At 41.7% G+C, this 119880-nt stretch overlaps 3 protein-coding genes across 8 annotated transcripts; all 3 read left to right on the top strand.

Moving 5' to 3' along the window:
- The first annotated feature begins 11877 nt into the window (after positions 1-11877).
- Positions 11878-27957, top strand: LOC135509383 (nuclear transport factor 2-like). Of its 2 annotated transcripts, none has more exons than XM_064930005.1 (5): positions 11878-11973; positions 13714-13835; positions 21788-21859; positions 22019-22117; positions 27031-27957. In XM_064930005.1, exons 2-5 carry the CDS (start codon positions 13737-13739, stop codon positions 27142-27144), a joined length of 384 nt encoding a protein of 127 aa, XP_064786077.1. In that variant the 5' UTR covers positions 11878-11973; positions 13714-13736; the 3' UTR covers positions 27145-27957. The 2 variants fall into 2 exon arrangements, with proteins under 2 accessions (XP_064786077.1, XP_064786078.1); XM_064930006.1 differs by lacking the exon at positions 11878-11973 and adding an exon at positions 12564-12763.
- A 10595-nt stretch (positions 27958-38552) lies between these two features.
- LOC135509382 (enhancer of mRNA-decapping protein 4-like) lies at positions 38553-83302 on the top strand. Of its 5 annotated transcripts, none has more exons than XM_064930003.1 (29): positions 38553-38748; positions 48745-48901; positions 49104-49215; positions 52257-52356; positions 56629-56815; positions 56983-57130; positions 58730-58834; positions 58952-59061; positions 59210-59293; positions 59578-59673; positions 59773-59872; positions 59979-60159; positions 60279-60345; positions 60463-60554; positions 60678-60859; positions 60978-61057; positions 61172-61256; positions 61475-62061; positions 62147-62248; positions 74285-74428; positions 74508-74556; positions 75368-75551; positions 76334-76489; positions 76597-76712; positions 77152-77317; positions 77566-77752; positions 78147-78366; positions 78522-78685; positions 79994-83302. In XM_064930003.1, exons 1-29 carry the CDS (start codon positions 38661-38663, stop codon positions 80175-80177), a joined length of 4233 nt encoding a protein of 1410 aa, XP_064786075.1. In that variant the 5' UTR covers positions 38553-38660; the 3' UTR covers positions 80178-83302. The 5 variants fall into 5 exon arrangements, with proteins under 5 accessions (XP_064786075.1, XP_064786074.1, XP_064786072.1 ...); XM_064930002.1 differs by having other exon boundaries at positions 61154-61256; XM_064930000.1 differs by having other exon boundaries at positions 59186-59293.
- A 336-nt stretch (positions 83303-83638) lies between these two features.
- LOC135509381 (neuritin-like) lies at positions 83639-114188 on the top strand. Its single transcript, XM_064929998.1, has 3 exons — positions 83639-83850; positions 103645-103795; positions 108903-114188. The coding sequence occupies exons 1-3, from the start codon at positions 83796-83798 to the stop codon at positions 109198-109200; spliced, it is 504 nt and encodes a 167-aa protein (XP_064786070.1). The 5' UTR covers positions 83639-83795; the 3' UTR covers positions 109201-114188.
- Positions 114189-119880: the final 5692 nt, after the last annotated feature.

Genomic DNA, 119880 nt, shown 5'->3' with positions numbered 1-119880 from the left:
TATTACAGTAATGTATTCGCTAACTAGCGCCCCTGTTTGCTTCATCTAACGTTAAACATTCGATTACCACATTTGTCGTCGTTTGAACGGAAAGTGACCTCTAATTTAGCTATTACTCTATGATGCTAGCTAATCATAATAATAAATGTTTCTAGCTAACTATCTAATTGTAGTAGTTTCCATATCACTTCTCAGACTATCAACAACATGACCTCACACTCAACGTCAACAAAACTAAGGAAATTATTGTGGACTTCAGGAAACAGCAGAGGGAACACCCCCCTATCCACATCGATGGAACAGTAGTGGAGAGGGTAGTAAGTTTTAAGTTCCTCGGCATACACATCACAGACAAACTGAATTGGTCCACCCACACAGACAGCATCGTGAAGAAGGCGCAGCAGCGCCTCTTCAACCTCAGGAGGCTGAAGAAATTCGGCTTGTCACCAAAAGCACTCACAAACTTCTACAGATGCACAATCCAGAGCATCCTGGCGGGCTGTATCACCGCCTGGTACGGCAACTGCTCCGCCCACAGCCGTAAGGCTCTCCAGAGGGTAGTGAGGTCTGCACAACGCATCACCTGGGGCAAACTACCTGCCCTCCAGGACACCTACACCACCCGATGTTACAGGAAGGCCATAAAGATCATCAATGACAACAACCACCCAAGCCACTGCCTGTTCACCGCGCTACCATCCAGAAGGCGAGGTCAGTACAGGTGCATCAAAGCTGGGACCGAGAGACTGAAAAACAGCTTCTATCTCAAGGCCATCAGACTGTTAAACAGCAACCACTAACATTGAGTGGCTGCTGCCAACACACTGACTCAACTCCAGCCACTTTAATAATGGGAATTGATGGGAAATTATGTAAAATATATCACTAGCCACTTTAAACAATGCTACCTAATATAATGTTTACATACCCTACATTATTCATCTCATATGTATACGTATATACTGTACTCTATATCATCTACTGCATCTTTATGTAATACATGTATCACTAGCCACTTTAACTATACCACTTTGTTTACATACTCATCTCATATGTATATACTGTACTCTATACCATCTACTGTATCTTGCCTATGCTGCTCTGTACCATCACTCATTCATATATCATTATGTACATATTCTTTATCCCCTTACACTTGTGTGTATAAGACCGTAGTTTTGGAATTGTTAGTTAGATTACTTCTAGGTTATTACTGCATTGTCGGAACTAGAAGCACAAGCATTTCGCTACACTCGCATTAACATCTGCTAACCATGTGTATGTGACAAATAAAATTTGATTTGATTTGAAAAAAGAAATGTGCGGCAAGTGGCAATTGGAGGTCCTGGCTCATCAGTAGAGTCTAGCGTCAAACAGAGTAAGATAGATAATGTTAGCAGTTAGCTAACGTGATTTTAATATTTTGGATATAGCGATATGGACACATACTAAACTATTCTTTCCCCTCGATTGCTAATTGTTTTGTAAGGTTGGCTCAACCTGGCCTGTCCATGTCTCCACTCAAGTTGTTCAGCAGGGGAGGAGACCGTACTTCAGGTGGAGAGATCAGGAACCATGGGTATTTTACAAATTATATGCACTGTATCATATGAAAGAGTTAAAGTTGTGGAAGAATTTACTGATACCAATCATGTGCTACAGATGTGGTGATGAGTTTTGTGGCCCTGTGGGGAAGCGACGATTCTGGAGCAGCTTGAAAGCTACCTGTAGAGGGAGCTGCAGGCTCTTGACCCACTTCTGCAAAAGTCAAACTTCACGTCCCATCCATCTGCCTTTTAATTTATACATGTTATCCATACATTTTCATGGGTTTGGTACATGGTATTTACATGACATGGTATTTACCTAACTATAATAAGGAGTACAGCCTATAACTTGGTTGTCAAGTCACAAAATCTGCCCTCTGTCATATATACTGTACAAGCCGCTACAGTCTTACATACTTTTTTTAATGAAATCACATTTGGTGTGTAGCATTGCAGCATGGAATGTTTGTGATTGTGGCATATAGGCCAATAGTGTTATGGTGAATGTGAGCCTGGACAGCACAACAAGGATGAGTGTAAGTATGAGAGGGGCTTACATATTTCATGCTTATAGGATGTTGGATTTGATTTGACTGCAATGTCTATTTTTGCAGCATACCAATGGGACTAGATCCGTGAGCTAGTGCCCCTCCGTGCTCATCTGGTTCTGGTCTCAGAGCAATGTGAGAAGGGGACCAAATCACATTTTATTGGTTGAGTACACATTTTTTTGATGTTATCATGGGGTCAGCAAAATGCTTATTCTTAGCTTCAACAATGCAGTAATACCTAACAATGCAAAACAATACACACAAATCGTAAAAATAAAAATGGAAAAATGTAAATATTACAATGAGCAATGTCAGAGTCCGGAATATAACTATATATGTATATATGATGGTGTGTATAGACATTATGGGCAGTATATGAATAGAAAAGGTGTGTACAGCAGTAGTTATATAGGATGAACTTTGAATAGAACACAGTATATAGAGTGCATTCAGAAAGTATTCAAACCCCCTCAATTTTCCTACATTTTGTTATGTTACAGCCTTATTCTAAAATTGATTAAATACATTTGTTTCCTCATCAATCTACACACAATACCCCATAATGACAAAGCAAAAACAGATTTTTTGATAAAATAAAAAACAGAACAACCTTATTTACATAAGTATTCAGACCCTTTGCTATGAGACTCGAAATTGAGCTCAGGTGCATCCTGTTTCCATTGATCATCCTTGAGATGTTTCTACAATTTGATTAGAGTCCACTTTTGGTCAATTCAATTGATTCAACATGTTTTGGAAAGGCACACACCTGTCTATATAAGGGTTCCTCAGTTGACAGTGCATGTCAGAGCTAAAACCAAGCCATTAGGTCGAAGGAATTGTCAGTAGAGCTCCGAGAGAGGATTGTGTCGGGGCACAAATCAAGGGAAGGGTACCAAAAATGTCAGCAGCATTGAAGGTTCCCAAGAACACAGTGGCCCCCATCATTCTTGAATGGAAGAAGTTTGGAACCACCAAGACTTCCTAGAGCTGGCGGCCCGGCCAAACGGAGCAATCGGGGGAGAAGGGCCTTGGTCAGGGAGGTGACCAAGAACCCAATGGTCACCCTGACAGCTCCAGAGTCCCCCTGTGGAGATGGGAAAACCTTCCAGAAGGACAACCATCTCTACAGCATTCCACCAATCAGGCCTTTATGGTAGAGTGGCCAGACAGAAGCCACTCCTCAGTGAAAGGCATATGTCAGCCCGCTTGGAGTTAGCCATAAGGCACCTAAAGGACTCTCAGACCATGAGAACAAGATTCTCTATTCCGATGAAACCAAGATTGAATTCTTTGGCCTGAATGTCAAGCGTTATATCTGGAGGAAACCTGGCACCATCCCTACGGTGAAGCATGGTGGTGGCATCATCATGCTGAGGGGATGTTTTTCCATGGCAGGAACTGGGAGACGAGTTGGGGTCGATGGAAAGATGTACAGAGAAGCCCTTGATGAAAACCTGCTCCAGACCGCTCAGAACCTAAGACTGGGGTGAATGTTCACCTTCCAACAGGACAATGACCTGAAGCACACAGCCAAGACAATGCAGGAGTGGCTCTGGGACAAGTCTCTGAATGTCCTTGAGTGGCCCAGAAAGAGCCCGGACTTGAACGCGATTGAACATCCATTTGCAAACATTTCTAAAAATCTGTTTTTGCTTTGTCATTATGGGGTATTGTGTGTAGATTGATGAAGGGGAAAAAACAATTTAATCAATTCAAGAATAAGGCTGTAACGTAACACAATGTAGAACAAGTCAAGGAGTCTGAATACTTAACTGAATGCATTATATATACAAAAGTACGTGGACAATTAGTGCATTTGGCTATTTCAGTCACAAATGTTGCTGACAGGTGTATAAAATTGAACATCCAGCCATGCAATCATTGGGAGTAGAATGGCCTTACTGAAGAGCTCACTGACTTTCAACTTGGTAGCGTCATAGGATGCCACTTTTCCAACAAGTTGTTTTGTCAAATGTCTGCCCTCCTAGAGCTGCCCCGGTCAACTGTAAAAGCTTTTATTATGAAGTGGAACCTTCTGGGAGCAACAACGGCTTATCCGGGAAGTGGTAGGCCACACAGGCTCACAGAAGCTCGTAAAAATCATCTGTCCTTGGTTGCAACACTCACTACCGAGTTCCAAACTGGCCCAGGAATCAACGTCAGCACAATAACTGTTTGTCTGGAGCTTCATGAAATGGGTTTCCATGGCTGAGCAGCCGCACAGAAACCTAAGATCACCATGCATAATGTCAAGTGTTGGCTGGAGTGGTGTAAAGCTCACCGTCAATGGAGTCTGGAGCAGTGGAAACGCATTCTCTGGAGTGATTAAGAGTGATCACGCTTCACCATCGCAGTCTGACGGACGAATCTGGGTTTGGCGGATGCCAGGAGAATGCTCCCTGCCCCAATGCATAGTGCCAACTGTAAAGTTTGGTGGAGGAGGAATAATGGTCTGGGGCTGTTCATGGTTCGGGCTAGGCCCCTTAGTTCCAGTGAAGGAAAATATTAACGCTACATCATACAACGACACTAGACGATTCTGTGCTTCCAACTTTGTGGCAACAGTTTGGGGAAGGACCTTTCCTGTTTCAGCATGACAATGCCCCTGTGCACAAGCGGATTCATACAGAAATTGTTTGTTGAGATCGTGTGGAAGAACTTGACTGGCCTGCACAAAGCCCTGACCTTAACCCCATTTAACACTTTTGGGATGAATTGGTACGAGACTGCGAGCCAGGCCTAATCGCCCAACATCGGTGCCCGATCTCACTAATGCTCTTGTCGCTGAATGGAAGAAAGTCCCCGCAGCAATATTCCAACATCTAGTGGGAAGCCTTCCCAGAAGAGTGGAGACTGTTATAGCAGCAAAGGGGGGACCAACTCCATATTAATGGCCATGATTTTGGAATGAGATGTGTCGACGAGCAGGCGTCTACTTACTTTTGATCATGTTGTGTATGAAGTGGGTAAAACAGTATGTAAACATTATTAAAGTGACCAGTGTTTAATGACTGTGCATAGGGCAGCAGTCTCTAAGGTGCAGTGTTGAGTATCGGGTGGTAGCCGGCTAGTAACATTGACTAAAGTTCAGGAGAGGGTACTGGGCAGAGGCCGGCTAGTGGTGACTAACAGTCTGATGGCCTGAGTCTCTCTCTTGCACCTGTACTGTGTCTGTCTGCCTTCTAGATGGTAGCAGGGCCTTCTTGATCTTGGGCCTGCGAGAGGAGGAGAGGGCAGAGATCTGAGTGGTATACTATGAAGCATGCTTGATCTACTCAGGCTTTTACAAATCTAGCCAGCTTCAGTTGGCTTCACATTCCAGATCAGGCTTCATCCGTACTACGATGGTGGATATTGCTCATCTGCCTGCTGCCTTTATGTTGAAACATCAGTCCATGGGCGAGTCAGTGCCACATTTTCATTTGTGCCGAAATCAAAATGAAAGAAAGGTTATCTTGCAAATTCAGCAGGCTATGGTGTGAAATAGGCATTTAGAAGTGCTCTCTTTATTTTATTAGGCTAGTTCTCATTAATGGGAAAGAGTGGATATTATTACAACTTAGTCAGTTGTACAACTGAATGCATTCATCTGAAATGTGTCTTCCGCATTTAATCCAACCCCTCTGAATCAGAGAGGTACGGGGGGCTGCCATAATCAACATCCAGGTCTTCGGGCGCCTGGGAAATAGTGGGTTAACTGCCTTGCTCAGGGGCAGAATGACAGATTTGTACCTTGTCAGCTCGGGGATTAGAGCATCCTTTTGGTTACCGGCTCAACACTCTAACCACTAGGCTACCTGCCATCCAACAGCTAATGCTGTCTTTGGTGTGCTTATCAATGCACAAGCACCTTTTTCTGCACTCCTATTGCTCCTTCTGAACAGCTTGTTGGGTTGTTGCCAACGACATATCATCCATAGAATCGGGTTGGAACATCTAACCCTATCAATTTGACTGTTAAACTCATGAGTACACTAGCAATGGCTGCCAGTCTTGACTTGAATGGGAACTGCCATATATGGTTTATATGTCTATGGCTGGTTGTGACTGTTTAACTTTCGCAAATTTTAAAATTTGCGAAAGTTAAACTGACAGTTGCAAAAAACGTACAGTTTGGAAAGCAAATACTGTTTTAACTAAATGTGTAATGTGATAGGTATTTTAACATTATTTTTGTACACACAAAAGAAAACTATTTAATCAGTTTCTCAAATGAAGAGGATGATGACACAATCTTTACGAGAGGGAGGGTATCTGATTTAATTGGTCCTCAACTCGTGTCTCAGGCACTTCATTAAGGATAAATAGAGCAGCCTGGAGCAGGTTAGTTCTGAAAGATTTGTTTGCCATAGAAATATACCTGGGTAAAAGTGGGCAACTTTCGTGGTACCGGTGATCCCGAATTGAAATCGGAGTTGACCAAAGTTACCTTGCTAAGTCCTCAAACCTGATTTCGTAGTATATGGCTCTGGGGCCTGAAGCAAGAGATCCAACAGCTTCAAACGGTTATTAAAAACATGAGGGAGAAACAAAGTTTCCTGTAGAACCAGGTACAGTGCTTACCAACTAGGGTCAGTCTCAATCGCACCATTGCTGCTCTGAAAATACCTCCGAGCAGCACTGTTTCATGTCATCCACGCATGGGCTGAACCCTCCTTCATCGCTCTTTGTCTTGTTCTTCCCAGGTGTGTTGTCTGCAGGAAGACCTCGCCGCTCAGTATCTAATGTACAGAGAGGAATGTGATGCTCGCACGCTGCTCATCACCAACATCAGCAGCATGAGCTAAGGACCAGATGAGAAACCAGAGGAAGAGCTGGAAGGTGGTGAAAAAATAATGATTAATCAACTGTCTTGATGGAAGAGAGGTTTGTAGGGTTATGTCAACTCTTAACACACGTTTCTTTCCATCAGAAGTGGAAATATAGGACCCAGTTAAAGAGAAATTAGCTCTGGAGGTGTGTCGAGAGGACCTGACTAAAGCCGAGGTGGAGCTAAATCGATCGCATGCTGAGTATGGAGATGTAATGCCACGCCGTGACTGGTCGACGCTGGACCATACCCACAAAGAGAACTTGCTCAAGGTACAGTACATTACAGTAAAATATTTTATTCAACCACAGCAGATTCACTTCAATTCGTTTGGAATCTCTATTTGCACCTTTGCCATATGGAGACCCTGCAGAAAAACTGAATATGACACACTCCTTGAGGCGTACAAGCAGGTCACAGCCTCTGGGGAGAACTGGATGGCTTCAGAGAGGCCTGAATGGGAGCAGGTATCACATAGGAAAAACTGTTTTAGGTTTTCAGTATTTTTCCCCTTCCCATTTGTACTATGGTATTGTTGGTATTAATGCCGAAAGCATTTACAGTGCCTTGCAAAAGTATTCATCCCCCTTGGCGTTTTTCCTATTTTGGTGATTTACAACCTGTAATATAAATTGATTTTTATTTGGATTACATGTAATGGACATACACAAAATAGTCCAAATTGGTTTAGTGAAATGAAAAAAATAACTTGTTTAAAACTTCTTAAGGCTAGGGGGCACTGTTTTTACATCCGGATGAAAAGTGTGCCCAAAGTAAACTGCCTGCTACTCAGGCCCAGAAGCTAGGATATGTATATAATTAGATATGGATAGAAAACACTCTGAAGTTTCTAAAACTGTTTGAATGATGTCTGTGAGTATAACAGAACTTATTTGGCAGGCGAAAGCCCAAGGACAAACCTTTTTTTTGAGGTCACTCTCTTTTCAATGGGGTTTCAATGGAAATCTAGAATTCTAAGGCATTTGCTTGCAGTTCCTATCACTTCCACTAGATGTCAACAGTCTTTAGAATTGTGTTGGTGTTTTTCCTTTGAGAAATGAAGAAGTAGGACTGTCCAGAATGAGGGTCGAGTGAAGTGTACTGTTGTGGTTGAGGTGCGCGACCTGAAAGCACGCTCCACTTGGTTTTCCTCCGGTATTGAAGACAGTTTATTCCGTCTTAAATTTGATTGATTATTTATGTTTAGAAATAAATGGATTAGGAAAGTTGTTTGAAATGTTTGGATCAAGTTTACAGGTAACTAATTGGATAATGTGTAGTCATGTTGCGGGAGTTGGAACCGATGTATTTTCTGAATCATACGCGCCAAATAAATGGACATTTTGGATATATAACGACAGAATTTATCGAACAAAAGGACCATTTGTGATGTTTAATGGAAATATTGGAGTGCCAACAGAAGAAGATCTTCAAAGGTAAGGCATGCATTATATGTTATTTCTGACTTTTGTGTTGTTCCTGGCGGGCTGAATTATGATTTTCATGTGCATGTTTGATGGGGTGCCATCCTCAGATAATAACATGGTTTGCTTTCAACGTAAGCCTTTTTGAAATCTGACACTGTGGCTGGATTAACAAGAAGTTCATCTTTAAACCCATGTATAACACTTGTATGATTTATGAATTATTATTATGAGTATTTCTGTTTTTTAATTTGGCGCGCTGCTACTTCACTGGGTGTTGTCAAACGGGATTGGCATGGGAAGGGATCACTAAGAAGTTTTTACAAATTCTAAAAAATAAAAAACAGAAAAGTGGTGTTTACATATGTATTCACCACCTTTGCTATGAAGCCCCTAAATAAGATCTGGTGCAACCAATTACCTTCAGAAGTCACACAATTATTTAAACACATAATTATTTAAAGTGCACCTGTGTGCACCTAAGTGTCACATGTTCTCAGTATATATAGACCTGTTCTGAAAGGCCCCAGAGTCTGCAACACCACTAAGCAAGGGGCACCACCAAGCAAGCGGTAGCATGAAGACCAAGGAGTTCTCCAAACAGGTCAGGGACAAAGTTGTGGAGAAGTACAGGTCAAGGTTGGGTTATAAAAAAAAACGGAAATTTTGAACATCCGACAGAGTACCATTAAATCCATTATTAAGAAATTGAAAGAATATGGCACCACAACAAACCTGCCAAGAGAAGGCCGCCCATCAAAACTCACGGACCAGGCAAGAAGAGCATTAATCAGAGAGGCAACAAAGAGACCAAAGATAACCCTGAAGGAGCTGCAAAGCTCCACAGCGGCGATTGGAGTATCTGTTCATAGGACCACTTTAAGCCGAACACTCCACAGAGCTGGGCTTTATGGAAGAGTGGCCAGAAAAAAGCCATTGCTTAAAGAAAAAATAAGCAAACACATTTAGTGTTTGCCAAAAAGCATGTGGGAGACTCCCAAAACATATGGAATAGGTATTCTGGTCAGATGAGACTAAAATTGAGCATTTTGGCCATCAAGAAAAACGCTATGTCTGGCACAAACCCAACACCTCTCATCACCCTGAGAACACCATCGCAGTATCATGCTGTGGGGATGTTTTTCATCAGCAGGGACTGGTACACTGGTCAGAATTGAAGGATATTCTTGAGGAAAACCTGCTTCAGTCTTCCAGAGATTTGAGACTGGGACAGGTTCACCTTCCAGCAGGACAATGACCCTAAGCATACTGCTAAAGCAACACACGAGTGAATTCCTGAGGAATCATTTAAATGTCTTGGAATGGCCTAAACAAAACCCAAACCTCAATCCAATTGAGATTCTGTGGTATGACTTAAAGATTGCTGTACACCAGCAGAACCCATCCAACTTGAAGGAGCTGGAGCAGTTTTGCCATGAAGAATGATGGATGTGCCAAGCTTATAGAGACATACCCCAAGAGACTTGCAGCTGTAATTGCTGCAGAAGGTGGCTATACAAAGTATTGACTTTGAGGGGGTGAATAGTTATGCACACCCAGGTTTTCATTTTTTTGCTATTATATATATTTTTTGTTTCACAATTAAAAAATATTTTGCATCTTCAAAGTGGTAGGCATATTGTGTAATTCAAATGATACAACACCCTCCCCAAAATCTATTTTAATTCCAGGTTGTAAGGCAACAAAATAAGAAAAATGCCAAGCGGGGTGAATACTTTAGCAAGCCACTGTAGAGTTTTGCTTTGTGACAGAATCACTATCAACAGTTTTAGATCAGAACATTTACACAACTGTGTGATTACAGATGTGCTGGGAGGTAGTGAGTGTTGGTCAGAGCTCTCTGACCAATCCAGCAAGTGGCGTCTAGATATAATGCTTGTAGAAGATCTCAGTCTTTACACTGGACTGGTAAACCTCCCTCCCTGCTGAACTTTTTAACTACCTGAACATCAACAACACATTTCCGAAAAGAATGGCATGATCAAAATGTCTTCAGCCTGTGTCCACTAAGGGTATTTCTGATGATGTATACCTGTGCTATGAGGGACAGTTGAGGGAACCATAGGCTGATATGAGAAACATCAAGGAGGTTTGGAAGGAGAAGGTCATTGAGGATGGGAAGGTAAACTGTTACCTTTTTGCTTTCAAAATAATCAGTTAATATTTCACACACTCTTTGACTCTGTAATATTTATTCTAAATGTATTTATCTTCAGAGAGATGAGACCAGCCATCTTCCAGAATTTCTACACCAGCATGTGGAGAGCCAAGATGGGGAAAAGCCTGGGGAGTGGGTTTATAGACTATTAGAGGGCATTCGTCAACACCAAAATGATACTATACATTTAAAACATATATATATATATTTAACTAGGCAAGTCAGTTAAGAACAAATTATTATTTCCAATGACAGCCTACCGGTGAACAGTGGGTTAACTGCCTTGTTCAGGGGCAGAACGACAGATTTTTACCTCATCAGCTCGGGATTCAATCCAACAACCTTTGGGTTACTGGACCAACGCTCTAACCACTAGGCTACCTGCCGCCCCACAAGACGTACAGAGGTAATAACCAATAGTTTTTGGTTCTCAGTCCCTAGTTTCACACCTCAGTCCACATAATTCCGCGCTCTCCCTTTTTGATAGAAGTATGTGTACAATAGCACCAATCCATGCTATTATTGCAATACAGTCACATACTGTACTACCACACAAACACAACCTTTACAAGAAACAGACTTAGACTGCCATTACTGACTGTTACCTGTCGCAAAGACGTGTTATACCCCTTGTTCACAGACATTTACATTATTAATGATTAGTTTTGAAAGGATCATCAGGGGCATTGTGTTTGTGATTCACAGAGGTGACTGTGGCTGCCTTCAAGAACATTGACCCCTCTCTGGACTCTACCACACTGGACTGGAACCTAACTATGGCATTTCTAGATACCCCAGGAGGAGCTAGAGCAGCAGACAACAAAAAATGGACACAGAGCTGGCCCTGCAGCACCTCCTGGTAGCGGATGTAACCAGGGCTGGGCCTGCACCACAACAGGACTCATGCACTTTTAGAAAGTGTCAGTTGTCAGGCATCTTAATGTATTTTTTTTCTTTGCTCTCATTGCAAAGTAATTGTTTCTACTGAAATGATCTGTAAGAAAAATGTTTCCCACAATCAGTGTCAATAGTGTAGAGTTTATGTAACCACATCAGCATTCCAAAGTTAAGCTATCACATACGTCTCAGGTGATGTTAGCCAGTCTATTAAATTGATCACTGGTGCAGTATACCATTATAGAACTGTGCTATCTTGTGGATGTCTCCATGTAAAAACCCTGTGTAATGTTGATCCATGCCCTTTCTACCCAGTCATGTAATTTACACAGCAAATGTAATTCACCTTCATCAAAATGGGCTGAATAAGAGGTACCGTATTTTTGTCTGAAGAGGAAAATGTGTGTGTTTGTGGAAAATCTAAAACCTTCCATCTGTATAGATTGAAGAACTCCATTTCCCTTTCCCCCAAAGCATTAGGACAGATTATTGTCCTGAGCATGCGCCATAAACTGGTGGAATCGCCATAACTGAGAGCCGGGGCACGGGTTTTGGGTCCGCGGTAAGTTGTTTGTTTGTATAATGCATTCCATGATATATTGAATGAAGAAAAAAAATGTGTATTCTGGCAACAACAGTATCGTATTATGTTTTAGACTGAATTAGTTGATATACCTTTTGACAGGCGCTGGTTCGCCAAAAGTGCTAACTAAGACACGCCTATGTTCTATCTGGGCCCGGTCCAAAAAAAAGGCTTCAAAATTTATTTTTAGCAGCCGAAACCACGTGCCATTCAATTTGTAAATCAAGCTTCACTGTGTTTTTATTTTTTAGAGCGGTGATTATATTTTATTAGATAAGCAATACAGGACTGCTAGCCAGCCAGACAACCAACGTTTGATCTTTGCTATTAGCCTTGCCTATGCTAGCTATCTATGAACCTAGCCTATTAAACTCAATCGTTGACCAGTGTGGGCGAACTCGCGTTCCAATGTCACACACAGTGAAGTTTAAATCAAAACGACCCATTTCAGCGGCCAAAGAATACCCCGCAACTACACACCACTGTTCCGTGTAACTGCGGGCTGTTTGGGTGCTACCCCGCAACTACGCACCACTGTTCCGTGTAACTGCGGGCTGTTTGGTTGCTACCCCGCAACTACACACCACTGTTCCGTGTAACTGCGGCTGTTTGGTTGCTACCCCGCAACTACACACCACTGTTCCGTGTAACTGCGGCTGTTTGGATGCTGGAATGGGTCGTGTTGTGACGTCGGAGCGCCAGCCTGCCCGTAGTCGTCGCTGCTCAACTCTATCGTAAATCGTTGCGTTTAGCAGAGGAGCTATAAACCGTGAGTTAGCCAGTTTGGTTGGCGAGTTCAGCCAAAAGATCCCGACAAAATTGTTCATGATGACATTCAAACTTAACTAACGTATTGAGCGGACTGTGTGAAGTAGTTTTCTGTCCATTTAGAAGTCAGCTTACGATCACAGGGAAAGTTAGTTACTAGTAACGTTAGCTAGCTGGTATAACTTGGTAGCTAAACTAAAATAAAAAACTTTGTAGCTAATGTCAAACGATGGATATAACATTTTTGTAATTTTAGTCCAAGAAGTATGACTATAATGGAGGACTATTTACAAGGTTCATGTGAATAACTTTATGTATGCAAGCCTCGTATAAAGTTATCTTGCGTGGGAGAGATGCATAACGCGCTGTCATTGATGTCGCACTTATCAAAACAAGACCAACTAATGTTAACTAGTATGTTCAGGATAGGTATGAACACTGTAAAAATACCCAAAGAATAATACACTATCTACAGTGCTATTTTTTTAGGAGTGCATGTACATTTTTTTTGTGCTGTGAAATGAATGTATTGTTGAAGCACTGAATTCCAAAATATATTTCCTACATACTCTTTGCCTAACCTGCATATGTCTGTAGGGTAGGGCAGATCATGGATAATTGTACGTGCTCTCTTAATAATATGTATACTTTTATATGTATACAATTTGACTACAACTAAGCCTAAAAATAGATTGTATTTGAAAATAACAATAATTTCATACCTGGGGGGATACTTGGGAATATACTTCCAAAATGAAACAAATTTTGTGCTGAATTCCTGGTGATTTTAGTCTCTTTATTTAAAAAATGTTTTACCAAAAAATACAATAAATACCCCTAAAAATCAAGTGTTGCCAACCCCTGATCTACCTGGTCTTGCTTGACCAGATTTATTGAGTTTGGTTTATACCATTGGATTGTCTATACTTATAAGATTGTCTCTTCCACTAGTGCTTGTTGCCAGGTGATTCAGAATGGGGGAAAAGCCAATTTGGGAACAGATAGGATCCAGCTTTGTGCAACATTACTACCAGCTCTTTGACACTGACAGGACCCAGCTTGGAGCAATATATGTGAGTCTCAGAATGTGAATCTGTACCAATTAATATTTATCATAATTACTCTGTCCTGTTGTCAGCCCCTTGTATTTATGGACCGTTCACGTGCTGTTGGGAGTTATTGGAAGTTTGGAGTTAGGAATGGGAAGTTTCACTTGAATGACCCTCCCAAGTGGGCATTACAAATGGGAAACTGAGAAAATGTTGTTACCCAAGATGCAACTTTTCACCAATAACTTTTCACCTTTCAACCAAAGGATGACAAATGTTTTTGACCGTTACAAAATTATCAATGTGTATAATGTTGCTAGTTTGACCATATTGTCAATGTTAACCAAGCTAGCTAATTATTATTAGCAACATTAGCTATCTTATCAAGCTAGCTAAAATATTGTTGGTTGAAGAATTGGTCCGAATTTAACAGTTCTAGAACTCAATCATGTCGGACTTACGACTTCCCAGTTCCTACGAGCACATGAATGTCCCATTATTCCACCTTCAACCATCTATCCACCTCCTCTGCATCTGTAATAACTAATTCAGTAATGAATTTCAACAATTAATTAAATATTTCTTAATGTAAGGTTCAGTTGTTATTCAAATAGAAAAGTAGTGTATCATATCGCCATTCCTGTGAGCAAATGCTCCCTGATAATTCTATCCAAAACGCTAACCAAAGTAAAGATTGTTCAATCAATACATGTACCGTAGTCTTTCCTTATTTCAATGTAACTGTTCAAACCTTTACTTGGTTTATGTCTTTCAGAGACTGATGCTAGATCAAACAAGTTTTGACAAGCATTCATCTGAGGAACTTTTTGGGCCAAAGAAACAGGGTCTGAAGCATCAAGTTAGACTGGAGGACATGCAAATATGCATACTACTTGGACACTTCCAAGCTAAAGCATAATATATTTCAATAAGATGTGTAATATACAGCATATAGTAACATATTTTAAGCTGCTCAAATAATTGTAATGTCCATTTATCAATTGTGAGAACAAGCAAGCTGTTGATTGTACCCTTTTCTTTACATTCTGCTGATTCAGTGTATTGTTTGTGTGCCCCCTATTGGTAGCAGGGTGATTCTCATGAAACTGGCACATAAACACATCTTTCTCTATTATTCTTCTTGGATCACTAAGAATCGGATCTGTAGGTATCCATTTCATAATTATTGTTTTGTATTTGATCAGATATTATGCATTTTACCCAGGGGTGAAAGTATATTTTATTTCTTCCCGGTATGGGACTTCAGTACCACAATTTTAACCAATCTTGTTAACTTTAGCAACATACACTACCGTTCAAAAGTTTGGGGTCACTTAGAAATGTACTTGTTTTGAAAGAAAAGCAACAACAAAAAATGTCCATTAAAACAACATCAAATTGATCAGAAATACAGCGTAGACTTAATATTGTAAATTACTATTGTAGCTGGAAACGTCATATTTTTAATGGAATATCTACATAGGCGTACAGAGGCCCATTATCAGCAACCATCACTCCTGTGCTCCAATGCATATTGTGTTAGCTAAATCCAAGTTTATAATTTTAAAAGGCTATTTGATCATTAGAAAACTCTTTTGCAATTATGTTAGCACAGCTGAAAACTGTTCTGATTTAAAGAAGCAATAAAACTGGCCTTCGTTAGACTAGTTGAGTATCTGGAGCATCAGCATTTGTGGGTTCGATTACAGGTTCAAAATGGCCAGAAACAAAGTACTTTCTTCTGAAACTTGTCAGTCTTCTTCGTCTGAGAAATTAAGGTTATTCCATGTGAGAAATTGCCAAGAAACTGAAGAGCTGTTTACAGCTACAATAGTCATTTACAACATTTGCAATGTCTACACTGTATTTCAGATCAATTTGATGTTATTTTAATGGACAAAAAAAGTACTTTTCTTTCAAAACCAAGGACATTTCTAAGTGTCCTCTAACTTATGAACCGTAGTGTACATACAGAATTCCTTTGAATTCAATAGGATCTCTGTTAGCCTGGTCGTAAAGATTTGTCATTTAACTTTTAAAATGTATTACCTTTTTATTGTGGCATAAACAACCAGTCATGATGTTTTCATCTGATTTGTCAAACAATCACTTCAAAGAGCTCCTTTACAAGGCTACCTGTGCACCTTCATCCACTCGTAAACATATTTCCAGCCTCCAAACAGTGGTGAATGGAAAGAGACCTCTGTTACACAAAACACCAAGAATTGTAATGACATTTGGCGATTGTCATTAGGCTAGAATTGATGTGTCCACTGCTGTCCGTGCTCGCCTCTTAGTTGAACACTCGTCTCTGCCTTGGCATAATTTCAGTGTTCTCGTCAAACCACATTGCATTTTGGAACATAGGCTATACCACCTGTTTTCATTCACAAATGTTTCCTGCCTCTGACATGCGCTAATGATAAATAGTGGTGTAATAGTCCCCCAAAAAATTACATTTTTGTTTTTTTGTTTTAGGCTTATGTTTTACTGGTACAGCATATGCCCAGTATTTATTTTGGACTGTACTGCTTTTCTTTCACCTCTGATTTTACCACAAATTCCACAATTACAAATGCAAAATATAGGTTCCAAAAAGTCTTAAACAAATACATTTCTAATATATTTTTTTTTACATTGTTCTCCTAAAGAAAAGGCCAGTGTTAAACTTGAAATATGTAATTATAAACAATTATTTTGTGATTTCTCATTACCGCAACACAACCTTTTCTGAATATTGTTTTTTGTCATAAATACTTGTGCATACATGCTATTTTTATGTACAGATATTTGAATAAAGAACAAAGGGCACACTATCAGATTAAGGCAAAATTACTGAAATGTTTAAAAATATATATATTTCCTAAATATTGGTGCATAATAAGTTTTCAGAGATGAGAATTCATGTTTTGGTAATGAGTGTTGCATAGTTTGCCATTGAAAAACTACTGAGCTCTATTAGATATTCATTAACACAATACATCATGAAACGGTGTCATTTGTTAAGCCCAAATGACTTGCATAATACTAAAATCACTGATCTTAATGCAATTGACAAAAAAAACTTTTATTTTCTAAAATATTTAGAAAATTGGGGAGGCGGGTAGCCTAGTGTTTAGAGCGTTGGACAAGTAACCAGAAGGTTGTAAGATCGAATCCCCGAGCTGACAAGGTAAAAATCTGTCCTTCTGCCCCTGAACAAGGCAGTTAACCCATTGGAAATAATAACTGACTTGCCTAGTTAAGTAAAGTGAATGTCATCCCATGGACAAATGGAATAACATGATATGCCTGTAAAGCAGGGGGGAAAGTAAGGCGGTACGGCACCCGGCAAAATAAATAGTAAGGGTAGACCGTACCGGTAAAACATGAGCCTAGTACAATATTTAAAACAAAATATCAAGAAGAATAGGCTGCATGTCATTTGCATGAAAAGTTTGTGAATTGTGAATGGATATAATGCCAAGGCAGAGATGAGTGGCCGACACAGAGACATACATAGACAGCAGTTGACGCGTAAATTCTGACCTAATGACAATCGCTAATGTCATGACACTTTTTGGTGTTTTGTGTATCCATTCACCACTGTTTGGATGCTGGAAATATGTCAAATCTAAATCAAATGTTATTTGTCACATCCACATGGTTAGCAGATGTTAATGCAAGTGTAGCGAAATGTGCTTCTCATTCCGATAGTGCAGTAATATCTAACAAGTAATCTAACAATTCCCCAATAACTACCTAATACTCACATCTAAAGGGGTGAATGACAATATGTAAGTGTAAGAGCGATGGCCGAGAGGCATAGTCAAGGTGCAATAGATGGTATAAAATACAGTATATACATGTGATATGAGTATTGTAAGATATGTAAACATTATTGAAGTGGCATTGTATATAGTGACTAGTGATCCAGTTATTAAAGTGGCCAGTGATTGGGTCTCCAATGGAGGCAGCAGCCTCTCTGATTTAGTGATAGATGTTTAGCAGTCTGATGGCCTTGAGATATGATCTGGTTTTCAGTCTCTCGGTCCCAGCTTTGATGCACCTGTACTAGAGGTCGACCGATTAATCGGAATGGCCGATTAATTAGGGCCGATTTCAAGTTTTCATAACAATCGGAAATCTGTATTTTTGGACACCGATTTGGCCGGTTTTTATTTTATTTTATACACCTTTATTTAATCTTTATTTAACTTGATGATCTTTTTGGCCTTCTTGTGACATCAGTGCTGTTGGTGTCATGGAAGGCAGGTAGTTTGCCCCCGGTGATGCGTTGTGTAGACCGCACCACCCTCTGTTGTGGGCAGAGAAGTTGCTATACCAGGCTGTGATTAGGCTCGACAGGATGCTCTCGATTGTGCATCTGTAAAGGTTTCAGGGTTTTGGAGGACAAGCTAATTTCTTCAGCCTCCTGAGGTTGAAGAAGCGCTAATTGTGCCTTCTTCACCACACTGTCTGTGTGGATGGACCATTTTCAGTTTGTTTGTGATGTGTATGCCGAGGAACTTAAAACTTTCCACCTTCTCCACTGCTGTCCCTTTGATGTGGATAGGGGGGTGCACCATCTGCTGTTTCCTGAAGTCCACAAAAATCTCCTTAGTTTTGTTGATGTTGAGTGTGAGGTTATTTTCCTGACACCACACTCCGAGTGCCCTCACCTCCTCCCTGTAGGCTGTTTCATCATTGTTGGTAATTACATTTACATTTAAGTCATTTAGCAGACGCTCTTATCCAGAGCGACTTACAAATTGGTGAATTCACCTTCTGACATCCAGTGGAACAGCCACTTTACAATAGTGCATCTAAATCATTTAAGGGGGGGGGTGAGAAGGATTACTTATCCTATCCTAGGTATTCCTTGAAGAGGTGGGGTTTCAGGTGTCTCCGGAAGGTGGTGATTGACTCCGCTGTCCTGGCGTCGTGAGGGAGTTTGTTCCACCATTGGGGGGCCAGAGCGGCGAACAGTTTTGACTGGGCTGAGCGGGAACTGTACTTCCTCAGTGGTAGGGAGGCGAGCAGGCCAGAGGTGGATGAACGCAGTGCCCTTGTTTGGGTGTAGGGCCTGATCAGAGCCTGGAGGTACTGCGGTGCCGTTCCCCTCACAGCTCCGTAGGCAAGCACCATGGTCTTGTAGCGGATGCGAGCTTCAACTGGAAGCCAGTGGAGAGAGCGGAGGAGCGGGGTGACGTGAGAGAACTTGGGAAGGTTGAACACCAGACGGGCTGCGGCGTTCTGGATGAGTTGTAGGGGTTTAATGGCACAGGCAGGGAGCCCAGCCAACAGCGAGTTGCAGTAATCCAGACGGGAGATGACAAGTGCCTGGATTAGTAATCATGCCCACTACTGTTGTGTCGTCTGCAAACTTGATGATTGAGTTGGAGGCGTGTGTGGCCACGCAGTCATGGTTGAACAGGGAGTACAGGAGGGGGAAGAGCACGCACACTTGTGGGGCCCCAGTGTTGAGGATCAGCGAAGTGGAGATGTTGCTTCCTACCCTCACCACCTGGGGGCGGCCCGTCAAAGTCCAGGACCCAATTGCACAGTGCGGGATTGAGACCCAGGGCCTCCAGTTTAAGGATGAGCTTGGATGGTACTATGGTGTTGGATGCTGAGCTGTATTCAATGAACAGCATTCTTACATAGGTATTCCTTTTGTCCAGGTGGGATAGGGCAGTGTGATGGCGATTGCTTCGTCTGTGGACCTGTTGGGGCGGTATGTTACCTGAAGTGGGTCTAGGGTGTAAGGTGATATGATCCTTGACTAGTCTCTCAAAGCACTTCATGATGACAAGCGAGTGCTACGGGGCTGTAGTCATTTAGTTCAGTTACTTTTTCCTTCTTGGGTACAGTAACAATGGTGGCCATCTTGAAGCATGTTGGGACAACAGATTGGGATAGGGAGCTATTGAATATGTCCGTGAACACACTAGCCAGCTGGTCTGCACATGCTCTGAAGACATGGCAAGGGATGCCTTCTGGGCCAGCAGCCTTGCAAGGGTTAACACGTTTAAATGTTTTACTCACCTCAGCCACGGAGAGGGGGTGCTCAGTCCTTGTTAGCGGGCTGCGACGGTGGCACTGTATTATCCTCAAAGCTAGAAAAGAAGGTTTAGTTTGTCTGGAAGAGTGACGTTAGTGTCCGTAACGTGGCTGGTTTTCTTTTTGTAGTCTGTAATTTCCTGTAGACCATGCCACATACGTCTCGTGTCTGAGCTGTGGAATTGCGACTCCACCTTATCCCTGTTCTGGCATTTTGCTTGTTTGCGGGGGAATAACTACACTGTTTATATTCAGTCATGTTCCCAGACTTCTTTCCATGGTTAAATGTGAGTGGGTGAATGTTCGCAGGTAGCCTAGTAAAGGAGCCATTTGAAGTGATTGTATGGCAATCAGATGAAAACATCATGACTGGCTGTGTTTATGCCACAATAAAAGGTCATTAATTTAAAAAGTTAAATGACAAATCTTTACAACTAGGCCCACAGAGATCCTATTAAATTGATAGGGATTCCTATATTTAATTCTATGATTAAAAAAATATGCATGCAAGAGTGTGCACCTAAAGCAGGTCCATACCAGGAAGAAATTAATTTTACTTTAACCCCTGCAATAAAATATTTAAATATGTGGGATATGGAGCAAGTGCTAAAACATGTAGACATGGCAAAACCCGGGGATATCCTCCTTTTAAGTGGAGGGGTTGGTCTTCGCTGAAGCACAAACAGATTGTGGATTTAAGTAAATTAAATGCTTTTTGTACACCCATATTTCTTGACAACCTTAGTCAAATAATAGATGTTTTACAAAAAAATCTATACAATAGCTTTAAGCTGTCGTCCTAGTAAATAATAAAAGTTACCAGCACAGCGCACCCATACATTAGAAATAGCTTATTATCATTACCAAAATTAAGGTCCTCATTACCGAAACAGACCTAAAAATTATATGATAATGAGATGTGTTTGGTAATGAGAGGCCCTTTGTTCAATTTGCAAGTAATAGGAGACCGCCGTTGTGAGTCCGCAAACAATAGACCACATCTTCAAAGCCCTTTCATGCCTCCATGTTGTTAAGGTAATGGTTCTTAAGTTTTTCACAATTTTGGTAATGTGAAGGTCAAGTGTATTAAGGGGGGTGTTTGAGAATAAAATCCTCGTTCCCGCATATAAGTGAAGAAATTAAATGAACTTGTGCTCGTCTGACTACTCCAGATGATGCATCATGGGTGAATACAACTTTATTAAATCAAATTTGAGTTTTTGTAAAAACTCTGTTACGGTAATGAGAAAGATGTCCACAGACTGTTTTTACGGAATGCATATAAAAGATTAATGTAAACTTCATATGGTATAACATTTTTATTATTTATGGACAAACTACAGCATAATGTTTTATTCAAATATGTTAAATTGTATAAAATGACTTGAGGATTTAATCCAGAAGCATTTCGGTAATGAGAATTTGGGGTGAAAATTAACTAAAGTCAGACAAATGTGATATGTATTTTAAATAATACACCCTGCCATTAACTAGGTATCTTAGTCTTCAGAATGATAGTTGCAGATACATTATGGTGTTCAAAGTCAATTTATTGCTGCCATGGTTAACTGGTTTCATGAGAATCACCCACAATTTACATTTTTAGATGGAAGGAGAACTGCACAAGCTGACTCATTTACATAATAATGAAAATGTATTACTGGAAGGCTTCTGGTTGCTATCTTATTTGGCCTCAAACAATTTGATTTTCATCAAATAACAAGATAAGAGCAGCAGAGCCCGTTCGTCTATGTTTCCACATGGCACTTGCCTAAATTATTACATACTCCTTCACACCCTTGAGTATGCGTAGAAAAGTTAGTCATGCTTTTAAAATATTTGGCAGTCGGGACACTTCACATCCTTCCACCCTAAATATACCACCAATGTGCCTTCTGCTGATGAATTCAATCCTCTGCTTTTCCTTTTAACAGATTGATGCATCATGCCTTACGTGGGAAGGACAGCAATTCCAGGGAAAGGCAGCAATTGTTGAGAAACTTTCTGTGAGTGACATTTTAAAATATTTGTCCTGAGGATGACAGAATGGAATACCTCAGTAATATGTTAGGAGTATACTGATTGAACAGGATATCCAGTAGACATCCTGGTGGAATGTGCTTGTCTCTGATACATCTGTCATGTTTCTTATTTCTTCTTTTCAGACTCTCCCCTTCTTAAAAATTGCTCACAGTATAACAGCACAAGACCATCAGCCCACCCCTGACAGCTGCATAATGAGTATGGTAGTAGGACAACTAAAAGTAAGTATTTCTCATATCACTGTAAAAATCAATATTGCCAGTTTCTTAAACCAACGGCTGAGTAGGTTGCATGCTAGACATCCCCACCTGCTTTAAATGAAGAGTATCGGTTCTGTCTGTTTGATCAAACTTCATTGTTAAAAGCACAGCTAGGTACATCTGTTTTCAGCTTCACCACAGTTTCAAGACATTTGTTCACCGAGTTAATAAATAGCTATGCTGTTATTTATCTGCCTAAGCAAATTGAAGAGGCCATGGACCAGGCATTCCTGTGTTACACACAAACACCCTTATTTTTTGCGAGGTTGATAAGTACTTTAAAAGTCAGGGTTATTGTATATTATTGTATGTGTCTGTCTCTCAGGCAAGATGATGACCAGCTGTTAGAATACCTTTTTTCTGAACAATTTCGGCAATGCCTGGGTTTGCACCAATGAGTTCTTCAGGCTTGCCCATCACAACCCTTGATCTGTCTGTGGTCTAATGCCCCATCTTCTCCCTACTTACTGTCAGTAAGGATCTGTGTTCTGACTGACCATGGTTCAGTTGGGCTTTTACTAATCTCATGCCATAGAGGGATTTATTCATACTGGAGTTTGATTATGAGAGACCACTGTGTGTTCAGGGAGTTTAAAAAATATATTTACTCACCAGATAATGTTTTTACACTCTGGTTAAAGTGGGGGGGAAATGACCAAAAACGGGGACAACCATGTGGTTTGTTTGTTGAATCTGAACCTAGATCATAGTGAAGGCTGGCTTGTTTGACTGGTATTATTATAATTTTTTTGTTCACCTTTTATTTAACCAGGTAGGCTACTTGAGAACAAGTTCTCATTTGCAACTGTGGCCTGGCCAAGATAAAGCAAAGCATTGTGACACAGATAACAACACAGAGTTACAATAAACAGCATGGAGTAAACAATCAACAAACCAATAACACAATAAATAAGTCAATGACACAGTAGAAAAAATAAAGTTTATATACAGTGTGTGCAGAAGGCATGAGGAGGTAGGCAATAAATAGGCCATAGGAGCGAATAATTACAATTTAGCAGATTAACACTGGAGTGATAAATGAGCAGATGATGATGTGCAAGTAGAGATGCTGGTGTGCAAAAGAGCAGAAAAGTAAATAAAATAAAAACAGTATGGGGATAAGGTAGGTAGATTGGGTGGCTATTTACAGATGGACTATGTAAAGCTGCAGCGATCGGCTAGCTGCTCAGATAGTTGATGTTTAAAGTTGGTGAGGAAATAAAAGTCTCCAACTTCAGCGATTTTTGCAATTCGTTCCAGTCACTGGCAGCAGAGAACTGGAAGGAAAGGGGGCCAAATTAGGTGTTTGCTTTGGGGATGATCAGTGAGATATACCTGCTGGAACGTGTGCTACGGGTGGGTGTTGTTATCGTGAACTGAGATGGCATTGAAGCTCGTTTGGAGGTTAAGTTATCACAGTGTCCAAGGAAGGGCCGGAAGTATACAGAATGGTGTCGTCTGCGGCGAGGTGGATCAGGGAATCGCCCGCAGCAAGAGTGACATCATTGGTATATACAGAGAAAAGAGTTGGCCTGAAAATTGAACCCTGTGGCACCCCCATAGAGACTGCCAGAGGTCCGGACAACATGCCCTCCGATTTGACACACCGAACTCTGTCTGCAAAGTAGTTGGTGAACCTGGCAAGGCAGTCATTAGAAAAATCGAGGCTACTGAGTCTGCCGATAAGAATATGGTGATTGACAGAGTCGAAAGCCTTGGCCAGGTCGATGAAGACGGCTGCACAGTACTGTCTTTTATCAATGGCGGTTATGATATCATTTAGTACCTTGAGCGTGGCTGATGTGCACCCATGACTGGCTCGGAAACCAGATTGCACAGGGGAGAAGGTACGGTGGGATTCGAGTGATCTGTTTGTTGACTTGGCTTTCGAAGACCTTAGATAGGCAGGGTAGGATGGATATAGGTCTGTAACAGTTTGGGTACGGGGTGTCTCCCCCTTTGAAGAGGGGATGACTGCGACAGCTTTCCAATCCTTGGGGATCTCAGACGATACGAAAGAGAGGTTGAGCAGGCTGGTAATAGGGGTTGCGACAATGGCGGCGGATAGTTTCAGAAATAGAGGTTCCAGATTGTCAAGCCCAGCTGATTTGTTTGGGTCCAGGTTTTGCAGCTTTTTCAAACATCTGCTATCTGGATATGGGTAAAGGAGAAGCTGTGGAGGCTTGGGCGAGTAGCTGTGGGGAGGGCGGAGCTTCTGGCCGAGGTTGGAGTAGCCAGGAGGAAGGCATGGCCAGCCGTTGGGAAATGCTTGTTGAAGTTTTCGTTTATCATGGATTTATCCGTGGTGACCGTGTTACTTAGCCTCAGTGCAGTGGGCATCTGGGAGGAGGTGCTCTTGTTCTCCATGGACTTTACAGTGTCCCAAAACTTTTTGGAGTTAGAACTACAGCAATGCGAATTTCTGCTTGAAAAAGATAGCCTTTGCTTTCCTGACTAACTGTGTGTATTGGTTCCTGACTTCCCTGAACAGTTGCATATCGTGGGGATTATTCGATGCTATTGCAGTCTGCCACAGGATGTTTTTGTACTGGTCAAGGGCAGTCGGGTCTGGAGTGAACCAAGGGCTATATCTGTTCTTGGTTCTGCATTTTTTGAACAGGGCAACGTTAGTCATTCTGCATTGACCAATTATCGCAACTAGTCTCAGCTGCAATAATGGCATTATATGCTAGCTCTGATCTTCACTGTGGAGCTTCAACTTGCAAGCTGCTGATTGTTAGAAGCTTTTTAGAATACCAACGTGTCATTTGAAGGAGCCAATGCCATCATGATCACTGAGCAGTAAACCTTACAGAGTTATGTATGCCTTGTCTCCACTGACACCTAAAGGGATTACTTGCTTTTTGTCAGCTCTATCTCCATTAGTGCTTGTTCACAACTGCTTGTGCTCTGTTTGACTGGAATAGCCTGATCGGGAATTGGGGTTTGTCACAAGCAGTGTGATTGTATAAGTTAGGCTGAGGCTAACTGCAAGACTGACTGTAACCACCACGTTCCTCTCACATCCCTTCCCCCTGGAAGCCTCTTCCCCAGAGAAGAAATGTCTATCTCATTCTGCACATGTTTCTTTAGCTCTACTTTAAAAACACATTGTTGTGCTCACCCTCCTTTCACATTTCTCACTGTAAATTGTGAATGATAATTCTTAAAATTTTACTGGTGAAACGTCCATGCCAACCATTTTACCTCTAATTTCATGGTAATATGCATTTACTCTGAATATATAAATGCAACAATTTCAACAATTTTACTGCGTTACCGTTCATATAAGGAAATCAGTCACTTGAAATAAATAAATTAGGCCCTAATCTATGGATTTCACATAACTGGGGATACAGATATGCATATGTTGGTCCAATATACAACTTAAAAAGGAAAAAAGTAAGGTTGTGGATCAGAAAACCAGTCCGTTTCTGGTGTGACTACTATTTGCCCCATGCTGCGTGACACATCTCCTATGCATAGAGTTGATCAGGCTGTTGATTGTGGCCTGTGGAATATTGTCCCACTCCTCTTCAATGGCTGTGTGAATTTGCTGGATATTGGTGGGAACTGGAACATGCTGTCATACACGTCAATCCAGAGCATCCCAAACATGCTCAATAGGTGACATGTCCGGTGAGTATGCAGGCCATGGAAGAACTGGGACATTTTCAGCTTGCAGGATTTCTGTACAGATCCTTGTGACATGGGGCCGTGCATTATCATGCTGAAATATGAGGTGATGTGTGCAAGTGGCCATCGAAGGTGAGCAATTGCCCACTGAAGTCGGTTACGGCGCTGAACTGCAGTCAGCTCAAGACCCTGGTGAGGATGACGAGCATGCAGATAAGCTTCCCAACAGTTTGTGCAAAAATTATTCGGTTTTGCAAACTCACAGTTTCATCAGCTGTCCGGGTGGCTGGTCTCAGATGATCCCGCAGGTGACGAAGCCAGATGTGGAGGTCCTGGGCTGGCGTGGTTACACATGTGAGGTCGGTTGGACGTAAACTGCGTTGGAGGCGACTTATGGTAGAGAAATGAACATTCAATTCTCTGGCAACATCTCTGGTGGACGTTGCTGCATGTCAGCATGCCATTTGCACACTCCTTCAAATTAAATTTGTGCACAAACTTTGAGCGAGAGAAGCTTTTTGTACATTTCTGGGATCTTACTTTTAGCTCATGAAACATTGGACCAACAGTTTTTACATTTTGCATTTCTATTTTTGTTCAGTATAGATCTTCTTTAATTATGTACAGTGTTTTAAATTATGTACAATTATAATTTTTTTGCAGATTGTGTTAACAAATCAAAGCACATATTTTGCCTATGGCGCGTGCTGTTGTGTTTTGGCCGCATGAGAGAAAAATACAAACATTCGCACAATCATCCAGAAATCCATAACAAATTAGGTGGTGGTTTTTGTCTCACAGTAACGTTATACAATGCTATTCTGTTCTGTTATGTAGAATACTATCATTATGTGCTCTTGCTAACATTTATTCAGGTTTGATCTAACATGATTAAACAAGCACCATTCTCCATCATAACCATAACTGAAATTCGCCAGAGTATCCTGTTCTCTGGGCAGCCGAACGAGTACAGACTGTGCGTAAAGTAGAGAATCCCACACGTGCATAATCTTCGGTTGTTTAGCTAATCGGGAAGAGGCATCCAGAGAATTTAGCAACGCGGCCACTCCGGATAAGTTAATTGATAGTAGAGTATCAGGAATGTGTTTGTTATGTGCAAGCAGTTTGTGTTTCTTGGACCCAGCCAAAATCAACCCTTGTCAGAGATGCACCCAAATGTGGATTGGATACACAGCCATAGAACTGTGACTTGACTAAGCTCTGTCTTTGTGTTACAGGCCGATGAGGACCCCGTCATGGGATTTCATCAGAGTTTCATCCTGAAAAACATTAATGATGCTTGGGTATGCACCAATGACATGTTCCGGCTTGCGCTGCACAATTTCGGCTAAGGACATCAGAGGTGTGCAGAAAGGATATGAGGGAAGGCTGACGACACCTAAATGCCCAACCTTCCCTCTATCTTCCATACCTGTTAGAGAAATTACACCGGATTCCAGATGTCAATCACAGAGACCTACAGGCACATAGGCTACATGCCTCCAACTGAATTGAGATGTGTTCCTTTGCTGAGAGCTCGCAGAACCATCAGTCTCGTTCCCTACGTCAGTGTTTCCTAACCCCAGTACTTGAGTACCCCCAACATTACATATTTTTGTTGTTGCCCCAGACAAGCACACCTGATTCTACTGTCAACTAATCATCATGCCCATGATAAGTTGAATGATTAATTTTTTAATTTTTTGTCTGGGCCTACAACTAAAATGTGTGCTGTTTGGGGTATGTGAGGACCGGAGTTGGGAAACACTGCCCTACGCTGACCTGCATGATGCTGGGGAGCTTGAATATCTGAAGATGCCAGAAAAGGAAAAAAATACCAACCTACCTGCACCATTTTCTCTTCCATTTTAGTTTTATGTTTGGACTCAACATTTCTTAGATCCTGTTGTTTTCTCTTACTCCCCTTTGTGTTGTGGCTTGCCTTGGTGTATACAACTACATTTAGCTTATTTTGTTAAGTTTATATTAACATTCATTGTCATATCAGGTTGCTACAGCGATCCAAAGAATCATAGAAAATATGGTCAATAAGACACCCTCCCCTCAGACCAGCAAGTTTTCCATTTCCTGCTCACTGCTCTCTGTGACAATGAATACTAACGCCACGATACATAATAAAAGTTGACATTTTCTTAATGATTTCAGCTCATTGTTCCTCTGCCTTTCTCTCCTTACACCTACCTCCTCACTCTTATTTTAATTGTCTTGGCATTTTATGGACAACAATTTAGGTTCTAGTCAGTAGTTCTATAGCACAGTGTTTTATATGATCTGCTCTATCACTGATTTTCTCAAGCAAGATGCAGACAAAATGCAACAAAAAAATACATATTTAACCTGTCTCCAACCCTTCATCCACAAGAGAATTTAACAAGTGGCATCAATAAGGAATCATGTATTTTACCTGGTCAGTCTGTCATGGAAAGTGCAGGTGTTCCTAATGTTTTGTATCATCAGTGTATATGGACATACAGTTCCCATTTATTTTATTTTTTCCTAAACTGTCTTTTTTTTAGACAATACTGCATAAATAGCCAATAATGAATTGAAGGATGCTCTTGACAATTGGGAGCACTTTGTGCCATAAGAGTACTTTTGGAGAAGTTTTGCAAGAGGGAACAGGCATACATCAAATTATGCCTTTTGTTTGGGTATTTTTTATAGCAATAATGGTTGTATACTCTGCCCTCTATATGTATTTGGACAGTGAAGCCTATATCTATATATAGATATATTTGTCTTTTATTTTTACTATTTTCTACATTGTAGAACTATGAAATAACATGGAATCATGTAGTAATCAAAAAAGTGTTACACAAATCCAATTGTTTAATTGAGATTCTTTAAAGTAGCCACCTTTTGCCTTGAAAGCTTTGCACACTCTTGGCATTCTCTCAACCAGCTTCATGGGGAATGCTTTTCCAACAGTCTTGAAGGAGTTCCCACATGTGCTGAGCACTTGTTGGCTGCTTTTCCTTCACTCTGTTGTTCAACTCATCCCAAACCATCTCAATTGGGTTGAGGTCAGGTGATTGTGGAGGCCAGGTCATCTGATGCAGCACTCCATCACTCTCTTTCTTGGTCAAATAGCCCTTACACAGCCTGGAGGTGTGTTTTGGGTCATTGTCCTGTAGAAAAACAAATGATAGTCCCACTAAGCGCAAACCAGATGGGATGGTGTACCGCTGCAGAATTCTGTGGTAGCTAGCTAAGTGTGCCTTGAATTCTAAATAAATCAGTGTCTCCAGCAAAGCACCATCACACCACCACCTCCGTGCTTCATGGTGGGAACCACACATGCGGATATAATCCGTTCACCTACTCTGCGTCTCACAAAGACATGGTGGTTGCAACCAAAAATCTCTAATTTGGAAAATCAGACCAAAGAACAGATTTCCACCGATCTAATGTCCATTGCTTGTGTCTGTTGGCCCAAGCAAGTCTCTTCATCTTATTGGTGTAGTGGTTTGTAGTTGTTTCTTTGCAGCAATTCAACCATAAAGGCCGGATTCACGCAGTCTCCTCTGAACAGTTTATGTTGAGATGTGTCTGGTACTTGAACTCTGTGAAGCATTTATTGGGCTGCAGTCTGAGGTGCAGTTAACTAATGAGCTTATCCTCTGCAGCAGAGGTAACTGGGTCTTCCAGAGTTACGAATCAAACGTTTGGACATCTACTCATTACAGGGTTTTTCTTTATTTGTACTATTTTCTGCATTATATAATAATAGTGAGGACATCAAAACTATGAAATATCACATATGGAATCATGTAGTAACCAAAACAGTGTTAAACAAATCTTCAAATTAGCAAACCTTTGCCTTGATGACAACTTTGCACACACTTGGCATTCTCTCAACCAGATTCATGAGGTAGTCACCTGAAATGCAATTCATTTAACAGGTGTGCCTTGTTAATTTGTGTAATTTCTTTACTTCTTAATGAGTTTGAGCCAATCAATTGTGTTGTGACAAGGTAGGGGTGGTATACAGAAGACAGCCCTATTTGGTAAATGACCAAGTCCAATTTATGGGAAGAACAGCTCAAATAAGGAAAGAGAAACAACAGACCATCATTGCTTTTAGACAACAGATGACGTGGCCTCCCCAGTCACTCAACCTCAAACCAATTGAGACAGATTGGGATGAGTTGGACCACAAAGTTAAGGAAAAACAGCCCCACACCATCACACGTCCTCCATGCTTCACGGTGGGAATCACACATGTGAAGATCATCCGTTCACCTACGCTGTGTCTCTCTGTATCTCAGAATAAGAACACCTTCAAGACTGTTTAAAAAGCATTCCAGGTGAAGCTGGTTGAGGGAATGCAAAGATTGTGAAAAGTTGTCATCAATGCGAAGTGCGGCTACTTTGAAGAATCTCAAATGTAAAATATATTTAGATTTGTTTACTACATGATTCCATGTGTTAGTTTGGACAGTTTTGACATCTTCACTATTATTCTACAATGTAGAAAATTGTAAAAAATAAAGTAAAAACCCTTGAATGAGTTGGTGTGTCCAAACGTTTGACTGGTCCTGTTTGTGTATATATAAACTCAGAAAAAAGAAACATCCCTTTTTCAGGAACTGTCTTTCAAAGATAATTAATTACATTTACATTTAAGTCATTTAGCAGACGCTCTTATCCAGAGCGACTTACAAATTGGTGAATTCACCTTCTGACATCCAGTGGAACAGCCACTTTACAATAGTGCATCTAAATCATTAAGGGGGGGGGGGTGGTGAGAAGGATTACTTATCCTATCCTAGGTATTCCTTGAATTAATAAAAACTAAAATAATTTCACAGATCTTCATTGTAATGGGTTTAAACACTGTTTCCCACGCTTGTTCAATGAACCATAAACAATAAATGTACATGCACCTGTGGAATGGTCGTTAAGACACTAACAGCTTACAGACGGTAGGCAATTACAGTTATGAAAACTTAGGACACTAAAGAGACCTGTCTACTGACTCTGAAAAACACAAAAAGAAAGATGCCCAGGGTCTCTGCTCATCTGCATGAACGTGCCTTGGCATGCTGCAAGGAGGCATGAGGGCTGCAGATGCGGCCAGGGCAATAAATTGCAATGTCCGTACTGTGAGACGCCTAAGACTGCTACAGGGAGACAGGACGGACAGCTGACCGGTACATCTGAACATCACACCTGCGGGACAGGTACAGGATGGCAACAACAACTGCCCGAGTTACACCAGGAACCCACAATCCCTGCATCAGTGCTCAGACTGTCCGTAATAGACTGAGAGAGGCTGGACTGAGGGCTTGTAGGCCTGTTGTAAGGCAGGTCCTCACCAGACATCACCGGCAACAACGTTGCCTATGGGCACAAACCCACGGTCACTGGACCAGACAGGATTGGCAAAAAGTGCTCTTCACTGACGAGTCGCGGTTTTGTCTCACCAGGGGTGGAGGTTTCGTCATAATCTGGGGCGGTGTGTCACAGCATCATCGGACTGAGCTTGTTGTTCATTGCAGGCAATCAACGCTATGCGTTACAGGGAAGACATCCTCCTCCCTCATGTGGTCCCCTTCCTGCAGTCTCATCCTGACATGACCCTACAGCATGACAATTCCACCAGCCATACTGCTCGTTCTGTGAGTGATTTCCTGCAAGACAGGAATATCAGTGTTATGCCATGGCCAGCGAAGAGCACGGATCTCAATCCCATTGAGCACGTCTGGGACCTGTTGGATCAGAGGTTGAGGGCTAGGGCCATTCCCCCCAGAAATGTCCGGGAACTTGCAGGTGCCTTGGTGGAAGAGTCCATGAGGAGATGCACTGCAGTACTTAATGCAGCTGGTGGCCACACCAGATACCGACTGTTACTTTTGATTTTGACCTTCCCCCTTTTCAGGGACACTTTATTCCATTTCTGTTAGTCACATGTCTGTGGAACATGTTCAGTTTGTCTCAGTTGTTGAATCTTGTTGTGTTCATACAAATACTTACAAATGTTAAGATTGCTGAAATGAAATGCAGTTCACAGTGAGAGGACGTTTCTTTTTTTGCTGAGTTTATATGCACTGCTCAAAAAAATAAAGGGAACACTAAAATAACACATCCTAGATCTGAATGAATGAAATATTCTTATTAAATACTTTTTTCTTTACATAGTTGAATGTGCTGATAACAAAATCACACAAATTATCAATGGAAATCAAATTTATCAACCCATGGAGGTCTGGATTTGGAGTCACACTCAAAATCACACTACAGGCTGATCCAACTTTGATGTAATGTCCTTAAAACAAGTCAAAATGAGGCTCAGTAGTGTGTGTGGCCTCCACGTGCCTGTGTGGCCTCCCTACAACGCCTGGGCATGCTCCTGATGAGGTGGCAGATGGTCTCCTGAGGGATCTCCTCCCAGACCTGGACTAAAGCATCCGCCAACTCCTGGACAGTCTGTGGTGCAACATGGCGTTGGTGGATGGAGCGAGACATGATGTCCCAGATGTGCTCAATTGGATTCAGGTCTGGGGAATGGGCGGGCCAGTCCATAGCATCAATGCCTTCCTCTTGCAGGAACTGCTGACACACTTCAACCACATGAGGTCTAGCATTTTCTTGCATGGAGCGACAGGGTAGCCTAGTGGTTAGAGCGTTGGACTAGTAACTGGAAGGTTGCAAGTTCAAATCCCCAAGCTGACAAGGTACAAATCTGTCGTTTTGCCCCTGAACAGGCAGTTAACCCAATGTTCCTCGGCCGTCATTGAAAATAAGAATTTGTTCTTAACTGACTTGCCGAGTTAAATAAAGGTTAAAGAATGTTTGTTTTTTAAATTAGGAGGAACCCAGGGCCAACCGCACCAGCATATGGTCTCACAAGGGGTCTGAGGATCTCATCTCAGTACCTAATGGCAGTCAGGCTACCTCTGGCGAGCACATGGCCCCCAAAGAAATGCCACCCCACACCATGACTGACCCACCGCCAAACCGGTCATGCTGGAGGATGTTGCAGGCAGCAGAACGTTCTCCACGGCGTCTCCAGACTGTCACGTCTGTCACATGTGCTCAGTGTGAACCTGCATTCATCTGTGAAGAGCACAGGGCGCCAGTGGCGAATTTGCCAATCTTGGTGTTCTCTGGCAAATGCCAAACGTCCTGCACGGTGTTGGGCACAACCCCCACCTGTGGACATCGGGCCCTCATACCACCCTCATGGAGTCTGTTTCTGACCGTTTGAGCAGACATATGCACATTTGTGGCCTGCTGGAGGTCATTTTGCAGGGCTCTGGCAGTGCTCCTCCTTGCACAAAGGCGGAGGTAGTGGTCCTGCTGCTGGGTGGTTGCTCTCCTACAGCCTCCTCCACATCTCCTGACATACTGGCCTGTCTCCATGCTCTGGACACTACGCTGACAGCCACAGCAAACCTTCTTGCCCCAGCTCGCATTGATGTGCCATCCTGGATGAGCTGCACTACCTGAGCCACTTGTGTGGGTTGTAGACTCCATCTCATGCTACCACTAGACTGAAAGCACCGCCAGCATTCAAAAGTGACCAAAACATCAGGCAGGAAGCATAGGAACTGCGAAGTGGGTCTGTGGTTATCACCTGCAGAACCACTCCTTTATTGGGGGTGTCTTGCTAATTGCCTAGAATTTCCACCTGTTGTCTATTCCATTTGCACAACAGCATGTGACATTTATTGTCAATCAGTGTTGCTTCCTCATTGGACAGTTTGATTTCACAGAAGTGTGATTGACTTGGAGTTACACTGTGTTGTTTAAGTGTTCCCTTTATTTTTTTGAGCAGTGTACATATATACAGTGCCTTGCGAAAGTATTCGTCCCCCTTGAACTTTGCGACCTTTTGCCACATTTCAGGCTTCAAACATAAAGATATAAAACTGTATTTTTTTGTGAAGAATCAACAACAAGTGGGACACAATCATGAAGTGGAACGACATTTATTGGATATTTCAAACTTTTTTAACAAATCAAAAACTGAAAAATTGGGCGTGCAAAATTATTATTAAATTAAAGAACTGAAAACTGCTGTTCACAAATGCTCTCCATCCAACCTCACTGAGCTCGAACTGTTTTGCAAGGAGGAATGGGAAAAAAATTCAGTCTCTCGATGTGCAAAACTGATAGAGACATACCCCAAGCGACTTACAGCTGTAATCGCAGCAAAAGGTGGCACTAGAAAGTATTAACTTAAGGGGGCTGAATAATTTTGCACGCCCAATTTTTCAGTTTTTGATTTGTTAAATTTTTTTGAAATATCCAATAAATGTCGTTCCACTTCATGATTGTGTCCCACATGTTGTTGATTCTTCTCAAAAATACAGTTTTATCTCTTTATGTTTGAAGCCTGAAATGTGGCAAAAGGTCGCAAAGTTCAAGGGGGCCGAATACTTTCGCAAGGCACTGTATATATATATATATATATATATATATATATATCTTTTGGCTCTATACTCCAGCATTTTAGGTTTGAAATAGAATGTTTCATATTAGGCGACAGTGCAGAATGTCAGCTTTTATTTGTAGATATTTTCATACATGCTGTATCTGTTTTACCATTTAGAAATGAAAACATTATGTGGAAACAGTCCCCACATTTGAAGAAGTCAAGTATTTGGACAAATTACCTTATATTAAAGTAGTGAAAAGATTAGCATTTTGTCCCATATTCCTTCCACACAATCACTAAATCAAGAGTGTGACTACAGACTTGTTGGTTGCATTTTGAATGGTGAATAATGTCTTGTGCCATGTTGGAGTCCCTTTTATAGTAAGTAAGAATAAAAGATGTTTCTGAACACTTCCACATTCATGTAGATGCGGCCATGATTATGGATAATCATGAATGAATCATGAATAATGATGAGTAATAAGGTTACAGAGGCACGAAAGTCATACCCCCCAAAAAAATGCTTAGCTCCCTTGTTATTGGTAATGGTGAGTGTTTAGCATGTTTTGATGTAACCTCTGAACGGCATCTTGCTCATAATTGTTCCACAATTCATTCATGTTTTTTCTTAAACATGGTATTATCAGGATTAATTTAAAGTTTTCAGAAACATCTTATTTACCCACTTAGAAAGAAAATTACTCCAGTTATCATTCACCATTCAGTTGGGCAAACAACACAACGAAAACAAACTGCAAATGCATCCAGAGAGTTCGTAGAGTCACAAGCTTGATGTAGTCATTGAGTGCAAGAAATATGGGACAAAATACTAAACTTTTGACTACTTTAATAGTCTATAAGTGAATTTGTCAAAATACTTTACATGCGGGTGACTAGATACATAAAGTCCTTTAATTTAAAATGGTTAAACAGATATGAATGAAAATGCCCTCAAATAAAAGGTGACATTCTGTACTGTCTCCTCATACGAAACATTTGATCTCGAATCCTAGATGGAGTATAGAGACAAATTTTGTTATTTTAGCTTCACTGTCCAAATACATAGGGAGGGGAGTCTAAACTTTACTGCAGTCTCGTTGCCAGAAGGGACAGTGTAAGTACTGCACCTTTTAATTACATACATTGTTTTGGAAAACAGAGAAACAGTTATTGCTTGTTGTGTGACAAGGAAATCACCAAGAGTTCTCTCATGCTAAAATATTTTAACAGTAAAGGCAGACTGGTAAGGGAGTGTGTTCTTATTTTCTATTTTTATTTGGTTGACAGTTTCTAATTTTCTATTGTTACTATTTTTTGCTGTCAATCAAGGACTTGCATAACTAATGTTTTTCCTCTACCAGCCTGTCTGTTGGGGTTACTGGTTAAAACATTTTCCTGGTGTCACTGGTTCAATAAAGAAGATTAAAGGTATCTGTCTCTAAGTTCTGCTGTCATTCACAGACTTACAAGATATACTGTACTATTCTGGTGGCAGACAGAAATAAAAGACGTATAAAAAGTATGACCTTGTGTTTATTGGAAACCTTTATTGGCCTTCAGCAAGGCTTCAGAAAGGGTGCAGAATATTTGAGATGGACACGTTATTTGTTTTCTTAGTTGGTCTGACCAATTGGAATCTATGCTTCAAGATTGTTTTGATCACACGGTTTGGGATATGTTCTTGGCTGGCTCTGAGAATAACATTGGCGTATATGCTGACTGTTACTGAGTTCATCAGGAAGGGCATAGAGGATGTTGTTCCCACTGCGACAATTAGAACTTATCTAAACCAAAAAACGTGGATAGTTGGCATCATTCGCACAAAACTGAAAGCGAGAACCACTGCATTTCACTGCGGCAAGGTGAATGGGAACATGTACGAGTACAAACAATTCAACTATGCCCTCCGTAAGGCAATCAAACAGGCAAAACGTCAGTACAGAGACAAAGTGGAGTCACAATTCAACGGCTCAGACATGAGTATGTAGCAGGGACAACAGACAATCACGGATTATAATGGGAAAACCAGCCATGTCACGGACACCGATGCCAGCTGGCTGGAGTGTTTACAAACATATTCAATCTCTCCCTATCCCAGTGTTGTCCCCACTTGCTTCAAGATGTCCACCGTTGTTCCTGTATCCAAGAAAGTGAAGGTAGCTAAATGACTATCGCCCCGTACAACTCACTTCTGTCATGAAGTGCTTTGAAAGGCTTGTTAAGGATCATATCATTGTACCTTACCAACCTCCCCACGCATGTCTCCAACTCAACCATCAAGTTTGTAGACGACAACAGTGGTAGGCCTGATAACCAACAATAATGAGACAGCCTACAGCGAGGAGGTGAGGGCCCTGGTGGAGTGGTGCCAGGAAAATAACCTTAATGTCAACTAAACAAAGGATTGTGAACTTCAGGAGACAGCAGAGGGAGCACACCCCCATCCACATCGACAGGGCCGCAGTGGAAAGGGTGAAAGTTCCTCGGCATGTACATCACTGAGAACCTGAAATGGCCCGTCTACACAAATTGTGTGGTGAAGAAGGTGCAACAGCGCCTCTTTAACCTCAGGAGGCTGAAGAAATGCAGCCTAGTCCCTCAGACCCTCACAAACTTCTACAGAAACACCATTGAGAGCATCCTGTCGGGCTGTATCATCACCTGGTATAGCAACTGCACCATCCCGCAAACACAGGGCTCTCCAGAGGGTGGTGCGGTAAGCCCAACGCATCACCGGGGGTACACCGCCTGCCCTCCAGGACATCTACAGCACCCAGCATCATAGGAAGGCCAGGAGGATCATCAAGGACCTCAGCCACCCGAACCACGGCCTGTTCACCCCGCTACCATCTAGAAGGCGGAGACAGAACAGGTGCATCAAAGCTGGTTCTAAGAGACTGAAAAACAGCCTACATCTACAGGCCATCAGACTCTACCCAGCCCCCACCCAGTACCGTGCCCTGAACTTTTGTCACTAGACGCCTGCTACAGGAAGCAAATTTCTGTTTGAAAAAGCTAGCCTTAGCTTTCCTAACTAACTGAGTATATTGGTTCCTGACTTCCCTGAAAAGTTGCATATCGCGAGGGCTTTCCGATGCTAATGCAGAACGCCACAGGATGTTTTTGTGCTGGTCAAGGGCAGTCTTGGGTGAAGCAAGGACTATATCTGTTTTTTGTTCTACATAGTTCTAAATAGCACATATGGAATCATGTAGTAACCAAAAAAGTGTTAAACATTTCAAAATAGATTTTATATTTGAGATTCTTCAAATTAGCCACCCTTTGCCTTGATGACAGGTTTGCACACTCTTGGCAGTCATTTCTATATTAATTTCTATATTTCTTAATTCCTTTCTTATTTTTTTTTTTTAGATTTGCATGTATTGTTTTGTATTGTTAGGCACTACTGCACTGTTGGAGCTAGAAACATAAGCATATTGTTACACCAGAGATAACATCTGCAAAATACTGTATGTGTACACTACCAATAGTATTTCATGCAGTTTTCTGTGTATGGAATGGCAATATTTTATTAGTGTCATTTCGACACATTTCAGTCGTATGCATTCAGTTAAACTGAATTGGTATCTCCCTTTCCGTTTAATTACACACTGGTCAATTCCATGTTTGGGTTGATGGAAACTTGAAATGCCGGTTCCAATTTTATAAATGCCGAACGACATTTTGTTCGTTAGACATTATGGGATATTTTTGTGTAGGTATAATTACTTATGTGAGAAATTGCGTTGGAAACGCCTTTATCTGAAAATATTGATATAATAACCATTATTTTCAATGGTTTCAAAACCAGAGTGGGCACATTTGCTATATAACGCAAAAGTTTTTGTGACAAAACCATCGGTAGAGTTGAAAATGTAGTGGAAACCATTTCACTTGTATTTTTCATTGGATATATGGGACTTTAACGGCAAAAGTTATTTCTATGTGCACTACGTCATCACGAACAGCCTTTTAATTCACATGAAGTCTGTTTGATAGAAACATCTCTTGTGGGAAAATGCGCATATTGTTTTATGCAGATTTTTTAATATTCGCATGAAAATCTGTCGCAAATTGTATGGAAACCAAGCTACGGTTGGATAAATATTGAAGATGCCATGCCACTTGTCTTGGTTCCGGACTGTTCGGCTATCATTCCACTCCTGTCATTCTATTTGCTAAACCATCTTTGGCATATATCACGAAGTACTAGGAGGGGAATGCTTTCGCTAAACAGACAGAAGGAATGCCCCCTATGCTGCCACAATTTGGGGTGGAATGTGGAGCAGACAGTATCCTCGGAACTATACAGCGCACTAGCTTTTGCTGGGGAGAGAAATGCATGAACACCCAGCGGAAGTTTAGACGGTTAGTGGCGTTCGGTCAAACGAATTGAACACTGACAGCAAAGAACGAAAATATACATTATTTTGCAGCGACCCAGTTTCCCCCCTTCCCTTACATATGGCTTCAAATTCAAACATAGATATAGAGGGTGCAACCCAGCATCTTCGTGATATATTAAAGCTGGACCGACCCGGGAACAGCGTTGGTAAGTTTAACTGGAATGAAAAGCGCTTTTAAGGCCGCATTGCAAGCTAATTCTACTAACTTAGCTACCTAGCTTTGGACAAAATTCTAGTTTGCTAACGTAACCTTCCTATCAAATGTTATGGACGGACGCTGCAAAATGCGAGCTAGCTCCGTATGCTCACGTTTGTACCTAGCTAGTTAACTTAAACTTTTTCACAAGTCATTAGCTAACGTTAGCTAGCTAATTTACATTTGCTAACATATTAGCTAGTTAAGTTAGCAGACTGCTAGTTAGGCTAACGTTAACGGACTATGGTTGCTAGCCTATTAGTTATCTAATGTAGCTAGCAAGCTAAATTATCTTAACGACGTTACGCTTGCCAAATGTACGATTACGCGAGCTAGTTTCGTTAGCAAGTTGAACCACGGCTAACTAACGCCTTGATCACACCACTATATGCAAGGCTTGTCCCCTCTGTACCACAGCACGCAGAGTATTGGTGGGACCGATTCTTTAGCGTGACATTGACTCTAGTACCACCTTTCCAACTGGGAAAAAAATATACGGCCAGTGTTACACACTAACACAAGGCTACGCTCTACAATTTCGTTAGCGACTCCCACGCTTCAGGGGTGTCTTGAAAACAACAGTTTGCAAATGCTGCTCAGAAATTCCCTTGCTTCTAGAAAAGCAGGGATGTAGGGACAGGGTTGGTGAGCGGTCTTGAACCAGTTCCGTGGTGTATGGTCAGCGCCATGGAAACCAGCTCATGTCAACCTACTGGAGCTTAAGGCCTTTCACCTTGCATTCTGGCACTTCCTCCCAGTACTGACAAGACAACTACTGAAACAGACAGATGACACAAGTGAGGTTGTGCGCCAACTGTCGGGGTGGACTGAGGTCAGTGTCACTGCACAAGGAAGCTATTGCTTTGTGCAAACAGACACTATACATCCCTCAGAGCAATACTCCTGCCGGGGGTGGAGAATCAGGCAGCAGACCCTCTTCTTTCAGACTGGAGGATACATCCCACTGTAGTGGAGATGATCAGGTATCAATTTGGAGGGCCATCTCCGAACTGTTCGCTTTGCGTTGGCCTATGTGTTTTTTTTGTAAAGGGTACAGCAGGCCCACTCAGGGTCAATGCGCTATCGCACAGATGGCCATGGGGGCTGCTGTATGCTTTTCCAGCAATTCACTTGTTCCCTCACGTCTTGAGGAAGATCAGCCTGGAGTGCGCATCGGTTCCCACAATTCTAATTAGCATAATAAACAAATACCTGTCAAAATCCGTCTGTTTCAGCTGGATTTTTTTGCTTTGGCTGCATCTCAATCACCGCATCCGCTGACGTTGCCCTTGCGTATCTGCGGTGGCGGGGCTACAGCAGCGTTTGTCAGACCATGAGACTTTTTTTCTCACAAACGTCTGTAGCACCCAAACAGTTTGGCCTTCAAAATATTATGAGACTCTCACGAACACCATGGTGTTCTCAGTTTTGCTCTATGACCCCCACAAGCGTCATGGGACTCGTCTGAAGTTGGTACTGCAGATCTGCTAACTTTCCTCTGTAGAGTCAGAACAGTTTGGGCTGCACACTATGACCCATCTATGGAAAGGTGAGTCTCTCCTGAACGTGTATGTACATGTTGTTTTTTGCTCTAGGACGAACACAAGCCTCAGACTCATTTGAAGGTATTCCGGTAGAAGTAAAAAAAAACAAATTAATGGGACTAGTTTAGTGCCGAATGTAAGGATTTTTCTCACAGATATAGGACAGACACTTCACATCAAATGTCTTTGATTTCTTTGAGATATTAGCCCATGTTTCTAAGGACTAATAGCAGCAGGGTGTCACTCATTCCATGTTGGGCATAGTGTCTGCAGGATTGTTTTTTCATTTCAATTAAGTCCTAGACAACCAGGTGTGGGGAGTTTCTTACTAATTAGGGGCCTTCATTAATCAATCAAGTACAAGGAAGGAGCGGAAACCTGCGGACACTCGGCTCTCCGTGGAATAAGTTTGACATGTGGTCTAGAGGGTTAATCATTTTACCTGCCTTCCCACTGCTCATAGGAGAGTTATGAGTTGCATACACTTTGCCTGCATGCACACAATGCATATCTTGCTGCAACAATAACTGTTTGTCAAACAGAACAGCTTTTTGTGTGTTATGGGGGGAGCAGAGACTGGCACATTGGATTATCAATGCCGTGTCAAAATCATACTCTATAGCAGGTAGACCAATTCCAGATAGCGTGGTAGCACAGTTGTTCACGGGTATAGCCACTTCATGGGTCTTGTTCAGTGAGGCCTCCCTGGACTCTCTGTGCTGCTGCAAGTTGGGCAACACCCATGACTTTCTTGAGGTACTGCAGACTCAATGTTATGTCCACACCATCACTGGGGTCTGTGGTTTTGGACATGGCATGCTCTCTCAACCCAGATAAGTGAGCGTACCGTCAACCTTGTACGTACATACTTTTCAACCATCCATGAGATGGCTGTTCTATACAGAGGCCTTCCACCACTCTTGGTGCTGTTGCACCCAAATTAAGAATCGTATAAGTTACAGCTTTCAGCTCGCTTGTTTTGTACGGTTGTATACCACAGTTGAAATTCTGTTACCTTGCTGGGTAATTATATTCTGTTGCATCCTGTGGTGGATACAGTGATGTCCCAGGGACTCATCTGAACCAATTTTAAATGGTGTTATCCCACTCTTTTGTCTGAACAACCTCTAGGGTTATGGATGTAACATTGGGTTATGGATGTAACCTGAGCTGTTATTCTGCTCAGAGGAATACGATTACATCCATTACCCAACGTTCTGTGTGCTGCATACGTTGTATAAATCCAACATATGCATCATTGTATGTGTAGACTTGACAAATAGTAGCAAAAAGGAATGCGCACATATCCAGTACAAATGTTGGATTACATGATGAATAAAGTGTCACTGCAGAATTTATTATGCAGTATTGATGCAATGACTGTCGGTCTGATCAAAGCATAACTTTAGCAGAATGCGCCATCCCTGTCATGCAAGTTAATGTCAGCTAATTAATGTTAGCTAGCTAGTAAAACATTAATTAATTGATGTTGGCTGGCTAACTAACATTACTAAACTAGCTACAGGTTAGATGTTTGCTTGCTTTCTTGGTAGTTTGCAAGGTTTTCAAACTAGCAGTACATTTACGTGGCAAGTTAGCTATAGACGGCACTAGTTAGGTAAGTTGGCTAACGTTACAATTTTAAAGTGCGTAACGGCTACCTAACACATTGGTTTTATTTAATACCAATGAGTAGCTAGCTAGCTAAATAACTAGGCAGCAGGTTTGCCCAAAAACTGACTGAAGGTGGGCAGGTGAAACCCTTTTTTAGGTGATTTATTGTATATCATAAAAATAAATAAATCATAGCACGTTTTGGGATAATTTGGCAATTTTTCCCCCCTGGTTAAAACCTTTTGTGACTAGGGGGCAGTATCTTCATTTTTGGAAAAATAACGTTCCTGTAGTAAACGGGATATTTTGTCAGGACAAGATGCTAGAATATGCATATAATTGACAGCTTTGGATAGAAAACACTCTAAAGTTTCCAAAACTGTAAAATATTGTCTGTGAGTATAACAGACCTGATATTGCAAGCGAAAGCCTGAGAAAAATCCAATCCGGAAGTGCCTCATGTTTTGAAAGAGCTGCGTTCCAATGCGTCCCTATTGAGCAGTGAATGGGCTATCAACCAGATTACTTTTTCTCCGTATTCCCCAAGGTGTCTACAGCATTGTGACGTAGTTTTACGCATTTATGTTGAAGAATACCCGTAAGTGGCTACATTGCGCAACTGGTCACCTGATGGCTCCCAGAGTGATTCTCGCGTAAAATACAGAGGTAGCCATTATTCCAATCTGTCCTACTGAAAAACCAATTGTCCCGGTGGACATATTATCAAATAGATATTTGAAAAACACCTTGAGGATTGATAATAAACAACGTTTACCATGTTTCTGTCGATATTATGGAGCTAATTTGGAATATCTTTTGGTGTTTTCGGGACTGCAATTTCCAGGCGATTTCTCAGCCAAACGTGAAGAACAAATGAGGCTATTTTGCCTACAAAAATAATCTTTATGGAAAAAAGGAACATTGGCTATCTAACTGGGAGTCGCGTGAGTGAAAACATCCAAAGCTCATCAAAGGTAAATGATTTAATTTGATTGCTTTTCTGATTTCCGTGACCAAGTTACCTGCTGCTAGCTGGACAAAATGCTATGCTATGCTATCGATAAACTTACACATATGCTTGTCTAGCTTTGGCTGTAAAGCATATTTTCAAAATCTGAGATGACAGGGTGATTAACAAGGCTAAGCTGTGTCTCATATTTCACTTGTGATTTTCATGAATAGGAATATTTTCTAGGAATATTTATGTCCGTTGTGTTATGCTAATTAGTGTCAGTCTGATTACGCTCCCTCATGCGGGATGGGGAGTCACTAGAGGTTATTAAGTAGAAATCCATTGGGAAATGGATTTATATTAAATGTATATTCCTGAAATGTAAGTTTTGAATTATGCTATTGCTTCCTTTTGACAATACATTTTAATGAATAGCCCAATGTCAACAGTTTTGTCAACTCAATAACCAATTTACAGAAACAGTACATTTTCTCCATCACTCTCCTTCTTGATCAAATAGCCCTTGCACAGCCTGGAGGTGTGTTGGGTCATTGTCCTGTTGAAAAACAAATGTTAGTCCCACTAAGCCCAAACCAGATAGGAAAGCAGAATGCTGTAGTCGCGATGCTGGTTAAGTGTGCCTTGAATTCTAAATAAATCACAGACAGTGTCACCAGCAAAGCACCATCTCACCACCTCCATGCTTCACAGTGGGAACCACACATGTGGAGATCATCCGTTCACCTACTCTGCGTCTTACAAAGATATGGCGGTTGGAACCAAAGAACAGATTTCCACCAATCTAATGTCCATTGCTTGTTTTTCTTGGTCCAAGCAAGTCTCTTATTTCTATTGGTGTCTTTAGTCATTTTTTTTTTGTTGCAGCAATTCGACCATGAATGCCTGATTTCATGCAGTCTCCTCTGAACAGTTGATATTTTGATTTCTGTTACTTGACCTTTGTGAAGCATTTATTTGGGCCGCAATTTTTTGAGGCTGGTAACTCCAATGAAATGATCCTCTGCAGCAGAGGTTACTCGGGGTCTTCCTTTCCTGTGGCAGTCCTCATGAGAGCCAGTTTCATCATAGCGCTTGATTTTTGCAACTGCAATTGAAGAAACTTTCACAGTTCTTAATGTTCTGGATTGACTGACCATGACTAGAGGTAATGATGGACTGTCGTTACTCTTTGCTTATTTGAGCTGGTCTTGCCATGACATGGACTTGGTCTTTTACCAAATAGGGCTGTCTTCTGTTTACCACCCCTACTTTGTCACAACTGATTAGCTCAAACCCATTAAGAAGGAAAGAAATTCCACAGACAAGGCACACCTAATTGAAATGCATTCCAGGTGACTACCTCATGAAGCAGGTTGAAAGAATGCAATGTGTGCAAAACTGTCAAGGCAAAGGGTGGCTATTTGAAGAATCTAAATTATAAATATTGTTTTTAACACTTTTTTTGCCTATACCTTTTATTTAATAGTTTCGATGTTTACACTATTCTACAATGTAGAAAATATTTAAAATAACCCTTGTTATACATTTTTGACTGGCACTGAATATCTACAGAAATAAGACAGATCCTGCTGCCTGTTTTCAGTGTTTGTTTAATAGCGTAGTGTTCCGTGAGCACCAAGCCTCACGCAACTGCATAATGTTGGATAAATCATTTTCACAAATTCATCTGTTTTTAATCTTTGCTATGCTGTAGTAAATGCTTTCCAATTTTTTATTTCCTTAGAACAGACTCTGGTATTACTTAATGCATTTAGTGTTTACACTGTTCTAAACGGGTAGAAAAATATTGTAATCAACAGCACCTGTTTGTCACATAGTATGCATGCAGCTCTCGCTCCTATACCCTCCTTTTTCTTGACCACCCTATTGTTATATTATCATTATATTAAGCAATGTCATTATCATTGGTAGGCTTTGTATAGTAGAAGCCTTGTTTAAGCACCATTGATCTGTAGTCCTAAGAGCACGTCCTGTTTAGTCTTAATGCCATAACCTACTTAGGTCTATATATCAATTCATAAACTGGGTGGTTCGAGCCCTGAATGCTGATTGGCTTGGCTGACAGCCTTGGTATGTCAGACCCTATACCACAGGTATGACAAAATATTTATTTTTACTGTTGGTAAGCACTTTACAATAGCAATAAGGCACCTCGGGTTTGTTGTATATGACCAATATACCACGGCTAAGGGCTGTATCCTGGCGCTCCGTGTTGCGTTGTGCAAAAGAACAGCCATTAGCCATGGTGTATTGGCCATATACCACACCCCCTCGGGCCTTGTTACTTATAAATGTATGTCTACTGTATCAATAATTTGTTCATGTCATGACACAGCATATGGGTCATTCGCGCGTTGAAATGTAAACAAGCATTTTAGTTTCAAATTAATTAAAGGGAGCTTTGAATAATTAGACAATAAATGAACCACAATTCACGAATGCATGCAACTGTTTTTAGTCTTTGCTGTAATAAAGGCTTCATATACAGTATATATATTTCGTTAGAACAGACTCTCTGGTAGACTTAGAGTTTACACTTCCAAATGGTCAGAAAAAAATAATATCTTAAGCACCTGTTTGTCACACACAGGCCTAATATTCACGCAGCGCTTGCTCCTATACCCTCCTTTTTCTCGATCTCCAGTAGTTTCCACAACCAAGCCGTGTCTTCCGCAAATCTAACTATCCATTTCCCTTCTGCGCAACCAGTAAACATTCCCCGTTTTCAAGTTTCTTTTTCACGTCCTCTGCACCTATTTTTTTTTCAGGCACACAATCATGTGCTCTCTACTCTGACAATTATCCACAGATAAAATGGAAACCTAAATAGTGATTATAATTTTGATTCATCTTTCCTTGTTCATCCTTCTGTGGATTTCACATGGTAGTTGCCAACTAATTTTAAGGTGCATTACCGCCACCAACTGGATAAGAGTGTGGACCAATTTCATCTTTCAAACACCGTCGTGGGTTAATATGCTTGTAAAAACCATGGGAGACGCGGGATTTGCAGAGCATCAAGGTGTCCGGTTATGTCGACACTGGCGAGCAGTCTGGATGAAATTATTGAATAACGTGTGTAAATGTATATTACAATACTCGCGCACGTAATGCGGACGGTTTAGTCATGTTAGAATGTACAAATATGTGGGACAGCCCTTTTTGTGAAACCCGTAAAATCGGTTTGTTCATATTTGCTCTTTGCAATGGGGTTTCCTCAACCTATCAGAGTAAGATCGGTGTGAGGTTGTGTTGCTAATAATGAGGGTGTTTCACTGTTATCGGGCGTCTTTTGATTGAAATATAAGGTAAAACATTTTTCCTTCGCTTCTGTTATTCATCCGTCCCACGTTTTTATGCGTGTAAAGTACGTCAGATATTGTCATGACGGGCCTGATTGGAGAGAGAAAATGTAAGTTTAACTTTCCAACTGTAAACAAAACAAAATACGCTATTCAAGGTGGGATCTTGTCGGTGTAAACGCTTTTATGCGCAAATCTTGATATCATAACCATATCGAATTAAATTTGGGAGTCACGAGATGACGTGTCGTCCTCCCACCTCGACTCGTCGAGAGAGCAGACAATTTATTCCATCTGTAGCCTAATAATAATCTATGTTTGAACTTGTTGCGCAAGTGCAAGGTGATGAGCATGATGCTCCTTTCCAATAAATATCGCGAGGGTCTTATTCTGATAACCTGATAATTGATGCTTGGCTGTCGTTTGACGAATAAAAATGTTATCGCGCTTTTGTTCATAATTATTGTCTCCATGTAAGCTATACGCAATACTAGAGTGGTCACAGTCGCTATATAACGCACATGTTTGAGAACCAGAGTTGAAAATGTGATGAAAACCCATTTAACTTCTATTTTTTGGGAGGGGGGATTCAACCGCAAAATGTATTTGTATGTCTACCACGTCATCACTCACAGCCTTTTATCTGCAGCAAGGCAATTGTGTGGGAAAATGTGACTATTGAGAAACTGCATACAAACATCTGTTGCCCAATTGGATGGAAACCTAGCTAGAGACACGAAGAAAAAGAAACAGCAGGTTACAACGTAGAGCCTTGTAGCTACGTTTTGATGTGTGGATTGGTCCAAATTCACCTTTCGCCACCTCCATTTCCATGATGAGTGCTAGATTTCTAGCTGTGTGGGAGTGCCTGACGCAGTTTGCTGATAGGTCGAGCTGGGCGAGAGGCAGCGCTGCATTGGCTGTATTGTGTCGGCGGCAAATTTGGTGACAGTTTTATTCTTTCAAGTAAAAACTACCAGAATTCAGTGGCTACAGACCTACAATCGATAAAACCATAGGCTAAATATCAGTGAATTGAAAATGTGTACCATCAATCTTTCTGTGCAGCTGGCTAGCAGGTGGCTCATTCTCTTTTGTGCATGAAAAATAACATGACAATGTAACCCAACTTCGGTGTAAGGCTTACCTTTTATGTTATTGGACTAGTAGCACTGCTACAGGTCAGATTTAGTGAGAAGTGGGGGTGCTGTGTGAGTGTTTGAGAATGCTGAGGTGTTTCTGTGTTTAGTGTGTTGGTGGGGGTGCTTGTGTATCTAATTTGCATAAAGTAGTATAAAAAGAGGTATGATGATTTCATAAATTGTTAATGTGACCACCTACCTCAAATTTATTGGTCTAAATGACTGAAATTGTTTTCCATACTGCCTAAATCACATAATAAACTATTAAATATATATTTTTGCTTTTATTTACTATCATGCGATATTGGACGATGTGTTGAATTTAAGAATCCTGACAGGCCACTTAGTTGCCATTATTGACTAGGGATTAACATTTGCGTGTCCCCAACCTTTTACGATAACTTGAAAATAATGGTCAATCCTATTCTCGTGAAATAGTGTTCTGTGTTCCTGAGAAGCTTCTCTCTGACATGTAATACAAAGTATAACTCGAGAACCACAGTTTCACTTTGTCCCCTAACACCCTGCCTAACATGGCTCCTTATCGTCCAAGGACATGTTCTGTTTAAAGACGAATTGGCTTTGGAAGCCAAAACAGCCAAATAGTCCATCTAAACGTGAATCTATTCTCAATTGCAGCACTGTTCTAGAAACATATATCCCTTTACTTTCATATCACAAAATAATTTCACAAATGCAAAATATCAATTTACTGTTTTAACCAGATTTAACATAGTTGCAGCTGACATTGTTTTTCAGTGACAGCATGTTTGTGGTATCAGTCTAAAGTTTACACACAGGTGTTTGAAGACTCACAGCTAATTAGAACAGGTAGTCCACTCTGTCTTCCATCTGGTTTTACTCAAACAAGCACTGTAACATGAAAATATGGCCGTGTGCGAACCCTAACCCTATAAAGGTATATATCAATTTAATCTTTTTTTTGTTTTTTTGACAATGTTTTCTCTGTGATTTGAAAGCCCTCATGCTTCCAAAACCATACAGCAAGCGAAGTGTGTTAATGTTCAGACAGGGTGCAAGGGCTCTTAACAAAACTCTCCTGTTCCAGAAGACGCCTTCATCCAATAACTTATGTGTAATGTAATGGAACTGAGGGTCATCAAGGTCTAAGCACCAGAACCAAATCATAAGGCATGAGGTTGTCTGGGTTCTTTGGTGGCGATGAAACATCAGTCCTTGCTGAATAAGGGTTTTCTGGTAGCATGTAAAATCACACTAGGAATGTTGTCATTCCCGTTCGGCTTTACCCCTGAAAATGTTGCTTGGCAATAGGGTTCGCTACATATCATAATTTTTGGTGATATCCAAAGTTAGGGGGACTGAGTTACTCACAGGTATTTGTTTCCGTAGATGGTTCTCCAAGTGAGAACCAAAGCAAAACATCTTTCAATGGTGAATTGAATGGACTTCTCGGAGCAGACCTTATAGGAGCAGGCGACAGGTCAACCATGGCTGAATCCACAGGCCCTAATTCAGAGAATATGAACACCCAAGAGTGTCAGATCATGTAAGTAATAGTTACCTCTTCTTTATTCTGTTGTACAGTATTTTTCTCTGCCTTAACAGATATTTCTCAGGTACAGAAATGCACATTTCAGTATTGTGTGAAACATTTGGGTTGATTGAACATGGGTTTCAACATTCAATCTAGATCTCTTTAGGAGATCAAGTGTCCAGTTTGTTAACATTGTATTTGGTTTCTTCACCAGCTGCCTCTCTGGGGATGATGGCTCCACTTGCATTCCCATCACATCTAACAATGTTGAAATTGTGGCCAGTCGAGACTCGAGCATTGACAGCAAGGCACGTGGTAGCAACAAGGTAAGACTGAGTATTAAAGGCCCAGTGCAGTCAATTTTGTTTTCTAGTGTTTTCTATCATATTTGTACAATAGTTGATATAACGAACAGTGTAAAAGTGTTATTTCCTGGAAGAGAACAACCAATGTATGGATTTTCTTCCTGTGTTTTCACTAAGCACCGGCCATTGGCCAAATAGCCAGTTATACTCATTTCCAGCTGGCCACATTTTCCGAAGTCAATAACTCTTAAAATATGTATGCATCCTGAGTGCCATATATATACGCACTGAATACAGCTTTGTTAATGTCATGGTTTCACAATTATTATGCTAAAAACCGAGTTTCTACCCCAAACCGTTCAAAAGATATGTTTCATTTTACTGAGTTTTCTTTTTTTCTTGCGTTCATTTGCAGGAAACATTTGATTAGTGCAGCGATTTGAACATAGTTGTACACCCAAAGGTAACAAATGCGATTAGCGGGGAAACACTTGTAAAAAGCGCACTGCACATGCAAGTGGCATCATATGACAAAGATGGAAATAGTCATTTGAATTTTAGGAGGGGATATCTAAAGATTCAACAACTAGCATGGGTTGCAAATATGACTAGGATTATGCCTTTGGCTGCTAGACAACTAAAGAAAGTTGATTTGAAAACCAATGGAACACTAGAGAAATTGCTGGTCTCAGTGGCATACGAGGAAGTGTTTAAAAAAAAAAAGAAGTTTGGGGACTTACTCATTTAAGGGTTTTCTTTTATTTGTACTATTTTCTACATTGTAGAATAATAGTGAAGACATCAACTATGAAATAACACACATGGATTCATGTAGTAACCAAAAAAGTGTTAAAGAAATCAGTAATAGCCACCCTTTGCCTTGATTGCTTTGCACACTCTTGACATTCTCTCAACCAGCTTCTCCTGGAATGCTTTTCCACAGTCTTGAAGGAGTTCCCACATTTCCTGAGCACATGTTTGCTACTTTTCTTTCACTCTGTTTCGGAGGAGTTGGACCGCAATCTCAATTGGGTTGAGGTCAGGTGAATATGGAGGCGGCAGGGTAGCCTAGTGGTTAGAGCGTTGGACCAGTAACCGGAAGGTTGCAAGTTCAAATCCCCGAACAGGCAGTTAACCTGTTTAATCCTAGGCCGTCATTGAAAATAAGAATTTGTTCTTATTTGTAAAATCACGCTCCTCCTTGGTCAAATAGCCCTTACCTGGAGGTGTGTTGGGTCAAAAAAGCAGAATGCTGTGCAGGTTAAGTGTGCCTTGAATTGTAAAAAAATCAGTGCTTCACGGTGGGAACCATACATGTGTTTGTTAGTTAACAGTCAATTACTTTGAGACCGGCAGTTATTTGCTTGACAATTTCATGTCCTCCACAGCCCTAACCACGGCAAAATAAGAAAGCGGGGACATTATTTATTCAGAAAAATCTGCAAAATGCGGCAGCTAGCGTGTCAAATTTATTTATAAAATCCTTCAGCTGATGTCACAAAGTGCTGTACAGAAACCCAGCTTAAAACGCCAAACAGCAAGCAATGCAGGTGTAGAAGCATGGTGGCTAGGAAAAACTCCCTAGAAAGGCTGGAGCCTAGGAAGAAACCTAGAGGAACCATGCTATGAGGGGTGGCCAGTCCTCTTCTGGCTGTGCTGGGTGGAGATTATAACAGAACATGGCCAAGATGTTCAAATGTTCATAAATTACCAGCATGGTCAAATAATAATAATCACAGTGGTTGTCGAGGGTGCAACAGGTCAGCACCTCAGGAGTAAATGCCAGTTGGCTTTTCATGGCCGATCCCGATACGCACGCAAGCAACCGGTATCTTTTTTTGTAAAGTACTGTAGCTGTATAGGGACTTTGGCGAACAGTAAATCATTGAATGCTTTCAATATGTCTGTATGCCTTGTGGCATTTTTCAAGTCTGCTTAAACTTGACTATATGCAGCATGAGTGGGTAGCTAACAAGATCCATTCCAGCCGGATGTTCCTCACAGTCTTGCAACAGTATGACACGAGGCAAGTGCTCTTGCCCTTTATCTGTCTTCTCAATGAAAACTAGTTAGAATTATCAAGCATATATTTAATGGAAAAGAGATGTGTGTTTCGGAGAAATGCATCATGCTGCCTTTTTGACAACATGACCGAGCGGCATAGATTACTGTTCGACAGTGGTGTAAAAATACTTTAAAGTACTACTCAAGTAGTTTTTGGGTGCGATCTGTACTTTTACTTTACTATTTATATATTGTTTTACTTCACTACCTTCCTATAGAAAATAATCTACTTTTTACTCCATACATTTTCCCTGACACCAAAATGTACTTGTTCCATAGCAGGGCAGGAAAATGGTCCAATTCACTAAACACGAATGCTTTGTTTGTAAATTATGTCGTGAGGGTTGGAGTGTGCCTCTGGCTATACATTAATAAAAAAAAAAAAGAAAATGGTGCCGTTTAAGGAATTTTAAATATTTAATACTTTTAGTTTTGATACTTAAGTATATTTAAAACCAAATACTTTTACACTTAATTGTTCCAAACCGCTCTGCCAATAAAAACTAGTTTTCAGGTTGTATACCCCGCACCACATTCCTAACTGTGGGTTAATGCACTTAGACCACTCCCATACAGTCCTAGCAAAATTCTTGCTTGATACATTTTCTTTGTTAAACTATTTTTGTTGCTTTTTTACCATTGGAAAATTTAAAAAATTGTAACGATTACAGTACTGGACACTTGATGTTACCGAGTAATGATTTAATATTGAGATCAAAACTGCTGCACTGGGCCCTCAACTGTCCTTGAGGACATGAAAAAGGTCACCGGCGTGATTACACCAACGTTCTCAGACAAACAATGTAAAGACAATTTTTTTTTTTTGCAAGGGTGGTTGTCTCAAGTCTAGATATCTCTAGATAGCTAAGCAACTTATTAACAGCACTGTTTGTTTGAATATCTGTCCTCATGTTAACACAATATACAATGTTCTTGACTCAGTGTTGCTCTGTAAGTATATGGGTCCTTTAATTTAGACTCTTTCCTGTTCCATGCAGGTAAAAATCCAGCCTGTCGCCAAGTACGACTGGGAGCACAAGTATTACTACGGCAACCTCATTGCGGTCTCGAACGCATACCTGGCATATGCCATCCGAGGTGAGTTTGGAACAGTGGTGGCTGGTGGAAGTTTTAAATGTGGAGGAAAGGAATAGTAAAATATAGAATGGTCTCAAACTCAGAAAACACCTGGTTTCCATGTTTGATAGCATTCCATTTACTCCATTCATTATTAGCCATCCTCCCCTCACCAGCCTCCTCTGGTGTGGAACCATGCATTACCATCCTTATTACTTGGTATGATCTGATCATTATATATATATATATATATATACTGTATACACATATACAGTTGAAGTTGGAAGTTTAAATACACCTAAGCCAAATGCATTTAAACTATTCCAGACATTTAATCCTAAGAAATGATCCCTGTCTTAGGTCAATTAGGATCACCACTTTATTTTAAGAATGTGAAATGTCTTAATAATAGTAGAGAGAATGATTGGTTTATTTCAGCTTTTATTTCTTTCATCACATTCCCAGTGGGTCAGAAGTTTACATACACTCAATTAGTATTTGGTAGCATTGCCTTTAAATTGTTTAACTTGGGTCAAAAGTTTCGGGTAGCCTTCCTCAAGCTTCCCACAATACGTTGGGTGAACTTTGGCCCATTCCTCCTGACAGCTGCTGTAACTGATTCAGGTTTGTAGGCCTCCTTGCTCGCACATGCTTTTTCATTTCTTCCCACAAATTTTCTATAGGATTGAGGTCGGGGCTTTGTGATGGCCACTCCAATAACTTGACTTTGTTGTCCTTGAGCCATTTTGCCACAACTTTGGAAGTATGCTTGGGATCACTGTCCATTTGGAAGACCCATTTGCAACCAAGATTTAACTTCCTGACTGATGTCTTGAGATGTTGTTCAATATTTCCACATAATTTCCCTCGCTCACGATGCCATCTATTTTCTGATGTGCACCAGTCCCTCCTACAGCAAGCACCCCCAGAACATGATGCTGCCACCCCTGTGCTTCACGGTTGGGATGGTGTTCTTCAGCTTGCAAGCATCTCCCTTTTTCCTCCAAACATAACATTGGTCATTATGGCCAAACAGTTTTATTTGTACAACTTTGTCCCCATGTGCAGTTGCTAACCGTAGTCTAGATTTTTTATGGTGGTTTTGGAGCAGTGGCTTCTTTGTTGCTGAGTGGCCTTTCGGGATATGTCGATATAGGACTTGTTTTACTGTGGATATAGATACTTTTGTACTGGTTTCCTCCAGCATCTTCACCAAGTTCTTTGCTGTTGTTCTGGGATTGATTTGCACTTTTCGCACCAAAGAACGTTCATCTCTAGGAGACAGAACGCGTCTCCTTCCTGATCGGTATGATGTCTGCAGGGTCCCATGGTGTTTATACTTGGGTACTATATTGTTTGTACAGATATACATGGTACCTTCAGGCGTTTGGAAATTGCTCCCAAGGCTGAAACAGACTTGTGGAGGTCTCCCATTTTTTTCTGATTTCTTTTGATTTTCCCATGATGTCAAGCAAAGAGGCACTGAGTTTGAAGGTAGGCCTTGAAATAAATCCACAGGTACACCTCCAATTGACGCAAATGCCAATTAGCCTATCATAAGCTTCTAAAGCCATGACATTTTCTGGAATTTTTCAAGCTCTTTAAAGGCACAGTCAACTTAGTGTTTGTTAACTTCAGACCCACTGGAATTATGATACCGTGAAATTAACAATTGTTGGAAAAATTACTTGTGTCATGCACAAAGTAGATGTCCTAACCGTCTTGCCAAAACTACAGTTTGTAAACAAGAAATTTGTGGAGTGGTTGAAAAACAAGTTTTAATGACTCCAACCTATGTGTATGTAAACTTCTGACGTCAACTGTGTGTATGTGTGTGTGTGTATGTATGTATGTATGTGTGTGTATATGTATGTTGTAGTGGAATCTTCCTGTATTACCAAATCATGAGAGCAAACCACCACACAAGTCAGAGTTATCATAAAGTCCATCTTTAATTATTATAAGCTCCATCACAACCCTGTGACTCTCAGATCAGTTCAATGTCTAATAAATTAATTCTCTGAGAGTGCTTACACATTGCAACTGAGATCCTGAAATAGCAAAGACACACATAGCCAGACAGCATTGGCTATAAATTACCATTCAGCTTTGTCTCTTAAACTATGTTCTTATCTCGCTCTTGGTACCTCTCAGGACCCACCATTGCCTCACCCAATGGCATATTGAGACAGAGAGACAGTGACTGGCACACAGACATTGTAGAGCCAAGAGATAATTTGTTCCCCCTCAATCATCCCTTCACATGGTTTAAAAGCTATGTTTACATATGAAGACAAGCTTGACCTCTCCCCTTTCTGTGGCCCAAGTAACTGAACCCTGACAGAGAACAGATAACTGCAAACGGCCAACAGTATTATCAAAAAGACATTCTAATGACAAATATCTGACATAAGCATGAAATAAAATATATATTTATAAATGTTACCTAAAAGAATTCTGATTCTGCTACGACAATGTATATATATTATGCATATATATGCATGCAGTGCCTTAGACCGCTGTGCCATTCGTTGGCTTCAACATTGTAAACTGAAATCACTGCCACTGAAACATTTTGAGAGATTATGATGATATAGTGCACTCTAGCCTACTATAATAACTCCACACCTACAAGCCACCCAAAAATAGGTCACTATAACTGACAAAGCTTATGAAAAACCTGTTATTACCACAGGTAGCCTAGTTGTTAGAGCATTGGGCCAGTAACCAAAATGTTGCTGGATCGAATCTCTGTGCTGACAAGGTAAAATCTGTCTTTCTGCCCCAGAGTAAGGCAGTTAACCTACTGTTCCCCGAGCGCTGAAGATGTTGATTATGGCAGCCTCCCCTCACCTCCATTGAAAATGGATTCAAAGGGAACTCCCTCTGTTGGTGATTTACTGAATGTGCAATCCTAAAGGAGGGCTGTGATTGGTTAATGATATGTCAATTTCTATGTATAAAATTTGTCCAGAAATCCAAATACAGTGCTTTCGGAAAGGTTTCAGATCCCTTGACTTTTTCCACATTTTGTTACGTTACAACCTTATTCTAAAATATATTTTTTATATTTAAAAACATCAATTTACACACAATAGTCTATAGTGACAGAGCAAAAACAGGTTTTTAGATATGTTTTCAAATGTATAAAAATTTAAAAACAGGAACACCTTATTTACATAAGTATTCTGACCCTTTGCGATGAGACTTGAAATTGAGCTCAGGTGTGTCTTGTTTCCATTGATCATCCTTGATGTTTCTACAACTGGGAGGCCACCTGTGGTAAATTTAATTGATTGGGCATGATTTGGAAAGGGGCACACCTGTCTATATAAGGTCCCACAGTTGACAGTGAATGTCAGAGCAAAGACCAAGCCATGAGGTCAAAGGAATTGCCCATAGAGCTCCAAGAATGGATTGTGTTGAGGTGTAAATCAATTACTTTTATTTAATCCATTTTAGAATAAGGCTGTAATGTAACAAAGTGGGAAAATTCAAGGTGTCTGAATACTTAACGAATGCACTTAAAATTAATTATATTATTCAAATGGTAAAATAATTTTAAATGCCCGTTCCTGCCGAAAACACACATTACCAAGACTGTCAGGTGCAAATGTGCTTGTGAACAATTCCCTTTTTATTTGTTCTAAGCATTTTGAGTGGCGCGTAGTGAGAATGGAATAACGATTATTCTTGTCCTTTAAAGAGATCACGTCTCAATTTGTTTAGAATTTCCTTGATGTCAGTATTGATCTGACCATTTTGTACCCCTTTCATTGGATTTTCTTTGTATTTCATGTTCTGGAAATACACATTTCTTACTCTGACCTTACGTACCCATTCAGATTTGTATTCCTTGGAAACCACAAACACCTTTTTTTTTTGTTTTTTTGTTTTGCTTTCAGTCAGTCCCAAAAATTGCACTTTAGAAACCTGCTCTTGGCATTTTGCAAGGTCTATTTGTTTAACAGTGGATAAGAAATGTATTTGCTTTTGGCTGTGTGACTGCCAAGACCCCTGTGTTATAACTCTTTGGCTGGAATCTTGATCTCCCTCTGCCTGTCATCAAATCACTTAACTTTATAGTGATGACAGAATTACAAACGACTGGAGGTTATAGAAATCTGTGGTAAAACATACACCGAACCAATATTGTTTTTCCCAAGTACTGCACTATGCCTTGGACCCTTGGCATTCAACTTTGCTTTAGCTATCCATATAAAAACCAAAAGGTCTGGATTGATTCTGAATGTGACAGAAGTTGGCAAACTCATGTTTTGTACTTGTGTGCAGGAGCAAACAACCAGGCCATGATCCGTGTGTTGAGCTTGGGCTCGGCAGAGCGCACCCTGCTGAAGGGCTTCACTGGTGCAGTCACAGACCTGGCCTTCGCACACCTGGACTCCACCCTGCTGGGATGTGTTGACGAGGCCGGTAACCTGGTCATCTGGCAGCTCACCTGCCATAGCAGCAAGATCCTGTATCCTCCTCATTCTACTCAATAATAGCACTTCCCTTGGTTCTTTCCTACTGTTTCATGTAACAATATACATTTACCTGGTTTTGACCATTTAAAAGCACATTGTATAGGATAGTGCGACGTGTGTACATCTGTGTGTTATGCACCTTAACCCACATACTTCCCAGCGATCAAGTCATTGTCCACGTCCGGAGGCCTGAGGACACACCTCTGAACTCCAATAGGAGGTTGATCTGGTGTCCCTTCATCCTAGAGGACAATGAAGAGAACCCTGAGGATGCCAGCCAGACCCTGGCCCTACTGCATGAAGACAGAGTATGTACAGTGCCTTCAGAAAGTATTCACACCCATTGACTTTTTCCACATTTTGTTGTTACAACCTGAATTTAAAAAGGATTAAATGGAAATGTCACTGGCCCACACACAATACCCCATAATGTTATTGGAATTATGTTTTTTGATTATTTTTTACACATAAGAAAATATATAGAAACTGAATTGTCTTTAGTCAATATGTATTCAGCCCTTTTGTTATGGCAAGCCTAAATAAGTTCAGCAGTAAAAATGTGGTCAAGTCACATAAGTTGCATGCCGTAATAGTGTTTAACATGATTTTTGAATGACTGTCTCATCTCTATACCCCACACATCCAATTATCTGTAAGGTCCCTCAGTAAAGCAGTGAATTTTGAACACCGATTCAACCACAAAGACCAGGGAGGTTTTCCAATGCCTCGCAAAAAAGGGCACCTAGTTATTAATTACACTTTGAATGGTGTGTAAATACACCGTCACTATAAAGATACAGGCGTCCTTCTCCTGCCCAGAGAGGAAGGAAACCCCTCAGGGATTTCATCATGAGGCCAATGGTGACTTTAAAACAGTTGCAGAGTTTAATGGCTGTGATAGGAGAAACATGAGGATGGAAAAGCAACAGTGCAGTTACAATACTAACCTCTACAATACTAACCTAAATGACAGAGTGAAAAGAAGGAAGCCTGTACAGAATAGAAAATATTCTAGAACATGCATCCTGTTGGCAACAAGGCACTGAAGTACTGCAAACAATTTGGAATAGAAATTAACTTTGTCCTGAATACAAAGCGTTATGTTTGGGGCAAATCCAATACAACACATTACGGAGTACTACTCTCTGTATTTTCAAGCATATAGTGGTATCTGCATCATGTTACGGGTGTGCTTGGAATTGTTAAGGCCTGGGGAGTTTTTCAGGTAAAAAAAAAACGGAATAGAGCTACACATTGGCAAAATCCTAGACGAAAACCTGGTTCAGTCTACTTTCCACCAGACTTTGGGAGAGAATCACCATTTCAGCAGGACAATAACCTAAAAGGCCAAATGTACACTGAAGTTGCTTACCTAGAAGACGGTGAATGTTCCTGAGTGGCCGAGTTACAGTTTTGACTTAAATCTGCTTGAGAATCTATGGCAAGACCTGAAAATGGTTGTCTAGCAATGATCAACAACCAATTTTGAGGTAGAATTTTGAAAAGAATGATGGGCAAATGTGGCACAATCTAGGTGTGCAAAGCTCTTTGTCTTACTCAGAAAGACGCGCAGCTGTAATCGCTGCCAAAGGTGATTCTAACATGTATTGACTCGGGGTGAATACTTATCTAATCGAGCTATATTAGTGTCTTATTTTGTTTTACAAACGGTCAAAATGTTCTTCCAATTTGACAGTATTATGTGTAGATCATTGACAAAAAATGTAAACTATAACCATTTTAATCCCACTTTGAAACACAACAAAATTTGAAAAAAGTTCTTCCTGAAGGCACTGTATGCCCTGCTTACACACAACCTGACTATTTACAAATGCCGCCGCCTCCTCCATTTGTACCATTTCCTTTACACCCTCCCTTCAGCTGATTGTCCTGTCTTTTCTCCCCAGGCTGAAGTGTGGGATCTGGAGATCCTCCGCAGCAACAATGGCACCTGGCCAGTAGATGCCACTGACCTGAAGGACGGAGTTATAACCATAAAAGGACATACAGATGTAGGGCATTTAAATAATTTAGTAATCACATGGTCTGTTTCCAGTATGGAAAGCACTTACTTACAGGCTGGTTTTTAGTGTAGAAATTGAGTATGGGGTTTTTCTGTTTTTCTCCAGCGCATCAGTGAAGGTGCCCTGTCTCCAGATGGCACAGTCTTGGCCACAGCCAGTCATGATGGATATGTAAAGTTCTGGCAAATCTACATTGAAGGACAGGACCAGCCAAGGTAGACCTTTTTACTCACTTACTACATTTTATACTATTCAATTATATTCTTGAACATTCCAGCTGTTTCTTGCCATTACTTTCCATCTGTTTCTCTATGGTTACTTTGACTTTCCTTTGTGAAGTCCTCTCCCCGGCTTCTTCCACAGATGTCTACACGAGTGGCAGCCCCACAACGGGAACCCCCTTTCCTGCCTGCTGTTCTGTGACAACCACAAGAAACAGGACCCAGAGTAAGTAACTACTGTTCCCTACTGCTGCTTTACTCTTTATCTTAACAGCGTTGGGAGGATTTAGGGTATGAGACTTTGTTTTGGGTGGGGGTTTGTATTTTTTAAAATTTTTAATCAGACTACATTTTAAAATCGGTAATAAATACATGTTCATTTTGAGTTCCACAGGGTTAGGTAGACACGTGTAGGTGCCATCTTTTTCAGCATTACCCAATGCAATCAGTCATTTTCTCTTAAGCGCCCATGAGAGAATAATAAATGTTCTTCCCCTTTTGCCTTTCTAGTGTTCCATTCTGGCGCTTTCTGATTACTGGAGCTGATCAGAACCAGGAGTTGAAGATGTGGTGCACAGTGTCATGGACCTGCCTGCAGACCATCAGGTCTGACTGTTTTACCTGTGGGTTTCCCTATGCTTTTATGCTCGCAAGTTGTCTGTTACTGGACACGTTTTAACAAGAGCCTATGTACATGTGCTCTAGGTTCTCTCCAGACCCGTTCAACTCCTCAGTCCTGCCCTGTCTGAAGGCCAGTCTGGACCTGTCTGCAGAATGCCTCATCCTCAGTGACGTACAGAGAAAGGTCAGAATAACTTTTTATGTTCTGCTGTGTCACTGATCTTTCAACTGTAATCCTGTTGGATATTAGTATAATGAGTAATTGACCCTGGTTTGTGTTGTCCCTCTAGGTGTTGTATGTGATGGAGTTGTTGCAGGACCAGGAAAAAGGCAGAGCCAGCTTCACAGCTGTGTCAGAGTTTCTGCTCACACACCCTGTGCTTAGCTTCGGTGTTCAGGATGTCAGCCACAGCCGCCTGTGCCACACGGAGGTCCTCCCGCCAGACGAGGAGAGCGAGAGTATGACTGCAGGTGGGCTTCACCTTTTATACCTGTTACCACTGTAACCGGATCTAACGATGGGCTGGTCTAACTCTGAATTATCATGGGTCAAGTTTTTGCTTAAGACTTGTTCTTCCCTTTATCTCTAGATGGCAACCAGGGCACAATGGAATCCAAAGCTGGGATCCAAATCAAGCTATATTGTGTTCACACAAAGTGAGTGTCCTTATTCATGGTCATTATTACAATATTTACTAAGAGGTCTGCATTTAAATTATTTAGTATCCCATTTCATACACCCATATTGGTGTTGATGTATTCTTCTGCCCACAGGTCCCTTCAAGATGTGCAGATCTGGTTCCAGCCAAACCTTGGCTCTGGCTCATCCTTGTTCCTGCCTCACTCGAACTCAAATAATGGCTTTGGTGAGTTAGGTAAACTGTTAGTCTTCATAAATCAAAACTATCCTCCTCTGTGTTTTAAGTGAGATTTTAGAAATGTTATCCCAATATAGTCATGGATAAAAATCTGTATTTGTACTTTCCTAGGGTTTTCAGATCACTTGACAGACATGAGTGTGGAAGGTTTGAGCTCTGATAAGGAGTCTGGATGCGGCTCCGAAAATGATCTCTGCAAGATTCCCGCTCTTGCTGACTTCCTGTCCCCTTCCGGCACTGCTGCTATGCCCAAGCTCATGACCCCTGACGCCTTCATGACCCCCAGTGCTTCGGTATGTCCTGTTCCAAATGCTCTCTATTCTATCAAAATTACAGTGAATATCCAAGGATGGAAGATTACTCCTGGATCTTGATCCTGCTTTTCATTTTGTTTCCACCTTTGTCCCCCAGGTCCCAGCCTCCCCAGGCAGCAGTGCCAGCAGCCTGACCATAGTGACAGCCATGAGCAGCAACTCTGACAGTGGCGCCAGGTAGGTCTACTCGAAGAGTGCATAAGAGGGGAAGAATTCATAATTGACGAGAATGAGCAGGCAAACCGATTTGTGGTTTGACGTCCCTGACTCCAGTGATGGTAATGTCTGCAGGGGAGGAGAGGAGCTGACCCAGAGCCCTAAGATGTCTGTGGAGAGCAACTCCATCCTCATCGCAGGCTTAGGGGACAACATGCCGGTAGGCCATACATGCACGCGCAGACACATACACACTTACAGCATGATGCTGTCATTACACACAGTTAGAAAGCAGGATGTGTGCCACACAATTGGAGAGTCTGAGGGGCTAAAGTAATGTGTTCATGTCAACTTACAAGACCTTTCGTCCCTCTCCATCGTATGTGACATTATCCTTACTCCTTGTTCCATTTTGATCTTCCCGGCTGTCTCATAAAGATGTACCATCTTCCACAAGAGACCACTCCTCATACGCTCATGTTCCCCCTCACCTACCCCCTCCGCCCTCTACAGGGGCTTCCCTCTCCAAACCCGCCCCTCTCGCTGGACCCGCAGGTCATTGAGCCTATGCTGATTCAGCAGGCCTCTCCTACCCGGGCCCGCTCTCCGGACGTCATCTCGTCTGCCTCCACGGCCATGTCTCAGGACATACCTGAGATCGCCTCTGAGACGCTGCAGCGAGGCCTGGGGGGGATGTCTGGAACTGAATCTCGAGAAACTCTCCCAGCCCTCCACACAGACAGCATGGCTTCTGCAGCCTCAGCTCTTCACCTCCTCTCTCCACGAAACCGGAACAGCTCTGACCATGGCCATCTGCCCCTGGAGCTGGGTGCTGTAGTAGGAGCAGTGGAGGCGGAACAGAGGCTCAGTAACACCCCCTCACTGCTGGAGAACGCCCTGTCACAAGAGAATGCTGCTGCCGCTGCCTCCTGCTCAGACAACAATGTGAGCCACCCGTGGCCTGCAGCTCCTGACATCACACGGGAAACACGCAACAGCCTGCGAGACAATGGCCTGGGAGACTGGTAAGTTCATACACTGACATAAGCACAAAGTCTTTACCGATGCAAGAAACCCCAGAGCATACACGGGTCTCTTTGTTTCTCTTAGCTCGAGGGAGGAAATTAAGGACAGACACATGTCCTCTCCATACCACAGACGCACCTACCACTTAACCCAGAATGACAGTCAGGACGCCAGTGCAGAACAGAGGTAAGATAGACATCTCTGGAACTCCCCTTCAGTTCTCAATTACCCTGGAAGGCTGTGGTATTTGCTGTGTTTCTTGGAGGTCAGTGCTTGATTTGTAGTTTGCTTGTAAAGGTAAGCTTGATTCTGATTTAAAGCTGCTACACATAGAATGTTTTTGCATTGTAATTTCAGAAAATGTCCATAATATCTGGCGCTAATAGTGCAATGATGGTGTTTCACAGTATTACTTACCCACCAGTGTTGTGATTGGCTGTGATATTTGTCTATTGATTTTGCCTGCCGGAACGGCATCTGTTGTCAAACTGCGAAAGCTGTTCTGACCGTGGATGTGTTTTCTAGTGGAAATCGCAATTTTCTTGGTTGCTAAAATTCAAACCGTTTGCACAATTTCAGTTTGAGAGAACTAGCACTGAATAGCTTAGGAAGTCATTTTACCATCTAAATCCCTGTGAAAAAAATGTTCAATTTCAAAATATTGTTTTTACTGCTGTTTTGAGTAGGGCTGGCCCTGGCCCCGGGTTGACCAAAATCTTGATCAACTGTTTTTTTCCATATGGACACATCCAACAGTGCAGTTACAGCTTAATTCAAAAATGTATTTTATTGTTAAAAATCTCATCAATCTACACACAATACCCCATCATGACAAAGCCTAAACAGGTTTTTATACATTTTAGCAAATATATAAACATAAATGTAATATTTCAGTTATGTAAGTATTCAGAACCTTTACTCAGTACTTTGTTGAAGCACGTTTGGCAGCGATTAAAACCTTGAGTCTCTTGTGTATGACGCTACAAGCTTGGCACACCTGTATTTGGAGAGTTTTTTATTTTTTATTCTTCTCTGCAGATCCTCAAGTTGTCAGGTTGGATGGGGAGTCTGCACGGCTATTTTCAGGTCTCTCCAGACGTGTTTGATCAGGTTCAAGTCCGGGCTCTGGCTGGGCCACTCAAGGACATTCAAATACTTTTCCCGAAGCCACTCCTGCATTGTCTTGGCTGTGTGCTTAGGTCATTGTCCTGTTAGAAGGTTAACCTCTCTTGGGTAGGGGGCAGTATTTTCACCTCCAGATGAAAGGTGTGCCCAAAGTAAACTACCTGTTACTCAGGCCTAGAAGCTAGGATATGCATATAATTGGTCGATTTGGATAGAAAACACTCTAAAGTTTTAGAAACTGTTAAAATAATTTCTGTGAGTATAACTGCCGGGAAGAACTATTGGATATGAGAGCAAGGTCAACTTACCAACATTACGACCAGGAATACGACTTTCCCGAAGTGAATCCTGTGTTTGGGCCACCACCCAGGACAATAGATCAGATCCCAGTAGGTGACCCAAAACAACGGCGCACCACAAGGTGCAGATGGAGCGGTCTTCTGGTCAGGCTCCGCAGACGGTCACATCGCTCTGCTCCCGAGGTATACTACTCGCCAATGTCCAGTCTCTTGATAACAAGGTAGATGAAATTCGAGCAAGGGTTGCCTTCCAGAGAGACATCAGAGATTGTAACATTCTGTTTTTTATTTTATTTATTTTACCAGGTAGGCTAGTTGAGAGCAAGTTCTCATTTGCAACTGCGACCTGGCCAAGATAAAGCAAAGCAGTGTGACACAGACAACAACACAGAGTTACACATGGAGTAAACAATAAACAAGCCAATAACACAAACAAGTCGACGACACAGTAGAAAAAAGAAAGTCTATATACAGTTTGTGCAAATGGCATGAGCAGGTAGGCAATAAATCGGCCATAGTAGCGAATAATTACAATTTAGCAGATTAACACTGGAGCGATAGTTGAGCAGATGATGATGTGCAAGTAGAGATACTGGTGTGCAAAAGAGCAGAAAAGTAAATAAAATAAAAACAGTATGGGGGATGAGGTAGGTAGATTGGGAGTTTCACAGAAACATGGCTCACTCGGGATACGTTAGTCGGTACAGCCTCCCGGTTTCTTCACGCATCGCGCCAACAAACATCTCTCTGATAAGAAGAAGGGCGCAGGTGTATGCCTTATGATTTACGAGTCGTGGTGTGATCATAACAACATACAGGAACTCTAGTCCTTTTGTTCACCTGACCTAGAATTCCTTACAATCAAATGCCCAACCGCATTTACCTACCAAGAGAATTCTCTTCGATTATAATCACAGCCATGTATATCCCCCCCCAGCAGTCACCTCGACAGCCATGAAAGAACTTCATTGGACTCTATGTATACTGGAAACCACATATCCTGAGGCTGCATTTATTTTAGCTGAGAATTTTAACAAAGCTAATCTGAAAGCAAGGCTCCCTAAATTGTATCCGCTTATCAAATGCGCAACCCGGGCTGGCAGCATTATGGATCATTGCTACTCTAACTTCCACGACGCATACAAAGCCCTCCCTCGCCCTCCTCTCGGCAAATCTGACCGACTTATTGCTCCCAGCCTATAGGCAGAAATGAAAACGGGAAACAGAAAGCTTGTCCGACCAATTTGACCCCACTCTTCAAGATTGCTTCTATCACGTGGACTGGGATATGTTCCGGATAGCCTTATACAACATTGATGTATATGCTGATTTTGTAAGCGAGTTTATTAGCAAGTGCATCGGTGATGTTGTACCCACGGTGACTATTAAAACCTTCCCCAACCAGAAACCATGGATTGATGGCAGCGTTCGCGCAAAACTGAAAGCGCGAACCACTGCTATTAATCATGGCAAGGTGACCGGAAACATGACCGAATACTAACAGTGTAGCTATTCCATCCGCAAGGAAAACAAACAAGCTAAGCGCCAGTATGGAGGCTGGAAAGTAAAGTCCCAATTCAACGGCTCAGACATAAGACATGTGGCAGGGTCTACAGTCAATCATGGATTACAAAAAGAAAAACAGCCCCGTCGCGGACACCGTCAAACTAAACAATTTCTTTGCTCATTTTGAGGAGAATACCGTGCCACTGACACGGCCCGCTACCAAAACCTGCAGGCTTTCCTTCACCGCAGCCAACGTAAGTAAAACATTTAAACGTGTTAACCCTCGCAAGGCTACCTGCCCAGACGGCACCCCTAGCGACGTCCTCAGAGCCTGCGCATACCAGCTGGCTGGTGTGTTTACGGACATATTCAATCAATCCCTATCCCAGTCTGCTGTTCCCACATGCTTCAAGATTTCCACCATTGTTTCTGTACCCAAGAAACCAAAGGTAACTGAGATAAATTACTATCGTCCCGTAGCACTCACTTCCGTCATCATGAAGTGCTTTGAGAGACTAGTCAAGGATCACATCACCGACACCCTAGACCCACTTCAATTTGCTTACCGCCCCAATAGGTCTGCAGACAACGCAACCACACTGGAAAATAACCTCACACTCAACAAAACAAAGGAGATGATGGACTTCAGGAAACAGCAAAGGGAGCACCGCCCTATCCACATCGACAGGTCAGTAGTGAAGGTGGAAAGTTTAAGTTCCTTGGCGTACACATCACGTACATACTGAAGTGGTCGTCCCACACAGACGGTGTGGTGAAGAATGCGCAACAGCGCCTCTTCAACCTCAGCAGGCAGGAGAAATTTGCGTTGTCTCCAAAAACACTCACAAACCTTTACAGATGCACAATCGAGAGCATCCTGTCGGGCTGTCACCGCCTGGCACGACAACTGCTCCGCCCACAACCGTAAGGCTCTCCAGAGGGTAGTGAGGTCTGCACAACGCATCACCGGGGGCAAACTACCTGCCCTCTAGGACACCTACACCACCCGATGTCACAGGAAGGCCATAAAGATCATCAAGGACAACAACCACCCGAGCCACTGCCTGTTCACCCCGCTATCATCCAGAAGGCGAGGTCAGTACAGGTGCATCAAAGCTGGGACCGAGAGACGATGTAAAATTGGATGTAATAAATGTATCACTAGTCACTTTAAACAATGCCTCTATATAATGTTTACATACCCTACATTACTCAACTCATATGTATATACTGTACTCTATACCATCTACTGCATCTTACCTATGCCGCACAGCCATCGCTCATTATATTTATATGTACATATTCTTTTTAATTCCTTTACACTTGTGTTTATAAGGTAGTTGTTAAATTGTTAGATATTACTGCACAGTCGGAACTAGAAGCACAAGCATTTCTCTACACTCGCATTAACATCTGCTAACCATGTGTATGTGACCAATACATTTGATTTTCAGAGCAAATGGTCTGAATACTTATGTAATTAAGGTATTTCTATTGTTTTTAGGGTTAAAACCTCTTCTGGATAAGACCCTTCATCTTAATTTCTGCCTAAAATGACATACCCAAATCTAACTACCTGTTATTCAGGACCTGAAGCAAGGATATGCATATTCTTGATACTATTTGAAAGGAAACACTTTGAAGTTTGTGGAGATGTGAAATGTAGGAGAATATAACACCACAGATCTGGTCAAATAAAAAATATATGTTTTTTTGATGTGCAAAAGAAAGGCCATACATTGATAGAGGAAGCTGGGGATAATTTAGAGTTTGCACAAATGTACCCAAGTGGCCGAATTGGTTCATTGATACATAACTATAGAGAGCATACAAATATACTATGGTAATTAAAGAATGTAAGTTTACACACAAAGATGAAGGGGCTGTACTTTCCAGTCACGTCCTGTTGAGATCCTGGCTGCCTTTTTAGATTGAAATGTTGGTGGGAGTGGCTCCACATCATCTTATAGCACAGTGTTCCAATGGTCCTCTCCCTCTGTGTTAGTTGCCGCTGGTGCACTGGCCCTCCTCCGCTTCTGGGCTGGCCTCTTCACACCTCTAGATGGCCGGGCGGGGTTGGGTGTGGAGTCAGAGACAGCAGCAGGGGTCAGACTGGAGTAACCATTTCCTACATTTGAATGAGTGGGGGATGGAGGACTTGAATGTGGTCTCTTTGGAGTTGGCTCCCAGAGGTCAGCTCAAACTCTATTGAGGATACAGTTGGAACTCAGGTTTACATATTTTATTTAACCTTAATTTTAGCAGGAGGTGAACCCTGCATCAATACTTTTACAGATGAGCCCTTTATCAAATACACAACACGTGTATAGAACACAATCTTTAAAATTAAATAAACTCAGCAAAAAAAGGAACATCCCTTTTTTAAGGACCCTGTCTTTCAATGATAATTTCTAAAAATCCAAAGAACTTCACATTGTAAAGGGTTTAAACACCGTTTCCCATGCTTGTTTAATGAACCATAAACAATTAATGAACATGCACCTGTGGAACGGTCGTTAAGGCACTAACAGCTTACAGACAGACAATTAAGGTCACAGTTATGAAAACTTAGAACACTAAAGAGGCCATACTACTGACTCTGAAAAACACCAAATGGAAGATGCCCAGGGTCCCTGCTCATCTGCGTGAACGTGCATTAGGCATACTGCAAGGAGGCCTGAGGACTGCAGATGTGGCGAGGGCAATAAATTGCAATGTCCGTATTGTGAGACGCCTGAGACAGCGCTACAGGGAGACAGGACGGACAGCTGATCGCCTCGCAGTGGCAGACCACGTGTAATGTAACCGATGTGAAATGGCTAGCTAGTTAGCGGTGGTGCACGCTAATAGTGTTTCAATCGGTGACGTCACTCGCTCTGAGTCCTTGGGAAGTAGTGGTTCCCCTTGCTCTGCAAGGGCCGCGGCTTTTGTGGAGCGATGGGTTACGATGCTTTCGTGGGTGTCAGTTGTTGATGTGTGCAGATGGTCCCTGGTTCGAGCCCGGGTAGGGGCGGGGGGACGGACTAAAGTTATACTGTTAACTATCCCTGCACAGGATCGGTACATCTGAACATCACACCTGCGGGACAGGTACAGGATAGCAACAACTGCCGGAGTTACACCAGGAACGCACAATCCCTCCATCAGTGCTCAGACTGTTCGCAATAGGCTGAGAGAGGCTGGAATGAGGGCTTGTAGGCCTGTTGTAAGGCAGGTCCTCACCAGACATCACCGGCAACAACGTCGCCGAAGGGCACAAACCCACCGTCGCTGGACCAGACAGGACTGGCAAAAAGTGCTCTTCACTGACTAGTCGTGGTTCTGTCTCACCAGGGGTGATGGTCGTATTTGTGTTTATCGTCGAAGGAATGAGCATTACACCAAGGCCTGTACTCTGGAACGGGATGAAATTGGAGGTGAAGGGTCCGTCATGGTCTGGGGCACAGCATCATCGGACTGAGGTTTTTGTCATTGTAGGCAATCTCAACGCTGTGCGTTACAGGGAAGACATCCTCCTCCCTCATGTGGTACCCTTCCTGCAGGCTCATCCTGACATGACCCTCCCGCATGACAATGCCACCAGCCATACTGCTCGTTCTGTGCGTGATTTCCTGCAAGACAGGAATGTCAGTGTTCTGCCATGGCCAGCGACGAGCCCGGATCTCAATCCCAATGAGCACTTCTGGGACCTGTTGGATCAGAGGGTGAGGGCTTGGGTCATTCCCCCCCAGAAATGTCCGGGAACTTGCAGGTGCCTTGGTGGAAGAGTGGGGTAACATCTCACATCAAGAACTGGCAAATCTGATGCAATCCATGAGGAGGAGATGCACTGCAGTACTTAATGCAGCTGGTGGCCACACCAGATACTGACTTTTGATTTTGACCCCCCCCCCCATAACATGTCTCTCATTTAATGCCGATGTACAAAACCGAGTTCAAAGCTGACGTGCATACCTATATAACGTAGGTACATGACACAAATTTTGCGCTAACATCGCTTTCCTAACCTAGCCCACAATGTCTGCTGTGTGGACCGAGCAGTCAACAAGTCTAGCAGTCATTTGAAAGAGTAAGAACTTCAGCGAGACAACTCAAAGGCTTAATTCATTAATACCAAGATAATGTAATTCATTCCCCTTGACAATCAACCGTTCTCTGTTGTGGGTGATGTTGTCTTTCGCTGACTGGTCGAGGGCCAGTGCACGTTGCCCTACCGGAGTTACAGTAGTGGCGTCACTGCTATTAGCTTCACGACATGTACATGGAACACCGTTTGGGTCTTTGTGTCAAAAAAAGATATGTCAAATAACACAATTCTATTATATAATGTTGTGTGTTCTGAATTTGCACATGCAAGCCAAGCACCACCACTACTATCAGTATCACTGTCAAAGCTGTACAAAAAAGTCTGCAAACACTGGCCAGGAATGATGTGTTTACTATACCGCGCTGGTAATAAAGCATGATTTCTTTGACCGCAACTTCTGGGGTAGCTAGCTAGCTAGCTTTAGCTTGGTACCTTGATGGCACCAATACAACCAGCCTGATAACAATGACCAGTAGAAACTTTAGTCATTTTTACTATTCATAGCAATAATTTAGGAATCCTTGTATGTACAGTGAGGGGGTGAAAGTATTTGATCCCCTGCTGATTTTGTACGTTTACCCACTGACAAAGAAATGATCAGTCTATAATTTTAATGGTAGGTTTATTTGAACAGTGAGAGACAGAATAACAACAACACAAATCCAGAAATACAGCATGTCAAAAATGTTAGAAATTGATTTGCATTTTAATTAAGCTTTACAGGATCAGTGTCCCAAAATCGGGACAGTTGCTGCTCAATATGATATATGTGAAGAGAATGGCGGTGTAAACAGCCAACCTTCTGGGACATAGAAATGTCTTATATCGTCAGAAAGCTTAAATGATTGTTACTCTAACTGCAGTATCCAATTTACAGTAGCTATTCCAGCCCCAAAAAATATAATGCTATTGTTTGAGTGCACAACAGAACACTTATCAAGGCAACTGGTTTGATAAATTCACCTCTGACGGTAAAAAGTACACTTACATTCAGTAATCTTGCTCTGATTTGTCATCCTGAGGGTCCCAGAGATAAAAATGTACCATCGCTTTGTTTGATAATCAATTTTTATATCCTAACACGATCTGTTGTATACATTGCATGAATTCCAACTCCAACAAAACAATGTATTAAATAAAATAAAAAATCTGCAAAATGTTGTTAAACCCGGTCAGGTTCGGTTTCTGTGCAATCCTCAGACAATCAAGAAGGCAACCAAACTTGTTTAATCATTATACATTAACCGAAAGGTTGCTGGACGGAATCCCCGGTCCAGCAACCTTTAGTATTATCTAGTCTAAATATGGCATGATTCCACCAATTGTAACCTCATGCATCACTTTCAAAGAGGTACTTTTATTTTGAAGGCAGAACGCAAATTCAACGATTGTACCTAATCCTTATTTGCGGCACACAACCCGGTCTGGTCAAGCCTCACTAGCCAGATGAAGCTAGCTGGCTGCTTATAACGTTAGCAACAGGGTTAAGTAGCTGGCTAGCTATTTATTTTCATGAACTGAAATTCAATTTCAATAGGCAAACAAGTGGCTACCTAGCTAATACAGTGAGGGGAAAAAAGTATTTGATCCCTTGCTGATTTTGTACTTTTGCCCACTGACAAAGAAATGATCCGTATAAAATTGTAATGGTGGGTTTATTTGAACAGCGAGAGACAGAATAACAAAAAATTCCAGAAAAACAAATGTCCAACATTTTATACATTGATTTGCATTTTAATGAGGGAAATAAGAATTTGACCCCTCTGCAAAACATGACTTAGTACTTTGTGATTGCCAACAAGGGTTTTGCCACCAAGAACAAACGTTTCTTGTAGTTGGCCACCAGGTTTGCACACATCTCAGGAGGGATTTTGTCCCACTCCTCTTTGCAGATCTTCTCCAAGTCATTAACGTTTCCAGGCTGACGTTTGGCAACTGGAACCTTCAGCTCCCTCCACAGATTTTCTATGGGATTAAGGTCTGGAGACTGGCTAGGCCACTCTAGGACCTTAATGTGCTTCTTCTTGAGCCACTCCTTTGTTGCCTTGGCCATGTGTTTTAGGTCAGTGTCATGCTGGAATACCCATCCACGATCCATTTCAATGCCCTGGCTGAGGGAAGGAGGTTCTCACCCAAGATTTGACAGTACATAGCCCCGTCCATCATCCCTTTGATGCGGTGAAGTTGTCCTGTCCTCTTAGCAGAAAAACACCCAAAGCATAATGTTTCCACCTCCATGTTTGACGGTGGGGATGGTGTTCTTGGTGTCATAGGCAGCATTCCTCCTCCTCCAAACACGGCGAGTTGAGTTGATACCAAAGAGCTCCATTTTGGTCTCATCTGACCACAACACTTTCACCCAGTTGTCCTCTGAATCATTCAGATGATCATTGGCAAACTTCAGACAAGCATGTGTATGTGCTTTCTTGAGCAGGGGGACCTTGCGGCCGCTGCAGGATTTCAGTCCTTCACGGCGTAGTGTGTTACCAATTGTTTTCTTGGTGACTATGGTACCAGCTGCCTTGTTATCATTGACAAAATCCTCCCGTGTAGTTCTGGGCTGATTCCTCACCGTTCTCATGATCATTGCAACTCCACGAAGTGAGATCTTGCATGGAGCCCCAGGCCGAGGAAGATTGACAGTTCTTTTGTGTTTCTTCCATTTGTGAATAATCGCATCAACTGTTGTCACCTTCTCACCAAGCTGCTTGGTGATGGTCTTGTAACCCATTCCAGCCTTGTGTAGGTCTACAATCTTGTCCCTGACATCCTTGGAGAGCTCTTTGGTCTTGGCCATGGTGGATAGTCTGGAATCTGATTGATTGCTTCTGTGGACAGGCGTCTTTTATTCCGATAACAAGCTGAGATCAGGAGCACTCCCTTCAAGAGTGTGCTTCTAATCTCAGCTCGTTACCTGTATAAAAGACACCTGGGAGCCAGAAATCTTCCTGATTGAGAGGGGGTCAAATACTTATTTCCCTCATTAGTACATGTGCAAATATTAAAATAAAATAAAAATATATATATATGCATGTTTTCACTTTGTCATTATGGGGTGTTGTATGTAGATTGATTGAGGAACATTTTATTTAATTCACAAAATGTGCGATAGTGGAAGGGGTCTGAATACTTTGACTGCACTTTAAGTGTTTTAATCAAATCCACTATGTTGAACTTGTTTGGTGCTTTAAGTGAACTGTTTGAGGAAATAATTAAGACACATAATTGACTGGAGGGAGTCCGACTGTAATTGATTTGATTGTGCTGGGCCTGACTCAGACTTGCTGTATTAAAAATAAAAAAACAGCAAGTGACTTTGTGACTTGCACCCGTTGTCTCTCTTCTCCCAGCTGCAATGACCACCATAGAACATCAACAGTGTGTATTGCGCTGTCTGTGTTGCTGAAACTGCAACATAATGGCAGCCATTTCTGACTGAAAAGTTATGTTACCGAAATCCCTAATTTGTTTAGGAATAACATTCCCTATTCCCTCAACCCTTGCTGTCTCTACGTGACACATGCACGTGACCAATAGGACATGCTCTATAGCATATCATAGTCACATCAATAAATTGGTTATAACAGGCTCTGAATGCCGTAACTCATCTGACGGCAAAATGGATGCAGAGGACGTGACAAACTCGAATCATGGGAATGTTTACTTGTTGCTCAGGAGATAAGTGTAAAGCCTGTATTACAGCATAGCGAAGATTAAAAACAGATGAATTTGTGTAATTGTTTGTCCAACATGTTGTGGGTGCCTGAGGCTTGGTGCTCACGGAAGCAATAGGCTACTAAACAAACACTCAAAACATTCAACAGAAGCGGGATCTGTCTTATTTCTGTAGATATCAAATTGTATTTGTCACATGCGCCAAATACAACAGGTGTAGACTTTACAATGAAATGCTTCCTTGCAAGCCCTAACCAACAATGCAGTTTAAAAAATGTAAATACCTAAAAATAATGTGTAGGATGAATGATGAACATTGAAGGTGCTACACATAGGATTTTTTTGATGTAGATTTCTTAATAATAATAATAAGAAGAAGAAATAAATAACAGATATCTATCTGTGTTCTCATTATTTATCTATATGGATGATTTATATAGCCAGGCACGTTTTAACAGGCTATTGATTATAGCCCTAATTAAGTTGGGTTTCCTCTGTCCTCACTTTTCTTAGACAATTATAGTAAGTGTTGCTTTCTCATCTCCTAATTCTGCCGCATTGTTCTCAACACCAATATGCTGGTCAACGTTGCTATTATGCCCATAGCAACATGGTCTTGGAAAAGTGCCCATTCAACAGCGCACTGATAAGTTTCAAAACCGTGGACAACGAGCACTATCCAATGTGGGAGAAAGCACATTTGTTATAAAATAATTATTTTTCATCTGTAATTATTTCTGTAATTATTTTTGTTCTGCACCATTGTTCTTACATAATAGAACTATATACAATTTCTGGAGCAAATGTCTTAGTCCATCAGTCTGTGCCAGGCCCATGGCCTCGACAATGGATCATTCCACTCAGATGTGCACGAGTCAGACAGGTGTCTTGTATACCATGATTTTTTAAATTTGCTACTGCTCAACTAAATCTCGATCGACCAACAGCCTTTCGACCAAACAATCGACCAGTCGACTAAATGGGGTCAGCCCTAATTTGAAGCTGGTGGACCAAAACCACTGTTTGAAGTTTTGATCAGCTTCAAGAAGTTGTAAAAACAATATTTTTTCTTATTGAAGCTATATTTCACAGTGATTTTAGATGGTACAATGATTGACTAAACTGCTTGTTTTCTCACAAACTGAAATTGAGCGAATAGTGTAGAATTTTTGCAACCAGGAAATTAGCCATTTCCACTAGATAACACCGCCACAAAGTCATGACAGCTTTCCCAGTTTGACAACAGATGCCACTCCGGCAGGAGAAATCAATAGGCGAATATTACATCTAATCACAACACTGGCGAGTAAGTAATACTGTGAAGCACAATCATTCCACTATTAGTGCCAGATATATTATGGTTTTTGAATGCAAATACAATGCAAAATTTCTACAACAAAAAAATCCTATGTGTAGCACCTTCAATGTTCATCCTAAACCTGTAGGGTTTTTTGTACCCATGCCTTAGTCTTGCTTATCAACAACTGTGAGCACTTATCCTGTACCTCTTGTTTTGCTTTCCTGTAACAGTGACCATGACGATGAGGTGGCCAGTCTAGAGTCGTCTTCAGGGAACTGTGGAGCCAGGTCGTCTCAAAGACTGCCAGTGAAGGAGTGGAAGAGTTCTCCCAGAGGCTCCCCTAAACTTAAGAGGAAGAGTAAAAAAGATGACGGGTGGGTGATAGCAGTCATGGTAAACCTTTTCTGTTATTTTACTTCAATGTCTAATGGCCTCTCTGCCTTCTCTTTTCAGGGATGCATCTCATGCCTCTCAGTCCAGGCAGCCTGAGCAGCATCATCAGGTAAGTGATCATGGTTGTTTGTTGTGATTATGACGCTGGCACCAGGATGTACACACATTGTGTATTTTCAGCAATACCATTTGTTTACATTTGTCATTTAGCAGACTCGCTTACCCAGAGCAACTTACATACATGCGTAAAAAAAAATGAAAAAATGTAATCACACTGTTCCCTCGTGGGAATCGAACCCATAACTCTGGCATTGCAAGCACTATGCTCTACCAACTGATCCACATGGGATAAGTAGATTATTCAGTATACCTGGTTTGCTTAGATGTTATGGTCTTCTGAACTTTTCAAGTTCTCTGCTGTCAATGACTGGAACAAACTGCAAAAATTACTGAAGCTGGAGATTATATTTCCCTCACAAACTTTAAGCATCAGCTGTCAGAGCAGCTTACCAATCATTGCACCTGTACACAGCCCATCTGTAAATAGCCCACCCAACTACCTCATCCCCATATTATTATTATTTTTTGCTACTTTGCACCCCAGTATCTCTACTTGCACATTCATCTACACATCTATCACTCCAGTGTTTAATTGTTAGATTGTAATTATTTCGCCACTATGGCCTATTTATTGCCTTACCTCCTTAATCTTACCTCATTTTCAAACACTGTATATAGACTTTTCTATTGTGTTATTGACTGCACGTTTGTTTATCCCATGTGTAACTCTGTGTTTGTGTCGCACTGCTTTGCTTTATCTTGGCCAGTTGTAAATGAGAACTTGTTCTCAACTGGCCCACCTGGTTAAATAAAGGTGAAATAAATAAACTTTCCTCTCTGTCATCTGATGTGACCTGTAGCAGATGAACCCAGAGGTGCTGGAAGAACTCCTGATTTTGCTCCGTAACCAGCAGAGGGAGATAGCGGAGCTCCATCAGAGTCAGCTGGAGCTGCTTCAGAGAGTGACGGGCCACATGGACGCCGTGCAGAGCTCTGTCATAGCCCACGTAGAGCACGTCATGGTCAGCCAGCAGGAGCACGAACGTATCCTTACAACTGGGATATGTTACAAATTACAACTCCTAGACCTCCCTTTTTTCTGGTACCATAGAGAATTATAAATGAGATAAGCCATTCCCCAAAGCAGCTGCTTTGTTTACGAAGAGCACACGACAATGAGCAAGCGGAAGCTTTCATGACGATTTACTGTTGTGTAGCTGAAGAGGGGTGATCAAGTCACACTTGAAATTCATTACTGCCAGCTAAATATTTTATAACTAAGTGTAACTATCTAATACATTCTTTCCAGCTCAAGGCTCCAGTTATGCATTTGGTTGGCTAGCTTGTAAGGTCAAGCTTCTTGCTTACAGCAGAGACACTCAATCCCCTCCTGGATCAAGATCCTTGCTGTCTAATATTTGTTTTTTGCTTTGCAGCAAACCTTTTGAGATAGTTGTGTAACTTTGAGCTGGAGGGTCTGTTCTTGTAGTCCGTTATATTTTTGATCACTATCTAAATAAAATTGCCGGAAATACCATATACCCCACTATATAAATAAAATTGCCGGAAATACCATATACCCACCCCGGTATGGTACAGGAACGGTAGGAAGGTACTAAAATTGGGACACCGTCCAACCATGATCACTGCAATATATAGGGCAGTGTTATGAATGCAACTATTGTAGTTTAAATGGATTTAAATTCAAATTAACCAAAAACCTTTTTGTCTTCTACAAAGGTGCTTAATTAAGACCATTATTTTGTTGCATCAACCCACCACACAATTTCCTCTTGTTTGATCCTTGACCCGGCATTGATTCTCAGAGAGGAGAATGGAGAGAATCCTAGCAGAGGGACACACCCGTAACCAGCAGCTCCAGGAGCATCTCTCGCAGCAGCTGGGTCAAACTCTCAGTAACACCCTTTGTAATCGGCTGGACAAGACTCTCCGAGAGGAGATGAAGAAGACTGTTCCTCCCAGTTAGTACACTTCCTTAATTTTTCCAATAACATATTCTGTTTTTTTTATCAAATAAGTGTTTCACTGTGTAACATCTCTGAGGTAACTGTTTGGGCTTACTTCACAGCTATCACCAAGAGCCTGGAGCCTGTCACTGCCCAAATGAGTAACACCATTGCTGCTAAGCTGACGGCTGTGGAGGCAGCACTGAAGGAGAACGTTAGCAAAGTCGTGAAGTCAAAGGTTAGTGGCAACCTTCAGATCATCATGGTTTCTAGAGCATCATTTCCCAAGCTTGGGGTTGAAAATAAATTATAATACGCCGCTTAGTTCATAGAACAGCGGTCACGTGAGTAACCTTCGATATCTGCTATTAGGGGTTCTGTTTTTTCCCCTATCAATTTGGTTAACTTTTGAATGGTTGAGGCTATAAGCTGTAATGACCCAATTTTCTGAAAGCTACCACTCTCTGGAACCCATGTCTTTCCTTCCACTGCTCTCGCATATTAAAATGGGGTCGTGGGACAAAAAAGTTTGGTCCCCTCTGCTCTAAATCCTAGGTTGGTCATTGGATCAAGGAATGTAAAATTGTCATAGCTCACTTATTCCGTCTTCAGTCAAAATGCACACATAAAGATGAATGCTTCAGGTCATTTTTATCTCTCTATCCCTTCCTGTGCAGAACACCACAGATGCTATTGGCCGAGCAGCTGCCGAGGCAATGCAGGGGCCTATCCAGGCTGCCTACAAGGATGCTTTCCAGGGCATAGTGCTGCCTGTGTTTGAGAGAGGCTGCCAGTCTATGTTCCAGCAGATCAATGAGAGCTTCAAGCAGGGCACCCATGAGTGTAAGACAATCCTATTACCAACTGTTAACCCTCAGAATTTCTACTCCAGGCCATTTCTTAGCTTTATGCTGTACCACGAGAGCAAGGTCAAGAACTTGTTTAATTCAAGAAGAGCAGTGAGCTTTGTATGCATTGTAAATATTTGCTATATTTGTTTATTCAGCTGATTTTGTATTATGCTAACAGCACATCTGAATATGCCTGACAGATCTTTGTGTTGTACTGAGGATGTTTGTTTTCCTCTGTAGATATCCAGCAACTGGAGACCCATGTGAAGAACAAGAAGCAGCATGAGCAGGAAGCACGGGATCCTATGATTGGCCAGCTGCAACAGATGATTGACACGTTCCAGAACTCAACGGATCAGCTGGCCACCACCATCACAGCAAGTGTCCGCTCTGAGGTCCAGCATCAGCTCCACATGACGGTGGGAAAGTAAGTCCAACCAACGCCCAACAGAAAGCTCAATTTCTTTTTCTTTTTTTTGTATTAGTGATTGGTAAAGCAACTAGAGATTGATCAGGCATCACAAACAGATGCCTTAGTAAGCAGTTTGGGTTGCCATATTGAGTGGCTGTGTAATGGATTGGTTGAGCAGAAACAAACACCTTAATCCTGGCTTAATTTCAGTACATAAATTCGATTGAACCACAGTCTGCGATGCAATTAATTTCATGGCACTTGAGTTTATAGATTTTTAGGTTGGACTGAATACCTTTTTTTTAAGTGTTTCAAAAATGTCTGTAGGAATTTACACATTTTTTACTATTTCAATGTTTTGATAGTGTACCGTGGGTATATAACGGTGCCGGTTCGGTCCTGTGTCCAGTTTGCAGGACTCGATCCTGACCCAGGTGCAGCGCATTGTGAAGGGTGAGGTGAGTATGGCCATGAAGGAGCAGCAGGCAGCTGTGAACTCCAGCATCATGCAGGCCATGCGCTCTGCTGCAGGCACGCCTGTCCCCACCGCACACCTGGACTACCAGGCCCAGCAAGCCAGCATCCTGCAGCTGCTGCAGCAGGGACAGCTCAACCAGGCCTTCCAACAGGTGAGAGTCCTGCTCCCCTCTGCCTCCCTGATACACCTCCACCCATCACAGGCTCACAGAGTCTCCTGTCCAATGCGTGGTGGATGTCAGAGGGCATCATTTAAAGATACCTGTGGCGTCTGATCGGTCTCTTCTCCTCCAACCCCCCTCTATAGGCCCTGTCAGCCTCTGACCTGAACCTGGTTCTGTATGTGTGCGAGACCATCGACTCCCAGCAGGTGTTTGGCCAGCATCCCTGCCCCCTCATCCAGCCAGTGCTGCTGTCCCTAATACAGCAGCTATCCACTAACCTGGCCACACGCTCTGAGCTCAAGATCAGGTACGCATGCGCACCCACAGGAGCATGTCATAAGTTGTCTGGAAACCGTTGATCGTGAAAAACCCATCAGCGTTCTAGACACAAACTGGTGCACCTGTCACCTACTACCATACCCTGTTCAAAGGCACTTAAATATTTTGTCTTGCCCATTTACCCTCTGAATGGCACACATACACAATCCATGTCTCAATTCTCTCAAGACTTAAATATCATTTAACCGGTCTCCTCCCCTACATATACACTGATTGAAGTGGATTTAACAAATTACATCAATAAGGGATCATAGATTTCACCTGGTCAGTCTATGTCATGGAAAGAGCATGTGTTCATTCTTAATATCAAAACACATCCATTTTAATTCTTAAACACGCCTTTGATGTGTTTAAGAATGTGTTTGCTCTTAATCAGGTTTGTGCTCTCTTTTACAAGCCTCCCTCAAGGAACATACTGACTGACAAACCTTAGTCACATTTCCTCCATGTTGAGCTGTGTCAAACTGCAGCTCTGCTGCTTTTTACGAGTTTAGACCATGTAACAAATATGTGTAATAGGAACATGACAGGCCTATGAATATGAAAACATGTCCAGACAATGCACTGCCAAGTCCCTTTACTGCTCCATAAGAGCTCAAATGATCAGTCTTAATCCAGTTAGAATGGCACCCTAAACTATCAGCCTGATACTGGCCAGCTGTTGAGAGTTCTACATCTGTGGGACTGAATCTGGAGCTGTACATATGAAGGGCATTTTTCAAACACTCCATGCCTTTTTAATGCATGGTACGAGATATCTGTTTTAACCTATTTTAATCTCAAAATTTAAGGATTGTCAGTGTAACTTTGCAAGGGCTTTTAAGGGCATATCAGTCTCAGTAGAGAAGAGTCCTGATTGGGCTGTTGTCCAAGGTATGTGATATATATAAATGTAGGACTTTGCTGAAATTAGAGGGAAATTGGTCCCTTTGAACGTTGGGAGGTTAATGGCTCTTAAGCCCCAAGATTACCATTGAGAGAACTGTGCTTAGAGGTTTTAAATGCTTTGGATTGGGTCTGCAGATGTAAAATTGGAACAATCTGATGCGATGCATTTGGGTTGAGCCACTGGATTGGGTAACAGGACAGTGCTGCTGAGTGATCAGGGTCATTCCACTGCATTTACTGTTTTAATCAAGCCATTCAAATCTTTGCCATCGACTGCAAGGTCATTAGGGCAACTTTGTCGGGACATGCAAGCCAATAATACTATTGGTTTAAATGGTACAAACCGAGTCTTCTTAAAGCCCGTGGTAACCTTCTCTCTGTCTATCAGTTACTTGGAGGATGCTGTGATGAACCTGGACCATGGTGATCCGGTGACGAGGGACCACATGAGTGCGGTGCTGTCCCAGGTCCGACAGAAGCTGTTCCAGTTCCTGCAGTCAGACCCACACAGTCCTCTCAGCAAGAGAGCCCGGCGCCTGGTGATGATGCTTCAGGGCCTGGTCAATCATTAGTTCTGGCGCCCAATGATGGAGCCCCTTCACTTCCCTGTTCTGCTCCCACACAGTTAGAACAAAGTGCAGTGAGTTTCGTTGATGTGCTGAGGGGAGCAGAGCTGTTGTTAAAGAGATGTGAGCATGATGTACAGAGCGATCGGACAGTATTCAGACCCCTTGACCTTTTCCACATTTTGTTAGTTTACGGCCTTATTCTAAAACTGATTACATCGTTTTCCCCCTCATCAATCTACACAGATTACCCCATTATGACAAAGCAAAAATATTTGCTAATTTATGAAAAATGTAAATATTACATTTACAAAGTATTCAGACCCTCTTCTTGGGTATGACGCTACAAGCTTGGCACACTTATATTTGGGGAGTTTCTCCCATCTCCACAGAGGAACTCTGGGGCTCTGTCAGTGACCATTGGGTTCTTGGTCACCTCCCTGACGAAGGCCCTTCTCCCCTGATTGCTCAGTTTGGTCGGGTGGCCAGCTCTAGGAAGAGTGATTCCAAATGTCTTCCATTTAAGGTGTTCTTGGGACCCTTCAATGCTGCAGACATTTTTTTGCTACCCTTCCCCAGATCTTTGCCTCAACACAATCCTGTCTCGGAGCTCTATGGACAATTACTGACCTTATCGCTTGGTTTTTGCTTATACTTATGTAAATAAGGTATTTCTGTTTTTTATTTTTAATACATTTGAAAAAATGTCTAAAGACCTGTTTTTGCCTTGTCATTATTGGTTATTGTGAGGACTGCTGAGGACATTTATTTAATCCACTTTAGAATAAGACTAACGTAATACAATGTGGAAAAAGTCAAGGGGTCTGAATAGTTTCCGATGGCTCTGCACTTTCTGTACCCTCGTCACTTTTTGATGCATTGTACATCGAAATGGAACATTTTGTTTTATCTTTAATTTTTACGTGTAGAAATGGCAAGAACAGACTGGGTTTGCCCTTTTTGGACTTGTGTAGATTGAAGGATATTTGTTCATGAGTACTACGAACCTTGCCATTACCATCTATTTTGTCTTTTCCTTGTCATATCCACAAGAGGCTGTTTCAGAAATACCTATCCTAAATGTAGACCGTCGTTACAGATGGATGAGCATATTATGTTTTCTGAATATTCAACCATTCTGTTAAATCCAGTGTATTTCACTTTGAGGGACTTCTACAGTAGGCTTTCAATCTACACGGTTAGTTTTTTCCTTTCTCTGATATTTCCGTGTTACTATGTAGATAGGACAGGAGTGTGCTTGTGGAGTCTTAGAAACTAAAAGGGCCGTCCACATGTATAGCTTTATAAGGTCAACTCTTTTGATGGCACCTCGACAAAATTCACCCATGTCCCTGAATTTTTTTATTTATTTTTTTGCCCTGGTTTTTTTTTATACCAACAATCCTTAACATTTGTAAGACTTGTATGATTTCATGAACTTGCTTGAAGACTTATTGAAGTTGTTATAATCCATAGAAAATCCATCTAACAAGTTGTTACTTATACTGGCCTCGTTTTTGCATCAGGATATCCAAGTTATGTTCGTAAACCTGATGTACATCTCCTGTTCTTTAGAGGGCAGCCCTTGAATGCAGTCACATTTAATATTTTTTAGCATGCTTTCTTTTAGGCAACTTGCGAAGTCTAGTTGGAAAGTTCAACAAAACTGGGAGCATGGCTTAATGTATTAATACGTGTTTGTCTTCTAAACAAGTTAAAATGGTCTAATTATCTAGGAACAGACCTGTGAAACGCCACAATGTTGGGTTGCATTGTGAATATCAACTGCCCAATGCCTACTATGCCACTGGTCAGTTGATTGTCATGCAAATAAGATCTTTGTTTTCCCTATCAAACCTTTAATGTGCAGGAACAAAACATTTATAGTAAGTGCCTTATTGTACTTCACTGATGGGGATTTGGCCTCCACTACCTTTAGATGTTGTTATGCCATTTGAAACAATTGTGTAAATTAACCGTATTTGCCTGACTGTAAAAGAGTGTGTTACTGGGTTTTTACGCACACTTATCAATGACTTATTTTGCAAACAAGGGTTCAAATAGCACAGGAAGAGCATCTTTGCATTAGGAATACAAACATGATTTGACAATAGAGAGGCTGGCTAGAAAAGTTCTCATAAATTATTGATTATGTAATTCCACTTTACTGTAGGAGTGATGGGAAATATTTAAACCCGGGATCATCTTGTCTTACCAATTCCAAAATGTCAATCTCTGCTATTGATGTCTTGTCATCTAATTTCAAGGACAGTTATTTGTTATGAACGTAACATTCCTTTCTTTGACCTAAAGTAGAATGAGGGGGACATAGGGCAGTGTGAACTAAGCTTGGAGGTGTTTCTTGCCAGTCCTGCACACTATTCCTGAGGCATGCTTATTTTACCAGGTCAGAATTATGTTTGACCATAGTAGTGGTTTGTTTGATAAGCACCTTTTGGTGTTCCAATTTATTTAACATGACTTGTTGAAAGTTGATTCTCAACTCCCAGTTTTTCTTTGCTTTAATTATTTGAGTTTCATCAGTGAACACTATACAGTTGCTAGGTCACCTTCAGCTGCTGATTGGTTGACAAAACGCTAGGTATGCCTGTATGCTCAGGAGAACTGTGCATAAAGAGGCAAACTGCTATATTCAAGGTTATAAGCCATCTGTATTATCAAGCCACAAAGCTGTGTAAAGCAGACAGTAATGTCTTTTTATCCACAACGTTGAGTGAGGAGGAATCTGTCCGTGGTGGAGGAGGTTGATGATCCATCTTTTATTGTATTAAGTTACATGTCTGGTAACTGGAATAGCAGCTGTTTGACCTGAAAAGTGTAAAAGCAGGATGGTTTCCATGCTCTTAGTTTTACTTATGTTTCATATTGATCAGGGTTAAGCAACAAGAATCAGACATGAATGTTGATAACAGTAAGCTTGTACATAAACGCTATACAATCTAAATATTTTTCCTCGTTTTCAAAAACATTGAAATCATGTTTTGTGTATTACTCATTTTGATTGTCATTTCCATCATGCTTTGTTCCCTGTGCTTGGATTGTTGTATATTTTACTCGTTTCTTTTACCCTAAACGTTTTGGAATAAAAAAATAAAATGATTAATGCCTTGCATAGTGCCCTTTATTTCACATGTAGCCTATTCAACACCACATTTACGTTTTTACATTTTGTGGTAAAGATAATAGCTGAATCCTCCTTCCACATAGGAGTTGTTTGACGCGGGTGCATAAAACTAAAGATGGTAACTTTTTGACACAAGCTTGTTTTTTCCATGAGGATGAACATGGGTTAATTGCCACATTGAGGTTAAAATAGCACTTTTCTCCCTTACATATCGGTATCCATCTAATGGGTCATGATAGGTGGAGACGAGATTTTGAGTCTGCCCTACTCCGCGCAAATGCGCCCTCCCTCACGCACACTAGATACACCATAGAGATTCATACATAAGAGTAGGCGCTCTTCTCATGAACATGATACTGAGCAACGCTTTCACCTATGTAGCAAAGTAGCTGTGCTCAGCAAACGGATTGTAACACTCTGACGCGGATTTTTACTTGTTTCAGACACGTCTTTTTTCTGAATTGAGTGGCCTGAGCAGAATGGTATCCCTCGTGAATTACGCGTGTATTATATTGCCTCTTGCTCTCCATCTGAGTAAGTGTTCACTTAGAAATGTTTTTTTTTCTATAGAAATAGCAGTAATGTTTAATTTGTTCGTACTATGTGGGGGTTCTTGGGTGGGATTTATTAAATGCACCTCTAAATGATAGGGGAACGAGTCGCGTTAAAGTGGACAACAGAAAATATTTGATCGGTGCCTAGGTACAAAATTCGTGAGTTGAAAATGTTTTATTATATAAATGTTTGAATGGATAATTAAGAGTTGCTGGCGTAAAACTAGGTTACAGATTAAAATGAGTTAAATGATTGCAAAGAAATGAGGCAAGTAAACAATTGACAATCTTTTTTAGTCGTTTTTTACCATATTTGGTCGTATTGTATAGTTTGTGTATAGAAGGTTCTTTTATATAGTATTATATTAGTCGTCTACCATTGTTATTGATTTGAATTCACATGCGCTTTGTTCTTGGGTAGCATATTACACTACATTCCCAAGCGCAGTCGAAGCGTCAGCGTGTGTGGCGTCAGTGAATACAAAATCTAGAAGAACGAATTTGCACTGTCTAGTTATTATAATAGCCTACGCATTATATTGTCTGCATTCTGAAATAGTTGTATGCTCTCTCGGAACAACTGAATCCGTCACCTCGATTCCCTCAGTTTATTCCTCACAAAGGAGGGGCTGATGTAATAGCCTACTATCCATTGGGGAATTGAATGCGAAAAGAATAATGAATGAATCGCATTTGCCTTCCCCTGATAGACTGCATAAAGTAGCACAGGTATCTCATCTGAACCTGTGTGGCTCACAAGCTGTCCTTTCGGGACAGTGCGGATCATAGCCATCCCTCAACCTTAACTTATTTTCGTGTGAAACCTATTGGTAAAAACTAAACAAAGCACACACACCACACAACCTTTGGGAGGATTATCCCAAGAGGTTATCATGTTATGTTACTTTTCCCTGGAGCTCAGTATTGGCAGCCTTCATTCTGCATAATATTAGAGAGAAAATATGATCTTTCCCGTGAGTAGTCGGCCTTTATACAGCGTCGAATGTGTATCGCCCTGCATACTATAGGTCAGGTATGACTAGATTCAGGCGCAGGACACATTTTAGTTGAGTTGTCCAGAACACAAGAAGCCTAAAGAGATGTGATCATATACAAACGTAAGGAAGGTTTGAAATCATTTTTTTGTCAAATAATATATCTGTTGGGGCTTTTTATGGTCACTTTTCCAGTCTACAAATTATTTGTAATGATGTCTCTCTATTATGCATGGGAAAACTTTCGAACCGATTTGGGGAACCCTGCAAAAGGCTATGTTAGACCAGCCATTGAGAGAAAAATGTTTGATTTAACAGGATTCTCTCTCAATTTACGCCTCTGTGGTTTGAGAGTGTTCTAAAGGCATTTTACTGCAGTACACAAGCATATGAAGCAGACATTACTTCCTCATTAAATCAGGTTCATGCTCTCTAGTAGAATTGCATCCACTTTCCTCTCTCTTCGTGACTATTCATTACTGATCTTCATTTCCCCATGATAATTCATGGTTCACACCCATATCACACATTCTCACACCAACCATGTCCCCTTCATTTTTATTCAGCCTTTGCATATAATATCTATCAGATCATCAGTCTGGTACATCTACCATCCCCTGTCCTCACTGTACTTCAATGGATAATCTGCAACTTTGTAGTCATCTCATCAACACACCTCACAATTAAGGCAATATAAAGTGCCTCTCCTGAATCCTTTGTTTGTAAATGAAGCTTTGATTCGGTTGCTGAAGAGTTTAGTAATTAAGGAGCATACGGGGAGGCATGGAGAGGAATTTAATTTCTCCACCTGAATTGTGCATATGATTAATCAGACACAGCCCCTCTAAGCTTTCAACTTCACATCAGCCCTGTCCCAATAATTACCTCCTCCCCTCACCCTATCCCTGTCTCCTCTCTTCAGCACAGACTTAGGAGTGGCGTGGAGTCCCTAAACAAACGCTGTGAAATGAAACCGCAGCCATGCATGATGCCCCATGACACTCCACCCTCAGCCAAGGCTGAGAATTAATATTCATAGGTAGACCGACTTTTATACTTCTGTTTTAAGGAGTTACAGGATCTTGTTTCCTCTAGCACTAATGAGTCGTGTGTGATTCAGCTGTGACTTTGTGTCAGTGACTTGATGTGTTGTGTGCTTGGATGGCTATTGAGGAAGAAGAGTAGTCCATTGGCTCCCAATGTGCCCAAGGTTGCTGCAACTTATGTCCCTGGTGCTTTGTTCTGTGTAGGCAGCAGATGTTCTCATAGGCGGGGGGTTGCGTACCGTAACTCTGAGGTATGGGCATAGATAGTCAGGTATCTCTTCCCATCTGTTTCCATAACAATGCTATACGTTTGGCTGAGATGAACAGTTATAGGGTAGCTTCAGAGGTCAGGTCATAGAGAAGAGAACAAGGAGTAAAGGCCGAGCAAAGGTCAGATAGAGTGTGTGCAGTGGACACTAGGGCTGGACAGTGATGTAATCGTCCCCCTGTTCCCATCTGTTGTTGAGTGGAGTGAGCATGGAGCTTCAGCTCTGTTGAAGCCTGTGCTAACCCTGATAAGTTACAACTGGAAACTCAGGTGTTCTAGTCAATAAAAACAAATTAACTCCCAGAGAGGGTCAGTGCGCTTGTGTCCATTACAATGAGCCTCTCACTTACTCTCCATATGAGGGGGAGAGGGATCAATGTGCACAGGAAGCTCATTTATTAGTCAGATGGAGAATGGTCTACCATGGTCCTGGACCAGTACTAAGAAAACAGAGAGAAAGAGTAGTCATAGAATGAACAGCATGGGGAAAGGCTCTTATCGGAGTGTCAGATTGTTCTGCCACCGTCTCACTGAGTGCTTTGCTTTGTGTCAAAACTTCCATCCTGTCAACATGTGCTTAACAACTTCCAGGAAGTCAGTTCATTTTTACTCTAAATATCTGCATGAAGACTCCATCTGCAAATAGCATTTTTATTGAAATGTATTAGATTTCCCTATACAATCTTCTGCAGTTCAAGACTACTCTAAACAGCGAGAGTTATTTTATTATTTTTTTGTACCTTTATTTAACTAGGCAAGTCAGTTAAGAACAAACTCTTATTTTCAATGACGGCCTAGGAACAGTGGGTTAACTGCCTGCTCAGGGGCAGAACGACAGATTTGTACCTTGTCAGCTTGGGGTTTGAACTTGCAACCTTCCGGTTACTAGTCCAACACTCTAACTGCTAGGCTACCCTGCCGCCCCAGTTAGACACGTGAACACAACAGAACCCTGTGCTTCATGAACACAGCACAGGGAGAAAGGAGATGGAAACTGTTGCAGGGATTCCCTGCCCCATAGAACTGGGCTGGCATAATCAGCCAGGTTGTTGGCACCTCTGTGTGCCTTGGAGCCTCCACTTGTCATAGTGCCTCTGAGCTGGGCTGGCTAGCCTGGTACACGGTGGTCGGGAGGCCTTGGCAAACCCAGCCAGAACTTTCAGTCTTAGGGGCACTAGACATGTTAGCTGCTCAGGTGAAGTTCATTAAATGCATAGATCTGAGTGTTCTCCCTCACTTTCTTTATCGCTTTACATAACAGTCACTAAATAAACAGTTTTTTGATTTTCATCTTTAATTCAAGCTCCGTTGTGAGTTCTCTTAACAAGCTTTTAAGTTAAATAATGTAAAGATGAGGTTAGCTGTCTAACTCCATGTAGAATCAACTCATCACTCTTGTTCAGAGATAATCTCTCTGGCCCCTTCAGTTGTCTCATTTTCAATAGTATGGGATACAGGAAACAAGGAATGTTGCCAGTGTACTCACAGAGGATATGTAACTGTTTGTAACCATTTCTTTAGCCGTGTGGATCAAAGCAATGTGCCTGCAGCCTTTGATTCCAGCCAGGTCACCCTTGATACAAGTCATTATTCGACATCCACCCATGTCTGAGGAGGCTGGAAGACGATGTGGTAACCATCCACTAGGGGTAACAGTGAGGACTGTTACCTTCGAATAGGAATTTGCCTCTGATTCCATTGGTTGCAAGTTTGAATCCAGCAGTATTATTTTTTAGATTTTTGTTTTAATCCTATCCCAAACCTTAACTCTTAATGCCTAAACTTAACCTTAAACACTTCAAAATTTGACGTTTGCAACAACTTCGAAATTTAATGTTTGAGAAACCAGTGGTGGAAAGTACTTAAGTAAAAATACTTTAAAGTACCTTTTAAGTTGTTTTTTGGGTATCTGTACTTTACTTTACTACTTATATTATTGGCAACTTTTACTTCACCACATTCCTAAAGAAATGAATGTACTTTTTTCTCCTTAAATTTTCCCTGACACCCAAAAGTACTAGTTACATTTTGAATGCATAGCAGGACAGTAAAATTGTCTAATTCACACACTTATCAAGAGATAATTCCTGTTCAATGCCTCTGATTTGGCAGACTCACTAAACACAAATGCTTAGTTTGTAAATGATGTTGAAGTGTTGAAGCCCCTGGCCATACGTAAATAAAAAAGAAAAGAAAATCATGCCGTCTGGTTCGCATTTTAAATGATTTCTACTTTTGATACTTAAGTGATTACATTTACTTTTGATACTTTAGTAAATTTTAAACCAAATACTTTTAGACTTTTACTCAAGTAGTATTTGACTGGGTGACTTTCACTTGAGTCATTTTTTATTAAGTTTTTTTAAACCTTTATTTCACTAGGCAAGTCAGTTAAGAACAAATTCTTATTTTAAATGACGGCCTAGGAACAGTGGGTTGAGGGGAAGAATCTGTTCAGGGGCAGAACGACAGATTTGTACCTTGTCAGCTCGGGGATTTGAACTTGCAAAATTTTGGTTATTAGTCCAACGCTCTAACCACTAGGCTACATTGCCACCCCAGGGTATTTTTACTTTTACTCAAGTATAACAATTGGGTACTTTTTCCACCACTGTGAGACTCATGGATGAATGTCTAATTTTGACGTGAGACTGTGAGAGCTAGTTGAAGCTTCATGGGTTTTTTCTTTTTGTGGATCCATCCACTCATGTTCTTGTTTCCAATATTTATCTTAGGTAATCTTTTAGAGTAAGTTGCTCTTACCTGTGTACTTACCTCTTGGCCCCCTTGGGTGAATAGGGAGTCCACCATGGAACTCTCTTATCTGTGTAGTAACACTGCATGTAACAACACTAATATTAAAATGTTGTTACAGTACTTTAGCAATTGCAAAATAATATATTTGAGAGCAGATTTGTAATTACAGAAGTAGAATAGGTACTTTTAATATGCCTACACTACCGTTCAAAAGTTTGGGGTCACTTAGAAATGTCCATGTTTTTGAAAGAAAAGCATTTTTTTTTGTTCATTAAAACAACATCAAATTGATCAGAAATACAGTGTAGACATTGTTAATGTTGTAAATGAAAGTACAGACTTTTTATGGAATATCTACATATGCGTACAGAGGCCCATTATCAGCAACCATCACTCCTGTGCTCCAATGCATATTGTGTTAGCTAATCCAAGTTTATCATTTTAAAAGGCTATTTGATCATTAGAAAACTCTTTTGCAATTATGTTAGTACAGCTGAAAACTGTTGTTTTGATTAAAGAAGCAATAAAATGGGCCTTTTTAAGACTAGTTGTGTATCTGGAGCATCAGCATTTGTGGGTTCGATTACTGGCTCAAAATGGCCAGAAACAAAGACGTTTCTTCGGAAACTCATCAGTCTATTCTTGTTCTGAGAAATGAAGGCTATTCCATGTGAGAAATTGCTAAGAAACTGAAGATCTCGTACAACACTGTGTACTATTCCCTTCACAGAACAGCACAAACTGTCTCTAACCAGAATAGAAAGAGGAATGGGAGGCTCCGGTGCACAACTGAGCAAGAGGAGAAGTACAATAGTGTCTAGTTTGAGAAACAGATGCCTCACAAGTTCTCAACTGGCAGCTTCAGTATATAGTACCCGTAAAACACATTAGTCTCAATGTCAACAGTGAAGAGGCGACTCCGGGATGCTGGCCTTCTATGCAGAGTTGCAAAGAAAAAGCCATATCTCAGACTGGCCAATAAAATATAAAAGATTAAGATGGGCAAAACAGACACTAGACAGAGGAAGATTAGAAAAAAGTGTTATGGACAGACAAATCTAACTTTGAGGTGTTCGGATCAAAAAGAAGATAATTCGTGAAATGCAGAAAAATGAAAAGATGCTGGAGGAGTGCATGACGCGATCTGTCAAACATGGTGGAGGCAATGTGATGGTCTGGGTGTGCTTTGGTGGTGGTAAAGTGGGAGATTTATACAGGGTAAAAGGGATCTTGAAGAAGGAAGGCTATCACTCCATTTTGAAACGCCATGCCATACTCTGTGGACGGCGCTTAATTGGAGACAATTCACTCATACGACAGGACAATGACCGAAAGCACAGCTCCAAACTATGCAAGAACTATTTAGGGAAGAAGCAATCAGCTGGTATTCTGTGTATAATGGATTGGCCAACACAGCTCCCGGATCTCAACCCTATTGAGCTGCTGTGGGAGCAGCTTTACCGCATGGTACGTAAGAAGTGCCCATCAAGCCAATCCAACTTGTGGGAGGTACTTCAGGAATTGACAACGAGAATGCCAAAGGTCTGCAAGGCTGTAATTGCTGCAAATGCAGGATTCTTTGATGAAAGCAAAGTTTAATGGACAAAATTATTATTTAAATAAAACATTCATTATTTATAACCTTGTTAACGTCTTGACAATATTTCTTATTCATTTTGCAGCTCATTTCATGTATGTTTTCATGAAAAACAAGGACATTCTGAAGTGACCCCAAACTTTTGAACGGTAGTGTAGGTATAAGAGCAACTTATGTCTTCTTCATACAGTTTTAATTAGTGCACCTGTCCCATAAGTCTTGCTTATTCCGTTGTGCCCCAACTATAAGATATGACCTAGGTGAACACATACATTACACATACATGTATTATGCAGTTTAAGTGATCCATGGTAAGGATGGTAGGTGATTGTAATGAGAGACTAGGAAACCATTCAGTATAAGTGCATTGACATCGAAAGCACTTTGGAAATCCCTTGTCAGTTATTATGTAATATATTTTGTGTACAATCACACAATGTTAAAGCATCTATGTACAGTATCTGCTTAACTCTGTATGATTACTATCTTACATAATGTTTTCATATAAATTACAATTATTATTTTTGGAGGAGGATATTTGCATATTCTGCAGTTGTAAAAATGTAAAATCTAGCCAATTATTTCTAGATTTGAAAGAACAGACCAAAAATACTAAATTAGCATGATCTTTCATAGATACTTGGAAACATATTGGGTTCTTCATGTTTTTTTAATGCTGCATCCCAAGGAAAAATGCAGCTACGTGTGGCAGTGGATTTAAGCAGTTTCACCACTTTTCCATCTGGCTTTTTTATGTTAGTCACACGCAGAATTCCTGGTTATATCTCATCATGATGTCTTTAAATTCCTTATATGTATCTAACATTGATGAAATGTATTTAATATAAATAATGGCCCATTAGATCTGATGTTAAAGCATGAAGCAGTTGGCCTGATGAATCATCCTGAATTTCATTCCATTGCTCAGTTTTAAGGAGGATAGTAGGGGACATATCACACTTTTAAAGTCCCATACTGAGTGTAGAATGTGTCCCATTTAGCCTACTTACATCCCACCCCTTCAACCACTCACAAGATCCAGAAATAAACAGAGATAGCTTTTAATTACTCATGATTTCTCCATAGGGATGAAACTCTTCTATTGCAACATATTTATCGTTATGCAGAGGACCAACCAACATTTCTTCCTGATGCATAATTTGCCTGAAGCAAATTATGGGGCTGTGGAAGGAATAATGCTGAATTGAGGTAGCCTGACTGTTTCTGCACTGTTTCTGCACCCAACAACACTACATCATGGTCAAAGTAGACAGATATAACTTTACCTCTGATGGTTGAGTGCATAAGGGCTTTTTTAGTAATGTCCCAATGATGTTATAGGAATGTTCTCAGGTTGCTGGGTCAGGGCTCAGCCGTGTGATGCTATATTAATGTTACAATTATTTGACTAACTTTCAGAAAAAGTAGATATTGGTGTTTGTAGAGCAGAAGGTGTAACAGGGAAAGGAAAAGGGAGGGCTTGGAGGAAAGGAGAGCGAATCATGAGTTAACTTTATCCTTCAAACTGTTTTCTGTGAGGGCACATGCCCTTCTGTAACCTAATGGATCAAGTTGAAATGAAGTGCAAGAGATGCATAAGTCCAATGTTATCAATTTGTGTCAAGCCAGAAGGCGGTTGCTACACACGTTTCCATTATTAACACCTTTTCTATCACAGATAGAAATCATCTTTTAACTTCAACACTTATTTTGAGTCTAGTTTTGCTCTTACATAGGGCTTCACGTACTCTCTATTTTACTGTTATGAATCTGACCATGTACTGTATGACATCTGTTAGTTTGATACAGCTCTGTGGTCTATCAACTTCAATTATGACACATTGTATGACAGATGGGATTCTCGTGCCTCTTTCACAGCCTATTTTCGGACCTTTTTGTGTGTAGCTGAGTAGTTTTTCTTTTTGTCAGACTGAATTATTGAGCCCTTATATCTTAACCGTCTCACGTTGGACACCACACTGATCGTATTCAAAAGGCAGTCCCATCTCATTGGCTTCTATGTCTTCTTCTAGTCTGTTTTAGTGAGGGTTATTAGAGCAGCTATGTCTCATCTGCCTGTTATCAAAGGTCGCGCTCAGCTCAGCGCTCAGACTCTGCTGAGGGGAAGGGACGGGAGAAGAGGGGGATACAGCGAGCCACAGCTCCCTCCACCCTCCACAGGCAACAACACTCCCATGGGGCATGGACTTGGATGAGATATAGAGTGAGTGTGTGTGGTGTTTCTGTGTGTCCATGTGTTGTGTTCATTTTCTTAATGTGTGTGTGTGTCTGTGTTTATTAAACAGCGTGCTAAAGAAGGAATATGAAAGAAGCTTGCACATTAAAGATCTCTCTTCGTCAGTGCCCTTCAAGCAATTTGTGTATCCTTTTAGCTCTTCTGAGCCAAAGAAATAGTTACTTGGCAAGTCTTTTTTTCCTACAGATTTATCAGATCTTTAGAGAGAGAGGGAAAGGCAGGAAGAGCGTTCAAGAGACAGAAAGGCTTAAGGAGCTGGACTGGATTTAACGTCTGAGAAGGCTTTTTCCTTACATTGATGTGAAACATTGCTCTCTGAGTAAAGCCTATTTCTTATACTCTCTCTTCCTCCCTCCCTCTCTCTCTCCCTTTCACTCTCTATCTGTACTAACCAACAGGCAGATAATTTGCCTCATGCAGTCTTCCTCGGTCTGCATTTTGTCCAATTATTTTCATACACCTACAGGACAACTTGCACAGCAGTAGCGCTGGTGGTCCTAATGAACATGATTGTCGGCAGTAGCAGCACTAATCCACTCATTTCAGTGTGACCTGCTTGGCTTCAACCCTCATTAGAACAGATTACAGTTGAACCAAGACTACACCAAGTTGCTCCACCTCTCCTTTCTCAAAATGCTTCAGAATAGACAAATGATGTTACCAAACCTTTGTCTTTCTGGAGCACAGTGGTATTTATGTAATCTCTTTCTCTTCACATTTCCGTCTCGCTCCTTTCTGCATCACTATTGTCCTCTATGGGAAAATGTATTTTATGTGGATGTAGGATTTTATTATTGTCCCTACTCTCCCCTGTGATGGGAACTGAGGTCCAAATGGAAACATTTGAGAGGTTAATCATTCATTTGGAAATGGGAGTTAGTCCGGTTGAGCTAATTATCAGGGGTTGTTTTTTATGCCGATCCTATGCATAGCCTACTCTCCCTCTCTCGCTCTCTCCGTCTTTCTCGCACTCTTTCTTATTGTGCCCAGCATGGAGGTTGCAGTGGGAATTCAGTCCCTCTATACCTCTCGCACGCAATGCTGTCACTAGCAGGTTTATTAGCCTGGCTGTTGCCCTTAATGATGGAGTTACCATAGTGCCATAGTAAACCTCCCCAGTCTTCCACCTACTCAGTGTCAGAGAGTGTGACAGCAGTTACCTGGTCAGACAAAAATCTTTGGCTTTGCTGCTCAGACAGTGACATGCTGAATATTTGCTCAGACAACAAAACACTGAGCTACTACTAATCAGAGACACAATGGAGTCTATTTAGACAGTGCGCCACAGACCTCTGAACGCCACCCACAGATGAAGAATGAGGACTTCTGTTCAAATTCCTGTCCTTGTGAGGGTGGTACTAATGATGTGGTGGATATATCAGTCTAATAACTTGGCTAATGGTTCCTGTCTCTAGAGCACCTTGTATTGGATGGAGTTGTCTTCCCAGTGGATGTGTGTGGAGCCGACGTTAGAAAACACCCGGGCCAGGGTAATGTACATCTCACTCTGAATTAAATAGTCAGGTCCGTAATTATTGGCACCCTCAATAAAGATTAGTAAAAAATAATGTATAAAATAAATAATACAAATACTGAGCTTTTTTATATGCTCCAAAAATTGAGATTGGAGAACACGTTGCGATGGTTCTTACACTATTCCTTCATTCAGAATGTTTCCAGATCCTTGATATCCTTCGTCTGCTCTTATGGACTGCCCTGTTCAATTCAAACCACAGGTTTTCAATGGGGTTCATTTTGTGGTCAATTAACCATTTCTTTGTGGATTTTGATGTGTGTTTGGTTTTATTGTCTTGCTGGAAGATCCACTTGTGGCCAAGTGTCAGTTTCCTGGCAGAGGCAACCAGGTTTTTGTCTAAAATATCCTGGTACTTGATACAGTTCGGAATGCTGTGACCTTAACAAAGGCCACAGGACCAGTGGAAGCAAAATAGCCCAATATGAATGGTCTAAGATCCCTCCTAATATGTTCTCCAATCTCATAAAACATTTTAGAAAAAGGTTAAAAGCACATACCTTTAAATTTGGTAGGCCATACCCTATCCCTTGCCCACACTACAACAAACATGGCGTCAAAGCCGTTTCTCGCAACAACCTTGAACGCTTCCCTCGAATACAGCATAGAGCACGTCACTGCAACACTAACGTAGCAGGTGTAAAAGAAACGCCTGCAACTAGATCCCCTACATACTGGTCTGAAACTAGATCCTCTACATACGGGTCTGAAACTAGATCCTCTACATACTGGTCTGAAACTAGATCCTATACATACTGGTCTGAAACTAGATCCTCTACATACTGGTCTGAAACTAGATCCTCTACATACTGGTCTGAAACTAGATCCTCTACATACTGGTCTGAAACTAGATCCCCTACATACTGGTCTGAAACTAGATCCCCTACATACTGGTCTGAAACTAGATCCTCTACATACTGGTCTGAAACTAGATGTGTAAATGTGGAGGAGGAGTTAGCAATATGGAGCATCGCCTTGTTAACGTCTAAATGCGGAAGTCGCTTCACAGGCTCTTTCCATTTCCCCTGAATACCGGAACATCCAGTTGTTGGGGACTTGGCAGAGGCTACTTCAACACAAATCATTGTTTTCGAGGGCTGTCATTTACTTGAGTAAGCAGTGTGGTAAAGTATTCACAGAAAAATAAACAAAAGTAAGTTGACCAAAAGTTCGACAAACTTTCGTGAGGGAATATGCACTGTTCCCTGTACTCTGGGTGGAACAGATACTGCTACTGGAGAGTTCCACCTTCGATATTTATTTACATGCTCACCTTGTCTCATACCAGCTAGGTGCCACGGGCTACACACTGATATTAGATTATACTTTTGATTGGTATCTAATTAGTTTTAGTTTCATAATGACTACTACTTAAGCATTATGTAAGTTCCAGTCGTAATGTCAGTGTTACTACTCAGGTATAGGAACAACTTATTGTTAAGGGTTACTACACTGATTCTCTTATACAATGTCACTGGCAGAGCAAGAGCCCTAACAGATTAACAAAAAAGTCTGTGGAGAGTATTTTTTTTTTAACTGCAGTTGAAGTCGGAAGTTTGCATACACTTAGTTGGAGTCATTAAAACTCATTTCTCAACCACTCCACAAATACATTTCTTGATAACAAACTATAGTTTTGGCAAGTCGGTTAGGACATCTACTTTGTGCATGACACAAGTAATTTTTCCAATAATTCTTTACAGACAGATTATTTCACTGTATCTCAATTCCAGTGGGTCAGAAGTTTACATACACTAAGTTGACTGCTTTTAAACAGCTTGTAAAATTCCAGGAAATTATGTCATGGCTTTAGACGCTTCTGATAGGCTAATTGACATAGTTTGAGTTAATTGGAGGTGTACCTGTGGATGTATTTCAAGGCCTACCTTCAAACTCAATGCCTCTTTGCTTGACATCATGGGAAAATCAAATAGAAATCAGCCAAGACCTCAGAATATTTTTTGTAGACCTCCACAAGTCTGGTTCATCCTTGGGAGCAATTTCCAAACACCTGAAGGTACCCCGTTCATCTATACAAACAATAGTACGCAAGTATAAACACCAAGGGACCATGCAGCTGTCATACCGCTCAGGAAGGAGACGCATTCTGTCTCCTAGAGATGAACGTACTTTGGTGTGAAAAGTGCAAATCAAATCCCATTGATTTGCACTTTTCATCTTGTGAAGATGCTGGAGGAAACGGGTACAAAAGTATCTATATCCACAGTAAAATGAGTCCTATATCGACATAACCTGAATGGCCACTCAGCAAGGAAGAAACCACTGTTCCAAAACCGCCAACAAAAAGCCAGACTACGGTTTGCAACTGCACATGGGGACAAAGATTGTACTTTTTGAAAAACTGTCCTCTGGTCTGATGAAACAAAAATAGAACTGTTTGGCCATAATGAACATCGTTATGTTTGGAGGAAAAAGGGGGATGCTTGCAAGCCGAAGAACACCATCCCAACCGTGAAGCACAGGGGTGGCAGCATCATGTTGTGGGGGTGCCTGCTGCAGGAGGGACTGGTGCACTTCACAAAATAGATGGCACCATGAGGATGGAAAATTATGTGGATATATTGAACAACATCTCAAGACATCAGTCAGGAAGTTAAAGCTTGGTCGCAAATGCGTCTTCCAAATGGACAGTGACCCCAAGCATACTTCCAAAGTTGTGGCAAAATAGCTTAAGGACAACAAAGTCAAGGTATTGGAGTGGCCATCCCAAAGCCCTGACCTCAATCCTATAGAACATTTGTGGGCAGAACTGATCAAGCGTGTGCGAGCAAGGAGGATACACAAGTTTGTAGTTTAATCAAACACCTTTTTGGGGGAAGCTAAAATAAACAACAGATAACCTGCATCGGCGAAGAGGCCACTGAGATTCGGAGTGTTTTCTTCAGGCATTTCCTCACTTTCTACATAAACACAGTAAACAACCAGCGGTAGGAAGTAAAATTAAATGAGATCATAATGTACACCTAAATGGTTCTGAACTCTAAGTTCTGTTTTATTTTTAAAGGTGTCAAAACATTTTGTGTATGGGATCATCAGAAGGGCATCATTCAGAAATTGACACGAGAAAGAATGTTCTGCAGCACTTGTGCAGCAGACATCATCACCAATTCAGCTAGTTCAGCACTGCGCCTGGCAACAGCTGCATATTCACGAATAGAGATGTACATGTACCGAGAAAGACTCAGCCCGTCAGTCTGCCAGGTGGGTCGCCTAGACCAGTGGTTCGCAAACTCTTTATAGTCCCGTACCCCTTCAAACATTCAACCACCAGCTGCATACCCCCTCTAGTAGTCTCAAACATACCCCCTCTAGTAGTCTCACACACACACACACACACACTATACGATACATTTATTAAACATAAGAATGAGTGTGAGTTTTTGTCACAACCCGGCTCGTGGGAACTGACAAAGACCTCTTATAGGACGACGGCACAAATAATCATATAATAATAATCAATAATTATGCTCTTTATTTTGTCATCTTACATATAAAACCTTATTTGTTCATCGAAAATTGTGAATAACAGGTTAATGAGAATGGTGTGCTTTAAATGATGCACATAACTCTGCAATGTTGTGTTGTATTGGAGAGAGTCTCATTAAATAATTTTCAACACACAGCCTATGCTTGTATTTAGTTTTCATGCTCGTGAGGTCCAAGAATCCACTCTCACATAGGTACATGGTTGCAAAGGGCATCAGTGTCTTAACAGCACGATTTGCCAAGGGAGGATACTCTGAGCGCAGCCCAATCCAGAAATCTGGCAGTAGCTTCTGATTAAATAAAATTTTCACAGAACCACTTATTGCAATTTCGATGAGGCTCTCTTGTTCAGATAAGTGGACTGGAGGCAGGGCATGAAAGGGATAACAAATCCAGTTGTTTGTGTCGTCCGTTTCGGGAAAGTATCTGCGGAATTTTGCGCACAACTCACTCAGATGCTTCGCTATATCACATTTGACATTGTCCGTAAGCTTGCGTTCATTTGCACACAAAAATCATACAATGATGGAAAGACCTGTGTGTTGTCCTTGTTAATGCAGACAGAGAAGAGCTCCAACTTCTTACGAACGTTACCACTCCACTATGTCTCCCTGTCATGGCTTTTGCGCCATCAGTACAGATAACAACACATCTTGACCACCAAAGTCCATTTAATGTCACAAAGCTGTCCAGTACTTTAAAAATATCCTCTCCTGTTGTCCTGGTTTCCAGTGGTTTGCAGAAGAGGATGTCTTCCTTAATTGACCCCCCATAAACATAACGGACGCCCAATTTTTCAGTTTTTGATTTGTTAAAAAAGTTTGAAATATCCAATAAATGTCGTTCCACTTCATGATTGTGTCCCACTTGTTGTTGATTCTTCACAAAAATTACAGTTTTATATCTTTATGTTTGAAGCCTGAAATGTGGCAAAAGGTCACTGTATACCAGGAGCTGTGCCAGGCCTGTTGACTCCAGCTGTAACGCATAGAATTTACTGGCTTCTATGCCAAGCAGTAATTGTTTCAAAACATCTCCTGCCATGTCACTGATGCATCGTGAAACAGTGTTGTTTGATGAAGACATTGTCTGTATAGTTTTTAGGGCCTTTTCTCCCAGCATTGTCCCAGTCATATCTGCAGCAGCAGGAAGAATGAAGTCCTCCACAATAGTATGGGGCTTGCCTGTCCAAGCCATCCGGTAGCTCACTATATAAGACGCTTCTAGCCCCTTCTTATTAATGGTATCTGTTGCGTTTATACATGTTACAACTCTTAAGTCGTCTTAATTAAACCATCTAATGTGATTGGATGTTAATTATTTGACTAGGCTACCTGTATTTGACATTGCGTTGTTATTTCGCTGAACACTAGATGGTTTAACTTTATTTTTGGCAGTGAAACGAGGCTACTCGGGAGAGAAAGAAACCTCACCCAAATGTATAGCCACGTTGGAAAATATAAATGGACTTTTTGAAAATGTGAAATAAAAATCTAGCACATTTTTATTTGGCGTACGCCCGACGGCTGGGGTACCTAGTCTAGACCCACTTATTACAGGGCACTGTTTATTTTTCTCTTGCCTATTCTGTTTTTATGCTTCCAGAGGTTAGTAATATATGGAGGGATGCAGAATGGACTTTTATAAATACAACTTTATTCTGTTTTTCATGTGTGTATTTCCTCCAAACTTCAAAACATCTCTTGTTACATTGATGTTTTAAGGGAGCACATGTTAGACAACATATGCAAAACATTATGTTGGTACAGTATAGTTCAACTCATTATGCTGTTCTGTTTCATTTTTACTGTATTATATAGCAGGACAGATTATAGATGTTGTGTTTCCTGAAAGTCGTACAACTCCCCCGGGACCATAACTCTCTCATTTGGGTAGTGACCAGCAATTATGTGAGGATTATCAGGAGCAGTAATACGAATAAGCAGCAGTGTTTTAAGCTGCTCTGACTGGTGAGTCTTTTGCTGAATCCTTCCAACTGCTCCCCTTGATCTCTGTGCTCTCATAGCATGCAGCTACAACGACTGGGGAAGGCCATCATTGTAAATAACAATTTGTTCTTAACTGACTTGCCTAGTTAAATAACGGTAAAAAAGAAGAAGAAGTGATTTACCCTGGTTTACAGGCCAGTTCATTACTGAGGCTTTAAGTGGAAGAGGGAGGTCAATACAATGAAGCAAAGGCTCCACTGTGGTAGTTCTGATGTGCAGTAGCACTGTGAGTCAAAGAAACTCCTGTAACAAGCCCGCTGGAACATTGCTGTAATGACAGGGAAACAAAATGATACAGTGCCTTTGGCATCCAGTTGTCTATACTGTACCTAGTGCTAGAGATAGTATGGCTGTGATGCCTAACATATAGAACTTATAGGAACTTTTCCCTCTATCCTTTTAATATCGATATCTGCACTTTAACTCTCTTTTTTTCTCATGATGCCAATAGTCTTGAAAGAAAAGATCTGCACAGAAAAATCACTAGATTCCTAACCTTCAACGAACACGTAGCTCGATGTGCACATCTTCATCAATCTTTATTGATGGAGAGGGGGGAGTTTGGTAAATGATCAATGCAAAACCAGTGTGATGAAAATATACCAGAATGGATAGAAACGTAATGTAATGTTCTTTTAGGCTGAAACAACTACATCAGTTAAGTCTGTGGTTTCTTCATCAGTCATGTCTGTCTGACTTGAGACTTCCTGCTTTTTTATAGGAATGCTCTGTGGATTCCCCCAGGCTCTGTCATGCTATCAAATATTTACATTTATTCTCAAAAGCAGCCTACAGTATCTGCTGCCCTGTATAGGATGCATATTGAACCAGACCTGGCTGGGACACGGGATGGTGCTGGGATATAGCATGATGCTGGAGTTCAATTAAGACACATTTCTATTAGGGAAAGTAGCAACATGCTTATATGAGGAACCACTGGGCTGGACAACTGTGGTGTTTTTCCGACCAACATAGACTTTGTTTTAACTTGCTCAATAGACAATGCATTTGTTAATTTCCTCTTCCCTCTAGTTCTTTATACTGTCCCTATCTCTCTTGGCTCAATTTAATTTTAACCATTATTTTACCAGGTCAGTTGACTGAGAACATGTTCTCATTTACAGCAACAACCTGGGGAATAGTTACAGGGGAGAGGAGGGGGATGAATGAGCCAATTGTAAGCTGGGGATGATTAGGTGATGGTATGAGGGACAGCTTGGGAATTTAGCCAGGACACCAGGGTTAACACCCCTACTCTTACGATAAGTGCCATGGGATCTTTAAAGACCTCAGAGATACAGGACACCCATTTAACGTACCATCCGAAAGACAGCACCCTACACAGGGCAGTGTCCCCAATCACTGCCCTGGGGCATTGGGATATTTTTAGACCAGAGGAAAGAGTGCCTCCTACTGGCCCTCCAACAGCATCTGGTCTCCCATTCAGGGACTGACCAGGACCAACTCTGCTTAGCTTCAGAAGCAAGCCAGCAGTGGGATGCAATCATTTGTCTATCTCTCTGCTCTCTCTCAGTCTTCATAAAATTCTGATGAGGATGAGTGAAACCAATAATCTTTAGACCCCCACTGCCAAACATTGCCCGAAATCAACAGGGAAAAAAGGAGGCTGGAAAAGTCATAATTATTAAATATTAATCATGTTCTTCCCAGGGGACCAGAAGAGAATTCTGGGCCTGTGTCCACAAAGCCTCTCAGAGTAGGAGTGCTGACCTAAGATCAGTTTAACCTTTTAGATCATAATGAATAAGATTATATAGACAGGTTGGGACTTGATCCTAGATCAGCACTCCTACTCTGAGACGCTTTGTGGATACAGGCCCCGGTGATCTGCTGTCTAACCCAATTACCATCCTCAGTTTTACCTCAGTTAGTCCCGTTAGCTTCTTTGAGGGTTCGCCTTTAAATGTTTGGATTACAGTGGGAGGGAGTAGCATGGGAGGAGAGAGGGGATGGAGAGATAGAGGTCTGTAAAGGAGCAGTTTGGGGTTATTGAGTGGGTTCATGACTCACTTAAAAAATATATATATATATTCACACGGCTTACAGGCACTAGTTGCTTCATATTAAAATGATTCATATGTAGCCTAAATGCAATCTTGAAATTAAGTTGTATCTGGGTCACTCACACTACAGCCTGTACCCCTCTGACATGCTTCAGGGCCACTTTCCTTCCAAACTTATTTTTCACACATGGACTTTCTGGAGTGTGCACCTTCAAGGTTGGTTGTTGGCACAGTGCATCATGCTGTTCAGATTCAATTTGTTTGGATTGTGTAAAACCATGCTGATTTCAAGGACTTAAGTACTCTATCTGAAATAGGCTGACAAAGGAACATAACCATGTCTCTCAATGCCAGGAGAGCTGAAGATGTACAGCTATATATACACTATATATTCAAAAGTATGTGGACACCCCTTCAAATTAGTGGATTCGGCTATTTCAGCCACACCTGTTGCTGACAGATGTATAAATCGAGCACACAGCCATGCAATTTCCATAGAAAAACATTGGCGATAGAATTGCCTCGCTGAAGAGCTCAGTGACTTCCAATGTGGCAACTAGTCAGTTTGTCAAATTTCTGCCCTGCTATAGCTGCCCCGGTCAACTGTAAGTGCTAAAATTGTGAAGTGGAAACGTCTTGGAGCAACAAAGGCTCAGCCGTGAAGTGGTAGGCCACAAGCTCACAGAATGGGACAACCGAGTGCTGACGTGCATAGCGTGTAAAAATCATCTGTCTTCGTTTGCAACACACTACCGAGTTCCAAACTGCTTCTGGAAGCATCGTCAGCACAATAACTGTTCGTCGGGAGCTTAATGAAAGTGGTTTCCATGGCCTAGTAGTAACACACAAGCCTAAGATCACCATGCGCCATGCCAAGCGTCAGCTAGAGTGGGGTAAAGCAAGACTGGACTCTGGAGCAGTGGAAACGTCTTCTCTAGAGTGATGAATCACGCTTTACCATATGGCAGTCCGACGGAGGAATCTGGGTTTGGCAGATGTCAGGAGAACGCTACCTGCCCCAATGCATAGTGCCAACTGTAAAGTTTGGTGAAGGAGGAATAATGGTCTGGGGCTATTTTTCATGGTTCGGGGTAGGCCCCTTAGTTCCACTGAAGGGAAATCTTAATGCTACAACATAAAATTACATTTTAGACAGTTCTGTGCTTCCAACTTTGTTGCGACAGTTTTTTGGGAAGGCCCTTTCCTGTTTCAGCATATCAATGCCCATGTGAACAAAGGGAGGTCCATACAGAAATGGTTTGCGAGATCCGTGTGGACAATTTGACTGGCCTGCACAGAGCCCTTAACCCCATCAAACACCTTTGGGATGAACTGCGAGTCAGGCCTCATCGCCCAACATCAGTTCCTGACTTCTCTTGTGGTTGAATGGAAGCAAGTCCCCGCAATGTTCCAACATCTAGTGGAAAGCCTTCCCAGAAGAGTGGAGACTTATAGCAGCAAAGGGGGGACCAACTCCATATTAATGCCCATGATTTTGTAATGAAATGTTCGACGAGCAGGTGTCCACATACTTTTGGTCATGTAGTATACATATGGAGGATCCAGCTATAGAGGATCCATGGTTTGTCAAGCCTTGTACAAGACAGAGCTTTGTTGCCACTTGTTTAAAGTAACCAAACACGTTTACAAAAAACACTCAGAAGTCCTATGCTTGGCAATTGGCAATATTGAACTCTCCGGATGCTCATTTCTCCCCAATGTGAGCCAGGGATACAGAGAGTGCTGATAGTATACTGTATGTCTCTGTGTCTCCGTCCAGTCGTCGGCCCTTGTCCCAGCTCAGCTGCCTCCACCAGGAGGTGTCACTCCATCTATAAGGGCTTCGCTCAGTGTCTGATGGCTCTGGGAGACAGCCTGACCGACAGTGCCCAGAAAGATGAGGACACACAGGAGATACACACCATCTGCAAGTAAGCACCCCCCCCCCCCCACACACACACACATTATAGCCCTACAGTCACTGACAGATGAACCAAGACCAATGATTATGAACTTACAATAAATACAAATCCCCTCATCTATATGTTATTTATAGACACACACACACACACTCTGAAAAGAGAAATTGACATAACACTGTGACCTATAATTGAATTACCATTGAACGATGGGCTTCACCAGATCTTTAACTCTATTTCAATATCTCCATCGCTATCTCTCTTCTCCATGGTTATACCCCAGCTCTCTCTTCTCCATGGTTATACCCCAGCCCTCTCTCTCTTCTCCATGGTTATACCCCAGCTCTCTCTCTCCATGGTTATACTCCATGGTTATACCCTAGCTCTCTCTTCTGGTTATACCCCAGTTATACCCCAGCTCTCTCTCTCTTCTCCATGGTTATACCCCCCAGCTCTCTCTCTTCTCCATGGTTATACCCCAGCTCTCTCTTCTTGGTTATACTCCATGGTTATACCCCAGCTCTCTCTCTCTTCTCCATGGTTATACCCCAGCTCTCTCTCTTCTCCATGGTTATACCCCAGCTCTCTCTCTCTTCTCCATGGTTATACCCCAGCTCTCTCTCTTCTCCATGGTTATACCCCAGCTCTCTCTCTCTTCTCCATGGTTATAACCCAGCTCTCTCTTTCTTCTCCATGGTTATACCCCAGCTCTCTCTCTCTTCTCCATGGTTATACCCCAGCTCTTTCTCTTCTCCATGGTTATACCCCAGCTCTCTCTCTCTTCTCCATGGTTATACCCCAGCTCTCTCTCTCTTCTCCATGTTTATACCCCAGCTCTCTCTTTCTTCTCCATGGTTATACCCCAGCTCTCTCTTTCTTCTCCATGGTTATACCCCAGCTCTCTCTCTCTTCTCCATGGTTATACCCCAGCTCTTCTCTCATGGTTATACCCCTCTCTCTCTCTTCTCCATGGTTATACCCCAGCTCTCTCTCTTCTCCATGGTTATACCCCAGCTCTTTCTCTTCTCCATGGTTATACCCCAGCTCTCTCTCTTCTCCATGGTTATACCCCAGCTCTCTCTCTCTTCTCCATGGTTATACCCCAGCTCTCTCTCTTCTCCATGGTTATACCCCAGCTCTTTCTTTCTTCTCCATGTTTATACCCCAGCTCTCTCTCTCTCTTCTCCATGGTTATACCCCAGCTCTCTCTTTCTTCTCCATGGTTATACCCCAGCTCTCTCTCTCTTCTCCATGGTTATACCCCAGCTCTTTCTTTCTTCTCCATGTTTATACCCCAGCTCTCTCTCTCTTTCTCCATGGTTATATCCCAGCTCTCTCTTTGGTTATACTTCTCCATGGTTATACCCCAGCTCTCTCTCTCTTCTCCATGGTTATACCCCAGCTCTCTCTTTCTTCTCCATGTTTATACCCCAGCTCTCTCTTTCTTCTCCATGTTTATACCCCAGCTCTCTCTCTCTTCTCCATGGTTATACCCCAGCTCTCTCTTTCTTCTCCATGGTTATACCCCAGCTCTTTCTTTCTTCTCCATGGTTATACCCCAGCTCTCTCTCTCTTCTCCATGGCTATACCCCAGCTCTCTCTCTCTTCTCCATGGTTATACCCCAGCTCTCTCTCTCTTCTCCATGGTTATACCCCAGCTCTCTCTCTCTTCTCCATGGTTATACCCCAGCTCTCTCTTCTCCATGGTTATACCCCAGCTCTCTCTCTCTTCTCCATGGTTATACCCCAGCTCTCTCTCTCTTCTCCATGGTTATACCCCAGCTCTCATGGTTATACCCCAGCTCTCTCTCTCTTCTCCATGGTTATACCCCAGCTCTCTCTCTCTTCTCCATGGTTATACCCCAGCTCTCTCTTCTCCATGTTTATACCCCAGCTCTCTCTCTCTTCTCCATGGTTATACCCCTGCTCTCTCTTCTCCATGTTTATACCCCAGCTCTCTCTTTCTTCTCCATGGTTATACCCCAGCTCTTTCTTTCTTCTCCATGGTTATACCCTAGCTCTCTCTAACATCCTGACAGCACTTCCCATTTGCTTGAGGCATATTGGAGTGCCTAATTAAATATTGAGTGTCTCTCTTTATCCATCTCTGTCTTCCATTCTATTTATACATGCGTCTGTAATCCATCTTAACATTATGTCAAGGAATTTTTTATAAAATCGAAACTCATTTACTTAATTTCTACATATTAAAACACTCTAAAATGTAATTTGGGGAACATCAAAAACAAGCAAAATTTGACTCCAGACATGATCAACTTGTTGCTGGAGCTTCATTCTCCTCAGTCAATTAGGGACTTAATATTCTACAAACACATTAACTGCTACGCACTAGTTCAGCACCGGGGTTACACTCTAGTTCAGTTTCATATCAAGTCAAACAGCAGTTACTTAGCCAAAGTACAGCCATCTTTACCTCAGCACTGCTTCGAGAAAATGTCGCGCTATTCCCTACAGTTGCATCGACAAGCTCTCCATAAAGCCAGCCAGCCATAAACAGCCTTCCCTCCAGCTCCCAGGCGTCCGCATGGTCCTAAAGTCCTAAGGGTTCTAAACTGCATTTGCCTTTTAATCTGGATTTGAATAATTGTAGTAGCCATTTTAAATTGTTGTTGTTGAGCTAGGGTATGACCCCCCTGAAAGATGCATCACCCCATCAAGATCAACCCATTCCCAGAATACATTGCATCAATGTATGAAGGTCCTGTCGGGAGTTGTTGTTCACTATTGAGGAGCTGGAGACACACATGTTGTCTTCAGGTATATATAGTGGTCATTACAATTATGTTATTATTTTGGTCACATTCCTTAAGGTACCAATTAAGGTACTAATCCTGTCATTCAGTAAACTTACATACATCTGCACACGCACAATTCCACGCATCCACACACACACACACGCACGCACGCACGGACACACACACACACACAGACACAGACACAGACACACACACTCTTGCACGCACGCACGCACGCACGCACGCACGCACGCACACACGCACGCACGCACACACACACACACACACACACACACACACACACACACACACACACACACACACACACACACACACACACACACACACACACTCTTCCTAGGAATGTGGTCAAATCTGTTAGGGAAAGGCAGTTAGTAGAGAGGCAATATTTTCCCTACTGGATAAAAGTCTCAGATTTGCATCTAGGCCAAGGCTGCACCACTGTCAGTATTCTCTATGGAATGCTAGGAGAGTTTACCTTGAGTATAGAATAAAAATTAAGGAAAATCTGATGTTACTAGGTACAGGTAATGTCCTTGTTTCCTGGGCCGTGAGCTTGGTTTGTTTATGCATTAGCATGCAGTGTATGTTTCAGATCAAGTGTTTAATCTAACACCTCAGCATTCCTTTATTATTTTAATCAGAAAATAGACTGCAGGCAGATATTGCTAACAAGCTGCCCTTCACCTGCTGTTACTCTGCTGTTTTCTACTGCACATGTGACTCTGGGACTTTGCAAGGCTGCATTTTGCTTCCTCTTTGTTTCACCCATTCCCCTCAAGGTCTCCTGTGTGTACGATAAACAGATGCCCTAAGCCCCCAACAGATGTGCTGTTTAAGGGTTGAGTTAAGACCATGGGCCCATATCCAAATACAGTGCAAGTTTAGCCTTTCTGCACTTGTACACAGGGAATGTGAATATAAGATGATTATGAGTGGTGTTGTTCCAACTCTTGTTCCAACTCTTCCCGTCCACACACACTACCCCATAATGACAAAGAAAAAGCAGGTTTTTAGAAATTAGAAAAAAACTGAAATATCACATTTACATAAGTATTCAGACCCTTTATTCAGTACCTTGTTGAAGCACCTTTGACAGCGATTACAACCTCGAGGCCTTTGGGTGTACAAGCTTGGCACACCTGTATTGGGGTGTTTCTCCCATTCTTCTCTGCATATCCTCTCATGTTCTGTCAGGTTGGATGGGGAGCAATGCTGCACAGCTATTTTCAGGTTTCTTCACAGATGTTCGATCAGGTTCAAGTCCAGGCTCTGGCTGGGCACTCAAGGACATTCAGAGACTTGTCCTGAAGCCACTCCTGTGTTGTCTTGGCTTAGGGTCGTTGTCCCTTTGGAAGGTGAACCTTCGCCCCAGTCTGAGGTCCTGAGCGCACTGGAGTAGGTTTTCGTTAAGGATCTTTCTGTACTTTGCTTTGTTCATCTTTCCCTCGATCCTGACTAGTCTCTCAGTCCCTGCCGATGAAAAACATCCCCACAGCATGATGCTGCCACCACCATGTTTCACCATAGGTATGGTGCCAGGTTTCCTCTAGAAATGACACTTGGCATTCAGGCCAAAAAGTTCAATCTTGGTTTCACTAGACTAGAGAATCTTGTTCCTCACAGTCTGCAAGTCTTTAGGTGCCTTTTGGCAATCTCCAAGAGGGCTGTCATGTGCCTTTTACTGAGGAGTGGCTTCCATCTGGCCACTCTACCATAAAGGCCTGATTGGTGGAGCGCTGTAGAGATGGTTGTCCTTCTGGAAGGTTCTCCCATCTCCACAGAGGAACTGTGCCTCGACACAATACTCTCAGAGCTCAACGTACAATTCCATCGATCTCAGGGCTTGGTTTTTGTTCTGACATGCACTGTAAACTGTCGGACCTTGTATAGACAGGTGTGCACCTTCCAAATCATGTCCAATCAATTGAATTTACCACAGGTGGACTCAATCCGGGCGCCAAAGACGTGGATGTTGATTAAGGCAGCCCCCCGCACCTCTCTGATTCAGAGGGATTGGGTTAAATGCAGAAGACGCATTTCAGTTGAAGGCATTCAGTTCTACAATTGACTTGGTATACCCCTTTCTCTTTCCCTAATCAAGTTGTAGAAACATCTCAAGGATGATCAATGGAAACAGGATGCACCTGAGCTCAATTTCGAGTCTCATAGCAAAGGGTCTGAATACTTATGTAAATAAGGTATTGATGTTTGTTTAGTTTTTTTGATGAGGAAAATTGTTTATTTAATACATTTTAGAATAAGGCTGTAAAAAAAAGTCAATGGGTCTGGATCATTTCCGAAGGCACTGTATGTGACCATCTCTGTTCCACCCCCTACAGGTCCTGGGATGAGTTTCATGACTGTGCAAACGTGGCGATGGCCTGGTGTCCGGATGAGGCTTCTGCTGTCTGGGAGTCTTTGCGACAGGAGTCCAAGAAGATGCAGTTTTCTGGAAACCTGTATTACATGTGCTCCAGTCGTGACCAACCAGCTGCCAACGCTGATGCCCTGAGCCCGTCCAACCAGGAAGAGATTAGCCAGGAGTCTCTTAAAGCACACGCCCACTGTCCAGGTCCTGCCTCCTTCTTATTGCTCCCCTCATGTCTGTCTTTTCTGCTGCTGTTGCCTAGCCTATAGACATGACCAGAGTGAAGGGCAGGGAGGAACTCATAGAGGACATGTACAAACAGACAGTATCAATAAGTCACTCATATTTTTTTCTGTACTAAAAAGGAGTTGCATATATTTCTAGCTGCACGTTCAGATTGGCAGCTCCTCATCTGTGTAGTGTATTCATTTCATACACACATATCATCTCTATGGATAACTTTATATGTTTGTACAATACTACTGTCCTCAGATGATGTGTATTACAATTGGTTTTGTTGCAAAACGCTACATACAATGTCTTGCAAAGGTATTCACCCCCTTGGCATTTTGTTGCATTACAACCTGTAATTTAAATATATTTTTATTTGGATTTCATGTAATGGACATACACAAAATAGTCCAAATTGGTGAAGTGAAATGAAAACATAACTTGTTTCAAAATATTCAAAAAAATGACAATGGAAAAGTGGTGCTTGCATGTGTATTCACCCCCTTTGCTATGAAGCTCTTAAATAAGATCTGGTGCAACCAATTACCTTCAGAAGTTACATAATTTGTTAAATAAAGTGCACCTGTGTGAATCTAAGTGTCACATGATCTGTCTCATGATCTCAGTGTATATATACACCTGTTCTGAAAGGCCCCAGAGTCTGCAACACCACTAAGCAAGGGGCACCACCAAGCAAGCGGCACCATGAAGACCAAGGAGCTCTCCAAACAGGTCAGGGACAAAGTTGTGGAGAAGTACAGATCATGGTTGGGTTATAAAAAAAATATCTTAAACTTTGAACATCCCATGGAGCACCATTAAATCCATTATAAGAAAATGGAAAGAATATGGCACCACAACACACCTGCCAGGAGAGGGCTGCCCACCAAAACTCATGGACCAGGCATGGAGGGCATTAATCAGAGAGGCAACAAAGAGACCAAAGATAATACTGAAGGAATTGCAAAGCTCCACAGAGGAGATTGGAGTATCTGTCCATAGGACCACTTCAAGCCGTACACTCTACAGCACCGGGCTTTTATGGAAGAGTGGCCAGGAAAAAGCCATTGCTTAAAAAATAAAATAAACAAACATGTTTGTTGTTCACCAAAAGGCATGTGGGAGACTCCCTGAACATATGGAAGAAGGTACTCTGGTTAGATAAGACTAAAATAGAGCTTTCTGGCAATCAAGGAAAACACTATGTCTGGCGTAAACTAACTTCACCCAGAGAACACTATCCCCACAGTAAAGCATGCTGGTGGCAGCATCATGCTGTGGGTGTGTTTTTCATTGGCAGGGACTGGGAAACTGGTCTGAATTGAAGGAATGATGGATGGCGCTAAATACAGGGAAATTCTTGAGGGAAACCTGTTTCAGTCTTCAAGCGATTTCAGAATGGGACGGAGGTTCACCTTCCAGCAGGACATTGACCCTAAGCATACTGCTAAAGCAACACTCGAGTGGTTTAAGGGGAATCATTAATGTCTTGGAATGGCCTAGTCAAAGCCTAGACCTCAATCCAATTGAGAATCTGTGGTATGACTTAAAGTTTGCTGTACACCAGCGGAACCCATCCAACTTGAAGGAGCTGGAGCAGTTTAGCCTTGAAGAATGGGCAAAAATCCCAGTGGCGAGATGTTCCAAGCATACACCAAGAGACTTGCAGCTGTAATTTCTGCAAAAGGTGTCTCTACAAAGTATTGACTTTGGTGGGGTGAACAGTTATGCACACTCAAGTTTTCTGTTTTTTTAGGTCTTATTTCTTATTTGTTTCACAAGAAAAAATATCTTGCATCTTCAAAGTGGTAGGCATGTTGTGTAAATCGAATGATACAAACCCCCCAAAAATCCATTTTAATTCCAGGTTGTAAGGCAACAAAACAGGAAAAATGCCAAGGGGGTGAATAGTTTCAAAAGCCACTGCATCCATTGTTTAGCTGGAATGGAATGTTCGTATCCTGTATATTTAACATATAAATTCAACACATAATAAATAACCTCATGCTATAGTACTTGGCACCCTATTCCTTATAGAGTGCACTAATTTTAACCAGAGCCTAGATCTCATATTACGGTGTTGATAAATGTTTTAATATATATATATTTTAAATATTAATGTCCCAAATGTATAATTTCTACTGTTCTTTAATAAAAATGTAATTATATGTCACATTTGACTGTGTAAAACCTTGCAGTACTACTCTTTTCTCTGAGAGGGAGGCGGATACAATGGGGTCTGAAATTATTGAGAGCCTTGATAAAGTAAATAATGAATGTATAAAATAAATAATTCAAGTAATGAACTATATTGTATGCTTCAAAAATGTGGAAATTATATTTTATACTAACACAATTTCTCAGAGAAAGAGATTTTGTTTAATAAGTAATCCTTTTTTTCTCAAAAAGGTGGGAGTCAAAATGATTGACATCAATCCAAGATTCTTATAAATAAAGTAGTCTAAAGTTGAGTATTTGTTCCCATTTAGTATTTGTTCCTATTCCTAGCATGCAATGACAACATCAGGCTTGTTACTACAAACTTGTTGGATGCATTTGCAGTTAGTTTTGGTTGTGTTTTAGATTATTTTGTGCCCAATAGAAATTAATGGTAAATAATGTATTGAGTCATTTTCAAGTCACTTTTATTATAAATAAGAATAGAACATGTTTCTAAACATGATTACGGGTAATCCTTAATGAATCGTGATTAATGATGATTGAGAAAGTTACAGAGAGTCAAAGATCAAACCTCCAAGACATGCTAACCTCTCACCATTAGCAATAACAGGGGAGGTTAGCATGTCTCATTGCTCATCTTTATCAAGGGTGTTAATTATTTCGGACCCCAGTGTATATCTCGTTTTGCAACCAAAATGTATTATTTGTCTCTCTGAAATAAAACCATCTAGTGACAGGTTTCAAACAAACACATTTCTGTAATTTAACAACCCCATGTCATGATAAGATGAGGTAGAAACACACAACTCTTTCATAAGTTCTTGAAAAGAAAAAAGCTAATTTACAAACATTTCTGAAAATGGATAGACAGTGTTTTGGAATGAAACTGTTCAGTTGAATAGTATGGTTCCAGGGGATGCTATCTGGGAGAGCTGAGGTTAGAATGTAAATGAGCACATAAACCTCAAACATCTGGAACCCAAGAAAGAGTCTTCAAGCCTTACCAGGCAAGGCTTAACAGCAACGTCTCAAACACTGTATCCTAAGTTTGTCAGGTTGCTATTCAATCAGAGAGCACTGTGGGATGTTTTGTAGCATTGAAGGCAATTTTTTTAAATTTAGTTTGAGACTCACTGAGGATTACTGAGAGGATTACTTAGAGTAAAACCTCTAAAACAATAGAACTCACCTGCAGGCAAGCATAATGAAGTATACCCAGGTCGAGGCAGTTCGCTGCCGCTGCTCAACGGTGCAGTCATCCCGTGTGTTTAATACACAGTTTATGAACAGATAAACCACTTAACTTACATTCAACATCACTTCTTATTGTCTGTTGTCTAGCTCAAGTCTAGACTAACCTAGAATTATATTTAGTTATTTGTGTTGAAGAAATATGGATGAACGTGTACATAATGTATTTTATTAATATTAATATTTATGTACATATCAAGCAGAGACCCTGGGGGAATAGGAACAGTATAGAAATAAGCTAGGTTTTACTCTGAAGGAGTTTTGTTTTATAATACTCAACACCATGAGGATAACCCCTGTTTGACTCCATGACATGAAAAGTTAGCTGCGTTTAAAACCTAGTACTAATTGAATGTATGTCTGAGATAAACTACCATGTTGGAAATGTTACTGTACCTTTTAAAAAGTTCATGTTTTCTACTTGCTTTGCCCTACTCAACAGCTTTAGCGGTCAATTTGGATTTGCAGTGTATTTGCATTTTTTATTGGCAATTAATCTTGTTTGCTAATGCAGCAAAGTTATGTGGGATGGTCAGGGAAGCGGTAGTAAACTGTAGTGAAAACCTGAAGGAAATCTATTTTCATCTGCATTGTAAAATATATCAAGTGGATTTAGTTGATTATTAACCAAATTTAAATATTTAAAGAATATTGTCCGGCTATAACATCAGCTAACACTGCAATATTTTAGGTTAGTGGATAACACATTTTAGGCTGTTGGCAAACTCTCTATTTCTAGATTGTGTGTGTTTGCGTGCGAGCGTGTGTCTGTGCGTATGTGTGTGTGTGTGTGTGCTCGTATGTTTGTGTGTGTTTGTATGTATGTATTTGCTTGTGTGCATTGTGCCAGTGTAATAACACTTGGTGAATAAAAGCTATGACTTTTATGCCTGCCTCTCTGTTATCTTGCTTTACAAAATACTTTTTCATTCCTGTATACATCAGCTCATAAGCATCATTATTCTTTGCATAGATATGATGTTAATGTACCTGAATTGTATAGTTCTGAACTAGCAGTTTTAAAGAACAAATGTGTTGTGTTATATGCTTGGGACTCTGTATGATTGGCATGTACAACTGTGCACTCTTTCTTTTTATGATATGTTGAAAAGGAAGAAACCATTCTGTCTGTAATCTCATTGTACTACATTGACCATACATCTCTGAAAGATAGAAGCAGATGAGACGAAGGGTGCAAATTCAAGAGATTATACATTCCTCCCTTTGAATGTGTGATACTGTCATCCTAAAGGCGGCCCATCAAACAGAATGCTTATTTAGAGCCCCGGGGATGAATAAGCCTCTGAGGGACATTCATCTATGGGCTTTTTCCACTGTGGACAGACCACACACTGGACCAAGTTCAGAGACACTGGGCTTGGGAGAACAACATCCCGATATATGTCATTCAATTGAATAGTGTGTACTGACAATCTTCAGTAGAAGCATATCTTTTGTACAGAAAGCCATCCACAGGGTGTTCCTGTTTCAACATTGGTTCAAATTCTTTTCACTTTCACTATGTGTCTGTCTGTATGAAGTATGTTTTGCTACATTTATAAATAATCAATAAAATGGTGATGACTGATGCTGAATCTGCATTTACTTTCAGTGGGTTTTACATGTTCGACTCAATGTACTTAAGCCAGCCAACTAATGACGGCTTCAAAGATGTTCTTTAGTTTTGATGAAATATCAATCGTAAATGTTGGTGTTGCGAGTTAGTTGATGGCTTTAGTGCACTGAGTGTTGTCTTGTGTTCAGTGACTGAGATTTGGACAGATACGGTACCTTCCTGCACAACTACAGGACTTCAGAATGAGATTTGGTGTGAAGATGGGAGGTATGCAAAACTTGCTCCTGGTGATTTGGAAGACTTTATATGTTAATATTTCATGCCTCCCAGTTGCCTCAGTAAACAGAAAAACATATCCAGTTAAATGAATAGAGGAGACTTTGTCCCAGCACACACCATATTCCTATACCATAGACTGTATATACAGACAGATTATTAATTCATGACGTGACAAATGCTGACATGTACAGAATGTAAACATAGAGCATTGTAGTTCATGCGCAGATCATATTAGAAAAGGAGATGTTATGTTTGACACATAAAAAATGCATCATCCACACTTCCCTCCCTAAAGGTTCAAATGTATATCAGACTTCAAATCTGGAACCTCTATCTCTCTGATATTTTCATTGCAGTTATGGATCAAATTATGCTGTTAAGAAATGTAAGAGATCAACCCTGTAGATCAGTAGTTCTTTACACACCCTGCCCACCCACGGCCAGTGCTCCCCTGCAAAAACCACTGCATGCAGTAATCCTAACACAGACTGATTGATTGTGGACAACCAAGGGTGTTTGATCATAACTCTGGCTCTTGCTACCCTCCTCTCTGTGGCTTTGCTGTTCTGATCTATCAGAAAACCCCACCCGTTGACAAGAGGTTCAATTAAGGTTATGTTTTATGAAGCCACTGGCTGAAGATGAGAGTGATTCCGTTTTCAGCTAGGGGTATTTTGGAAAGCTTGGCTTCAGCCCCAGTGAACAACATCAAGTGTGTAACTTGGGATTTGGGCTTTGGGAGCAAGCTGACCTACTGAATAATGAGAGTTTTATTCTCTTTAAGCCTGAAAGTTGGAAGTAGAATGGCCAACTCCGTCCACAAAATGAAACCATTGTCATACCCTGATCGGTTTCACCTGTCTTTGTGCTTGTCTCCACCCCTCTCCAGGTGTCTTTCCCATTATCCCCTGAGCATTCATAACTGTGTTCTCTGTTTGTCTGTTGCCAGTTAGTCTTGTCTTGTCAGGTCTTACCAGCGTGCTTTCCCGTTTTCCTGTTTCTCAAGTATTTGTTTCCTAGTTCTCCCGGTTCTGACCATTTATGCCTGCCCTGACCCCGAGCCTCCTTGCCGTCCTGTACCTGCCTGCCGTCCTGTACCTGCCTGACTCTGACCTGATTACGAACTTCTGCCTGTCCATGACCTGCCCTTTGCCCCGTGTTATAATAAATTATTGAGAACTGTACTATCTGCCTCCTATGTCTGCATCTGGGTCATATCCTGAGTATTGATAGTACGAACTGGCCATGACTGACCCAGTAGACTCAGACTAGCTCCACAATGCTGTCTCCCAGCAAGGAACCACCATTGGAAGACACGAGGAGTTACTGCAATGCCTTACAGAGGGACTCCATACCCTGGAAGAACGCCACGACCAAGCGTTCGGTACATTGCTGGAGCAATTCCACGGATTCCCTACAAGGCAGCAAGCCACACCAGTAATTCCCGGACTCTCAGCAATCCCGCAACCAGCGGCGCTTCTTCCCAGCCTACGCCAGAGTCCCGAGAACCCAGCTTACATCCGGAGTGCTATGCTGGAGATTCTGGAACTTGCCGGAATATTTCTCTCCCAGTGCTCCCTCTGTCACATGAATTAACGCTGGAGAGGAGAAGCAGGTACAGGGAGTCAAACATTTAATGAAGAACGGACATGGAGCGAGACAGGAACAGCGTCAGCACAAGGGTAACAAAGACAAAAAACAATTAATGCATCAGCAGGGAACAGAGCAGGTGAACTGACAAATGTAGGGGAGGTAATAAACAGGTGATGAGTGAGTCCAGGTGAGTCCAGTATCGCTGATGTGCAGGACGAGGGAAGGCAGGTGTTGCATAATGGATGGAATGAGTGCGTGATGCAGGGCAGCCTGGCACCCTCAAGCGCCAGGGGGGGGGAAGAGCGGGAGCAGACGTGACACCCTCATCTTCGAGCTGCAGCCTTTGTCGTTCCCCTTGGACCACTCGAGGATAGCGTACCTCATAGCGCTGAAGTCCGGGTGGGCATCTGCCTTGGCTACGGCGGTGAGGGAGCAACAGTCCGCCGTCTGCCTCAGTCTGGAGGAGTTTGTGGTGGAATAATGGAAGGTGTTCGATTCTCCGTTGTCTGGGTGAGAGGCTACTCGTAAACTGCTCCAGCCACATCAAGACTCCCATAGTGTGGCAGACTACGCTGTGGATTTCCGCACGTTGGTGGCAGAGAGTGCCTGGAACCCTGAAGTGTTGTTCGACATGTTCCTTCATGGATTATCAAAGGTGATCAAAGATGAGCTTGCAGCCCGGGAGCTGCCCATGGATCTCGACTCCATCATAGCCTTGACCATCTGGATCGATGGGCGGCTACGAGAACGTAGGATAGAGGGGAAATCTGTTCCCTGTCGACCTCACTCTCCCTCGATTCCCACCTCAACTCTGAGGATTCCCGGAAAACCCCAAAGTAATTTCAGAGAGAATCCAATGTCACCCAAGTGCTTACGGGAATCACGAGGGTGGTCGACTCGCCTCCTTTAGAGCACAAGCTACTGGGAAGGGCTTGATTGTCTCCGGATGAACTTTTATGCAGACTGAACACCAGAAACTGTCTGCATTGTGGGACTACAGTACTCTGGTGAGCCGTACAGGGATTTCCCATTCTCCCATTACTCGCACCCCTCTCCATGCCACCCTGTTGTGGGGTGAGAAGGCCTAATCACTCCGGGTGCTCATTGACACTACCTTGGTGTCGGAGCTGGGTATCTCCACTCAACTCTTCTCCATTCACATGGACGCCAGAGCACTGGATGGGTGCTCTATTGGCAGAGTCACACTCACTACAATTCCGATTAACCTACGAGTATCAGGAAATCACAGTGAGTGTATGCAGTTCCTGCTCATAGAATCTACCATGTACCCGTGGTTTTGGGATATTCATGGCTCCAGAAGCACAATCCCCTGATCGACTGGGCTACTGGTTCTATCGTGGGTTGGAGCCCGTTCTGCCATGCTCATTGTCTTAAGTCGGCCCAGCCTGCCCTGGGACATATTCCTGTAGGCTTGAGAGAAGCCTCGGCTCTCTCCGCCATTCCCGCAGAGTACCTGTACCTCAGGAAAGTCTTCAACAAGGCCTGCGCTATGTCTCTCCCTCTGCATCGACCCTAAGACTGCGCCATTGACCTTCTCCCGGGAACTACACGCCCTCGGGGGCTGCTTTACTCCCTGTCGGGTCCGGAAACCAAGACTATGGAGGAGTACATTGAGAACTCGCTCGCTGCAGCGAGTATTCGTTCATTGGCCTCTCTTGCTGGCGTAGGGTTATTCTTTGTGGAGAAGAAGGACAAAACCCTGCACCCGTGTATCGACTACAGGGGCCTTAATGACATCACGGTTAAAAATCCTTACCCTCTACCACTCATCTCCTCGGCTTTCTAACCTCTTCAGGGACCGACCACCTTCTCTAAGTTGGACCTTCGGAACGCCTACTATCTGGTTCGTATACGGAAGGGAGATGAGTGGAAAACATCCTTTAACATGGCTAGTGGGCACTTTGAGTACTTAGTTATACCATTTGGACTGATCAACACTCCCGCGGTGCTCCAGGCCCTGGTCAACGGTGTGCTCTGGGACATGCTGAACCGGTTCGTGTTTGTCTACCCCGACGACATCCTTGTCTTTTCCCGTTCAGCTCAAGAACACGTCCTCCACATCCGAGACCAGTTTTTCGTTAAAGCTGAGAAGTGTGAATTACATTGCTCCACCAACTCCTTCCTAGGATTCGTCATCGCTGCAGGACATATACAGATAGATCCAGACAAGGTGAGAGCAGTTGTGGATTGGCCTGAACCCACATCCAGAGTGCAGCTGCAACGTTTCCTGGGGTTTGCTCATTTCCGGGGTTACAGCAGCCTGGCTTCCCCCCTCAACACTCATCTCTCCCAAGATTCCCTTCACGTGGTGAATAATAAATTATTGAGAACTGTACTATCCGCCTCCAGTGTCTGCCATCTGGGTCATATTCTGAGTCGTTATAACCATACCCTAAAACAAATTATTGCTAATTTCTACTCTTTTACATAACAAGTAGTATTTTACAATTAAAGTGCTTTCAGAAAGTGTTATTTTACATCCTGAATTCAAAATGGATTACAAATATTTTTTTTGCCATCCATTTACACACAATACCCCATAATTACAAAGTGAGTTTTTTGTACAAATTCATTGAAAATTAAATACAGATATACAGTGCCTTGCAAAAGTATTCGGCCCCCTTGAACTTTGCGACCTTTTGCCACATTTCAGGCTTCAAACATAAAGATATAAAACTGTATTTTGTTGTGAAGAATCAACAACAAGTGGGACACAATCATGAAGTGGAACGACATTTATTGGATATTTCAAACTTTTTTAACAAATCAAAAACTGAAAAATTGGGCGTGCAAAATTATTCGGCCCCCTTAAGTTAATACTTTGTAGCGCCACCTTTTGCTGCGATTACAGCTGTAAGTCGCTTGGGGTATGTCTCTATCAGTTTTGCACATCGAGAGACTGAACTTTTTCCCCATTCCTCCTTGCAAAACAGCACGAGCTCAGTGAGGTTGGATGGAGAGCATTTGTGAACAGCAGTTTTCAGTTCTTTCCACAAATTCTCGATTGGATTCAGGTCTGGACTTTGACTTGGCCATTCTAACACCTGGATATGTTTATTTTTGAACCATTCCATCGTAGATTTTGCTTTATGTTTTGGATCATTGTCTTTTTGGAAGACAAATCTCCGTCCCAGTCTCAGGTCTTTTGCAGACTCCATCAGGTTTTCTTCCAGAATGGTCCTGTATTTGGCTCCATCCATCTTCCCATCAATTTTAACCATCTTCCCTGTCCCTGCTGAAGAAAAGCAAATCCGGCTTTAAACTTCTTCACAACAGTATCTCGGACCTGCCTGGTGTGTTCCTTGTTCTTCATGATGCTCTCTGCGCTTTTAACGGACCTCTGAGACTATCACAGTGCAGGTGCATATATACAGAGACTTGATTACACACAGGTGGATTGTATTTATCATCATTAGTCATTTAGGTCAACATTGGATCATTCAGAGATCCTCACTGAACTTCTGGAGAGAGTTTGCTGCACTGAATGTAAAGGGGCTGAATAATTTTGCACGCCCAATTTTTCAGTTTTTGATTTGTTAAAAAAGTTTGAAATATCCAATAAATGTCGTTCCACTTCATGATTGTGTCCCACTTGTGGTTGATTCTTCACAAAAAAATACAGTTTTATATCTTTATGTTTGAAGCCTGAAATGTGGCAAAAGGTTGCAAAGTTCAAGGGGGCCGAATACTTTCGCAAGGCACTGTATCTAATTTACATACAGTTGAAGTCAGAAGTTTACATACACTTAGGTTGGAGCCATTAAAACTAGTTTTTCAACCACTCCACAAATGTCTTGTTAACAAACTATAGTTTTGA

This window comes from Oncorhynchus masou, chromosome 22 (genome assembly GCF_036934945.1).
Source record: "Oncorhynchus masou masou isolate Uvic2021 chromosome 22, UVic_Omas_1.1, whole genome shotgun sequence".
Classification (NCBI taxonomy): domain Eukaryota; kingdom Metazoa; phylum Chordata; class Actinopteri; order Salmoniformes; family Salmonidae; genus Oncorhynchus; species Oncorhynchus masou.
This window is presented reverse-complemented; position numbering and strand designations above follow the sequence as displayed.

Excerpts from the sequence above, each read along its gene's own strand:
- LOC135509383 (XM_064930005.1), top strand. The coding sequence starts at position 13,737 with ATGGGGGAAAAGCCAATTTGGGAACAGATAGGATCCAGCTTTGTGCAA. Across the intron at positions 13,836-21,787 it reads CCCAGCTTGGAGCAATATAT|ATTGATGCATCATGCCTTAC; the intron begins GTGAGTCTCAGA and ends TCCTTTTAACAG. Across the intron at positions 22,118-27,030 it reads TGGTAGTAGGACAACTAAAA|GCCGATGAGGACCCCGTCAT; the intron begins GTAAGTATTTCT and ends TTTGTGTTACAG.
- LOC135509382 (XM_064929999.1), top strand. The coding sequence starts at position 38,661 with ATGGCTTCAAATTCAAACATAGATATAGAGGGTGCAACCCAGCATCTT. Across the intron at positions 58,835-58,951 it reads CCATAAAAGGACATACAGAT|CGCATCAGTGAAGGTGCCCT; the intron begins GTAGGGCATTTA and ends GTTTTTCTCCAG. Across the intron at positions 60,160-60,278 it reads GAGCGAGAGTATGACTGCAG|ATGGCAACCAGGGCACAATG; the intron begins GTGGGCTTCACC and ends CTTTATCTCTAG.
- LOC135509381 (XM_064929998.1), top strand. The coding sequence starts at position 83,796 with ATGGTATCCCTCGTGAATTACGCGTGTATTATATTGCCTCTTGCTCTC. Across the intron at positions 83,851-103,644 it reads GCCTCTTGCTCTCCATCTGA|TCGTCGGCCCTTGTCCCAGC; the intron begins GTAAGTGTTCAC and ends GTCTCCGTCCAG. Across the intron at positions 103,796-108,902 it reads GAGATACACACCATCTGCAA|GTCCTGGGATGAGTTTCATG; the intron begins GTAAGCACCCCC and ends CACCCCCTACAG.